The sequence below is a fragment of the Aquarana catesbeiana genome, linkage group LG10 (genome assembly GCF_042186555.1).
Source record: "Aquarana catesbeiana isolate 2022-GZ linkage group LG10, ASM4218655v1, whole genome shotgun sequence".
NCBI classification, from domain to species: Eukaryota; Metazoa; Chordata; class Amphibia; order Anura; family Ranidae; genus Aquarana; species Aquarana catesbeiana.
Genome location: NC_133333.1, coordinates 86,184,999 through 86,329,177, shown reverse-complemented (window position 1 = coordinate 86,329,177; position 144,179 = coordinate 86,184,999). Strand labels below are relative to the sequence as shown.

The window sequence follows — 144,179 nt, the reverse complement described above, 5'->3', positions numbered from 1 at the left end:
TTACTTCAGTTATTTGTTCTCCCATTCATAGTTATTCTGATTGGGTGTTTATGGGATGCATGAATTATTATTTAGGTCTCACCTATTTATATTGCACTGTTTATGATTCATTATTTCACGGGCTCAATCGCCTGCCCGTGCCATTCTGTCGACGTATATCGTCGTGCGGCGGTCAGCAAGTGGTTAATTTATCTTTTAACCCTTTTGCTGCAGACCCATTTTTGGGGGGAGTTTGTACACATGTAAAACAATGGAAAATTGTATACTCAGCTTTCCATAATTTTCTTTTCTGGTGCACCTTCATGGCAGCATACAATGGGTTGTAGCTCCGCCCCCAGAACCTGATAGGACTGGTTAACTAGAATTCAAACACAGACCTGGCTCACAGCATTCTCTGTAACTCTCACCATTTTGGGTGGGAATCTGTATGCTGCCATGAAGATGCACCAGGAAGGAAAAATTTGTAATGGTTAGTAGCGCAACTGTGCACCTGCACAACAAATTTTCCAAATGTTACTGTTGTTACCCTTAAAAGAGAAGTAAAGTATTTTTTTTTCCACTTACCCCGGTGGATGCAGCTTAGAGTTGACTAACACCACTCCATTTTTTAAAAAATTTTGGCGTGGGGGGTCCCCTCCAAATCCATACTAGACCCAAGGGCCTGGTATGGACCTGGGAAAGGGGACTCCTGAATGAAAAGGTAGCTGCCAAGCAGGCCATCAGAGTTAGACCAACATCCAGAGTAGGTGGTTCTCCCACTTTACCAAAGAAAGATGGTAAACTGACTTCCTGATTAAAGTGGAAGGAGAAAGACACCATATGGATAAAAGCAGTCTGGAGGTTTTAGAACTATTCTGTCTTGGTAGAGCATTAGGTGAGGCTCCTCGAGTACAAAGCCTGCAGCTCTGACACCCATTTCACAGGGGTTGTAGCAACCAGGTATACGGTCTTCAGGGTTAGATTGCAGAGTGTACCCAATTCTGTAGGACAGAAATTAGGTCTTGATAGAGCTGAGGACTATTGGCAAGTCCCACTTAAGGAACAATGGTTTCCTGGTAGGTCTTTAACTTCATGCAAGTCTTTAAGAATTGCTTCACTAAAGGGTTAAGGGCTCCTTAAACCCTTGTAAGTGCAGGCAAGGCTGAACTTTAAACATATTTGAACCTAGGCCCCTGTGCAGCCCCAGTTGTAAGAACTGCACAACCTTGGCTGGTTTGGGTGATTAAAAGACTCTAGGCTTTTGCTCCCTGAGATTTGCAAATTCTACATATATTCTCTGGTAAGTCGTATTCATGGAGACCTCTTTGGCTTGACACAAGGTAGCCACTACCTGCACTGAGCACCTTTGAATGGAAACCTCATCTCCTCTGGGCGCTTGGAATCTTCATGATTGCTCATTTTTTATTTTATTCGGCTACAAACTGGACCAGAATTTTTTGCTTTTCCATCAAATCCAGTAGGATGGCTGGCTGGAAATGATTGGAAGGTGGACATCTCTTAACCTTCCACCAATGTTACACCGATATAGCTGATATGGCCCACTGATGCTGAATATTTTTCATCCAGTTGTGTGCTCAAAACTTCATCTGGTTCCCACAGGCACCCCTTGCATGAGTGCACCTTTAAAAGGACTTCTGCTGTTCTTCCAAGACAGGCGCCTTAGACTTTTAAGGCTTCAACAATGAAGATTGGATACTTCTCCAGTTCCTTTAGTAATCTTTTTCCGGTCCGTAAGATTTTGCCTCCTCGTATCTATCTGGGAGTTGCTGTCTGTATACTGGACATTTTTGCTTTTTCAGTTTTTTTTTTTTTGTCAGATGATATCCACCCTGACCTGCCAGTGGTCACCCTTGAGATGGCTGTATCCAGTCTACTCTCAAATAGATTGGAGCCATCGTCTGGCATCTTCCACCAGTTTTATTTTAAGGCGGGATCCACTGACCATGGCTTCGGCCATAATGCCCTCTTTCCATGACCGCAGGCAACATTGCTCTTAAAGATCATCAAATGATGTCTACTGATGCCTGTCACAGAGTCTCCTGACAAATTCAGCTCTTAAAAAGCTGTTACCACCTTGTCTCTCTCCACTTCCTCCAGGAGGGCTTCTTTATTATTAACCATCCAACTCAATATTGCTCTGCCTACAGCTGAAAATGTTATTGCTGGTCTGCAGGCACCTGCAGATGCTGTAGTACATAAGAGCACTTCAGATCTAGATCAAATTTTCAAACTAGAACATTCTTGAATGTAACCGCAAGGTGACGTGTTTTGCCAGTCGCATTAATGATACATCCACCATTGGAGGTGACAGCAGCAGATTGACCTTTGACTATTTCAGGGGATACAGTTTTGACAACCTGTTGTTTATACAGGCCTTTTTCTCTAGCCCCTGCCATTCTTCCTGAATTTACTCCTACAGTCCTTCAGTGAAGGGAAATTAGTACTTTCTAACCTTGCGGAGAGTTTCCACCACTTCACCCCAGGCAAAACTTAGGCAAAAGTTAAAAGCCTGTGGCCCCCTTTTCATGTCTTCATCCTCTGACAAGCTCTCCAATTCAGACACAACCTACTGGCTCTGGTTGGAAGTGCTAGGCAATTCAGCCGCAGAGGAGTAGAGGTTTGATGTATTGACTCCTTGGCCAATTCATTAATAAGTGCTGCTTCTTCCCTGACATCCCCTTCTTTGTCAGTTGTTGCTTCCTCCAAGCAGACTTGACATACTAGCTTGTCAGGCAATGACTTTACACCACAAACACAGCAACCATTAGGGCTGGTAACCTGTAAAACTGTGGTGTTTGTAGATGGGGAGCAATATTAACGAGAGGCAAGATGATGACCTTGATCAACATTGCCTGGATACCTGCATCTAAATGTTGACTGTTCTGGCCTTTTGAGGGCTCCCTCCATCTTGAGGTCCTTGCAGGACTGTATGTCGCTTGCTCCAGGCAGATTTGACATACTAACTTGTCAAGCAATGACTTTCCACAACAAACACAGGAATTAATACGGCTGGTAACCTGTGAGGATTGTAGACGGGGAGCGATAAGTGTAAGGCTGACCGTAGGTCAGTCTGTGTTTGCGGGAGGAGTCAGGCTGCATAAAGCCTCCCCTCCATCCCTGTCGGTGGTGGCTCTCGTATCCCACCCACCCATTCCCTTTCTTTCTTTTACTGTTTTATTATATTTGGGTATGCCCCCTTTTAGGCATACTGACCACATCACACCCCAGGTCTATTTTCTGTAGCTTCACCCTTCTCCTAAACAATCCATAAGGAGACTGAGTACAATGAGAGGTGTGATGATGACCTTGATCCACATTGCCTGGATGTCTGCTCTTAGATGGTGATGACTTGTCTTGACCTTTAGAGGGCTCCCTCCATCTTGAGGTCCTTACAGGGCTGTATATATTGTCTCTCTTTTTCTCAATATCCTTACTACTTATCTATTCCCTTTAGCTTACAAGCAAAGGGTGGTATGACTGGGACAGCGTTCCCCATAGAAACAAAGCAAAGCAGCAGACTGAAATGAAAAACAGTATGGCACAGTGATCCCAGAGCAAACTTTGAGAAGGAGATAGGAAAAGCCCAGGTGAATGCCATAAAAAGGGAAAGTACCCCCATGTGTTGCCTAAAAATGCATTAAAACCATTTAAAGCTAGTACCCTTGGCCATTAGTCATGCTATCAGTGCCCTGAGCATGCTCAGATCGCAGTCTTTGGGCTCCCAGCGCGATCTTGAAATAGGGCAGGCCAGGAAACTGAGCATGGATGGCAGGCATTGATATGGCTAGAGTGTACTTTCATTGCCTTAAAAATCCCAAATTAGAGGTTTGTGCAATTTTTGGAATATTATATGGAATGATGGCAATGACATATCCAACCATTTGAGTCAATTATTTATTTATTTTTTTTGCTCAGAGTGTACTTGCTCTGCTACAGCCATCTTGGAAATGGCAAATGCCCACAACACAGACAGGTGCAGGAGAGCACTGACAAACAGAGAATGAAGGGAAAAGCATATGGTAAGCAAAGGGAAAACGCTGCCACTTAAAAAAAAGCTTTACATAAGCTTTGGTGTAACCACTAGAATGAGGCGTCAACCATATAGCTCAGTTAGAGGCTGTAAAGGAAGGACTTCCACCCAGGAGAGGCTGTACCATGGCCCCCGGACCACCAAAATGGGTCTCCAACCGAGCAAAACAACTCATGTGGATGGTGATGGGTGTGGGTGTGTGTGAGCGTGAGTAAGTGAGTGCTCCTCTCCCCTCCTCCAAAATCCCGGGCTAATGGACAATCATCCGGCCGAAAGCTGAGAGGCTGCACACATGAAAGAGCTCTCCTCGTCTGCCGCGTGTCTTCAGTCATCTCAGTGCAGTAAGGATACGCTGACACTCGGGAAAGAAAAGGCAACGGATTTTACTGGCTGTTCTACCCACTGGCTGTTCCATCTGCTCTACCCACTGGCTGTTCCATCTGCTCTACCCACTGGCTGTTCCATCTGCTCTACCCACTGGCTGTTCCATCTGCTCTACCCACTGGCTGTTCCATCTGCTCTACCCACTGGCTGTTCCATCTGCTCTACCCACTGGCTGTTCCATCTGCTCTACCCACTGGCTGTTCCATCTGCTCTACCCACTGGCTGTTCCATCTGCTCTACCCACTGGCTGTTCCATCTGCTCTACCCACTGGCTGTTCCATCTGCTTTACCCACATCGGTGTTTAGCTGTACCCGGCTTTGCGGTACAGGAGAGTGACTACATCCCGGAGCTTTTCTGATAGCGGACGGACGGCCGGATGGTGCGGCAAGGTAAAGCAAACTTGATAAAAGTTGGGATCTGAATAAGCTGAAAAAGCAGAGTACAGGGGAGAGGTTTCACTTGTTTTACTAGCCTGGTTACCTGCATAAAGCCTCTCCGTATAAACAAGACAGCCACACACTGACATTCTCCCTAATAGCAGACGAGTGGACAGCTGAGGTGGGGAGAGAAAGGGAAACGGCCAATGCTGCACTTCATCATCTTACCTCACCCAGGCAAACTTTACAAACTCCACAGTGTAAAAAAGCGGTGTAAGAGAGAGAGATCTCTGGTAGGCTGTATGCCGGTTCACAGCCCCTCCGTACAGTAAAGCAAAGACACGCTGGCATTTCTCAGAAAACAGACGGGAGGCTAGCTGGAGTGGGAGAGTGAGAGAGGTAGTGAGAAGAGCGGCAGCTCTGACGGGCTGCATCCCTTCCCCCACCCCCCCAACTCGCTGCCCTATTCTATCTGAGTGGAGTGTGAAGAGGGAAGAAGGAGAAGGGAAAAGAAAAGGGGAAAGAACATTTTTTTTTTTTTTTTTTTTTTTATTATTTTCTTAAAATGACAACACGCAGACAAGCAGCTTTGCAACCAACAGCAGGGAGAGGCAGAAAATCGATAGAAGGCATTAAAGCATACCTATCCCCCCGCATACCTGAGCAAATAGGAAGGTCGGATGCAAAGAAGCGAAGCGGAGGTAATACCATGGGCTGTGTAGAAATAACAGAACGAGAGTCCCGGGTAAAGCAGGCAAATACCCAGATGACCCAAATGACAAATGACAGTGTCGTAGGAAACGGCAAGAGATCCCCTACAGCAGGGAGAGGGAGGAAGACCCCAGAGCCAAGCCCCCCCGGAAGTGATGGGAGCCCCAAGGTAGTTGGGGCTAAGAAAAAGGGCCAACATATACTTGATAATGGACATCAACCAGGGGGCATACAAAGCCCACTAGTAGAAAGCCGGGATACCATGACGCAGTGGGAAGATAGCAGGTGGTCACTAGAAGAGGCACAGCCCATAGACACAGAGACCATGATTGGAAGAGGAGGAGAAGACCCAAGCCCCGATATGGACCAAAGCACCAGACAGGAACATATAGAAATAACAAGGAGGGACATGGGAGTAAGCGGGGTACCACATGGATATGAGCAGGACCAGGAGAATGCCCAGGATGGCGAGGGGAACCCACAGGGACGGAATGGACTAAATGTAGAACCAGAAAGGGACATCTGGGAGTTGTTGAAGGCACTCCCCACCAAAAATGACATCCAGCAATTAATAAAAGCAGTTGAACAATCATGTATGCAAGCTGTGGCAAGTTTAAAAGAGGACGTCAGGGATCTGGGATACAGAGTAGAAGGGGCAGAAAAAGAACAAGAAACCATCACACAGGCAGTGGTTGATGTACAAGAGTCCATGAAAAAATATGAAGAGATATTAAACTCATATAGAGATCAGCTGGACGAGTATGAGAATAGGGACAGGCGACAAAATATACGTATAAAAGGATTAAAGGAGTCAATTACAGCGACAGAATTAACCCCAGCAGTGCAAAAAATCTTTGAACAGATTCTGGGGGATCAAGCTCCAAGCATTATTGAAATAGATTGGGCACATCGGGTCCCTCTCCAGAACACAAAAGCTGATACACCTAGAGATGTAATTTGTAAAGTTCACAAATACACCGTGAAAGAAAACATAATGAAAACAGCTCGTAATATTCCCACAATTACATTTGAAGGCTCAAACATAGCACTGTATCCAGATATCTCAAAAAGAACTCTTTTTAAGCGAGGGTCGGTCCGCCCAGTGCTAGAAACCCTACGAAAGGCCGAGATCAAATACCGGTGGGGATTCCCCTTTAGCCTAACAGCTTCTAGGGACGGGAAAACTGCAACTCTGCGAACAAAGGATGATTTAAATTCATTTATAGAGAAATTAGACCTCCCAAAGGTGGACTTTATAGACTGGAGAATAAACTCTTTAAGGCCCCCCCTGCAACGAACAGAAAAGTGGCAGGAGGTACCGGCAAGGGTTAACAGGGGTGGAGCCCAAAGAAGGACTTAGAGAACTCTTTTTTCCCCTTTTTTTTTTTTTTTGGGAAGAGTTCTACAGGGTGAAGCCCGGGAGGAGGGGGGAATAGAGGGGGGGACTTGAGGGAAAATGAGGACCTTGTGTAGGTCAATAGGTCAACCCCAATTAAAGGGGAGAGTAATCCTGCGGAATGCAGGGAAGGGGGGTAGCATGCGCATGGGAGGTGTCGATATGCGCAGGCTCCCAGCCCGATTTTTAGATATACCCCTAAAGAGAGGTTTTTTTGTATGGGGGAAGAGTATGTAAGGGTTATGTTTATAACACAAATGTGATGTACTTTTTTGTTATGTTATGCATAAGTATGTGTTTAATGGGGTACTGAATGTTGGGAATGGGGAGGTAACGGGGGGGGGGCGGGAATGGCAGAGGGGAAGACAGAGATTAAGGGCAAGGGAGCAGGGGGTTCCTGGGATAAAAGGAAATGACAGCAATATTGTAAATACTTTCATATAATGTGAGGGGGTTGAGCTCACCAAATAAGAGAGGGAGACTGTGGGTGGAGTTGCAACACCTGGGAGCTGATGTGATTCTCTTGCAGGAGACCCACTTCGGGGGCGGCTCGATTTCAGGCCTGCCCCAGAATATACTGAAGCAATGGTATCATGCGGTATCCCCAGTAACAAGGGCAAGAGGGGTCTCAATTGCATTTAAGAAATCATGCCCTTGGATACTGGAGAACGTACAATGCGACCCAGAAGGTCGGTATTTGTTTGTAAAAGGAGTAATACAGGGGAGACGATATACCTTTGCTTCGATATATGCACCCAATGAAGGGACTGTTAATTTTTTGGTTAAAATGTTTAAAAAACTGGAAGAATTTAAGGAGGGATGTGTAGTGGTTGGAGGAGACTTCAATATGGTGCTAGATCCAAGTACAGATACATCCACGGGTAGATCCGCTTTATCTTTTGGAGCCATAAAGCGAGTTAAACAAACCTTATGCGCACATCCTGTGGACAGCTGGCGAGCTTTACATCCAGGGACTAGGGACTTTAGTTACTACTCTAAAACACATGATATGTACTCACGGCTGGACCTTTTTCTGGTGGATCAATACTACCTGGGAAATGTTAACACAAGTACAATCGAACCAATAACTATATCAGACCACGCTCCAATAATTCTGACCATCAGACCAACTGAAATGGCTCGTGCAGAACGAATATGGCGGCTGAACGAGTCATTGCTAGATAAGGAGGAAACAGTGGAGAATTTAAGCATTAAGATAAAGGAATATTTTGAAATAAATAAAACAGAAGGAATGTCTGATCAAGTGGTGTGGGAAGCCCATAAGGCAGTTGTAAGAGGGGAGCTAATCGCCATCGGTGCACACAAGAAAAAGGAAGGTAAAAGAGAGATAGACGAACTACTAGAGAAGATTAAGGCCCTAGAGATAAAGCATAAGGAAAATCTCAACCAAACAGATGGTAGGTGTTTGGAAAGCTTACGAGTAGAGCTTTCACAATGCCTAGAATATAGAGCAAAGAACAAGATCAGGTTCTTTGCTAACAGAGCATACGAACAAGGAAACAAATGTGGAAAGCGGTTAGCAAAACAACTTAAACAACAACAGGACTCTAGACACGTGCATAGCTTATTAGTGCAAGGCAAGAAGATACTGGACACAAAAGCTATAGCTAAAGAATTTGGTAAATTTTATGAAGCACTATATAACATCGCTAAAACGGAACCATCTGAGGGAGGGGAAAGCGAGGATCAAAGGAGGAATGAGATAGATGAATACATGGAGAGCGCTGTCATGCCTACAATACCTAAAGAGATATCTGAGGATATGGAGCGTCCAATCACGGCTGAAGAGTTGAGCAGAGCGATAGCAACCCTGCCATCCGGGAAAAGTCCAGGGCCAGACGGGCTGACAAACTCATATTATAAGAAATTTCTCCCAGTTCTGGTAAAACCACTCCACAGTTATTTTAACTCCATTAATGCTGCGAACCCACTCTCTCCAGAAGCATTACTGGCATATATAACGGTATTACCAAAAGAGGGAAAAGATCCCCAGGTGTGTGCTAACTACAGGCCTATCTCTCTGCTGAACTCCGATACAAAACTACTGGCAAAAATCCTGGCCTCAAGACTTCGGGAACACGTAGGTGATCTGGTACATCCAGATCTAACGGGGTTTATAAAAGGACGGGAAGCCAGGGACAATACTATCCGCGCTCTCCATGTATTGCATTGGACGCGACATGGTCCGGATAGAGCCCCAGGTATCACTCTGTCGATGGATGCCGAGAAGGCCTTCGACAGAGTGAACTGGGGCTTTATGAGAGCAGTACTGGGTAGGATAGGTCTGGGGGGAAAAATGCTAGGATGGATCATGTCACTATACGGGAAACCAAGAGGAAGAATTAAGGTCAATGGGACAGTATCCGAATGCTTCAACATAGAAAACGGTACTAGGAGGAGGGCGCATGCGTGAGGCTTTACATGGCAGACGCGTCTCTGTAGAGCTCCGCACTCCCCGCCGCATACCCAAGACTCTTACGCCTTGCTGAACCGGCATTTCGGAGCCATTCTCACGGGGATCGCTTCTCCACACAGCAGTACCCCTTCCGGTATGGTGTTAACGGGCCATCGCGGAAAATCCAAACATAAACCCATCAAAGAAGCGCTGGCCCGCGCTTCCTCCAAGATGGCGACGAAGGCCCAGACCCTGGCTGATCTCTCAGCAATGTCTCCAGCTCGCTCGGAAGTGCCTGACAGTGAGGATGAGACTGACATACAAGAGAGCTTGGGCGGCTCCCCATCCGCCTCAAATGCAGGTATGTCACAAGCTGCCTTCATGAAACTCATGGAGTCTATGCTCCACAAGGCCCTTAAAGCAACATCAGACCAGATCACAACTAGTCTGACACGAGAGATACGCGAGATAGGCCAACGCACAGCAGACCTTGATGACATTGAATTAACCCTCCAAGAACAAGCACAAGAGCAAATTGCCCTCAGAGAAGAGAACGCCATGCTTTTGTCCCGCCTCGAGGACGCGGAAAACCGCTCCCGCAGATCTAATCTACGCCTCAGAGGCATTCCAGAAACGATTGATGACTTGCAATCTTTCACTACAGCATTATTTCAAGAGCTAGCACCCTCCATACCGATTGAACGTCTTGAATTCGATAGAATTCACAGAGCACTTACCAGGCGCCAATCAGACGGACCACCAAGAGACATTATTATCAAGCTGCATTTCTTCCGTACGAAAGAACAGCTCCTTGCAGCCGCCCGTAACAACAACACCCTGCAATTTCAGAATCATACATACCAATTGTTCTCTGACTTAGCACCCCTCACGATTGCTAAACGCCGTGCCATGAAGCCTCAACTACAGGTACTTATACAACACCAACTTAAGTACACATGGCGGTTCCCATTCGCATTACAGTTCTCCTATCAAGGTCAACAATATACCTCCACCACACCAGAATCTCTCCAACGACTGCTGGAATCGCTCCACCTGTCTCCTCAGACCGTCCATTCAGACAAAGCCCTTCCTCGCACTCCAGCCAGATCTGCCTCTCAACCATACACCACAACCCCTAAACGGAATAACCCTGGACCACCATCCATCCGGAAGGGAACTCCAGCCAGATTATCCGAATACTCCTATCGCAGCCCAAAATCCCGAGCCCCACGCTGAAGACAAAGGAACTGCCTTATTTCTTTCTTGTCTCCTCTTTTTTTTTTTTTTTTTGAACACGCAGGTACTCGGTTGCACTAGCAGCGATCGTCTCCACACCACCTCAAGAGACCCCACTTGTGACCGAGGCCTGTCAGAGGACCACCGTTAAGTACGGACACTTGATATCCTGAAAATGTTTCCTCTTCAGGGCTCGTAGGCCATTTAAGGCCCCCGCAGGTTCAGTTATTTTGTTCATTTTTCTTTTACAGTTTTTTATCTTTTTATTTGTTACCACAGTTACGTTGTTCTTTAACACACAATTCTGTTTTGCACATATCCAGAGTGCGCTTGACCTGGTTTACGATTGGTGAGCCAGGTGAATCCTGCTACTCTGCCGCTCTCAAGTTTAAGAACTGGTAATGAAACAATTAGACAGCTTTTACACTCTGACTGACCTACCGTGAGTTTCAATTACACTTCCTGGTATGTACCCCATGTCTTCCCCTCCCCTCCCCCTCCTCCCTCCCCTCCCTCCTTCCTCCTCTCCCCTCCCTCCCTCCTTCCCTCCTTATCTCTCCTACCCCTCAACCCTCCCTCTCCCCTTTCTCCCTCCCCCCCCCATTATCTCCCCCCCACATTCCTCCTCTTCCCCCCTTCCCTTCTTCCCATCCCCTCCACCTCCCAACCCAAGGATACTAATCCCACACGGTGAACGTCACCAACTGAAAACTCACACGTGTTGGTCAGTCACTGAATTGAGCTGTACCATACGCTCCTATATTCCCCACCCTCCAAATTTTTACTTGATGCTCTATTGTCATTTACATTTTCTGGGGGCAAAGGGGAATATCTTGTAATTTTTTACTTTACTTTGTTTTCTTGTTTTCCATTATGCTTAATATTTAATAATTTCTTTAACTACTCCCGGTTGCGGCGGGGAGCAGTCAATGCTTACCCTCTCTACGGTGCATTCACTCTTTGACCGGATTCTCGGTTACAGAGTCAGTGCACACATTAGTCGGGCACTTCTGGTGTGCTGCCTCCTTGTTAGGGGGGTCGCTCAGCATTTCGCCCGACCCACAATGCTCTCCTCCTCCTCCCCCTCTTTTTTCCCCCTCTTTGACTTTACATCTTTACTCCCTAATTTTTCCTGTGCCGGTTGGCTCGCGTGGGCCCTATGTCCTATGTTATTGACTGCCCAAACACCCCATAATGGCCCCACTTGAAATCCTTACCCTAAACGTTAAGGGACTAAACTCACCTCATAAGCGAGTAAAGGCATTTCAAACCTTTCCGTCCCTAAAAGCTAAAGTAGTAGCCCTCCAGGAAACTCATTTTTCCAAACACCAACCCCCGAGCTTTTTTAGCCCTAAATACCCACAGGTATTTACTGCTTCAGCAAATACAAAACATAGAGGAGTTTTACTAGCTTTCCACCACACCACGCCATTCACCCCCCTCTCTGAGATAAAAGACCCTGAAGGTCGCTATCTCATCCTAGTAGGACTATTACAGGACATAACCACAACCTTCGTCTCTTACTATGCCCCCAACACAAACCCGAATCCTTTTTTTTCGCATCTATTACAAGTTGTGCAAACACACTGCAGGGGAACCTTGTTCCTCTGTGGCGACTCCAATTCAGTGCTGCAACCACACACAGACAAATCGCCCTATGCCCCGGAACAATACACCCCTTCCTCACAATTTCGTAAACTCATACAGTCAGCCTCCCTCCTAGACACATGGAGAGAACTCAATCCCACAAAGAAAAACTATACATTTTATTCACACCCACATAAATCATTTTCCAGAATCGACCATATATTTACCTCCATAGCATCTGCCCCACTCCTCCTTCACTCACACATCCAACCAATTACATGGACGGATCATTGTGCCGTTATCACTACTGTGTCATCCCTAATTCCACAAGCTACTAACAGATCATGGTGCATGAATGACTCCCTCTTGACCAACCCATCTTACTGCCTGGATATCCAAGTAGCCCTTAAGGACTATCTAAAGCACAACGCAACCCCTGACATCTCCCCCATCCTGCTCTGGGAGGCACACAAACCCGTGATTCGAGGCACATGTATCTCAGTGGCATCTCACCTTAATAGAGACAAGAAGCTCAAATTACACCAACTCGAATCAGATTACCATGATAGTTTCCTTTTATTCCAATCCGACCCAACCGAAACACACAAAATAACACTAGAAAAAATTAAGCTAGAATTAGATCTACTCTTAGCCGAGACGGCCGATAAAGCCATCCGTAGAACTAGCCACACGTTCTACACTAAAGCGAACAAACCAGACACCTACCTGGCTTTGAGTCTACGTAGACCAGACCATGCTCGTGTTCCTATTAGACTCAGACTGGCTAAAGACGTAGTCACTAGCAACCCTGTCAAGGTTCTCTCGGAGTTCCGTAAACAGTTAGCAAATCTCTATGACTCTAAAACAGCATTTCCACTACGTCAAGCAGAGAAGCTGTTTCATAAACTACCCATACCAACCCTGTCTGAATCCAGTCGCGAGCTAATGGAGAGTACGATCTCGACAGATGAAGTCCTAGCAGCCATAAAAACCCTCAAACCCAATAAACGCCCGGGCCCTGATGGCCTCCCCAGTCTCTATTATAAAAAATTCGCCACAGAACTATCCCCCCTTCTAACCAATACTTTCAATGCCATACTAAAACAACACTCTTTTGGCAGAGACACATTGACTGCTCTTATCTCGATGATCCCCAAACCAAACACTGACAGTACGTTATGGTCCAACTATAGGCCAATTTCACTTCTCAACGTGGATATTAAGATTTTAGCCAAAATTCTTGCCCTACGCCTCAATCCCATCATTGGCGGTTTGATACACAAAGACCAGGTTGGTTTTATACCTAAACGGCAAGCGAGCGACAATATCAGACGAATAATTCTCCTACAACATCTGGCCCGCTCCCGTAAGATCCCTATGCACCTCCTTTCCTTAGACATACGCAAAGCCTTTGACACAGTCTCTTGGCCCTATCTTTTTTTCATCCTCCAACGCTGTGGCTTCGGCACCAATTTCTTAAATTGGATCAAAGCCCTCTATAACCACCCTCAGGCATATGTACACTACTCCGGATTCCGGTCAGACCCCTTTCCAATTGCGCGGGGGACTAGACAGGGCTGCCCCTTATCCCCCCTGCTCTTCGCACTCACTATCGAACCCCTGGCAGCCCTGATTAGATCTAACCCTGACATTCGAGGCTTGGAAGTAGCATCCACCTCTCATAAAGTGTGCCTCTTTGCTGACGACGCACTAATGTTTATTACATCACCCCATACCACATTACCAAACCTTATGAACACCTTAGATACATTTTCTCGTATATCTGGACTTGAAGTCAATCAATCCAAATCGAAGGCCCTCGATGTGTCTCTGCCACAAGTTGATCTTGAAATATTACGAAGAAACTTTCCCTTCCACTGGTCTTCCTCATCGATTCCTTATTTAGGGATTAAGTTAACTAAAGATCCATCCAACTTGTTCCAATCTAATAACCTCCCAATGCTTTCACAAATATCTTCCTTACTTAATTCCTGGCTACCACTATGCGTCTCCTGGTTGGGACGCATCGCAGCTGTGAAAATATCCCTATTACCAAAGTTATTATACTTATACAGAGTGCTCCCTATCAGAGTCCCTCCCTACTACCATAGGATTATACAAAATAAAGTTTTTAAATATATATGGGGTCCAATTAGACCCAGAGTAGCGAGACCGGTTCTCCTCCGTAACAAACTCAGTGGCGGCCTGGGCATTCCCAATTTCTCGCACTACTACCACGCAGCCCGTCTAGCTCAATCTATACTATACCACGCCAAATCTGAGACTCCATTTTGGGTTGCCCTTGAAGCCATTGACCTACACCCGATTAATATAGCTAATATACTATGGCTCCCTACATCAGCACGAGGACCCATAGCTAACCCATTAACTCTCCACGCACTTAAACTATGGGACAGACTAAAAACCTCCTTTAAGCTAATCTCTCCACACTCCCCACTTCTATCTTATTTAGGTCACCCTCAATTTTTCCCAGCTCACACAGAACCAGCTTCATTTCATGCCTGGGCCCAGGCGGGTCTGACTCGTATCTGTGATCTAGTCAGTGGAGACTCTGTGAAACCCTTCCCAACTATCCAGGAGCAAGCACAGCTCCCTCACAGAGAATGTTTCAGCTACCTCCAAATTAAACACTTTGTGCAAACGATCATAAAGTCTAACTCTAGACTGGATACTCTAACCGAGTTTGAACATATGTGCGAGTCGGATCCGCATACCCCAGGTATTATTTCCCGCCTATACTCCCACCTTACATTTCCACCCCCAGTTCTACCCACCTATGCACAGAGATGGTTAAGAGACCTTGATATTACCCTTGAGCCAGACGACTGGACGACCATATGGTCTAACACAAAAAACTCATCCCAAAATGTTGTTGCTTCAGAAGCGAACTATAAAGTGCTAATGCGCTGGTATCTTGTCCCAGCTAGAATCGTTAAATTTCTACCTGAATCCTCCCCGAACTGTTTTAGAGGTTGTGGAGACAGGGGCACGCACTTACATATATGGTGGACATGCCCTCTGGTACAATGCTTCTGGGCAACGATATTTCAGATGGCAACCACTCTCCACCAAATTACCTTATCTCCTAGCCCCACAATAGCCCTCCTCAACCTTTTCCCACAAGACTACACCAGATCACAACTCTGACTTCTTTTACATTTATTCACTGCGGCCAAACAGACGATTGCTAAGGCCTGGAAAACATCCACTCTTAGCATAGTCGAAACGAAGAATAGGATTACCCAAGCAATGATACATAGCAAAATAGAGGCAAAAATTCTTGATAAAGTCACCCTACACAACAGAGTATGGCGACCCTGGGTTGAACACTTTCTACCAGCAGACATTGACGAAGACCTGATATCGCTTTAGGTAGACCCGGGCGCCGCCCCGAGACTCTATAATGGCTCCTGTACCCGCGCGGGTCAGCCGGCACCTCTTCCCCTCTCTTCTTCCTCTACCCACATCTCTTTCACTTAAACTCCCTCTTTACTCCCTCTTTTCCTTATTTCTCCTTTCTACTCTACCTTACCCTCCAACCTTAAAACTAGGTAATATATTCTGTTACACGCAATATTTTTGAGGGCTCCCCCATCACTGTTTTTGGGGAATGGCCCAAATTTTATAGAGATAAAATTGGGATCGTAGCTCCCTTTAATTGTTTATATATCTACGTATATAGTTCCAGCATGTTGCTTGATTTAAAAATATACATGTTATCATAGTGCTCAGATTTCCTTAAGCCAATGTTCTTCTACATTATTTTTATCTACACTGTCATCTATTCAATAGAAACTATGTATGGAACTTAATGTAACAGTTGTATGTGAAATTACCAATAAAATATTTGAAAAGAGAAAACGGTACTAGGCAAGGGTGTCCACTGTCCCCTTTGATATTTGCGATAGTGATGGAACCATTCCTACGCAGAGTTAGAAAGAACAAGGAGATAGTGGGGACGTACATAGGACATACGGAACATAAAGTAGCAGCATATGCGGATGATCTGTTATTTTTTCTCTCCGCTCCCCAGACATCTATAGCCGCACTGATGGCGGAGGTACAGAGATTCGGAGGGGTGTCTGGTTTCAAGATCAATTTTGAGAAATCAGTCATCCTTCCTAGTAATATATCAGCGGAGATAGAGAGGTCACTGAAAGAGATGTATCCATTTATATGGAATAAGGAGTTACTGACATACTTGGGGGTACAAATTAGCGCAGACTATGAACTATTGTATGAACGTAATTATCGCTCACTATTGAAAGAAATAACAGAAGAACTAAAGCAATGGAAGGGTAAATTTATGACCTGGTTCGGAAGAATCAGTGCCATAAAAATGAGTATACTGCCCAGAATGGTTTATGTACTGCGCACAGTGCCAATCAAGTTGCCAGTGACTCTTTTTAGGCAAGTGCGTAGGCTATTTGTGTCCTTTGTATGGAATGATAGGAGGCCTAGATTAGCCTATGATATTCTAAGAAGAAGCAGAGGTGAGGGAGGCTTAGGACTCCCAGATATATCTTCCTACTATAAGGCCATGACTTTAGTAAGAATAGTAGACTGGTGCCAGGACCTAAAGAGAAAACCATGGGTACAGGCAGAAATGTCAATGGCGGGGAGAAACCTGGCAGGAGCACCATGGATTCAAGGGTCATTGAGGGGGCTGTCACGATGGACATCAACGATGACCCTGAATTCATTGGAAGTATGGGATAGAGTGAATAGTAAGGGTAGATATGCCCCCCAGACCTCTCCTCTGGCTCCTCTGGAGGGATTTCCTTGGTTCCCCCCGGGGGAGGAGACGGGAAGTCTGGGGGCACGGGGCCAGGATGGGAATACTAGATGTGGCAAGTTTGCTCCCAATGGAGCCCTTTTATCACTGACAAAAATGGTCATGAAATTCGGTAAGATACGAATGGCAGAATGGAAACACCACCAGATGAAGAGTTTTCTCAAGAAATCTAAACCATTAAGACCCATGAACTCACTCACAACATTTGAGAGGCAGTGTGTACAGACTTCAGAATCTGGGCATATGCTATCTCGAATGTATAGAATGATTTTAAGGGAACAAGAAAGGACACCCCCATACTTTGTAAAAGAGTGGGAGAGGGAACTGGGCCAAGTCTGGACAGATAAAAATATTAATAGAATGATATCGTTAACATTCACAACATCCATAAGCTCAAAAGTACAAGAGATGGCATATAAGTTCCTGGCGAGATGGTATAGGACACCAGTAAAACTAGCACAAATCTTCTCAGCAGCTAGCGACAGATGCTGGAGGGGGTGTGGACAGAAGGGAACATTTCTCCATCTTTGGTGGACATGCCCAATAGTTAAATCATTTTGGGAATCAGTGGCCCCATGGGTTGAGAAACTAACAGTGGAATCCTTGGAATTCGGGCCCATACAATATTTGTTCCATGGGAACCCTGGATCTGTCAAAAAGTATAGGGAAAGCATAACCCCGCACTTATTAAACGCAGCAAAAAAACTGATCCCGAAATACTGGAGGCGGGATCGGAGCCCGTCAGTCATGGAGTGGAGAAATGAGGTTAACATAATAAAGGAAGCGGAGAGGTGGGTTCATGTGGTCAAAAACCAAAAAGAGAAATTTGAAATTATATGGGCAAAATGGGAACAGTGCGCCAGGGAGATAACGGAAGAGGGAAATAATGGATAATGGAAGTAGAAATGGTATAGTCATTAAAAAATAAGATAAGCCCAGAAAGAAAGAGTTAAACATTAACGTGACTTCGCCAATGCCAATTAAGGAAAGGGGGTGGGGGGGGGGGTAAGATAATGTATGGATATATGGTCTCATTTTTCCGAGGGGGGTTCTCCCCTTTTTTTTTTTTCTTGTTTTCCATTTACCCTGATTCCCCTAATTAACACTGAGTGGTGAGGGTGATGTGGGGTAGGGGGCCTGTTTTTCCCTTTTTTTTTTTTGCTTTTTTTTTGTTTTTTTTGTTTTTTTTTTCTCTTTCTTATTAAATAAACAGGAATTATAATGATTACAATGATTGTAACAAGATTCAGAAGAAGGGGGATTTCACTGAATAAATTAGTCTATTAAGTTTGCACATTGGGGGGAAGAATAGAGGTAAATCAATACTAAAGAAAGGGGGGAAGGAAGAAGGCACAATTTATTGATTATGGTTTATAGTGATTTATGACACATATTGAAGGAAGGGGAAACCTACTTTATAAATTTAGTAAGCACGTTTGGATACGGGGGGAGGAGTTGAGTAAAGTGATATTAAAGATGAGAGGGGAAGAATCACAGTAGATTAAGGAAGGGAAGGGAAAGGAAAGGGAAGGGGAAGGGAGGAAAGGGGAAAAAGTTTTTTTTTTTTTTTTTTTCTTCTTTTCTCTTTCTGTGTTATATAGTTTTGGGAAGTCACTTATAACTTATAATATTGTTAATCACGTTTGTATGTTGGGGAGAGGGAGTTGGAGTAATATAAGGATAGGGGTGGATGGAGATCTAATAAATTTTTATTTATTTATTTTTTTTCTCCTTTCTACCCTGGTTAAATGGGATACATGGGGTAATTGATGTTGTGTTATTGGATTTTGGGTTGAAGTAGGGGTATAGTATGTTGTATGAATGTTAATGTATTATGTATCATATAAATGAATAAAATTTTGATTATTAAAAAAAAAAAAAAAAAAAAAAAAAATGGGTCTCCAACCATATATCTCATTTAGAGGTTGTACAGGAAGGATTTCCATCCAGAAGAGGCAGAACCTGGCTTGGTAAAGAATACCTCGCAACTCCAGTCCTGATCAGGTGAGGACAAAAAGGAGAATGCTGCGAGCCAGGTCTGTCTTTAATTTATAGTTAACCAGTCCTATCAGGTTGTGGGGGCAGAGCCACAACCTATTGTATAAAAGTGGGGGAAGATGGTAGTTGCGCTGTGATGAAGGGGGGGGGAGGGAAGCTACAAAGATGACTAAAGTGGCAAACTGAACTAAAAAAGCAGAAACGGGCCAATGCATGAATAGATCCTACATGCTAAAAGAACATGGTGGGGATGCAGTGCAGTGCAACGTAGCTGATCAACATGACATGTTGCGGGCAGACAAAGCCTAATATATAAAAGGTAATCGTGAAACAGTGACTGCTTGAATATAACAAAACAAAAATGCATATACCAACACAAATAGGGTGAATAATGACACAATGCAAAAAAAATATATATATATATATAATGCAAGAAAAATATATGTGGGCTAGTGCCCCATTAGCAAAAACGTACCAGATCCTGGTGAACTACAAGTGACAAATCCCTAGCACAAACATGAATATTAGTTCTATCATCCAGTCCAAAAAGCAAAAACACGTGATGAGAAACACAAAAGTCCAATCGTGAAGGGAGGGGGGATCTTCAGTGAGGACACCTCCGTGTTTGCAAGCCGCTTACCTTACAGCTGTAAGGTGTACAGCCTGTGTTGCAAATGACCTGCAGGTGTAGACGTTCCGTGTATACAGGCAGTGACAATGATGAACATGCCAAGCGAAATATAAAAAATAAAAAGTATACAGCATGTAAAATAACTCTGCAACGACCACAGTGGAGGGGGGGAAAGACACACACAGGGGGAGGTTGCACTCACTTTCATGAAGTGAGTGTGGGCATCAATCCACGAGCGCCGAGCTTGTATGCCTCCAGGAGTGTCACCAATCTGGAATCTGTCCCCGTGCCTGGAAACTGGAATATGTCCCCGTGCCTCTCTTCTCAGTGTTCGTCAGGTAGAGTAGTGATGTACAGTGTGAGGGGGAAAGAAACGCACATAGCGTGATCCCATATAAAAGGTATATTTATTTAATAAAACAAGTCCAATCAACTTACATTTAAAACAATGCTGCAGTGTGTAGTAACTACGAGCGCCAAGCTCGTCTCCTGTTGTTTGTTGTATGTTGCCAGGGTGCACCAGGAAATAATTTTAGGCCTGAAAATTAGTTAAAACCTCCAAAACATATTTTCTGAAAGCAGACATCTTAGAGAATGAAATAGTAGTAGTATCAATTTTTTTATGTTACAAAATATTTGAACAATGATTTCTCAAGCACGTGAAACCTGAAATTAGAGGTGATGTTATACATGTTGCTTTCAGATTCTTTGCAACACTGGTGGGGGTCGGCAACCTGTCAATCGCGATCGACCTGTTAACCGCAGGGAGGTGACAGGTGGGTCGCAATTAAGTCCCCGTCATGCCGACCCACAAGTGCTACTCCTCCCACAAACAGTGCAGAGAAGGCATGAGCTCAGGTGTCTTGTCGTCTGAGCTCAGTCCGGGAAGCTGTGGGAGGGGAATGCCTCTGCCACCTAGGATTTGCTAGGAGTAGGAGCAGGCTCACCTCCCTGCGTTCAGTGCACTGATCTCCCCCTCTCCTCCATGCAGAGAGAGGAGGACCAGCGGGATCAGTGCACAAGAACAGGTAGCTCTATCACACCAGCTTTCCTGCGAGTGTCTGCTTTGGGAAAACACTTGTACCCACCTAATCGCTCTTTGTGACCTCCTGAACCCCCAGTTTCTTACCATCTAGACCACCCTATGCCATGCCCTACTGACCCCCCAGGACTGTAACTCCTCAGCCCTCCTGACCTCACAGTTCCATACCCTCCAGACTCCCCTGTACCATGTCCTCCTGCCCCCCCCCCCCCCCCGAGTACTGTGCCCTCCAGACTTCCCAGCCCTCCTGAAACCTTGGTTCCATACACTCCAGACCCCCTTGTACCAGGCTTTCCTGACCCCATCCCCCCACACTGCTTTGCTGACCCCTGTCCTTTGCCATGTTCTCTTCCCTGCTAGCCCCTGTCCTGCCAGGGAAGGATCCAGAGTCTAGTCTCGGGGGAGGCACTGCTAGAAAATAAGGTGTTGCTTACAGAACTGAGGGGGTCAGGAGAGCACACACCAGGGAGGTCAGGATGGCACACACAAGGGAGGTCAGGCAGGCACAGTATGGGGTCAGGCGTGCACAGTATTGGGTCGGGAGGGCACACACTGGGGAGGTCAAGAGAGTACAGTAAGGGGTCTGGAGGGCACACACCAGGGAGGTCAGGAGGGCACACACTGGAAAGGTCAAGAGAGCACAGTACGGGGTCAGGAGGGCACAGACCAGGGAGGTCAGGAAAGCACAGTACGGGGTCTGGAGGGCACACACCAGGGAGATCAGGAGAGCACAGTACAGGGTCAGGAGGGCACAAACCAGGGAGGTTAGGAGAGCACACAACAGGGAGGTCAGGATGGCACACCAGCGGGAGGTCAGGACAGCACAGTATGGGGTCAGAAGAGCACAGTACGGGGTCAAGAGAGCACAGACTAGGGAGGTCAGGAGAGCACAGTACGGGGTCAAGAGAGCACAGTACGGGGTCAAGAGAGCACAGTACGGGGTCAAGAGAGCACAGTACGGGGTCAAGAGAGCACAGTACGGGGTCAGGAGAGCACAGTACGGGGTCAGGAGAGCACAGTACGGGGTCAGGAGAGCACAGTACGGGGTCAGGAGAGCACAGTACGGGGTCAGGAGAGCACAGTACGGGGTCAGGAGAGCACAGTACGGGGTCAGGAGAGCACAGTACGGGGTCAGGAGAGCACACACCAGGGAGGTCAGGAGAGCACAGTACGGGGTCAGGAGGGCACAAACCAGGGAGGTTAGGATGGCACAGTACAGGGTCAGGAGGGCACACACCAGCGGGAGGTCAGGACAGCACAGTATGGGGTCAGGAGGGCACACACCAGGGAGGTCAGGAAAGCACAGTACGGGGTCAGGAGGGCACAGACCAGGGAGGTCAGGAGAGCACACACTGGGGAGGTCGAGAGCACAGTACGGGGTCAGGAGAGCACACAACATGGGAGGTCAGGATGGCACAGTATGGGATCAGGAGAGCACAGTACAGGGTCAGGAGGGCATACATTGGAGGAGGGGTTGGGAGGGCACACACACTGGGGAGTCAGGAGGGCACACACTGGGGGGGGGGGAAATCGGGAGGGCACACACTGGGGGGGAAATCGGGAGGGCACACACTGGGGGGGAAAATCGGGAGGGCACACACTGGGGGGGGAAATCGGGAGGGCACACACTGGGGGGGGAAATCGGGAGGGCACACACTGGGGGGGGAAATCGGGAGTGCACACACTGGGGGGGGAAATCGGGAGGGCACACACTGGGGGGGAAATCGGGAGGGCACACACTGGGGGGGGAAATCGGGAGGGCACACACTGGGGGGGGATCGGGAGGGCACACACTGGGGGGGGATCGGGATGGCACACACTGGGGGGGGATCGGGAGGGCACACACTGGGGGGGGATCGGGAGGGCACACACTGGGGGGGGATCGGGAGGGCACACACTGGGGGGGATCGGGAGGGCACACACTGGGGGCACATACTAGGGGGGGAATTGGGAGGTCACACACTGGGGAGGGATTAGGAGGGCACACACTGGGGGGGATCGGGAGGGCACACACTGGGGGGGGGGATCGGGAGGGCACACACTGGGGGGGGGAATCGGGAGGGCACACACTGGGGGGGGGAATCGGGAGGGCACACACTGGGGGGGGATCGGGAGGGCACACACTGGGGGGGGGATCGGGAGGGCACACACTGGGGGGGGGGATCGGGAGGGCACACACTGGGGGGGATCGGGAGGGCACACACTGGGGGGGATCGAGAGGGCACACAATGAGGGGGATCAGGAGGGCACACAGCAAGGGGCAGTAACAATGCTTTAATGAGCCCAATTTCTCACTGTGCCACATGAAAAGATGCAATCCCATTTGTCAGCTAACAGCTCCTCTATGCTAAGCTGCAGTAACTCAGCAGATTCAGCATAGAGGTGCCTGTAAACGATGTACTGCTAGCTGAGCTTACCTCCAGGAAGTTCAGTCACTCAGCTCCCTCTGCTCAAACCTCCCTCTTTCAAATGCCTAATTAGTTTTAAAAATAATTCCACACCTAGGTGTTATTTACTTTGGTTAACACAATTTTATTTTATTTTTTTTAGGAAAAATATATTAAGAACTAAAATAATGGAGTGAAAAAAACAGCCAAAAGCATTGTCTGATTTTATATATATATATATATATATATATATATATATATATATATATATATATATATATATATATGTAGATCACTACTGTGGGGGTTTATCTTGGCTTAGGCTGGAGCTAATGTCATCCCCGTGGGTTGGAATTATAGGTTCTTTTACACACAATCTTGTTTTTTGCGTTGTTATACTGTCAGCTCAGATTGGCTGTAAATTTAAGTGTAAGTTATTCACAAGTAAGGTCAGGCAGTTTTTCTCTTCACTCCTGACTGCTGTCACTTAGGTAGATTGTGCTGCTATCAGCTGAATGTAACACAAATAAGTGTAAAGAAATCCAAAATTCCACTCACAGTTTTGTTGAGACTTGTACTTATATACCTAGTTTTAAATATTTTTATTGCATTTAGGTTACCTACAATGGCATGCCGATTTTTGCTGTGGCTGAGGGCACGTCGTGGATCTTCCCTTACCATTCCAGGGATATTGCCATTGTTTTTTCTTTGCAGCTTCCTGCTTTTACCAATCGGTTCAAGGGAGCAGATCTGGACAGTTGCAGCTGGACTCTTATGGCCTCACCTCAGGGTGCAGCATTTGAACATGCCTCCGTTTTAGAGTACAGGTTGGAAAAGCAAAGCCAAACAGCTCTTCAGGATTGGAAAATACAGGCTTCAGTATGTGAAAGAGAAAAATGGACAAAGCATTCCCAAAGTTTTCAGCAAGCTTCAATCTCCTTTGTTGTAGCGTAGCCTTTATAGCAAACTACAGGTTCATTATGAAGACTTAGAAAATTGAGTACTATCCGTGATACTTTATTTGCACTAACATATAATTTTTAATTGAAGAGCTTTCAGGGTGTGTCCCCTTCTTCAAGGTCCAAGCAGTACTGATTCACAAACGTTTTAGCAGAAGGTAAAATGTTAAAACAAAAAAAGAAAAAAAAAAATCTGAGGGAAAGGAAAAAGAAAAAACAAACACATACAGATCAATGTGTATGGTAATAGTAATAAAGCTATCAGCAAGTGAGATAAGACAGAGGGAGAGCTATAGACTAGAGGGGGGGGGGGGGGGATGAAAGTTAGAGGGGGGTCATAAAACTGTAGTATAATGGGTGAGGAAACCAATATCTAAATTTAGGCCATTTTTTTGTTTTATTACCCCCTCTGTGACTTTCATCCCCCCCCCCCCCCTCTAGTCTATAGCTACCCCCAGTTTTATCTCACTTGCTGATAGCTTTATTACTGTTGCCATACACAATGGTCTGTATGTGTTTCTTTTTCTTTTTCCTTTCCCCCAGAGAGTTTTTTTTGTTTTGTTTGGTTTTAAAATTTTACCTTCTGCTAAAACTTTTGTGAATCAGTACTGCTTGAACCTTGAAGAAGGGGACACACCCCGAAAGCTCATCCATGAAATATATGTTAGTGCAAATAAAAAAAGTATCACAGACAGTACTCAATTTTCTCTGTCACAATTGCACTAATACGGCTACAATCACCTCAAGTATTATGAAGACATAAAACAGAGATCTTAATGGGAGTGCTGAATGTCACTATAAACAAGATGCTAACAGGCTTCAGCGTCCTTGCAGCGATAAGCCCGCTAACAGCTTATTTAAAGTCAGGATTCATCTTGTAAACCCCTATTTGAAGGTGATAGGAAGCCTATGTAGAACCCTTTCGATATTGGCTATCGTGCTTATACACATCTATAATTGAAAGCCTCTGGGCACAAATAAATATACCACTGCAGTGGGTCCTCCCACACTGCAAGGATTAAATGATTGTTATGTCTAAGGCATGGTCAGATCTAGGGGGTGCTCTGCATCCCCCACCACCCCTGGCGCTGTGCTGGCAGTCTCCCATCCCTGCAAACATCCTGCGCACAGGCACTAATAATATCTCCTCCTCCCTCCCCACACAGCACCCATGTAGCTAGAAGTCTGATTCCCTTACACACAGCTTTAATCTGTACAGTGTATATCTGGCTACAGCAGCTGAGCCGCTGTTCTGACCAGAGAATATCACAGGTCAGAACCGTAACAGAGTAACCAGCTACACAATATGCAGATCGTGGCTGTGTAAGGGAATCGGATTTCAGCTACAGTCTGTGCTGTGTGGGAAGGAAAAGATCTTAGTGCCTATATGCTCAGGCTGTGTACTGTGCAGGGATGGGAGAAATAGCTCTGCCCAGTGCCCTGCCAGCAATGACCCTATCTTCTGCCCTGCTGACACTTTTTTTTTACTGCACCCCCATATCAGACAGGCTAGATCCAGCCCTAGTCTAGGGGGTTGCAGAAGAGGCTGTCTTACTAACCTGATATCCGGCTCCCTTTATCCCTTTGATTGGTCTACTGCAGCCTTCGCCTTGGTCCTGGCCATGCTAGTACTTTTGTTTCCACAATGTATAATACAGGGTTAATAGCCCTGCATTGTATGTGATCATGCAAAGGCTCTGCCCAGGGACTGCAGTTTAGGAAGTCGGGTTATCAGGTACGTTTCACATCCATTTCTGCAAACACCTAAGCATCTGAGATGTTGGCTGTCTAAACGGGTGTGGTGGGAGGAGGTTGGCCCACAAAAAGGTTTTTTTTTTTTTTTTTTGTGTTATGCCTTAAGTTGGACTTTATGGGCTTGTTTAGAAAGGAAATGCAGCATCCTTTCAGGCAAGATCAGTTAGAGATGCATCTTAAGTCCTCGTTCACACCAGTGTGATTTGTCATGCGATTTGACAGTTCCAAAATGACAAGTCACACCCACATTGCCCACAATGGAACCGTTCAAGTCGCTGGGACTCATGTTGCAGCAACCTTGAAAAACGTTTCCTGCGCTACTTTCTTTTCCAACTTGCATAGATTTCTGCTGAACGAAGTCGCAAGACCCAATAAAATCAGGTGAAATCGCACTGATCTGCGGCTTTGAAATTGCACGATTTCAAAGCCACACTAGTGTAAACTAGGATTAAATACTTTTAATAACGTTCCTTTTACATTCCAATTGACTTGTAAAATGTGAAAATGCAGTTCTGACAAACAAATGCCAGTGTATACAAGCCCTTATGCTAATTTTTTAAAACGGGCATTAGTGTGTTCTGTAATAGTAAAAGTTTTAGTTGCAGACATTTCATTTTATATCTAGTTTATATCTGGTTGTAGCATGAAACTAGTTGTATTTTTGCTTCCGGTCTAAAATGCACCACGGTTTTATACACTTACAGTACTGTGTATTGTTAGTACTTTCCATAATTACACAAGACAACTGCTACTGCTGTTCAGCGGTGTTTTGTGAAAAAAAAAAAAAAGGAACCTTAACTCCACAGAATAAAAAAAATCCTGTACCTGCATTGTTGGTGTTCTCAATGGGTAACAAATTGATTTGAAGGAAAAAACTCAAGCACAAAAATATATTTACGTTTTAGGCACCTTCCACATGGGGCGGGCTCCGTTGGAGTCCGCCTGCTCATCGGGGAATCTGTCTGCTGATCCCTACTGAGCAGACAAATGGCTTGTCCATGTCTGCTCCGCTTACCCAGTGCAGACACAGACAGTCTGCTCTCCTCTATGGGCGGTCAGATGTAAATAGACCGCCTGTCCGTTTACAACCAACTGCCATCTGATCCAATGGATGGATGGAGAACAGATCCCCATCTGTCTGCTTTTAGTGGATAGGATCGAATGCCGCTCCATAGAGGAGACAGTAGGGCCTGATCCCCTGAAAAAAATGACAGGCAGATCTGATCAACCCACCCGTGTAAAATGTTTGAATTCAAGCTTCAAAAAGGCAGCATTTGCTAGTGCCTGGAATACTAAAGCAGAACTATACCCTTCTATCTTTACAGCCAAAGAAGCTGCCTATATTAGCCTAGGTTTGACTTCCAGTTGCCATGGTGCTGCACGTGTGATCAGTTACAACACCAGCCATTTGATGGTTTGAATGTTCGTCTGACAGCGGCAGAAAAACCTTTCCTTATTAAGAGAAACATGGAGGCTGCCATTGCCAGCTTCTTATTTTGTAATGGATTGCCTGATGGTTATGTAACCCTCCTTCAATACTTGAGTCACTAATGCCTTACTTCACACCATTTTTCCTTATGTGAATATTTGTTCAAGGCCATTTTGTTTCATAAAGTCTTCAATGCTTATTTTATGATTTACCGTTTAAATGTTCTGAAGAACATCTGAACATATTTACCCCCTAAGGTACTTATGTCAAAACTGTGCTTTGATGCTCTTCGCAGTGCTGTCTAAAGCCTCGTACACACGGTACAATTGTTGGCCAAACGAGAGTCTGATTTTTGTTAAAAGGACGTGTGCCAGGATCTTGTCTTGCATACCAACATTACACAATTGTCGTGCCACAAACACGAACGTAGTGACGTACTACGAGGAACTTAAGCTCTTGAGAACCACCCTGTGGGCCCCTTCTGCTAATTTCATGTTTGGTAAGCATTGATTCAGAGCATGCATGTTTGTACTTTCGACATTTGTGTGACGGATTTGTGTACTGACCATATGAAAATCAGACGGCAAGCCGCTGTCCGCCGAAAATTTACTTTATGTCATCCAACATTTGTTGGCCAAGAATTGGACAATTGTCAAAAGGAGTGTACTAACGGTAAGATTTTTAGGACAAGTCTGTCAACAATCGTACGGTGTAATCGAGGCTTAACACTGGGAAACCAGGGATGACAAATCAGTGTGCTGCTGCTCCTACACTGTACAATCAGTTGTTGTGTGCTGGGACATCCAAGCAAGCTTTGTTGTTTATTTGTAATTAAAAATAAATATCAGCCACCTGGCTATGCAGCAGAAGTCATTTAATTGAATTACATAAATTCCAAAATGTTAGACAGCATGCACACATATTTTGATTGCATATTCAAATATTAAGCCACAGTTCAGCTTTAATATAGGATGGCCGTGTTGTAGGATATTACTGAGCGAGCACACCTGCAGCAATTCTTTGACAAAATTCATAACCAGTGCTCAGCTATGGAATTCCTGAAAATAGGTGCTGCTGGTAAACAATACAGAATTTAAAGTGAGTCTTTCATGAAAAATGTATATCCGTTTTACTGACAGATCCCCCCCCCCAAAAAAATACAAATAGCTTAAAAAGTATGCAAAAAAATGGATTTTTAATACAGCTTACCTGTAAAATCCTTGGAGTACATCACGGGACACAGAGCACCATAATAATGACTATCTGGGTTATACACTATATCTAGGTGATTGGACACCGGCAACCAATAGAAAGGGAGTTCCCCCTATATAACCCTTCCCATACAGGAAGTACCTTTTTTTTTAGTAGCAAGCAATGAAGATCCCAGAAAAGAGGGGCGGGACCTCTGTGTCGCATGATGTACTCAAAGAAAAGGATTTTACAGGTAAGCTGTATTAAAAATCAATTTTTATTTATCGTACATCACAGGACACAGAGCACCATAATAATGACCATCTGGGATGTCCTAAAGCAATGGGGGGAGGAGACACTACTATAGAAATTATAGAACTATTATAGAAACTGCCACCAAAGTAGAACCTACTCCGTTATACGCTGAGGGCAAAGGCAGTATTTTCGACATGATTGACATCGACCTGGTAAAAACCCTTTAGGATGTATAAACCAAATAGTGGTCCTGTACACCTGGGCCACCAACATCAGATGATGGATGGCCCAAGATACTCCCACACCTGGTAGAGAATCTCTCCCCAGAAAAAGAGTTTGCCATTTAAAGCATAGGCATCATTGATAAACTGGCAGATCCACTGCTAAATATTCAACCTGGATGCCACTTGCCCTTCCTGGGCTCTTCTGGCAGCACCACCAGGATTCCTGACTTGTGACGACAAGTAGACCTTGAGTGTCTGAACTACCTCTAAAGTAGGTAGCGATCTTTCTCCTGCCAATTGCAGACTGTCACGGAACGTCCCACACTCCGCTTGAGTGCTTCCATCAGTATACCACTTCCTTGTAGTCTGGATACAGATATCAGATATTCCAACCTCTCTGAGCACAAAACAGGGCGACACTTGCTTGTTGCTAACATGGACTAACTTTATTTAGAATCAAAATTACAAGACTTTATATGCCGTTGGAACCTCCTCTAACAATACAACTGTAACCTAATTAACATGAGCTAATTATCTAATCCTTTATACAGCCTAGGTGACTACGTCTCCTAGCTCATTGACTATTCAACACACATTACCATAAACCTCAACACAGGGTTAATTAGAACAAACAACAATGAGTTGAATACCCTTAGAACCTGTGAGACTAAACTCATTTACATTAACCACATTATAGCTGACATCAGACAGGTGAGTGGAGTTGATGACATTAGCATCTTCTCACAGTATGAGTCCCAACAATATGACTCAGTCTCTATTGCTACTTTGGCAAATACAGGGTCCCCAGAGTCTGTGTCCTGGGGGACAAGGACCCGAAGCCAAAGTAACAACACCTCAAGGGTACCCCAAATGCCAGGGCCCATAATCTGTAGGCAAGAGGCTCACATTCAGTCCCCTCCAAAAGCCTCTATCCCGGGTGAGTCTGTCACACAGACTTAGGAGAAATATAAAAGACAAGGCACTGTCCTGATTCAAGTGAAAAACTAGAAACCACTTTAAGCAAGAAAAATGGATGAGGACGCAACATCACTTTGTGATGCGAGACCAAGAATGGCTCCTTGCATGAAAAAGCAGCCATTACTGACACTCCACTTTGTGACGTGATAGAAACTAAAGAAGCTACCTTCTGAGATACAAGGACCTACAGAGTCCCCTGACTGGTTCAAAAAGTGGCCTCTACAAGGACAGTCAAGACCAATTCAAGTCCCAAGGACACAAGAATGGCCTGACAGGTGGGACTGTCCAAGTTACCAGCTGTATGAGGCATGAAAAAAAAAAAAAAGGAACGTGAAACAACAACCCCTGGAAAAAAATGGATAGGGAAGAACCCTGACCCTCAATGGTACTTAAGGCCAAACTCCTTCCTTCTACCGAATGGAGAAAGAGAGAGAAAACCTCCCACCCACATATTTCTGTGAGTGCCACTTCCTGGCTCCACGCCAGGCAAAAAAATATTTTCAAGACCTGTAATTGAAGTTCCCCGAAGCTGGCTTCCAGGGGCTCAACAGTGCTGAGATACAGAACTCAAGGCCATCAGGTCCCGCTGGACTGGGAGTGTCCAAAGGAGTAACCCCCGCAAGACCTGCTATGTCTGCGTACCAAGCCCCCCTGGGCTAATTCAGCCAAAACTAATATCAGTGTTACTACCTTATGGATTCTTCGCAACCGATGTGGCAGAATCCTAAACAGGGAAAGAAAGCGTCAAATAAGGGAGAACCAGACCTTAAGGTGCTACCAGTGTATGTACCACCATTGGCAGAGGGACTCTTGTCTTGGGACACACCTGTCCCAACTGTTGTAGAACTTGGAATCTAGTAGATTCCCCTGAAGAGTTCCTCTTGCAACAATCCTATACCTGGAATATGTATTGGTGATGGAGACAGCACTTGTACTGTCCCAGACAGAATGTGGTACACCTCCCGGAGTATCATGACCTCTGGTGCTGCCCTGGTGGTTGAGATGGATAGATAGATAGATATATAGATAATCTGCAAAGGCATTTCCAAATTGAACCTACAACAGGTTTGTCCTAGAGCAACCGGCATCAGTGGTTATCTTCCAGATTCCTGAAAAGGAAGAATATCAAGCACCAATCTTTGCTCTGCAACACCCCTTTAGCAAAGATTGAGGTAAAGAGTATTGAGATGTCTTCAGCAAGCCCAGCACTGGGGCTAGAAGCTTTGAGAAACCTCCTGAGCTGTGGCCAACCCAAAGGGAAGATTCACAAAAAAAAAAAAAAAAAAAAAAAAAAACAGCTTTCCACTGCAATTACAGAAATCCTTGATGAGCCTGGAAACAAACCACCACATGAAACCTACCTCTTGCAAAGAGGTCATCACTGAACCGTCTAACCTAGCTGAAAACAGAAGGATGTTCAGCGAGTTGAGATCTTAAGATAGACCTCATGTTCCTACTTGACTTTGGAACTGCCATAATTTAATTGTCTCACAATAATGAGCCCATAACGTCTGCTCCAAGAGCAAATGTAAGGCAAAGACTGACAACTCTGTGACAGACCCCCACCCAAGAGGTGCCCTTAACCTACCAGGTTTCTGCTGGCAAAAGAAGGACACCTCAGAGATTGCCGCAAGTCTTACTTGCCTGAGATACTCTCAAAAAACGCAGCAGCCTCAGATGCTTCCCTCACCCCGGTGAGGAATAGCTTACAGCATCTGGTATCCCTGGGCAGTCTCCCATCTGTATACTAACCAGGCTTGATCCTGTTTAGGCTTCAGTCAACCGAGATCATGCATGAACAATGTGATGTGGCCACAGTCTGTCGAAAAATGAATGCTCCAGGACACCCTGCAATGCCAAACACCACATTGGTTCAGATGCACCCGAAACCACTGTCCAACAGGGGATGTGGATACCTACCAGATCACTGAACCTGAGAGCGGTGCTCCTGCTTCCCCCGGCTGCCTCTTTTTTGGAACTGTTTAACTGGTATAACAGGTATCCCAATAAACAGTCCTCCAAGGATGCAGGCCTAAACCAATGTTTGTTTACCTCTATACAAGCCCTTAGGTGTGCAAGTACCTAGGCATGCAAACATGCAGGTATACAAGTGCTCTTGCCATTCATGCATTCACGTATGCAGTACAGGGTCAATACGCTCATACGGATGTACCCTCAGGCAAATCAGCCCATATGCATTTAGTCCTATGTAAATAAGTACATAGGTAAATAGTCCTGGAGAAAACAAGTACATATGTATACAGCGTCATGTAATAAACATGTATATGCAGTACAAATGAAAACATGCCAGCATGTGTTTAAGCCATATGCTTCTATGGAAGCATGTGTTCATGCAAATATGTATTTGGGCAAAACATGAAAGTGTACGTTGTATACACGCATTCATGCAACACATGTGCCCATGGAAACAGGCATTCTCGCAATAAGCAAGCATGCGTTTATGAAACTTGGTTATGCAACATGTATCTATGTAGACATGTATAAACATGCATCTTTATGCAACCATGTATTTTTATGTATGCTCATGTATTTTTAAAATGATCCAGCATCTATATGCGATCCAGCATTTTTAAGCGAACATTTTTATGCGATCAAGCAGCTCTAAGTCTTCAAGCATTCTTATGCAACCATGGGGGTTATTCAACAAGATTTCAGATCTACCTTGCAGATTCAGAGCGACTACACCCCCAAGTGCACCCGCAGTGCAAAGTGGATTCGCCCTTCGCAAACAACTCCCCATGTATCCTATGTGAACATGTATATTCAAGCAAACATGTGTAATCATGCATCTTTATGCAATCAAACATCTTTATGCGATCAAGCATTTCTATGAAAACATGTATCTTTATGTGACTATGTAAAATCATGTATATCTATACAAACATGTCCAAACACGCATCTTTATGCAACCCTGCATCTTTATGCGACCATGCATCTTTATGTGATCATGAATAATCAATGTCCATTTATATAAACATGTCCAAACCTGCATCTTTATGCAAGCATTAATAACCATGCATCTCTATGGGATTATGCATTATATGCAATCATAAACATGCATCTCCATGCAAACATGTAAATTCTTGTACATTTCCGCAAACACGAATAAACATGCATCTTTGTGCATTCATGCATGCTTAAACAACCAAGATCATGTAGCTCTATGCAAACATGTATAACCATGTAGATTTATGCAAAACACGAAAGAACATGCATCTTTGTGCAATCATGCATTCTTGTGCAACCGTGCGTTTTTAGCAACCGTGCATTCCAGCACTGTGCTGTTTCAGCAGGTTTTGCAAGCACCTGCTTAACTGAAGTTGGGCCCAACTAGACCTGCAGGATCTAGCCAAGCACATATGCACTATACTGGAGATATGCCCACGTTTTCCCAAATGTGTATATTTAAAAACATGCATTTAAGTAACAAGATTGCAAGCATGTACACTACACTGCACCTGCTTATAGAGCAGTCAACACTTTAAAAGTGAACTGCTAACCATCCAGGGGTGTTTTAAACTTCAGTTGTACAGTCCCCCCGGATAAGCAGTAAATATGCAACATAAAATCATGACTTGTCTTCACATAGTTCTCCCATAGTAAGTACTCACACTTTGTTAGTATCTGTAGGCTACTGCTATGTCTCCAGAGGCTAACTGAACCTGTTGCCACATGGCATGGCCGTCCCCTTCCACTTCCTGCCTATATAAAAATAGAGCATACTAAGCGAGCCTGCGCCCTCTAGTGGCTGGAGGATAAACCGCAGTCCACATGAGTAAGAGTACTTAGCATGATTAAACGGCACACTGCTCCCAGTGGCCACCGGGAGAACAGTGAGATTTCTCTCTCTTTTTTTTTTTTTTTAAGAGAAAAACTGCAAACAAATACAGACTTACCATTCCTGCTGCAGGACTCTGAACAAAACAGGAGTCCAATCTTTACCCATCACAGCGAGCTTTGTCATAAAAAACCTTCAGAGACTGGGTCCCCCTCAATCTGGGGTCTACTCCCCTGGACCTGTATAGCACCCTGCAGGAAAGCACCTTGGTCAGAACAAACACTGCACAGGTTTCCATTACGCAGGGTCCAGCGTTGTAAGGCTGCATTACAGGCAAAACCTCAAGGAATCTTCTCTCCTTCCCATGAGGTACCATGCATTTTAGCCTTCATGCCATCTGAATGGATCCGATCATAATGCCCTTACTGGCACATCATTAAGTTTTGAAGAGCTTCAAACAGCCATGACCATCACCTTCAAGACACTGGCGAAAAAAAAAATGATGTATTTCCTGTATAGGAGTGGTTATATGGGGGAACTTTCTTTCTATTGGCTGCCAGTGTCCAATCACCTAGAGGTAGCGTATAAACCATCATTATTATGGTGCTCTGTCCCGTGATGTACGATAAAGAAAATAAAGGTTTAAAATAAAACATTTCCTATCCCTCACAGGAAAGGAAATGGGGCACCCCAAATTCTGCTAGAATATGCTTCCACACACTTGGGAGGCACAGTGATGGCGATGGTCCCAGGCCTCCTTTAGGCACCAGAAGGCAGGGTCAAGGTATTTTAAATGTATTTTAACCACTTGAGCTCTGGAAGGTTTTACCCTATTCATGACCAGAGCATTTTTTGCCATTCAGCCCTGTGCTACTTTAACTGGCCATGCAACACTGTACACAAATGAAATTTATATCATTTTTTTTCACACAAATAGAGCTTTCTTTTCATGGTATTTGATCACCACTGGGTTTTTTTTATTATATAAAAAAAAAATAAAACAAAAAAAAAACCTTTTCAACTTGTTATAAAACATATCCAATAAAAATAAAATTAAAAAAAATGCAAATGTCTTCATAAATTTAGGGTAAAATGTATTCTGCTACATCTTAGGTAAAATAAAAACCCCAAAAAGTGTATATTTGGTTTGTGCGAAAGTTAGAGTCTACAAACTATGTTATATATACACTGGAATTTACGCAGCTATAGATGCTATAGCGGTGATCAGCAACTTATAGTGGGGACTGTGATAGGGTGGTGGGAAATCTGGCACTAACAGACACTGTTTGGGAGAGTTATTAACTGACACACGGATGTCGCTAGTGACACTAATACAGTGATAATACTGTACACTGACACTGTACTAATGACACTGGCTGGGAAACGGTTAACATCTAGGGGCAAACAAGGGGTTAAAGTGATTTAAAAAAAAAATAAAACACAAAAGGTTTACAAACAAACATCTTACTCCACTGTGCAGCTCATTTTGCACAGAGTGGCACCGATCATCGTCTTCTGAGGTGCCCCGGCGGCGATCACGGCTCCTCCTCGCATTAGATAACCCCGGGCTCTCTCCCAGGGGGTTACTGTGTGGGCGCACTCCCGAGTCCAGCATTTGCGTCCATAGACACGAATGCTGGACTCGGCCCCGCCCCCCTTCGTCATTGGATTTGATTGACAGCAGCAGATAGCGTTGCTATCAATCTATCCAATCAAGAGCGGGGACCCCGTGCAAAGAGGGAGACCTCGCCCCCGGCAACGGAATGGAGGGTTGGGGGGGCCAGTCACTGCCAGAAGTTTTTTTCACCTTAACCGCCTCACGCCCACCCGCCGTCATATGACGTGATGGACTTTGAGCGGGGATATCCAAATGATGCCTGTAGCTACAGACATCATTCAGATATTGCCGTTTTCAGCTGGCGGTTCCCTACACTGTAAGAATGATCACAGCAGCTGTTCCGCCGCTTGATTGTTCTTATGGCAGGCATGAGGGGACGTCCCCCCCTCCCACTGCCCTCCGGTGCTTCTACCGACTCATCGCTACGATCGGTGAGTCAGACACAGGACCTGCCGGCCCCGGATGTTGATCAGAGATTTCCGGCGGACCAGATGGTCGCCGGAGGCCAGGCGCGATGTTATGACGTGGCGCACGACCTCTGCATTAAAAAAAACTGCGCCGCCTCGGCTGGGAAGCCATGATCGGTTTATTTATTTTTTTTTTATTTCAGGCTTCCCAGCCTAGTGGTGAGATGTGAGGTCTTATTGACCCCATATCTCACTATAAAGAGGACCGGTCATGCCATATTCCTATTACAAGGGATGTTTACATTCCTTGTAATAGGAATAAAAGTGATCAAAAAAAATTTTTTTTTCAAAAAAGCGTCAAAATAAAAAAAACAAGTATAATTAACAATAAATCATTTTTTTTTTTTTTTTTAAAGCGCCCCTGTCCCCGTCTGTTCGCACGCAGAAGCGAACGCATGCGTAAGTCCCGCCCACATATGAAAACGGTGTTCAAACCATACATGTGAGGTATCAACGCGAACGTTGGAGTGAGAGCAATAATTTTGTCCCTAGACTGCCTCTGTAACTCAAAACATGTAACCAGTAAAAAAAATTTCAAGCGTCCTTTACGGGGATTTTTAAGTACCGATTTTTGGCGCCATTCCACGAGTGTGTGCAATTTTGAAGCGTGACATGTTAGGTATCTATTTACTCGGCATAACGTCATCTTTCACAATATGCAAAAACATTGGGCTAACGTTACTGTTTTGTTTTTTTTTAAAGCACAAAACTTTTTTTCCAAAAAAAAAGTGTTTGAAAAATTGCTGCGCAAATACCGTGCGAGATAAAAAGTTGCAACAACCGCCATTGTATTCTCTAAGGTCTTTGCTAAAAAAACATATACAATATTTGGGGGTTCTATGTAATTTTCTAGCAAAAAAATTATGATGTGGCTACCGCAATTTGCTAAGGCATTGAAAGATTACTTTGCGCACAACACCACACCTGACGTAAACCCCCTGACAATATGGGAGGCCCATAAATGTACAATCAGAGGTGACCTCATTCGAGCTGGTTCCCAACATAAAAAAGAAAGAGACAAACAAATTAAACATCTGACAGAGAAAATTCGTAGCCTGGAAACTTTACATAAACAATCACTGACAGAACAATCAGCAACAGAACTTTTAGAAACCAGGAAGGCACTACAACAGATTTATGACACTAGCTCTAAAAGATTTTTATTCTTCAAGAAAAAAATCTATTACGAACATGGTAACAAAACAGGCAAATTCTTAGCGAGAGTCATTAAAGCTACAAGAACACAACACAATATCTCAGGCATTAGAACAAAAGAGGGGAAAATGGACATTACCATCAAACAAATCGCACGCAACTTTCACAAATATTACACGGCCCTTTATAATCTACCTACTTCACAAAAACCCAACGAGTCGCAGGGGACAAGACAACAAAGTATTCAAAATTATCTTAAAGAATCCAAATTACCCACTCTGACAGCAGAAGACGTAACCTTACTAGAAAAACCCATTGAAGCTATAGAACTACAACAAACAATTAAAGACCTTAAACCAGGGAAAAGCCCTGGCCCAGATGGCTTCACAGCCATATATTATAGAACGTTCCAGACCACTCTGCTGGGACCGCTGCTGAGAGCACTGAATTATATGTCACAACCCAGGGAGATCCCACCAAACTTTTTAGCAGCACACATCACAATACTTCCCAAGCCACATAAAGACCCAGCAGAATGCGCCAGCTACAGGCCAATTTCGCTTCTGAATTTAGACGTGAAACTGATGTCAAAAATAATAGCCAATAGGCTGAAACCTTTACTTCACAACTTAATAGGTGCCGAACAAGCAGGTTTCATGCCCGGCAGAGAAACAAGAGATAATGTCATTAAAACGCTCAATTTAATTCATGCAACCAGGAGAGAGAACATCGAGGGCCTTCTCCTGTCGACTGATGCGGAGAAGGCCTTCGATCGAGTGGCCTGGGATTTTATGCTGGAGACTTGCAGGTATATTGGCTTGGGAAATCATATGATGACGTGGATATCCTCTCTCTATTACAATCCCACAGCTCAACTCAAAATTAATGGTTCGCTTTCAGAAACAGTTAAAATTAAAAATGGTACGAGACAGGGATGTCCCCTCTCACCAATTTTATTTATTCTAACACTGGAACCATTCATTAGACGGATTGTAGCAGAGAAAGCAATAAAAGGTTTTAAAATATCCAGGAAAGAGTTCAAGGTAGCGGCTTACGCGGATGACCTGTTATTTTTTATATCTAACCCCCATATTTCTATCCCTACTTTATTAAAAGAATTTTCTTTATTTGGTCGTCTCTCCAACCTAAAAATTACCGTATTTATCGGCGTATAACACGCACCCCAATTTAGGAGGGAAGTTGAAGGGAAAAAAAAACTTTATTTAAACGCCCATCATTGCAGCCATGTCAGTGCAGCCATGTCAGTGCAGCCTTCCCCAGTGCAGCCTTCCCCAGTGCAGCCTTCCCCAGTGCAGCCTTCCCCAGTGCAGCCTTCCCCAGTGCAGCCTTCCCCAGTGCAGCCTTCCCCAGTGCAGCCTTCCCCAGTGCAGACTTCCCCAGTGCAGACTTCCCCAGTGCAGACTTCCCCAGTGCAGACTTCCCCAGTGCAGACTTCCCCAGTGCAGACTTCCCCAGTGCAGACTTCCCCAGTGCAGACTTCCCCAGTGCAGCCAGCCATTCTGGGCTTCAAAATCGCCGATCGCGATTTGAAAATGGCGCCGCCGGCGCCGAAATACACAGAGCCGGTCCTCGGCTCTTTCTGGCGGCTCTCGTTCATTTTCGGCTCCACTCGTAGTCCCGAGCGGAGCTATCCGAACCTAGCCGAGTAGGTTCGGATAGCTCCGCTCGGGACTACGAGTGGAGCCGAAAATGAACGAGAGCCGCCGGGAAGAGCCGAGGACCAGCTCTGTGTATTTCGGCGCCGGCGGCGCCATTTTCAAATCGCGGTCGGCGATTTTGAAAATGTGACAGGTCGGGATCGCAGGGGATCGGCGTATAACACGCACCTGCGATTTTCCCCTGGTTTTAAGGGGAAAAAAGTGTGTGTTATACGCCGATAAATACGGTAACTACTCCAAGTCCGAAGCAATGAACATTAGCATACCCACGAATAAAATAGAAACTATCAAATCCAACTGCCCCTTCAAGTGGGAAAACTCAGCACTTAAATACTTAGGAATGTGGCTGACTCCCCAGATTTCCCAAATTTACGAACGCAATTTTACTCCGCTATTAAAGTCAATCTGCTCGGACCTCCAAACTTGGCACGCGAAAGGTTTTTCGTGGTTTGGACGCATCGCTATATGTAAAATGACAATACTACCAAGAGTCTTGTACTTATTTAGAAACCTACCAATTAAGGTCCCCCAAAGTTTCTTTAAAACCTTAAACACAATCCAGATGAAATTTGTGTGGGCCCACAAAAAACCCAGAATTCGCTGCACAGTACTCACACAACCTAAGGAGAAAGGAGGGATGGGAATCCCAGACTTCCGTGCGTATTACTTGGCAGCACACATCACAAGGATAGTTGATTGGCATTGTCATCACAAAATTAAAGATTGGGTAGAGCTGGAAGAGGTAGCGAATCAAACCCCAATTAGGTTCTCGCCATGGATCCCATGGACTAGCCTTCCGGCTGATATGAAATATCACCCTCTCATAGGCACCACGCTTGCAATTTTTCATAAACTAACTAACCTTACAAATTTCTCTTCTCACTTAAGTCCACTCACACCACTACAAGACAACCCTGACTTTATACCAGGCATTAAAAACCGTTCCCTTTGGTCTTCAAGTGCAAATAGAACATTACTAGCCATGGACTGCTTCCGCAATCAAGACTTTACTGATCTAAAAGCAGTAAATAACATACCAGACCTACCTTTATGGACCTACTTTCAATGCCGAAGCTACCTGAATCAAACAGGGAAAAAAACTAACTTTAATAGACCGATGACAGACATAGAAGAGGCCTGCAAGACAGGAGAACCGATCCACAAAACGACTTCCTTAGCTTACAAATGGATACAGGATGGAGCAGGTGCGGTTGACCATGGATTCAAGGAGAGCTGGTCAAAAGCATTAGAGATTTCATTGTCAGACGAACAATGGAGAAAAGCGTGCATTTTTGCCCATAAATGCTCACTGAGTACAAGCACTCAGGAAACAGCATACAAGTTGCTTACCCAATGGTATGCCACGCTGGCGAGGCTGCACTCTTGGTTTCCAGATTACCCTGACACATGTTGGCGCTGTCATAGTGAAAAAGGAACGCTGCTACATATTTGGTGGCAGTGTCCTGTGCTAGAACCCTATTGGTCGGAAGTAAAGGAGATCGTTCTTCAAATCACTGAGACTTCATTAACATTAGATGCAACAGGGTGCCTCCTCCATATCACCGATTTCCCTATCAAAAAGTATAAACACTCACTTTCTAAACACTTGCTGAACGCTGCAAAAGCTCTGATTCCATTCCACTGGAAATCTACAAAAATACCAACTATTAGAGACTGGCTCAGTAAGATTTTAGAGATATGTGAGATGGAGGAGACCATTGCCCAGGCAGGAGAAAATGTTGAGCGCTTCCATAAAACATGGAACCCTTGGATAATCTTTAGATACTCTCAAAAATACTCAAACCTAATGAACCCAGATTAGGGAGTTTAAACTTCACAGTAAGACCAAACACAGGTCATTTACTTTCTCAATAAATATTAATTGTTACTACTTAATATATAGGATGTCTGTTATGAATGAACCAAATCTAGAAAAAGAATACGCGGTATAAGATTTAGGGGTTTCTACCCATCTGATTAGGTTTACGCTTTGGATTGCTTTCTACTCTTTCCATTTCCTTCTTCTTTCTATTCTTGACAACTGAAGAATAATTGACAATTTTTTTAAAGCAATTTGTGTTGGGGGTGGGTGGGGGCTGTTTTCATGGAAGGCCCATTTTTAAAAATGAAATTAAAAACAAAAAAAAATGCACAAAATATATTTTTAAAGTTTTTATTTCTTACTAGCATGTTTCCCATTCTCAGACATAATTCACAACTATGATTTCATCACTTTTATAAAATTCCTAGGATTTCTAGTTGAGCATTTAAATACTGTTGACCAGTTCTGTGTTTATTCATTTGGGTGGGTTTCACGCATCAGTTACTCTCCAGAGAAAAAAAAAAATTGGAGGGCTCTTAAATTGAAACAGTCTGTTTAATTAGAGTTTGTACATTTATTACTGCCTTTTTGTTTCTATGCAAGAGTATGGACTTCAAGTTTATAAAGCCCAGCTTCCATATGCCAAAAAAAAAAAATAAAATAAAAATATATATATATATGGGTTATGAAATCCCTCTAATAAAAACAATTAATGAAGTGAATTTTGAATAAATGGCAATTAGTCCCATTTCACTGCATTACTTATGTCCATACATTCAGTTTGCTTTTAGTTGGCACACAGGCTGTGGTTTGACTGGCGTTCCTCTGAAGGATGGCACTTGTTTTAAAGAATGACACACTTCCTTTTGGAGGATTTCTTCTTCTTTCCATTGTTGATCTTCTCTTTGTGTTTGCGGATTTCACGGACAAGGGTGTAGAACGCATCTTCAACTCCCTTTGTGTCAAGATGATTCCAGAGGATACAGAGAGGGATGGAGAAAAGCCAGTTAGTTGTAAAATGAACTGGAATTTCCCCCCAGATAATGTTTTTTTGCTACAAAAACAGGATAAGAAAGCCATTCTGCTTACATGATCCCTTCCCCTTTTATATAAACAGTTGTATTTACTGCCATTGAACAATGGGATTAATCATTTTTGGCTGCCTTTGACATTTTGTGATCTGCTGTGTCACACAAAGTTTAAAAGGATTTTCACTTATGTACTTCTGGGGAAAAAAAAAAAATTCAACAGCGCAGTTTCCCCAACTCTGTCCCCAAATCCCACCAATAGTAAGCAACCTCACATATACTCAGGTGCAATAATTAGTGTCCCATCCACTAATAACCTGAAATGTAGTTTGCCTTATCTGTCATTTTATTATTAGCAGAAGGAAGAGGTACTTCCCCCCCACCCCAAACACAATCCTGAGCGCTCGCATACTACTAGTCACTAGCCTCATTCCCTGTGCAACAGGATCTGGGGGCCTGGTGTTTGGCCATTTAAAAAACTGCAGCATTGTGGGAGGGCAGAAGGAACATTTATTTACGCCCCATACCCAGAGTTTAATATCTCTAAAAACACTGATCTAGGAAGACAGCAGGCAAAAGCAGTAACGATATGTTATTACTTCTGCTCTCTATATCGCTGGATTGGCTGAGTGTTTTTAAAGCGGTTGTATACCCGCAGAATTTTTTATTTTTAAAAACCTGTAAGGCAGATAATGAGCTAGTATGTACCGCATACTAGCTCATTATGAAATAATTACCTTAGAACGAGGCGTCGGTAGCTGATCCCAGTCCACGCCAAGGGAGCAGACATTTCCCCACAGCGTGACCTTTTATCTGTAGGTAAAAATACAAAAACAAAGGGTATACAACCACTTTCAGAATTTAGGGAAGGTGCAACCCCTTGGTCTTCACTGCTGTATCCAGAAAAATCACCAGAACCAGTTGGATCCTGATCTCTACTGCAAGAGTGCAGACAATAGGTCCTATGCAACTGGTAAATTTAATGCAATGATATGTAATTGACGCTGATGCCCTCTTCTCTAACGTTTTTTCAATGCTTTTCCAGTCATATGTAATTTTTTCCTCTTTTCATTCCCTCTGTGCATTTTGTTTTTGTTACATCTCATCACAATTTGAAGAAACTCCAGAATTCTAAATTATCCAGTCATTATAAATAGGGATAAATTGCTATAAAATGTGCACTTTTTAACTACATCAGTTTTAAAACTAATATTGTCCAAACTAGAACAATACTTCCCTCATTGTGTCTTTACATCGGATACAAATATTTTTTTGCTAGACAATATTACCCTAAATATATACAATATATATATTTTTTTCAATGTATTTATTTCTTTTTAATTCAATTTTACTTTGGTATCATATATAAATGGCAAAATTGCTGCAGAACCAATACAGAAATCAACAGCTAAAATGTAAAACCTGCTCTGGTCCATGAATACAATTTTTAACTGAAGGCAACTGCTTATAATGCTCAGGTTGAATATCACAATTTTGTGATGTGCATTTAAAAAAAGTTTAAGGTCTTACAGCAGTCCTAAAGTGTTAACAAAGGCAGCCTTTCAACATTTTCACTCCTGAGGAACCCTAGAAATAAAATTTCAGGTCTTTGGAAACCCTGCCTGAAAATGATTTGAACAGTACTGTACATGGGCATGATCAATAAGTTGTACAGTGTTTTAAATAACCAGGAACATGGTGTACCTATATAAAACCAGAAAAAACAAAAGCCAAAGCTGCGCTAGAAAAAATATGGGAGTATCGAAAAATGAGCATTAAAATAAAGTTGCCAGCACCTAGTCTAGTATCAAACTCCAAAGCCATAAATAAAAACACAAAAGATGCAGCGCTAAAATAAAATGTGAAATAAAAACAAAAAAACAAACAAAAAAAAACCAACAACTTACATTGAAAACAGGATGAGACCAAAGAAAACTAAGGCAGAGTCTCATTAAGATACCAGCATAGATCAATGGTAAATTATCATGTGAAAAATAATCATGTGAACAATATTGGACAAGCAAAACATATGTGGAAAAATGCTTTACAAGTGAGGTATATAAAAGGAAAAAAGTCCCATTAAATTTCCAGTCCATGAATCAGCAAGGAAATGACACCCATCCGTGAAAATGCAGGAAAAGAAGATTTTAAAGACTATCCTCCATGTGATTTCACATCCCTGGTGAGTAAAGTAGTCTGCTTACCAGATGGCGATGACTGCTATTACAGCAGTCTCGGCCAGCACAGGGAAATCTGTCTCCCTAAAACCCAAGGCACAGTACCGGAACAGAAACTATGAGCAGGTAATTCTCGGAAACAAACGAGAAACTGAGGTCCCTCTCTGTCCAGCGATGTCCATGAGTGTCTCAACCGTCCGAGATTCTCCCTCCTGATTGGCTGAGACAGGCTGTGTCTCAGCCAATCAGGAGGGAGAATCTCGGACGGTTGAGACACTCGTGGACATCGCTGGACAGAGAGGGACCTCAGTTTCTCGTTTGATGTTTCCGAGAATTACCTGCTCATAGTTTCTGTTCCGGTACTGTGCCTTGGGTTTTGGGGAGACAGATTTCCCTGTGCTGCAGTCATCGCCATCTGGTAAGCAGACTACTTTACTCACCAGGGGTGTGAAGTCACATGGAGGATAGTCTTTAAAATCTTCTTTTCCTGCATTTTCACGGATGGGTGTCATTTCCTTGCGATTTAGGGACTGGAAATTTAAATGGGACTTTTTTCCTTTATATACCTCACTTGTAAAACATTTTTCCACATCTGTTTTGCTTGTCCAATATTGTTCACAAGATTATTTTTCACATGACAATTTACCATTGATTTATGCTGGTATCTTAATGAGACTCTGCCTTAGTTTTCTTTGGTCTCATCCTGTTTTCAATTTAAGTTTTTTTTTATTTCACATGTTATTTTAGCGCTGCATCTTTTGTGTTTTTATTTTTATATATCAAACCAGGTCTTGTCATGTGGCCCTCGCACGCAGTTTTGGCCTTAAAATGCTAGGACAGTACAAAAACCAATCAAATGATCCCTTTTTGGAAAGTAGACGGTCAAGGTATGAGATGGCTGGAATTTTGTCAGTTTTTTGGAAAATGAAGAAATTAAATAAAATGTGTTATTCTTTTCATAAAGTTGTCATTTTAAGAATTTATTTCTCACACAGCGTAGGCATACTTACAATTACACTCCAAAACACATTCTGCTATGCCTCCTGCATATGGGGATACCACATGGGTGAGACTTTTTCACAGCTTAAATGCATAGAGGGGTCCAAAATCCAAGGAGCACCTTCAGACTTTCTAGGGGCATAAATTAAACTACCTTACTACCGATCATATTTTTTGGGACCCTGGAGCACCAGGACAAGAGAAATACCCACAAAATTACTCAATTTTGCAGAGTAAACACCAAAAGTATTTAAGAGGTATGGCGAGTTTTTTGAAGACTTCAGTTTTTTTTTTTTGCCATGCCACAAGTCTTTGGAAAATGCAGAAAGAAATTGAAAATATATAATTTTTTTTTCTTTTTAACACAAAGTTGTAGAGCATCTAATTTCCCCATCTATGAGGCCCTTAAGTACAAGGACAATGAAAGCAATTGGGCACACTGGCTCTGTTGACACTGGTGCCTGTATGCCTCTGCCTCTGGGTGTTATGCTTGTGGCTGTTAAGAGTCTTGCAGTTCTGCAACAACTGGAGGTCAACAGCTTGCATATTCCTGTTATAGACCAATACAAAGTGGCACATAATTGTGAAGCGGAAGGAAAATGATAAACGGCTTTCAAACATTTTTACAAATAAATATGTGAATTGTAGCATGCATTTGTATTCAGCCCCCCGAGTCAATACTTTTTAGAACTGCCTTTCGCTGCAATTACACCTGCAAGTCTTTTTAAGTATGTCTCTACCAGCTTAGTACATCTAGAGTGAAATTTTTGCACATTCTTCTTTGCAAAATAGCTCAAGCTCTGTCAGATTGGATATAGAGCGTCTGAACAGCAACTTTCAAGTCTTGCCACAGATTCTCACTTGGATATAGGTCTGGACTTTGACTGGGCCATTCTAACACATGAATATACTTTGATCTAAACCAGTCCATTGTAGCTCTGGCTGTATGTTTATGGTGGTTGTCCTGCTGAAGGTGAACCTCCGCCACCCCAGTCTCAAGTCTTTTGCAGACTCTAACAAGTTTTCTTCTAAGATTGCTCTTTATTTGGCCCCATCCATCTTCCCATCAACTCTGACCAGCTTCCCTATCCCTGATGAAGAAAAGCATCCCCACAACATGTTGCCACCACCATGTTTCACGGTGGGGATGGTGTGTTCAGGGTTATGTGCAGTGTTAGTTTTCTGCCACACATAGCGTTTTGGTTTTAGGCTAAAAAAATTTAATTTTGGTCTAATCTGAGCAGAGCACCTTCTTCCACGTTTGCTGTGTCCCTCCACATGGCTTCTTGCAAACTGCAAAAGGGACTTCTTATGGTTTTCTTTCAACAATGGCTTTCTTCTTGCCACTCTCTCATAAAGGCCAGATTTGTGGATTGCACAACTAATAGTTGTCCTGTGGACAGATTCTTCCACCTGAGCTGCGGATCTCTGCAGCTACTCCAGAGTTACCATGGCTGCTTCTCTGATTAATGCTCTTCTTGCCCGGCCTGTCAGTTTAGGTGGACGGCCATGTCTTGGTATGTTTGCAGTTGTGCCATACTCTTTCCATTTTCGATGATGGATTGAATAGTGCTCCATGAGATATTCAAAGCTTGGGATAGATTTTTATAACCTAACCCTACTTTAAACTTCTCCACAACTTTATCCTTGACCTGTATGGTGTGTTCCTTGGCTTTCATGTTGCTGTTTTTTCACTAAGGTTCTCTAACAAATCTATGAGGGCTTCACAGAACATCTGTATTTATACTGAACTTAAATTACACACAGGTGGACTCCATTTACTAATTAGGTGACTTTTTAAAGGCAATTGGTTCCACTAAATTTTAGTTAGGGGTACCAGAGTAAAGGGGGTTGAACACAAATGCATGCCACACTTTTCAGATATTTGTAAAAAAAAATGCATGCTACAATTCACATATTTATTTGTAAAAATGTTTGAAAGCCATTTATCATTTTCCTTCCACTTCACAATTATGTGCTAAGGGTCGACCGAAAAAAACGATATCAGTCGACCCCTATTATGTGCCACTTTGTGCTGGTCTATCACATAAAATCCCAATAAAATACATTTACGTTTTTGGTTGTAACATGACAAAATGTGGAAAATTGTGAATACTTTTTCAGGGCACTGTAAGTGGCTGTACAGCTGCTCAATCATTTTAGAGGACTCAGAAGGCACCCTTCCACTGCTGTTTCTGGGTTCTACTGTCCCATTGGGAGCCTAGGACTGTTGCAAGCGGTCAGGAACATCTGGTTCTTTCCCCTACTCTGTGATAAGTGAAACCAGAAGGGATGAGGATTTAGTCACTTAGTTTTGTTTAACTAGCCGCTACCGGCCAGAGAGACAGCCGATCTGTTTGATCAGGAATAAGGGGTGTAAATCAACCCCTGATCTCTCAATAAAGGGTACCTGTTGCTGACCAAGCCATCATAGGGAATGTTGCTCATCCCTTGTGATAGGAAAATTATTGACTCGCGCATCTAAACAAATTACAATATATGTGACTGAATATTTTTAAAGCAAAAGTGCAAAAAACCATATGTGCATACAATAAACCCAATTATGGGTACGAGGTTTAAATGATCCAACCTCCCCCTAGGCAGGTATAATAGACCATATAAATATGGAACATTAGTGCAAAAAGTAAACGTGGAAAACTGCAATGTATATTAAATAAGAAATGTAATAAAAGTCCACACACATAAACACCAAAGGGTGATGTTCCAATCCAAAATTTATCCAATAATATGTGAAATCCTAGGTATATGGGTCCGCCACCATGAATAAAGAGCCTGGCCGCTTACCAGAACCCCATGACCCCCCGTTACAGAGGGTCTAAATGGGCTTTGAAATCCTGCTGTTAAACCACCAAGGTAGGAACTGTGCTAGGACATCAAGAGCTTAGATGCAGATAGATGGATCCACAAGGAAAGGAGGCTCATCTCTCAGCGAAGTATTATCATCATAAAGGGAAAAACAAAAGGCTCCGATAGTGTAAAACCAAATGATATTTATTAAAATATAGTAAAAACTCACATGTAGTTAAGAAAAAACCTCTGAAGAAAGACAGTCTGCGGCACCGGCCGGATGTTCGCCCTGGGCTGAGCGGTGTCATCGCGTCACCTCCCTCTGTCGTTGCTACTCCAGCTGGACGGGCTATCTGCTATCATTTGGTTTTACACTATCGGAGCCTTTTGTTTTTCCCTTTATGATGATAATACTTCGCTGAGAGATGAGCCTCCTTTCCTTGTGGATCCATCTATCTGCATCTAAGCTCTTGATGTCCTAGCACAGTTCCTACCTTGGCGGTTTAACAGCAGGATTTCAAAGCCCATTTAGACCCTCTGTAAAGGGGGGTCATGGGGTTCTGGTAAGCGGCCAGGCTCTTTATTCATGGTGGCGGACCCATATACCTAGGATTTCACATATTATTGGATAAATTTTGGATTGGAACATCACCCTTTGGTGTTTATGTGTGTGGACTTTTATTACATTTCTTATTTAATATACATTGCAGTTTTCCACAATTACTTTTTGCACTAATGTTCCATATTTATATGGTCTATTATACCTGCCTAGGGGGAGGTTGGATCATTTAAACCTCGTACCCATAATTGGGTTTATTGTATGCACATATGGTTTTTTGCACTTTTGCTTTAAAAATATTCAGTCACATATATTGTAATTTGTTTAGATGCGCGAGTCAATAATTTTCCTATTTACGTTTGTGTGTTTGTGTCACATATAGGACTTTGCAGCACATATTATTATCATCATTTTTTTTGATGCGCAGTTTTTTTCCCAATTTTTCATCCCTTGTGATAGCAATAAAGTTGAAGAGAAAAAGAAAAATTTTAAAGTGAAAAAGTAAATTTAAAGAGTAACCCCACTTTTGTTAAGGAAAAACAAAAAAACAAAAAAACAAAAAAAAAACACAACATTTCCCTCTGGGTGATCTATACACATTGCAAAGATTTTAACAAACTTTGTTGCAGATTTCTACCTTTTGTTATTCTGTTACCTGTGTTCATGTGCAAAGTGAATCTAATGGGGAGTATTTTTAGAATTGTCAATCAGCTTCTGCACCTGCAGAGCTCGAATTAGGAAATTGACAAGGTTTGAATCCCTTTAGACGTGGTTTCCCTTAGGGAGTACATCACCAAAAATGACATTTTTGTTGCAGGGGATGTCAAAAAACCAACTTGTATCTTAGTACAGACTTCTGGGAAAAATCAGTAAAGACAAATCACACAAACAGGAAATTTCATTTTTCAGGGGGCGTTTTGTATACCATCTGTGTATAGAAAGCCTCCAGGTAGCCATATTGCATTGCTTTTTACTGAAAATGACAGCGCTGCTAATTGAAAAACAGGTTACCCCTTAACTGTATTTCCAGGACAGCTACCCATGAGAGAGGCTTCTCCCACCTAACAAGAAAAACATGATCCAGAACAGTTAAAAAGCCACACATACAGGCCCTCAGTATTAGAAAATGACTGAAGGGTTAAAACCGGGCGGAAACTATTGCTGTCCTGGAAGATTCCTGGAAATACAGTTTACAGGTAATAACAGTTTTCCCAATTCATCTTCCAGGACAGCTACCAGATAGGATAAACTAGAATTACCTGCTTAGGGCAGGACGCCTGCTTTCAGAACCTTCCTACTGAAGGTTTAATCTGCTTTGGACAGAGGTTCCAGCTAAGAATGGGCTTGGGTATGTTCTGGATCCCACCAGGAAGCCGACAAATGAAGGTTTTTGGAATCCTTTGGGCACAGTACCTAAATCCCAGGATGGAACGCTTGACATGGAACCTTTTTCTTCCTAGTGACCAAGATCAAAAATAGTTTAAGGAAACCTCAGCCTGCCGTATTTCAAGGAAATCAGATAAAGCTGATACATGTACCTTAAAAGTGACTGTAAGGGTTAGTTTAAAAAAAAAAAAAAAAAAAAAAAAAAAAAAAAAAAACACCAACAACATATATCATACTTCCCTCCACTGTGAAGCTAGTTTTGCACAGAGTGGCCCGAACCTAGTCTTCTGGGGTCCCTCGGCGACTTCTCCCCACATCAGATAACCCTCTGGGAGAAGTGCTCTCCTGGGGATTTACCTAGCAGGCGTGCTCACGAGTTCAGCATTCGGCGTCCATAGAGGCCGAATGCAGGACTCGCCCCCCCCCCGCATCATTGGATTTGATTGACAGCAGCGGGAGCCAATGGCTGCACTCCTATCAATCTATCCAATCAAGAGCAGAGAAGCCCGGGCAGATAGACAGCACATCCCCATGGGTTAATTTCTAGGGCTCAGGTAAGTAAAACGGGGGGTGGTTACTGCCAGGTGTTTTACTTGTGCATAATAGGATGCATTAAGGTGAAAAAACACATAGGTTTACAACCTCTTTAAGGGTACTGGCTGCCAAATTAAGATCTGCCCCGTCTTGCTGAAATTCCAGAACTGGTTTGATTTTTGGCTTTTCTCCATGCTGAGAATTTCTTCCAAACTTTCCCATAAATTGAATTGGTAGAATTTGTCCTACTATCCAAAATAGTGTTAAATTACTCTATGAGACAGACCTTTACTTTCTAAGAGTTCTCTTTCAGAAGCCATGCAGAAAGGGCTAACATCTCCACTGCAGGATGATACACCCCCGCCTGGTGGAGGAGATCTGATCTTTGAGGAAGCTGCCAAGGTTGTTCCAGGCTTAGTTTGCATAGAGTTGAAAACCAAGGTCTCCTTGGCCAAAAAAGTGCAACAAGAATGACTGGCTTTGGAGTTCCGTATTTTCCGAATCACTCGAGGGATAAGGTGAATTGGTGAGGCATACAGAAACTTCCTCCTCCGTTGATGAATCAGCGCATCTGTCCCCAGGCTGAGTTCATCCTTTTGTAAGGAAAAGTATCTTGGTACCGCTTCTTGCTCCTGGAGGCTAAAAGATTGATTTCCAGAAATCCCCATTTTTGCACAAATTTGTGTGAAGGTTTCCTAGTTCAGACACCACTCCGTTTGTCTCAAATGAAAGGGACTGTCTGCTTAGCAATTCAGATCCCCCTTGAGGTGAACTGCCGTAAGAGATATCATTTGTCTCTGCCCAGAGTAAAATCTCTTCTACTAGAAACATTAGACTGCTTGCCTTGTACCCCACTGCTGTCCGATGTAGGCTACTGCCGTACTGTTGTCGGTGAAGATATGAACATACTTCCCCTTGACCAACAACGCGGCCAGCTGTACGAAGGGGGCTGCCAGCCAGGTGCGCCGTCGGGTGCGAGACCCGGGCGAGCGGGCCAGGGCCACCAAAATTAAATTCTTTGCCAGAATATATTGACTCCATTCTGAATTTTTTCTATTGGACAAATTAGTTTACTTCCTTCAGGTTTAGGATCATTCTGAAGCTTCCTGAGGGTTTCTTCCTCAGGAAAACATAATAGAACCCTTGTTGAGTTTTTCGACCGGTACATACGGAATTACATTTTGATCCAGCATCTCCTGAAGCAGACACAATAAATGCATTCGCTTTGCCCTGTTCTCTTGGAAGTAGAGTATTGAAGAGTCTGAGGAGGCTTCCCCACTAACTATATCGGATTATGTCTAGAACAGATTCTGAGTTGCATCATTCTACTGTGGAAGGAATGCTCTTAATCTTCCTCCCACTCTGAGTCATAGGGATTGAGGCTTCCACTTTGACTGAGAAGGGTTGAACAAGAATCCTTCCCTTTTTTTTCCTCTTTTAAACAAAGGTACAGCCCTTTCTCTTTCCACCTGACCTCTAAAGTGACCTGGACGACGGTTCCTGGTTGGGTGGGGAACAAAAAATGTTTTTCCCTGGCTGTTTCTTGGGGGGTGGAAACCTTCCTATATGCTGACCTTTCCAGTACTGAGGTCAATTCAGGCCCGAACAGGAGGTTCCCTTCTAACGGTTACCCACATAACTTGGTTTTGGATGCTTGCTCGCCATGCCAAGTCTTCAGCCAGTTAGTGCTTCTAGCTGAATTTAAAAGAGCGTTAATAAGCTTGATGGTTTCTGGCAAAGCATCTGCCATAAAAGCCACGGCTTTGTTTAGGACAGGCAGGGATTTTAGGATCTGGTCTGAAGAGGTACCATTAGGCAGGTTTGCCTTCAGCTGGTCTAGCCATACATCAAGAATGCGGGCAATGCAGATCTAAAGTTGGCTGCGCTGGCTTCCCATGCTCGTTTTAGGCAACCTTCTGCTTTGCGATCCATGGGGTCCTTTACAGTGCCACCATCAAAATGACAGGTCTGTCTTTCTAGAGACTTTTGCTAAAGAAGCATCTAGTCTGTTACACTTCTTCCAAATATCTGAGCCTTCCTCTTTAACCACTTCCAAACAGGCCTATTCTGGCACTCCTCCCCGACATGTAAAACTCAATTTTATTGGTAGAAAATTACTCAGAATCAGTAAACATTATATATTTTTTTTAGCAGAGACCCCAAGTAATAAAATGGCGGTCGTTGCCACTTTTTTTTAATGTCACACGGTATTTGCGCAACAATTTTTCAAACACTTTTTTTATTTTGGTAAAAAAAAAAAAAAAACTTTCATGAATTAAGAAATAACAAAACAGTAAAGTTAGCCAAATTTTTTTGTATAAATGTGAAAGATGTTACGCCGAGTAGATACCCAACATGTCATGCTTTAAAAAATGTGCACACTTGTGGAATGGCGCCAAACTTCAGTACTTAAAAATCTCCATAGGCGAAGCTTTAAATTTGACAGGTTACCAGTTTAGAGTTAGAGTTAGAGGAGGTCTAGTGCTAGAATTGTTGCTCTCGCTGTAACGTACACAGCGATACTTCACGTGTCATTTGAACGCTGTTTACATATGCGTGTGTTCGCTTCTGTGCGCAAGCACATGGGGGCGCTTTACATTTTTAACACTTTTTTTTAACTTTCAATTTTTTTTATTTGTACACTCTTTGAATTTCTTTTTTTTGATCACTTTTATTCCTATTACAAGTAACGTAAACATCCCTTGTAATAGGAATGGTGCGTGACAGGTCCACTTTATGGAGAGATGTGGGGTCTATGAGACCCCACATCTCTCCCACCAGCCTGGAAAGATTTGGATAAAAAAAAAAAAAAAAAAAGTGAACGGTCTTTCTTTCCAGCTGAGTTCTCTGCTTTGTTTATATCCGCAGGCCGGGCATGATGTCATAGTTGCATAGTAGGTGAGGTTGAAAAAAGACACAAGTCCAACCTATGTGTGATTATATGTTAGTATTACATTGTATATCCCTGTATGTTGCGGTCATTCAGGTGCTTATCTAATAGCTTCTTGAAACTATCAATGACCCCTGCTGAGACCACCGCCTGTGGAAGGGAATTCCACATCCTTGCCGCTTACAGTAAAGAACCCTCTACGTAGTTTAAGGTTAAACCTCTTTTCTTCTAATTTTAATGAGTGGCCACGAGTCTTGTTAAACTCTCTTCTGCAAAAAAGTTTTATTTCTATTGTGGGGTCACCAGTACGGTATTTGTATATTGAAATCATATCCCCTCTCAAGCGTCTCTTCTCCAGAGAAAATAAGTTCAGTGCTCGCAACCTTTCCTCATAACTAATATCCTCCCGACCATTTATTAGCGAGAATGCTTCAGCAGTCCCACTATTGTTATTCGTTTTTATTTAATTATTATTATTATTCTGTACGTTTTTTTGGCTCTGCGTAACTTCTGCATACTTTCAGCTATTAAAACCATTCAACTTTTAAAATGTTCAGCTCTTTCAGCTAATGATGGGACTTCAACTTTTTTTCTACCATTTATACTTTTTTAAAATATTAAGCTTAAAGTGGAGTTCCACCCACTTTTACAACTCTTCAGCATCCCTCACTAAACTGTGCACTGTAAACGAATTGGATATTTTAATTTTTTTTCTCAGCACCTACTGTATATCTGCTGTATTCATATTTCACTTCCTCCTCCCTAGCCGTGGCCCATCGCATCATTTCCTGTTTGCAATGCCTTCTGGGAAGGGGCAACAACTTCCTCTGACACTGCCGTTGCTATGGAAACCTGACCTGAAACCTATTACACTGCTTGTGCTGCACTGAGCATGTGCGAGATCTGCCAGGATGAGATCCAGGAAGAAATACAGTCTGGCTTCAGATGCCCACACTTAAGATGGCCATGGCCTGCTGTAAGTTTATAAAATAACAAACTACTGCTATAAACTAACAAAACAGACCTTAGTTTACAAACTAACTTTACTAGAATACATTAAGCTTGTGTATTATAGGGGTATTTTTATTTAAAAAGTACAATTTCGGCCGGAACACCACTTTAACACTTTTTTTTAACATTGAAGTGAATAAGAGCATGCTTCATAATCTTCCGCTCCCAAAAGTTTCAGCTCCTTCATACTTTCACCTACAGACGCCAAACAAACTTTAAAATGTTCACAAAATATTCAGCTATCTGGCTATATCTTTTCAGTTTGATATCTTTTACAGTTTTTGTGAAAAAGCTGTTTAAGTTTAGTGATCATTTCAGGAAATTTTATCGATTAAACAGAGTGTGCATTGGGCTGCTTAGAGTGGATGATGTCATAGCAAGAGCACAGAGCCTTAAAAAAAAAAAAAATCTTAGTTCCTTCTCTATAAATTGCTCTCGCGCCCACTTGTCATACACAATTTATACATCAAAACGTAGGTATTTTTGTCTAGTTTCAGCCAATGTGCTCCGTTTTATGATATGCCGTTTACTTTTGTCTGGTTGAGCTTCCAAATGACAAGAGTTCTACACTTTCTTCCATTGACTGTCATAAAATTCTTCACATTTCCCAGCGAAACGCATAGCCAACTTTTTTAAATCTCTGAAATGCCCACATTTTTAAGTTTATCAACATAAATTTTATACCGATATGTTCACAAAGGCCGTACGTCCCTAACGGTGAAGTCGCTGTTTCGATAGCATGTACTGTTATGGATGTATTGGCTTTATAAGGCTTGTTTGAAGGGTTCTCTCACACTTTCTCTCACTCATTAGCTGTGGAGATTAATGATTAAAAAAGCTTTTCAAAAAACCTTTAAATATTCCACATCTTTCATACATTAGTGGTGTTGTTAAACTTTTTAAATGAAATTCATGTTTATTTTAAAACCATTCCTACTTTTCCAACTATTCTCACTTTTTCTTACGGATTTAAGCTATTCATCCAGTTAGCTTTAGCAATTTAGCTATTCAGCAGTCCCACTAATTTTCTCCAGGAAATGCATTTTCTAGTTAGCTTTGTTGCCCTTCTTTGTACTCACTCCATTTCCAGTACATCCTTCCTGAGGACTAATGCCCAGAACTGGACAGCATACTCTAGGTGTGGCCGGACCAGAGAGTCTTGTAGAGCGGGAGAATCATCGTTTTATCTCTGGAGTTGATCCCCTTTTTAATGCATGCCAATATTCTGTTTGCTTTGTTAGCAGCAGCTTGGCATTGCATGCCACTGCTGAGCCTATCATCTACTAGGACCCCCAGGTCCTTTTCCATCCTAGATTCCCCCAGAGATTCTCCCCCCAGTGTATAGATTGCATTCATATTTTTGCCACCCAAATGCATTATTTTACATTTTTCTACATTGAACCTCATTTGCTATGTAGTTGCCCACCCTGTTAATTTGTTCAGATCTTTTTGCAAGGTTTCCACATCCTGTGGAGAAGTTATTGCCCTGCTTAGCTTAATATCGTCTGCAAATACAGAGATTGAACTGTTTACCCCATCCTCCAGGTCGTTTATGAACAAATTAAATAGGATTGGTCTCAGCACAGAACCCTGGGGGACCCCACTACCCACCCCTGACCATTCTGAGTACTCCCCATTTATCACCACCCTCTGAACTCGCCCTTGTAGCCAGTGTTCAATCCATGTACTCACCCTGTGGTCCATGCCAACGGACCTTATTTTGTACAGTAAACGCTTATGGGGAACTGTGTCAAATGCTTTTGCAAAATCCAGATACACCACGTCTACAGGCCTTCCTTTATCTAGCTGGCAACTTGCCTCCTCATAGAAGATTAGTAGATTGGTTGGGCAAGAAGGATTCTTCATGAATCCATGCTGATTACTGCTAATGATACCGTTCATTACTAAAATCTTGTATATAGCCCCTTATCGTCCCCTCCAAGAGTTTACATACTATTGATGTTAACCGGTCTAATTCCCAGGGATGTATTTTGGGCCCTTTTTAAATATTGGTGCTACATTGGCTTTTCTCCAATCAGCTGGTACCATTCCAGTCAGTAGACGGTCTGTAAAAATTAGGAACAATGGTCTGGCAATTACTTGACTGAGTTCCCCAAGTACCCTCGGGTGCAAGCCTCCGGGTCCCGGTGATTTATTAATGTTAAGTTTCTCAAGTCTAATTTTAATTCTATCCTCTGTTAACCATGGAGTTGCTTCCTATGATGTGTCCTGAGGATAAACGCTGCAGTTTTGGTTACTGAAGCCCCCCGATTCCCTCGTGAAGACTGAGGAGAAGAATAAATTCAATACCTTTGCCATTTCCCCATCCTTTGTAACCAGATGTCCTTCCTCATTCTTTATGGGAACAATATGGTCTGTCCTTCCTTTTTTACTGTTTACATACTTAAAGAATTTATTGTGATTTTTTTTTGCTCTCCTCTGCTATGTGTCTTTCATGTTCTATCTTAGCCGTCCTTATTGCACCCTTACATTTCTTGTTGCATTCTTTATAAAGTCTGAATGCTGATGATGATCCCTCAACCTTGTATTTTTGAAGGCCTTCTCCTTTGCTTTTATATGCATTTTTACATTGGAGTTAAGCCATTCAGGACTTTTGTTTGCTCTTTTAAATGTATTACCCAATGGGATGCATTGGCCAATGCCCTTATTTAATATGCTCTTAAAGCAAACCCATCTCTCCTCCGTGTTCTTTGTTCCTAAGATTTTATCCCAATTTATGCCTTCTAGCAAGGTTCGTAGTTTAGGGAAGTTGGCTCTTTTGAAATGCAGTGTCTTTGTGTTCCCTTTATGTTTCCTATTTGTGTGATTTATACTGAAGCCAAATGACCTGTGATCGCCGTTACCTAAATTGCCCCGTATTTCCACATCCGTGATCAGGTCTGTATTGTTGGTAATCAGTAGATCCAGTAATGCTTTATTTCACAACGTTGCGCCCAGGCCTCCGAAGGTCATAGAGATGACTGGGAACCATCTGGTCACCAGAAATCTCTACGATCCACGTCCGGCAGCGGCAGATTCTCTCTGGCTCGCCGATCGCACGGGCAAGCCCGGAGGGCGGCGGAAAGAGGGGGGGGGATATGTCTCCTCCCGTCGCCTGTAAGAATGATCTGTCGCTGAACTGTCGCTATGATTGTTCTTACGGTGCACAGAATCACAAGCTGTAAAAGATGATATCTGAATGATGCCTGCAGGCATCTTTCAGATAGCCCCACTCAAATTCAAAGACGTCCTTGGGCTGGAAGTGGTTAAAGGGGAGCCTTCTATACCTGTGATTTGGAAGGAAGGCCGCCTTCTTCGGCTCCTGCCATTCTCAAAGAATCGTATCTTTGAGAGTGTTATGTACAACTAGAAAATGCATTCCCTGGGGAAAATGCGTGGGAATGCTGAATAGCTGAATTGCTAAAACTGCCCCCATCATACTGCCCTCAAAATTGCCACCATCATATTGCCACCATCAAAACGGCCCCTATCAAATTCCTCTAATATAAATCAGTACATGGTGCGTCTGTCCCCTCCCCTGGGCTCTGTATTTAGAGCTGAGATGCTCCAGCCACCTCCCCCCTGTGTATAACAGAAGCTTTGGTAATCACGGCAACAAAAGCAACACAGTACACTGTTTAAGCGATAAAATTTCCTGAAATTACCTCTAAACAAACAGCTTTTTCACAAAAACTGTAAAAGATATCAAACTGAAAAGATATAGCCAGATAGCTTAATATTTTGTGAACATTTTAAAGTTTGTTTGGCGTCTGTAGGTGAAAGTATGAAGGAGCTGAAACTTTTGGGAGCGGAAGAAGATTTTAAGGATCTGAAGCATGCTCCCATTGACTTCAATGTTAAAAAAAAAGTGTTAAAAAGCTTAATATTTTAAGAAATATAAATAGAAAAAAAAAGTTGAAAACGTCCCATCATCAGCTGAAAGAGACGAACATTTTAAATAGTTGAATGGTTTTAATAGCTAAAAGTATGCAGAAGTTACGCAGAGCCAAAAAATGTACGGAATAAAATGAAATAAAAACTAGAAAATGCATTTCCTGGGGAAAATGCGTGGGAATGCTGAATTGCTAAAACAGCCCCCAGCAAAACTGCCCCTATCATACTGCCATCAAAACTGCCCCATCAGAATCGCCCCATCAAAACTGCCCCATCAGAATCGCCCCATCAAAACTGCTCCATCAGAATCGCCCCATCAAAACTGCTCCATCAGAATCGCCCCATCAAAATTGTCCCCATCAAAACTGCCCCATCAGAATTGCCCCATCATATTGCCCCATCATATTGCCACCATCAGAATTGCCCCATCAAAACTACCCCATCATATTGCCACCATCAGAATTGCCACCATCATATTGCCACCATCAAAACTGCCCCATCATATTGCCACCATCAAAACTGCCCCATCATATTGCCACCATCAAAACTGCCCCATCATATTGCCACCATCAAAACTGCCCCATCATATTGCCACCATCAAAACTGCCCCATCATATTGCCACCATCAAAACTGCCCCATCATATTGCCACCATCAAAACTGCCCCATCATATTGCCACCATCAAAACTGCCCCCATCAGAATTGTCCCATCAAAACTGCCCCATCATATTGCCACCATCAAAACTGCCCCATCATATTGCCACCATCAAAACTGCCCCATATTCCTCTATTATAAATCAGTACATGGTGTGTCTGACCCCTCCCCCGGGCTCTGTAATCAGAGCTGAGATGCTCCAGCCACCTCCCCCCTGTGTATAACAGAAGCTTTGGTAACCATGGCAACAAAAGCAACACAGTACACTGTTTAATGGCTAAAATTTCCTGAAATGATCACTAAACAAACAGCTTTTTCACAAAAACTGTAAAATATATCAATCTGAAAAGATATAGCCAGATGGCTGAATATTTTGTGAACATTTTAAAGTTTGTTTGGCGTCTGTAGGTGAAAGTATGAAGGAGCTGAAACTTTTGGGAGCGGAAGAAGATTTTAAGGATCTGAAGCATGCTCCCATTGACTTCAATGTTAAAAAAAAAGTGTTAAAAAGCTTAATATTTTAAAAAGTATAAATAGAAAAAAAGTTGAAAAAGTCCCATCATTAGCTGAAAGACGAACATTTTAATAGTTGAATGGTTTTAATAGCTAAAAGTATGCAGAAGTTACGCAGAGCCAAAAAACGTACGGAATAAAATTAAATAAAAACTAGAAAATGCATTTCCTGGGGAAAATGCGTGGGAATGCTGAATAGCTGAATTGCTAAAACGGCCCCCAGCAAAACTGCCCCTATCATACTGCCATCAAAACTGCCCCATCAGAATTGCCCCATCAAAACTGCCCCATCATATTGCCACCGTCAGAATTGCCCCATCATATTGCCACCATCAGAATTGCCCCATCATATTGCCACCATCAAAACTGCCCCATCATATTGCCACCATCAAAACTGCCCCATCATATTGCCACCATCAAAACTGCCCCATCATATTGCCACCATCAAAACTGCCCCCATTATATTGCCATCAAAATTGTCCCCATCAAAATTGTCCCCATCAAAATTGTCCCCATCAAAATTGTCCCCATCAAAACTGCCCCATCATATTGCCACCATCAAAACTGCCCCCATTATATTGCCATCAGAACTGCCCCCATCATATAGCCACCATCAAAACTGAGACGAACATTTTAATAGTTGAATGGTTTTAATAGCTAAAAGTATGCAGAAGTTACGCAGAGCCAAAAAACGTACGGAATAAAATTAAATAAAAACTAGAAAATGCATTTCCTGGGGAAAATGCGTGGGAATGCTGAATAGCTGAATTGCTAAAACGGCCCCCAGCAAAACTGCCCCTATCATACTGCCATCAAAACTGCCCCATCAGAATTGCCCCATCAAAACTGCCCCATCATATTGCCACCATCAGAATTGCCCCATCATATTGCCACCATCAAAACTGCCCCATCATATTGCCACCATCAAAACTGTCCCCATCATATTGCCATCAAAATTGTCCCCATCAAAACTGTCCCCATCAAAATTGCCACCATCAAAACTGCCCCCATTATATTGCCATCAGAACTGCCCCCTCATATAGCCACCATCAAAACTGCCCCCTCATATAGCCACCATCAAAACTGCCCCCTCATATAGCCACCATCAAAACTGCCCACTCATATAGCCACCATCAAAACTGCCCCCTCATATAGCCACCATCAAAACTGCCCCCTCATATAGCCACCATCAAAACTGCCCCATCATATAGCCACCATCAAAACTGCCCCATCATATAGCCACCATCAAAACTGCCCCATCATATAGCCACCATCAAAACTGCCCCATCATATAGCCACCATCAAAACTGCCCCATCATATAGCCACCATCAAAACTGCCCCATCATATTGCCACCATCAAAACTGCCCCATCGTATTGCCACCATCAAAACTGCCCCATCGTATAGCCACCATCAAAACTGCCCCATCGTATAGCCACCATCAAAACTGCCCCATCGTATAGCCACCATCAAAACTGCCCCATCGTATAGCCACCATCAAAACTGCCCCATCGTATAGCCACCATCAAAACTGCCCCATCGTATAGCCACCATCAAAACTGCCCCATCGTATAGCCACCATCAAAACTGCCCCATCGTATAGCCACCATCAAAACTGCCCCATCAGAATTGCCCCATCAGAATTGCCCCATCAGAATTGCCCCATCAAAACTGCCCCATCAAAACTGCCCCATCAAAACTGCCCCATCAAAACTGCCCCATCAAAACTGCCCCATCATATTCCTCTATTATAAATCAGTACATGGTGTGTCTGTCCCCTCCCCCGGGCTCTGTAGCTGAGATGCTCCAGCCACCTCCCCCCTGTGTATAACAGAAGCTTTGATAACCATGGCAACAAAAGCAACACAGTACACTGTTTAATGGCTAAAATTTCCTGAAATGACCACTAAACAAACAGCTTTTTCACAAATACTGTAAAATATATCAATCTGAAAAGATATAGCCAGATAGCTGAATATTTTGTGAACATTTTAAGGTTTGTTTGGCGTCTGTAGGTGAAAGTATGAAGGAGCTGAAACTTTTGGGAGCGGAAGAAGATTTTAAGGATCTGAAGCATGCTCCCATTGACTTCAATGTTAAAAAAAAAAAAAAAAAGTGTTAAAAAGCTTAATATTTTAAAAAGTATAAATAGTAGGAAAAAAAGTTGAAAAAGTCCCATCATCAGCTGAAAGACGAACATTTTAAAAGTTGAATGGTTTTAATAGCTGAAAGTATGCAGAAGTTACGGAGAGCCAAAAAACGTACGGAATAAAATTAAATGAATAAAAATAAATAAGGTCGAACAAAAGCAGTCCCACTAATAAATAAAATCGAACAACAATAGTGGGACTGCTAGAGCGTTCCCACTAATAAAAGTGCAGACCTGTTTCTTCTGAAGCCCAGCATAAAGCTGATCGTGAAGTGTGAGCACCTTTACTTTTTCCCTGAATCACGAGGTGTCATTAACAGCATTTATTCGCTCTTCAGTCTCTTCTGTTGGGAACAGGGATGTCTGCAACTTAATTCCCTTCTCATAAATCTCCCCCTCTTTGGAATCTGAGTCATTCCCTGAACACTCTTCCAAAACCTCGGAAGAGCTCTGGCGGTGCTAGGAGCAGCTGAGGATACACCTGTTCTGGAAGTACTCGGAACTGCGCCACCTTGACCCGACACACATCCATCAGGGTTCTAAAAGAATCAAATGTAAGTCCCAATTCCTGTTTCAAACTTTGCACAAACACTTTAAGCATGCTGCCCAACTCCTTTTTTAATGAGTTTATCCAAGCAATCCTTGCATAAGGTTTTGTTCCAAGAACTGGACATTTCTTGTTTTATATGTAGCGCAGCATTTCTTGGAAGATCCGCCATTGGATGTCTGCTCTTTTTTCTTCTCCTCCCGGGGGTTTGCCTGAAATAAGCACAGACCCCCAGTCAGAACTAAGTAACTGTAAACTATAGAAAGCTACAGCACCCAGTGCAAAGGAAAAAATAGAACATTTAAAGCCCGCAGTCCATGCCCCTGCATGAGAGGAGAACCATGCCCTCAGCCAGTGCCCCCTTCACCAGCCAAAATATACAGAAATAGTAAGTAGTGACAAGAGGACCCACCTCTTTCCTCTTACCTTGGTGCATGCCTCCCGTGTCTCTTCAGAAGCTGCTGACCAACAGGGTCGCTCCCTTTCGGGCCTTAATATAAGGAGGTAGATGGGCTCCACCTGTGTACGTTCTCCGGTCCCCTGTAGCTGCGTGGATCTGAATGCACTTTTCCTATATTCACAGTTCCCCATAGGGGAGACCAACCAACAAAATGGCCGCCCCTGTGCCGATACCCAGAAGTGACGTCATGCCAATTACGAGCGCCAGAAATTAAGTCAGCCTCCCCTCAGCAGCCATGATGGACCCATGAGGTGTCAGGACCTGGCATACTGCCCAGCAGCCTCCCCATGGCAGCCCCCTCAGCAGTGATACAGCGAATGGATGAGGGCTGCGCCATCTGCCTTGCCAGAAGCTCCAGTCCTTTTGCAGGTGCACAATGAGTAAAGAGGTGAGAGTCCTGACTCCAATAACTGGGAGAACAGGTGCCCACTCCCCCTGAAGTGTGCGCCCACACACAAAATTCCATATAAAAAAAACTTGGGAGGCACCCATGCACCTTCCAGGGGAAAGCCGACCCGAAAGGCCTCTGCCACTAGGCAAGATGGCCTGAAAAAGGGTGAAAAACAAAATGAGATCCTGTCAGGCCCGAGGAAACACATAAAACTGAGGGCCAGTATGTGTTATGGCTTTTTAATTGTTGTGGCTCATGTCTTTCCTGTTAAGTGGGAGTAGCCTATCTCCCGGGTAGCTGTCCTGGAAGATGAATTGGGAAAGGAAAGATCATTTTTAAACACATTCCATAACAATATGACGTGATTTGCAATTGTATTCGCTATATTTTTTATTTGACATTTTTTCCTACAAAGGTGGAGTTACCCTTTAAACCAGGCGTCACTGAATGGCGGATTGCAGTCCGGACACAGACCGCGTGACAGTCCTATACAGACCGTAGCCGCACCACTTAGCAGCCTAAGGACTACTCTCCTCCTGCAGCTGTTTGAAAAAAAAAAAAAAAAATCACAGCATTGTGGGGCGGGAGGAATGGCCGGATGGACTGGTGGATTCTGAACGTACTTGCCTGCCGCCGCTAAACTCACAGCAGGGAAGCAGCGGCAGCTACTTAACCTTTCATTTGAACACACTTTAACAAGTGTTGGGCAGCTCCCGCCCTCTGTGCAGACCTTTTGTGCCTTCTACCCTCTTCCCGGCAGTGGGTTCAGCGGCAGGCGAGTACATTCAGAAGGAGTCCACTCTGCCATTCCCCCCCGCCCTCTTCCCTGCTGCGTGTTCAGCGGCGGCAGGCGAGTACATACAGAAGAGGAGTCTGCCCTGCCACTCCTCATGCCCTCCACAATGCTGAGTTAAGGTAAGGAGGACGCTGTGATGTCGGGGGGGGGGCTGTCATGTAAGAAGGGGGAGCTGTGATGAAAAAAGGGGGGGGGTGCGGACACTAATGTAAAGGGGGCTGTGATGTGAAAGACCAGAGTCGTAGAAGAAAAATGAGATTCGGACCTCTGTAGAAAGAAAATGTTATCAACCAGGTCTCCATGAGGTATTGCCACGAACATACTGACTTACTAGTGCCACCAAATAGATTTCACAAAAAGGAAAAATTGTTTCTGCAGACGTGAAGAAAACTGGGAACCAGGACAGCAGCACGGCTCTACCAATACAACAATGTTCGTAAATGGCTGTAGGTGTATGGAAGATTTGCATTGTGGCATTACAGATTTTGAGTGTGTAACACAACGTTATGTTCCTATTATACACAAAAACACCCGTTATCAAAATCTAGGCCCCATATGTGGAATATAAGCCAAATAAATATGGGGACGCGCTCAACCCATGTATCAGAACCACTTGGGCTTGTCTGCACTCCCTAAAGCCCAACATGCCAACTGTTCGAGTTGCAGCCTAGTACCAAACTGCACTACAAGACCTCTTACATGGAAACCACCACAACATACGCTGAGAAGTAACCGTGTAATCCTTATGAAACATGCTATATAATGAACCCAAAAAGACCCAATATGTTTCATATTAGACTTTCATATTAAAGGCTGTCAGCGGTACTATGTGATGAAAGAAAAAAAAATAGGACGATGAAAACACGTCAAAATGTGTGCTCCAACTACACATTCTGTGTCTGTTGCGTTTGCTTAAATGCTCTGTCTGCAGCTGCACGGTTTGTAGGTTCCATAAGTTGTGTGTATACTCTGCCTGGATGGGTAGTATCTGTGCTATGACTGTGCATGTAAACAGGCCAGAATCTGTTTTCTAGCTAGGAACATCATGACCATAAAAAGGGCAAAATTAGCAGCCAGACAAAAATATGTAACATTGGAAAAGAAAAGAAAGCAGGTAGAAGTTATTTCTACCAAGGAAAAGAGCAGCAAATTCAGTGGTACATGGGCTTGAGGGTGTGCAGCAGTGTAGGAAACCTCCACTACAGCTAACTAAACAGTAGATGCTCCTCTGCAAGGAAGAGCAAGGAGGGGAAATGCAATACGGCGCAGAGGGAGAAGGCATGTGATCACTGAAGATGTAAAGGTGAATAAGAAATCAATTTTTTTATTATTATACAGGGTATACCCACAGATATACACAACTGTGCAAACTTTTTAGGCAGGTGTGAAAAATGCTGGAAATTGAGAATGCTTTCAGAAATAAAAGTGTTAACATTTTATCAATCAACAAAATGGAAAGTAAATGAACAGACGAGAAATTCAAATCAAATCAATATTTGGTGTGGCTACCCTTTGCCTTCAAAACAGCATCAATTCTTCTAGGTACAGTTGCACACAGTTTTTGAAAGCACTTGGAAGGTAGGTTGTGCCAAACATCTTGGGGAACTAACCACAGATCCTCTGTGGATGTAGGCTTCCTCAAATCCTTCTGTCTCTTCATGTAACTCCAGACAGACTCCATTATATTGAGATCAGGGCTCTGTGGGGGCCAAGCCATCACCTCCAGTACTCCTTGCTCCTCTTTACACTGAAAATAGTTAACCACTTCCCGCCGAGCGTACGCAGATGTGCGTACTCGGCTTTCCAGGGTTATACCGGGATAATGCCCACAGCTGCAGGCATTATCCCGGTACCGTTTTTTAGATCTATCCAGTTAGAACAACCAATGTGGCTAAAAGCCGCTCGGCTGTTATACCGGAGGAGCGGGAGGGGACGTCCCCCCTGCCGCCGCTTTTACCGGGCCTCCCGTTCCATCTGGAGGCTCGATGACCAATCGCCCACCTCCGGCGGCTGGGGACGGACTGGAACGAAACCGCTCAAGGCTTTTCTCAGCCTCCTAGTAGTAAACACGGAAGCGACGTCATGACGTCACTTCCCGTTTACTTGGCTGCCAATGGCGCCGGTTTTAAAAAAAATACACAGTATTCAGAATCGCAGTTTTCGGCGATCTGAATACTTTGAAGTGCAAAGAAGGGATCAGGGGTCTTTTAGACCCCTGATCTCTCCATAAAAAGTACATGTCACCACCTATTACTGTCACAAGGGATGTTTACATTCCTTGTGACAGCAATAAAAGAGAACAAAAATTTTTTTTTTTAAAAAACACAATTTATAAATATAAAAAAAAAAATAAATAAGAAAAAAAATTTTTAAAGCGCCCCCGTCCCCGCGAGCTCGCACAGCAAAGAAAACGCATACGGAAGTCGCGCCCGCATATGTAAACGGTGTTCAAATCACACATGTGAGGTATCACCGTGATCGTCAGAGCGAGAGCAATAATTCTAGCCCTAGACCTCCTCTGTAACTCTAACCTGGTAACCGTAAAAAAAAATGTAAAGCCTCGCCTATGGAGATTTTTAGGTACCGTCGTTTTTCGCCATTCCACGAGTAAGTGCAATTATAAAGCGTGACATGTTTGGTATCTGTTTACTCGGCGTAACATCATCTTTCACATTATACAAAAAAATTGGGGTAACTTTACGGTTTGGTTTTTTAAAATTCATGAGTGTCCCTTTTCCAAAAAAATTGCGTTTAAAACACAGCTGCACAAATACCATGTGACATAAAATAATGCAACAATCGCCATCTTATTCTCTAGATTCTCTGCTAAAAAAAAAATATATAATGTTTGGGGACTCTAAGTAATTTTCTAACAAAAAATAAAGATTTTTACTTGTAAACACCAAATTTCAAAAATAGGCTTAGTCATGAAAGGGTTATTAATGACCTTGGCTATATGTTTGGGGTCACTGTCTGATGCAGAATAAATTTGGGGCCAATCACATTCCTCCCTGATGGTAAGCCATGATGGATAAGTATCTGCCTGTATTTCTCAGCACAGGGGATATCACTGATCCTGACCAAATCCCCAACTTAAAGGAGTAGTCCCATGAAAAAAAAAAAAAAAAAAAAAAAAGACATAAAAAAAATAAGGACACTCACCTGTCCCAGGGTTCAGCGATGTCGGCACCCGAGACCGAATTGTCCCTCGGGTGCTGCCACCGCCATTCTCTGTAAGGGAATCAGGAAGTGAAGCGCTGCGGCTTCACTTCCCGGTTCCCTACTGCACATGCGCGAGTCGCACTGCTTCCTAACTGGTCCCCACTGTCTCTGGGACACGTGTGTGTTCCCAGCAGACAGCGCGGTGGGGACGGGAAGGGGCGTAGACTCCCATGGGAATCTATGCCGGAAGTGGGTGCAAATACCTGTCCTAGACAGGTATCTGCACCCCCCTCCCCCTGAAAGGTGCCAAATGTGACACTGGAGGGGGGGGGGGGTTCGAAAAGCAGAGGTTCAATTTCTGTGTGAACCTCCGCTTTAATTTGCAGAAACGCAGCCCCAAACTTGCAAGGAACCTCCACCATGCCTCACTGTTGCCCACAGACACTCATTGTACCACTCTCCAACCCTTTAGCAAACAAACTGCCTCCTGCTTCAGCCAAATATTTTAAATTTTGACTCCTCAGTCCAAAGCACCCGCGGACATTTTTCTGTGCCCAGTTCCTTTGTTTTCCTGCATAGTTGAGTCACTTAGCCTTGTTTTCATATCAGAGATATGGCTTTTCGGCCGTATTCTTCCATGAAGACCACTTCTGACAAGACTTCTCCACAGTAGATAAGTGTACCTGGGTCCTACCAGTTCTATGCTGATGGCACTGCTGAACATTTTCCGATATTGAAAGCAAGTAAGCATGACATATCTTTCATCTGTTGCATTAAGTTCCCCTCTTGGTATCACAAGGTTGGGTTTTTTGACGGCTTCTGTAGTTCATGAAGAGCACATGATACAATTACCCATAGTTCCCTCGGCAGTTCAAGAAGTGCCTTTGTCAAGCAGATTAAAATACTGTAAGTGTATATGTAGACACTACACACATATATATGATGATTAGAAGATGTTTATGGGAATGCGTATGTATGTGTATATGTACATATGTATATCCGTATTAGGGCTGCAACTAACGATTATTTTCATAATCGATTAGTTGTTTTGATTAATCGATTATTCAGTTAATAACCTTAAAAAAAAAGTGTGGTGTATAATTTAGTTAATGTATAATTTTTTTTTAAAAAAAAGGTAATTTATTCTTAAATATCTCTATGCAGTGGTAAATATAAATAACCAACTATATGGTTAAGGAGCAAAATATCGAATCCACTCTGAGCATAACAGACAGAAGAGATATACTGTACATACTATTAGAGGAGATATACTGTACATACTATTAGAGGAGATATACTGTATATACTATTAGAGGAGATATACCGTATATATTATTAAAGGGTGAATCTGGTAAACATCATCAGACTCGGTCAAATTTTTTTTACTAAAAACAAAAACAATATCTTCCTTCAAAAATAATGTCATTTTAAGAACGTTTGTTCTTTCATTCAGCGAATGTACAAAGATTTTTTGTCTGAATATTCTCGTCTGAAAATTGATTGGTGTGGCCAGCATAAGGCTCGGTACACACCTGTGCAGTTTGCTTTTGATCTGTTTCTGCAGGGCTTTTTGCTGTGTGTTTTGATTTTTGCGCACGCGATTTTGCTGCGATTTGCATTTTTGCATATTTTTGTCCAATTTGTTGTTGGGCAGATTAAAAAACACAAATTGCTGCAAAAACGCATTACACGCTTTTCTGCAGCTTTTCAATTGAAGTATATTAAACCAAAAAAGCACCGTCTTGTGTGAATGTGTCCCATAGGAAAACATGTAAAATGAACTGTAGTGTGTTTCTGCAAACAGCACAAAAAAAAACACATAGATGTGAACCAGGTCTAAGACGTTTAGGAAAATAACGGGGTTAAAAAAACTAAAATTAGCCCTTTATAGTACAAAAAAAAAAAAAAGCAGATAATCACTACTGTAAGGGGTTAATTTTTTTTTGGTTTAGAACTGTGAAAGTAATATTTGCAGTAGTGATTACTTGCTCTTCTATAAAGGGCTCATTTTAGTTTTTTTTTAACCCCATTATGTTACTGGCCGATTAATCGATTATGAAAATAGTAAATTGATTAATTTCATAATCGATTAGTTGTCGATTAATCGATTAGTTGTTTCAGCCCTAATCCCTATATAATCATATTTATGTTATTCAATCTAATTGTTTTTCTTTCAGAAGTGGTATTATTCCCCGAAGAAGATTTTGCTTATACTTGCACATTTCAAAACGCGTTGATATCCCCATCTACTCTACCTCCTCGGAATTCTACAGATGAAGGAAAAGCAAGTAGCTGGGGAGTACCACTTTAGGATCATTTTTTGAATCTTATTCATTATGTAATTTTTTTGTCATGTTTTTGTACTTCCACTTTGGAAGAGTTTTTATCTAATTCAATTTGTAATAAAATTATATATTTTTTTTAACCACTTCCCTACCCGCCGATAGTCAAATGACGTCCACAGATGGGATCTCCCATCCTGGGTGGACGTCATATGACGGCCTTGGGTTCCCGGCCGCCTAGGGTGCGCGCGCCCGCCGCGTTGCTCGGGACCCGGTGCGTGTGCCCGGTGGCCGCGATTGCCCGTTAACCGAGCCGGATCGTGGATCCACGTCCTGTCAGTTCAGAGGAGAGCGATCTGTGTTCCCAGAACAGCAGAACACTTATCGGTCTCCTCCCCTTGTATGTCCCCTCCCCCTACAGTTAGAAGCATTCCCTAGGAAACACATTTAACCCCTCCCCGCACCCTAGTGGTTAACCCCTGCACTGCCTGTCACATTTACACAGTAATCAATGCAATTTTATAGCATTGATCGCTGTATAAATGTGAATGGTCCCAAAAATGTGTCAAAAGTGTCCGATGTGTCCGCCATAATGTCACAGTCACGGGAAAAGAAAAAAAAAAAAAAAAAATGTTTTTTTAAAATGCCATAAATCTATCCCGTATTTTATAGACGCTATAACTTTTGTGCAAACCAATCAATATACGCTTATTGCGATTTTTTTTTACCAGAAATATGTAGAAGAATATGTATCGGCCGAAACTGAGGAAAAAAATTTTTTTTTTTTTTTTAAATTGGGATATTATAGCAAAAAGTAAAAAATAGTGTTTTTTTCAAAATTGTCGCTTTTCTTTTGTTTATAGCGCAAAAAATAAAAACCGCAGAGGTGATCAAATACCACCAAAAGAAAGCTCTATTTGTGGGAAAAAAAAGGACGTCAATTTTGTTTGGGTACAACGTCGCACGACCGCGCAATTGTCGTTTAAAGTGCGACAGCGCTGAAAACAAAAAGTTGGTCTGGGAAGGAAAGGGGTGAAAATGCCCGGTTATTGAACCGGTTAAACAACGTACCCTCTTTACCCCCTTAAAATCCTACAACTTGAGGCTTATTCTTATACTCTATTATAAGGGATGATGGCAATTACATGCAGAGCCATATGAGTTTTTAATTTTGCATTAAGTTTCCTTGGCCAACCACTGCATCTACGCTCCTCAACGTGCCCGTTTCTTTCTGCATCTTCTAAAAAGCTTGAATAGAACATGTTGAAACCCCAGTCTGCTTTGCGAACTTTGCCTGGAAGAGACATTGCTGATGCAGTATAACTACCTTGTGTCATGTTGCTGTGCTAAGTGTTGCCATTGTGTATGACCTGTGACATAAAGCAGTCTTCCACAACCCAACTTTAGTAGCAGAGTTTGGCTGTTCCTTGCCCAGTTTAACTGCTTGCTGACCGTCCGCCGCAGTTGTACTGCGGCAGAATGGCACAGGCAGGCGAATCGCTGTTATGCTATGTTGGGCGCGCCCCCCCCCCCCCGCGATCACTCCTGACGAATTATATCCATCCCCTGTCTGTGTAACTGTAAACACTGACAGGAAGTGATGTCATCTCTCCTCGTGTTGGTCTTTTGGTTCCAGACCGAGAGGAGAGCATCTAAAAGTGAGTTGCACAACACTACACTGACACCAGGTCACATAGGAACACAATTCACCCCCCTCCCCCCAGTTAACCCCTTCACCACCTGTCACTGTGTCACGCAGTACAGCAATCAGATTTTTTTTTTTATCGCTGTACTAGTGTCATTAGTGACACTAATCAGTTTTAGGGTAATTAGCATTAGGCTCAGATAGGTATAGGGACCCCCCTAATCCCCCCCCCAATAAAGGTTTAATCCCTTGATTAACCCGTCACCTGTGATCAAAGTGCAAGTGTCACGGGTCACGCAGTTTAGCTAGATTTTTATAGCATCAGGGCACCTGCCGTATTTTACTCAAAAGTTTAACCTCCTGATCACCTGGCAGGTGATCAAAGTTAGGTTTTACTGTAAGATAGGGTCTGCGTCACCCCAGGCAGAGTCAGATCAGTGCCAGTACCGCTAACACCCACGCACGTACCATACGCCTCCCTTAGTAGTATAGTGTCTGAACGGATCGAGATCTGATCTGATCAGAACTATATTAGCATCCCCAGCAGTTTAGGGTTCCCAAAAACGCAGTGTTAGCGGGATAAGCCCAGATACCTGCTAGCACCTGTGTTTAGCCCCTCCGCCCAGCCCACTCAAGTGCAGTATCAATTGATCACTGTCACTTGCAAAACACAACACACATAACTGCAGCGTTCGCAGAGTCAGGCCTGATCCCTGCAAACGCTAACAGATTTTTTGGTAGCGTTTTCAGTCGCTAACAGTCAGGAGCTTTTTTACCTGTGAGTCTTTTTTTCTGTGAGTAAATTTAGAGACCAAAATGTCAAATCAAAAGGTACAGTAGTGAAGAGGCCTACACGTTTCTGAGCATGACATATTGTGAAGAGGAAGTCACTCATCTGTCAGATTCAGGCTCAGAATACGAACCTGTGGACAGCAGCGGCACCCTGACAGATAGCTCTCACGACGGAGTTGTGGTCCCTGCCAAGGTCAGGTGTACTAGACCCCAATCTTCTGCTGTCGTTGAGGTGCAAGAACCACAGGTCCCTCGTATGGAGCAGAGAGCCAGTACTAGTGCCGCTATTCCTTCTGGTGAACTGGCAAGCACCAGCTGCCTAGTACATCCTGGTCATACTTCCAGCACTGCAGTAACACTTGGTGACGTGGCGAGTCTCATAAGTGCAGTTCAAGCTGGCGAGGTGGCAAGCACAAGTAGTGTCCCGCTGCCGCCAAGAAGAGAAAGACAAACCCGTCGAGCCCATAGTGCCCTTCCTGCTGCATTCGCCAATCCTAATTGGGAACCCACCACTTCTGCAGCACCTGTACTTCCCCCATTCACTGGCCAACCCGGAATTCAGGTGATTTTATGTCACTTGATTTTTATTCGCTGTTTTTCACCGAAGATCTCTATAGATCTATTGTGGACCAAATCAATTTATATGCTGGTCAATTCATCGCCGCTAATCGCCAGGGATTTCCCCAGCGGCTTGTAGATTTCAGTCTTAGGCTGGGGGAGAGAGCCTGCTTGAGATGTAATAATTTGCTCGGTGTGAAGTGGAGGGATAACAAGAATGTTTTCGTTCTTTCCTCCCTTCACGCAGACACGACTGTCCAAATTACTACGGTGACTGGTGTTGTGGAGAAACCCCTCTGTGTCTACGAATATAACCTCAATATGGGAGGGGTGGACCACAACGACCAGTTGTTGGCGCCGTACCCAATTGCCCGTAAGGCCAGACGCTGATATAAAAAAGTGTCTGTATACTTATTTCAATTGGCTTTGCTGAATGCTCATGTGCTATACAGAGCTTCAGGACGAACTGGATCCTTCCTTAAATTCCAGGAAGAGACAATCAAGTCCCTTCTGTTTCCAGACGGTGCTCTGGCCCAACTTCCCAGCGCAAATGCAGTAAGCATGCTGCATGAGAGGCATTTTCCGCATGTCCTCTCTGGTACCCCTACCCAAAGAAACCCCCAAAGAAGATGTCGTGTCTGTAGAAAGCGCGGATTTAGGCATGACACCCGCTTTTATTATCCCTCCTGTCCTGACCAACCTGGTCTTTGCATTGGTGACTGTTTTGAACACTATCACACACTAGTTGAGTATTAGCGTAGGGTACAGCACCACACAGTCATAGGCACACGTACACAGGGTCGCGGGGTCTTCAAAGATGTGATGGCCATCACATTTTGAGAGACCATAATCTACAATGTTCAGTTTATAGTTTTGTTTTGTTTTTTACAGTTTTTATAAAAGTAAAAAAAAAAAAAAAAAAAAAAACCCATACAAAAAAAAAATAAATAAATAAATAAAAAAGCCAAAAATAGTTGGTGGTTGTATTTTTCTTCTCTCTCTATTGTTCTCTCATGTTCGCTCTCTACTTTCCACTCTACTGTTCGCTCACTATTGTTCTATATCTATCGTTCTCTCTCGCTTTTATTTTTACTATGTTTTATTGTATTTGCTTTACAGGTATGGTATGTAATACTGTAATGTTTGTTTTATTGTTAACCATCATTTGCTTAGCAGGTACGCCATTCAGCTGCAGCGCGGATTTCTTTATCTTGACAGCAACAGTGTTTGCTCCAACGATAAAGCCGTGACTCCAGCGCTGTAAGAGGTGATTTCACCACCACAGTTAAAAACAAAATGGTGCATGTATGCCCAACATTAGAAGTGGGTGGATGAAGGGAGGTATTCTAATGGTGGGCATACCCACCGATCAATCCCTTTTTTTCATGCAGCCCAAAGGCTGCATGAAAAAAAAAAAAAAAAAAAAAAATAGATTACAATATATGCCCAACAAGGACCAGCAAGGTACTGATATGTTGCTGGACTTTGAGTGGTTATACCAGAATGATGCCTGCGGGTTTAGGTATCATTCTTTTCAGCCAGCGGTCGACTTTCAGGCAAAAGCAATCCTAGCGGCTAATTAGCCTCTAGACTGCTTTTACAGGCCGTGGGAAGGAATGGCCCCCCTCCCACCGTCTTCCATGGTTTTCTCTGGCTCTCCTGTCCCAACAGGGAACCTGAGAATGCAGATGGTGGTTCTGCCAGCTGACCATAGAGCTGATCAGAGACCAGAAAGGCTCAAATCATCTCTATGGCCTAAGAAACCGGAAGCTACAAGCATTTCATGACTTCGATTTCGCTGGATGTAAACAGCGCCATTGGGAAATCATTTTATCACACCGATCTTGGTGTGGTCAGATGACAGATCTAGGGTCTAATAGGCACCAAATTTTTCAAAAAAAAAAAAAGGAGTACCTGTCACTACCTATTGCTATCATAGGGGATCATTTACATTCCCTGAGATAATAAACATTATTAAAAAAAAAAATTAAAGGAAGAGTTTAAAAATAAGATAAAAAAAGCAAAAAGCACCCTGCCCCCACGCAAAGGCAAACACAAGCGTCGGTCTGGCATCAAATGTAAAAAGCAATTGCACCATGAATGTGAGTTATCACTGCGAAGGTCAGATCGAGGGCAGTAATTTTAGCAGTAGACCTCCTCTGTAAATCTAAAGTGGTAACCTGTAAAGGCTTTTCAAAATGTATGTAGTTTGTCGCCGCTGCGCGTTTGTGCGCAATTTTAAAGCATGTCGTGTTTGGTATCCATGTGCTCGGCCTAAGATCATCTATTTTATTTCATCAAACATTTGGGGAATATAGTGTGTTTTAGTGCATTAAAAATTTTTTAAAAAGTGTGTTTTTTCCCCAAAAAATGCGTTTGAAAAATCGCTGTGCAAATACTGTGAAGAAAAAAAAAAAAAAAAAAAAAAATATGAAACGCCCACCATTTTAATCTGTAGGGCCTTTGCTTTAAGAAATATATAATGTTTGGGGGTTCAAAGTAAATTTTCTTGCAAAAAAAAAAAAATTATTATTTTTTCATGTAAACAAAAAGTGTCAAAGGGCTTTGTCTTCAAGTGGTTAGAAGAGTGGGTGATGTGTAAAATAAGCTTCTAAATGTTGTGCATAAAATGCCAGGACAGTTCCTGTCCCCCCAAACCCCCCAAAATGACCCCGTTTTGGAAAGTAGACACCCCAAGCTATTTACTAAGGAGGCATGTCGAGTCCATGGAATATTTAATATTTTGACACAAGTTGGAGGAAAAAGACAATATTTTTTATGCACAAAGTTGTCATTACCGTATATACTCTAGTATAAGTCGACCCGAATATAAGCTGAGGCACCTAATTTTACCACAAAAAAAAATGGGAAAACTTATTGACTCGAGTATAAGCCTAGGGTGAGAAATGCGCAACTACTGTAAGTGGAAAAGAGGGTCAACAATGCCCATTTGCAGCCTCACTGTGCCCATTTGCAGCCATAGGTCCCCCGAACTTCAAACTCGGTAGTTAAGGGTTCCTAGATACCCCCTAGCTGCAGCCAAATTTGGGGTCTCTGGACCCAAAGGGTCCCGAAACAAGCACTACAACATATCCAAAGCTGGGGTTCCTAGCACCAAGTGGCCCCGAGATACGGGGCCCCAAAGTCGGTTCGGGAAATGTCATTCTTTGCACCAGAAAAGTGCTTTACTCGAGTATAAGCCGAGGGGGGGGCACTTTCAGCACAAAAAAAGTGCTGAAAAACTCGGCTTATACTCGAGTATATACGGTAAATGATATATAAAAATATAAAGTCCTCTGGTCTTTAGGCAGCCAAATGGTTCGGGGCTTAAGTGGTTAAAGCCTCCTATACAGCCGTTTCAGTTATTGACAAGTTAATACAAGTGTACAAAGTATGCAAGTGAAAGAATTAATTCTGGTTTGAAGCCAAAAGGATAGTCACACCAAATATTGGATTTGATTTTAGACTTTCAGTTCGTTCACTGTATATTTTTGAAAGCATTCTGTTTTTACGGCATTTCTTCACACCAGCCTAAAACGTTTGCACAGTACTGTATATCTGCAGCAGTAGGGGCATATAAAGACACAAACTCATTCTGGTTGTGAGCAGGCCAATAATAAAACTAAACAGATTCCGGAAAGCTGTGAGAAGCTGAACAGACAGAAGAACACCACCTCTAGCTGAAACCATTCAGCAAGTTGAAAAAATAAGCTCAAGGGAACTCACCTGTCTTGTTTTAGCAGAGGTTTCTATGAATGGAATACCATAACTCTTTGCTAGCTCTTGTGCTTGTTTTGTGTCCACTGTCCGTGATGGGAGGTCACACTTGTTACCAACTAATACCATAGGCACATCATCAGAATCTTTTACTCGGTTGATCTGTTCTCTACAGATGAAAAAAGATCATAGCTGATATTTCCAAGTGAATAATTACATTTTTAAATTAACTAAATAGTGACATTTTTTTTTTTTATTTTGGTAGATGGTGTACAGCTTGTATAACAGTGTAAATTTGCAGTCCCCTCAAAATAGCACACAGTGCCATTAGTGTCTAAACCACTGGCAACAAAAGTGAGTACACTCCTAAGTGAAAATGTCCAAATTGGGCCAATTCGCCATTTTCCCTCCCCGATGTCATGTGACTCATTAGTGTTACAAGGTCTCAGGTGTGAATGGGGAGCAGTTGTGTTTAATTTGGTGTTATCGCTCTCACTCTCTCATACTGGTCACTGGAAGTTCAACATGGCACCTCATGGCAAAGAACTCTCTGAGGATCTAAATAAAATAATTGTTGCTCTACATAAAGATGGCCTAGGCTACAAGAAGATTGCCAAGACCCTGAAATTGAGCTACAGCATGGTGGCCAAGACCATACGGCGGTTTAACAGGACAGGTTCCACTCAAACAGGCCTCTCCATGGTCGGCCAAAGAAGTGGAGTGCACGTGCTCAGCGTAATATCCAGAGGCTGTCTTTGAGAAATAGGCGTATGAATGCTACCAGCAATGCTGCAGAGGTTGAAGGGGTGGTGGGGGGGTCAGCCTGTCAGTGCTCAGACCATACGCTGCACACCGCATCAAATTGGTCTACATGGCTGTCGTCCCAGAAGGAAGCCTCTTCTAAAGATGATGCACAAGAAAGCCCGCAAACAATTTGCTAAAGACAAGCAGACTAAGGACATGGATTACTGGAACCATGTCCTGTGGTCTAATGAGACCAAAATAAACTTATCTGGTTCAGATCAGGTCAAGTGTGTGTGGCAGTAACCAGGTGAGGAAAACAAAAGACAAGTGTCTGCCTAAAGTCAAGCATTATGGTGGGAGTGTCATGGTCTGGGGCTGCATGAGTGCTGTCGTCACTGGGGAGCTACAGTTCATTGAGGGAACCATGAATGCCAACATGTACTGTGACATAACGAAGCAGAGCATGATCCCCTCCCTTTGGAGACTGGGCTGCAGGGCAGTATTCCAACAGGATAATGACCCCAAACACACCTCCAAGACGACCACTGCCTTTCTAAAAAAGCTGAGGGTAAAGGTGATGGACTGGCCAGGCATGTCTCCAGACCTAAACCCTATTGAGCGTCTGTGGGGCATCCCTTAAATGGAAGGTGGAGGAACGCAAGGTCTCTAACATCCACCAGCTACGTGATGTTGTTATGGAGGAGTGGAGGACTCCAGTGGCAACCCGTGAAGCTCTGGTGAACTCCATGTCCAAGAGTGTTAAGGAAGCGCTGGAAAATAATGGTGGCCACACAAAATATTGACAGTTTGGGCCCAATTCTGACATTTTCACTTACGGGTATACTCAATTATGTTGCCAGCAGTTTAGACATTAATGGCTGAGTGTTGAGTTATTTTGAGGGGACAGCAAATTTACACTCACTACATTACATTGTAGTGTTGTCATATGATCCGGTCTGGTTTCCAGCAGCGGAAGCGGTGTGCAGTGGAGGACCGACAACGGCTGTGAAATGGCTGGGAAAGGACATCACCCAAAGACTTACTATGGGGCTTCCGTTGTCAGCTGCCTGTTCTGCACTTGCCTCTACACTGAAGCTGCCACTGATGTTGGGACTGGACTGGATCGGCTGCAGAATTGGCAAGTATAGCGATTTTGCTTTACAGGGTTGGATAGATTAGTTTGGAACGTGGCAAAAAGTAGTTTAGCGTTAGTTAGCTTTTGCCTAAACTTCCACTTTAAGTCATGCCATTAAACTTACGGGCCTTTCATGCAGGTGTGATTTTCTCCTGAAGCTCAGTATTTTAAATTGTGTCCTTTCACAACTATGTAGATTTGTTGATGATTACATATATGATTTGGATTCTTCTATTGCTGTTTGTAATTACCAGAATTTAAAAAAATTATCATCACTGTGTTTAACATAAGCAGTCATACACCTTCATACCTGTATAGAAAAAATAAGTTTTGAAAGTAAAAAAAAAATCTAGAAGCTAAAAGGCAAAGATATATGCCTCTAACCTGTAATGATGGACGTCCTCAAAGGACTTTGTGTTGTTAATAGCAAAGACACACAGAAAGCCTTCTCCAGTTCGCATGTACTGATCTCTCATGGCACTATACTCCTCTTGACCTGCAGTGTCGAGAATATCCAGCAGACATGTTTCACCATCTATCACAACCTGCTTTCGGTACGAATCCTGCATTTATAAAAAGGAAGACAAAAATACAAACTAAAATCTATGATTACCTTAACATAAAAGACTTGTTCCAATACGGTCATTACTTCATTAACCCCAGTATACCCCTCATTATTTAGAGCATTATCTAGAACCAAAACATTTTAGTTTTGGACAGAGTGGGAAAGAAGGTCAGGTTTTACTATGTTAGAGGCTCCATTGGGTAGGTTCCTTTATTTCCTGTCTGGTAAAAGGTTTGTCTCCAAGATAGGAAGTGAGGGGAAATCTCTCTAACAACAAACAGGAAAAAGGCTTTGTTTAAAGGTAAATAGGGAAATGCTTGAACTATGCTTCAGCTGGCTATATATTTGTCATATTAGTATTTGAGTAGCTCATAAAAATGGCATTGGCAAGAGTTTATGGTCAGCAGCCAACATAAACTAGATAGAGAGGTTGGGGAATTTAAAATATGGCTTCAGACAGGCTGCAGGCCTGATGGTTATGGTCAATCCGCCCCCAGCTTCTCCAACCTTTTAGGCCTGGTTCACACCTATGCTTTTTCTGTGGGTTTTCAGTTTTGCAGAAACGCTCTACAGTCCATTTAACATGGTTTAGTATGGTTCATGTTCACACGTCTGTGCGATTTCCCACACATTGCTTTTCTTTTTTTCAGGGACTTTTTTTCCTGCAGCAGGTCTTGTTTTTGGCTCCTTAGACTTTAAATGCAAATGCTTTAGAAACACAGTGCATGCATTTTTATTGCATTTTATTATGTTTCTGCTGGTTTCTCCTCCCGAAAACACATAAAGAATGTCAAACACACATGTGAAAAAAGCTCAAAGCACACCTGGAAAACGCATCAACCGTAACCTGCATAGGTGTGAATCAGGCCTTAGAAAGTTAATAAACATGAATATGTGTATGTGAAAAATTAATAGTTTGTAATACGGTAACACGAAAAAAAAATACTCTAGGTTATCTTGCTCCAATCGCATGCGCTGATGACATCATCGGCTGCATTTATAGTAAATATCTCCTAAACGGTGCAAGTTTAGAAGATATTTACAGTACCTATAGGTAAGCCTTATTATAGGCTCACCTATAGGTACGAGTCAAAGACTGAAGTTTACAACTACTTTAACCACTTGCCTACTGGGCACTCACACCCCCATCCTGCCCAGGGCCATTTTTCAGCTTTCAGCGCTGTTGCACTTTGAATGACAATTGCACGGTCATGCTACACTGTACCAAGATGAAATAATCATTTTCTTCAGACAAATAGAGCTTCTTTTGGTGGTATTTAATCACTGCTGTTTTTTTTTTTTTTTTTAGTAAAACAATTTTGAAAAAAACCCCCCAAAAAAAAAAAAAAAAAAAAAAATTACACTTAGTTTCTGCCAGTAAATTTTGTAACCAAGTAATTTTTTCCCCTTCACCGATGTGCACTGATGAGGCGGCACTGGTGAGCTGAACTAGTGGGCATTGATAAGTTGGCACGTATGGGCACTGATGAGGAGGCACTAATATGCCACACTTATGGGCACTGATAGGCGGCATGGATAGGCGGTACTGATGAGCGACACTGATGGGCATTGATGGACATTAATGGGCAGCAATGACTGGCATCGCTAATGGGCACCGATTGGCGACACTGTTGGCGTTATATTGTCTATACATGCCTAGATGTCCCCCTGCGTGGAGATGCCGCTGATCGGCTCTCCTCGCCACACACACTGACAGGGTGAGGCGAGGAGCGCCGATTACCGGCATCTCTGCGTTTACATGTGACTGGCTGTGATTGAACACAGCCGATCATATGGTTAAAGAGCCGCGGAAGTGGGTCTTTACAGAGATCGGGGTCACGCCGTGTCCTAGCAAGACGGAGCGGCCACGGTGCATGCCCCCAAGGACGCGCGAAAGTGGCTGTTCTGGGACGCTGTCATATGACGTCCCCCCAAAACGAGAGCCGCACCGTCCCGCAGTCATTTGACGGTGGGTGGTCGGCAACTGGTTAAAAACAGATTTATGCAAAAATCAGCCATATTAACCGATTAAACCGATCAGCCATATTATGACCACTGACAGGTAACACACATAATGGCATCTGAAGTGGGTGGGATATATTAGGCAGCAAGTGAACAATATGGTCCCTGATGTTGATGGGTTGAAAGCAGAAAAAAAAAAAAAAAGGGCAAGCGTAAGGATTTGAGTGACTTTGACAAGAGCCAATATGGTAATGGCTAGACTGGGTCAAAAAATCTCCAAAACTGCAGCTCATGTGGGATTGTACCCAAAATTGTTCTTTACACATGCAGTGCGGTTAACTGGTTGTTTTTTCTAAGGGTGAGCAAAAAGTTTATACCGATCCGCCAATCCTCCGGAAAACTGCACTCCCCACAGTCCAATGGTGGACTGTTCCTGTCTGTGGAGCATGCGGACATCATTAACACTCCATTTTCAAGACCGCTGGAGCACGGGGGTGCCGGACCAGTCTTGTGCAGGGAGGACCGACAGATCAGGCAAGTATATCTCCGCCGTCCTCTCCCCTAGAATAAAACAAGCAGTTAACCAATGCGATGCAGGCAGTTCTACTGCACAGGGGCAAAAAAAAAAAAAAAAAAAAACCAAACATTTAGCCCAGAGCTCTGCTAGAAGCAGTTTTTTTTTTTTTTTTTCTTTATATATGTTGGTATAGTGGAGTCTGAATTAGGTGATTTATTTTGTTGGCTAAAAAAAAGAAACCATCCAAGTTGCTGGATATCTTGAAGTACAAATAAATCAAAAAATGTGAACCTGTGGCCAGGCTATGGACATACTGATTTGCTTATTAATAACAAGTTATAAACAAGCCTTAAAAAAAAAAAAAAAAAACAGGATTTTTTCGTCATACTTACCTGTAAAATCCTTTTTTTAGTACATCATGGGACACAGGCTAATATTCATTACCTACTGGGTTAGACCCTGACACAGGAGCCGAGAGGCAGAGAGGGGAGGGGGGAGGAGGAGAGACAGCAGGGCTACAGCTGATGGAGGCAAACTGACCACAGTATCAGGGCTCAGGGGCCATGCTTACCGAGGTCAGTTTACATAGGAGTGGGGAGAAACTGGGTCTTTTCAATTGAGCTGTATAGTTTATAGGTCACATTAAAAAAAAAAAAGTGGAAAAAGTTCTGAAATGATTTTTTTTTTTTTTTTAATACTTTATTTAATATTTTATCCATACAAAACCCAATCCCTCGGGTAAAAAAAAAAAAAAAATTACAAATTTCATAAACATCATACATCATATTACTGTCATTCTTCCCTAAACTCAACCCCCCCTTCCCCGTTCTTGCAGAAGGTCAGAGGAGACATCCTATAACTGTTCCGCCCAATCTTATCTAACTCTCCCGCCCTTTATACACCCTTTATGATCTCCTCCAAATACCTCCAGGTCTTTTTAAACTTTTGGCATCCTGCCTATTTGCCATTCCGTACCTCATCCTCGTCGGGTGCCTCTCCCCTACTGTCCAAACCTTCAACATTGTATACCTCATTAATACATATGAGCCAATCACGAATGTTTGGGCTGGCCGGATCTAACCATTTCGTTGCTATCTGCATCTTAGCTGCGTCTAGCAGTATAGGAACAATAGAAGATTGGTATCCCTTCAACGACTTTTCCGTACCGTGGAATAAGCACACCCACGGATCCTCTACAATGGCTTCCCCTGTTATTTCCTTAATCAGTATTATAATTTTTTCCCAAAAGATTCTAATAAGTGGACACTCCCACCATATGTGGGCCATTGTTCCTACACACATACACCCCCTCCAACATGTATCGGATTTAGTACTATCGATTTTGCTTAGCTTGTCTGGAGTGGCATACCATCTTGCAAGACATTTGTAATGAATTTCAATTCTCTTGGTATCGAGTGCTGCATAATGTACCAACTTCAATATCTTCTCCAACGTGGATTTACTACATTGTGACCCTAACTCCCGCTCCCACTTTTTGATGTAGGGAGGCACCTCCAGCTCTGACCCCTCACCCAGAATCCTATAAATTTGTGCAATAGATCCACCCGCTTGTTCCCTCACACAGACCTGCTCGAATGGTCTATACTCGTCCTCACTTCTGAGTGGTTTCGGTAATTTTTCAATAAAATGCGAAAGAAATTACAACTACTTTATATGGTAAAACGCAGGGGAGGGGTGGGACTACCAGACGTAAAAGCCTACTACAGGGCAACACATCTTACCAGACTAATAGACTGGTACTGCCACTCAGAGGCCAAACAATGGGTCACTATGGAGATAGAGGACTCCGATGGTACGGCCAGGAGTTGGCCGTGGATCTCCACTCCGATCCCGAAGTTCATCGCCGAACACCCAACTCTGGGAAACACACTGAGAGTGGCCAGAGAAACCTTTCGTAAAACCCGGATATCACCCATTCCTTCTCCTATGGTGCCGATCCTGGGCAACCCTGACTTCTTGCCGGGCTGCCAGGGGCCGATTTATAGAGCCTTATCGGAGGGAGATAGATGGCCACATCTCCACGACTTCCTGGATTCCGGTGGCCAGCTCAGGACGACCGCGGGAATAGAAGACCTGGACACGCCATTGGATTTCCTGAGCGGTCTACAACTGCGTAACTTTTTACGCCGAAGCGCTCGAACTCTAGGTCCCCCACGCCCACTCACGGAATTGGAACGTATCTGCCACCGCAGAGAGCCCGTACGCCACTCTTTATCCCTGATCTACCTCTCTCTGATCGCCCCGGCTGAAGGCTTTGTGCCCCCTTTCCTTACTAAATGGGAGACAGAATTAGGAGCACATTTTGATGAAACACAAAGGGAAAAGATCTTACACTTTGCCCAAAAATCTTCTCTAGCCACAAGGGTCCAGGAGACATGCTACAAGATTGTGACCAGATGGTACAGAGTACCATCCACTCTTCACAGGTTCCTCCCGCAGATACCAAGTCTATGTTGGCGTTGTGGAGCAGGAGAGGGAACAATGTTGCACATTTTCTGGGACTGTCCCAAGATTAAACCTTTTTGGAAAGAGGTGACAGACACGGTCGAGCGTTTGACGGGTGTCGCACTGGAGGGAGATCCCGGGGCCTGTTTGCTGCACCTATCTAGAAGTCCAATTAAGAAGTATAAAGCTTCACTCACCATACAACTACTTAATGCGGCTAAGGCCTGCATCCCTCTATTTTGGAGATCGGAAATCCCACCAACGAAGACCCAGTGGTATGCCAGGGTTAACGAACTGCGTGACATGAAGATCTTACGGCCACCCTGCATGACAGGGAGGAAACCTTCGGGAGACCTGGCGCCCCTGGCAACACTTCATCTACTCCGAGGCCAACCTCCGGGAGGTGACTTAGCGTGGACACTCCTTGACACGAGGCCCGCCTAGCTGGAGGGTGACACCACCATCCTCTTCTCTTACCTCTCTCTTCCCCCTTTTCTCTTCTACTTCCCCTCCCCCTCTCCTCTCTATCTTTCTTGCCCCTCCCTCCCTATTGTCTCCCGCTTTTTTCCCCCTCCCTTCCCCCCCCCCCCATTCTTCCTAGGTTCTCACACAACCCCCTATACTCATCCGGCTAAGGGAAGATCTGATCAGATATATTGAATATCATGGTCTACATTACTTTACGTTAGTTGCCCCTTGCCGGACTCTACTGATCGGCAAGGAATATCTCCACCCCCGGTCAGTGGAGAGCTTCTCTCTTTGTTATTTTGGTTTACTCCTATACTGTCGATAAAGGATAATTACACGAGTCATCAGTTTACACAAGGCATATTTCAGGGAACTGCTTGCAAATGGACACTATGATAATCATTACATTAGACTCTCCCATGCACTCAGGCTCCGCCTTCACCATACAGATTGTGTAAACAAGAGGAATGTATATGTGTTACATCTTTAGTCGACGGTAGTTTCTGTTAAAGTCCTCTCCCTACCTCTGTTTTATATTATCCATTAAATGTTATAGATCTTGATAACATGTACATCAAACTGTAACATGCATTATTGACAATAAAATAAAGGAATTAAAAAAAAAAAAATAAATAAATAAAATGCAAAAGCTGGAGAAACCTCCACACATCCATAGCCCACAAACCCGATTCGTACCTTAATTCTGCAAACGTGCGTAATCTCCCCTTTTTACAAAATTTTTAAGTTGAATTCCATCCTATTTTATCCAATTCCCTCCCACCTCCCTCATCCTGGTTGAAAAAATAAATTGTCTTTCATATAAATCAAAGGTGAGAATGTGTATCAAATCCCAATATTTAAGGGTGTTTCGAGTCAATTCCGCTGTGTTTGTGCTCAGTGCTCTATATTTTGGAGGGTTCCAAATGCTATGCCCTAAATCGTGTTACTCAAATAATATTCTATGTTGACCCATCTCTTCTCCGAATCCTTTTTTGACCATTCAATAACACGTGATAAAATAACTGCCTAAATAATACCTATTGAAGTCGGGTAGGCCAAGTCCCCCTTTTTTTTTTCCCCTGCTCAAAACTGCGTAGGAGATACGTGGTTTTTTGCCACCCAGACAAATCTTGCTATCGAACTCCGTAGGGCTCTAAGTAATACTAAGGGAGTGGGATAGGCAACATCTGAAATTTAACAGTATTTTGGGAGCCAATATCCAATATCATTTTAGCCGCATTCACGCGCCCGAGCCATGAAAGAGGCCTTGATGATAATCTTCTAGCTTCCTGCCTAATCTCATCCAGCAATGGAATATAATTTTTTTAGGTATAATTTTTTAAATGTGTTAGATAATTTAATCCCTAAATACTTAATTTCCTTTTTCCAAGGGAAAGGGAACACCTGAGCAAGGTGGGCTTCCTCTTGTTTTCCTACACTAATATTCAGGATCTCCGACTTCTTCAAATTTATTTTAAAATTAGAGATTTCCCCGTATCTTCTAAGGATCCGTAACACATTTGGGAGGGTGATTCTGGGGTTTGTGATAAAAAAACATTACATCATCGGCAAATGCCGCGAGTTTGTGTTCCTCTGCTCTTGTCTTCACCCCACTACAGTCTGGGTTACTATGAATAGTGGCTAATAGGGGCTCAAGAGACAGGACAAACAAGAGAGGGGACAAGGGGCACCCCTGCCTAGTGCCGTTTTCCATTTTAAAGGGTTTTGAAAGAACCCCATTAACCCTAACGGAAGCCGAAGGGTTATTGTATAGGGCCTTAACCCACTAAATATACCTCGGGCCCAACCCCATTACTTCCAAAGTATTCATCATGAACCCCCAGTCTACCCTGTCAAACGCTTTTTCCGCGTCCACTGACAGAACAGAACAGAATAGAACTGGGGGTCCGTCCCGTTTACCTGATTCCAACAGGAGCGCTGCTCGCACCCCATTATCCCTACTCTGTCTCCCGGGCACAAAGCCGGTTTGGTCAGCATGAACAAGTGAGGTAATTTTATCCTTAAGTCTATTTGCCAGAACTTTCGCATAGAGTTTAACGTCTGCATTCAGCAGCGAGATGGGTCTGTAACTAGAACAGAGATTAGCATTTTTTCCTTCTTTTAATATCAGGGTTATCGAAGCTGTTAAACATCACATCAGTGGCCTGCTAAAGGTCATTTTGTAGGGCTCTGGCAGTGTTCATCCTGTCCCTCCTTGCACAAAGGAGCAGATACCGTTCCTGCTGATGGGTAATGACCTTCTACGGCCCTGTCTAGCTCTCCTAAAGTAACTGCCTGTCTCCTGGAATCTCCTCCGTGCTCTTGAGACCGTGCTGAGAGACACAACAAACCTTCTGGCAAAGGCACGTATTTATTTGCCATCCTGGAGGAGTTGGACTGCCTGTGCAACCTCTATAGGGTCCAGGTATCACCTCATGCTACCAGTAGTGACACTGACTTATTCTAGCCAAATGCAAAACTAGTGAAAACCAGTCAGAAAAGACGAGTAGGGAAAAAACGTCAGTGGCCTCCACCTACAAAACCATTTCTGTTTTGGAGGTAGTCTCATTGTTGCCCATCTAGAGCGCCTGTTAATTTCATTAAGGCTACTTTCACACTGGGGCAGGCGGGTGCCGGCGGTAAAGCTGCGCTATTTTTAGCACCACTTTACCATCATTTTAGTGGCGCTATTCGGCCGATAGCGGGTTGGTTTAAAACCGGCTGCAGCGGTTTTGCGGCGCTGCCCCATGGAGCGGGAAACAAGGGAGCTACAATTGAGCAATAAATCAAACACGCATAAAGGCACAACGCAGGGGAATATACAAGGCCTTCTACCTAATCCAGGGAAAGCAAATCGGAAAGATCAAGGGGCCATTCCTAAAACGCAACAAACCCAACTTGATAGTTTTTTAGACAGAAATACAACACCATTACCAAGCCCCATGCCTCTCACGCAACTTCTGATAGCCACGGATCCACCGACTCCAAAGAGCTAAATGTCATCAACCTCTCCTCGCACCAGCTAACCGATGAGGAGCAGAAAGTGTTATCATTAGGCCTCTCCTTCTGTCCCAACCAAAGCATGGATACCTTCGAAACAACAAAGGATATTCACCTATTTGCCCGGAAATTGCTGTTGAAAAGCCTATATACAAAACAAAAAGCTACACAATCGGAAGTAGCACCAAATCTAAAAACAGCAGATTTTAAGGCTCTCAGAGATTTAAACCTCCTACTGCAAGAGAGCAACTCTGCAGAAAACTTCTGGGAAGAATTGGGAGAAGGGGAAGGCAATGAAGAAGAGTCTGAAGATGAAATCACTAAACTTAACACAAAAATTGATAAAAAGTTCAAAAGAAAATCACACAAATTTCCTCCGCTCAATCTTAATCCAGCGATAGCGCTCTTTGTCAAACAGACAACTAAAGAAATTGAAAAACTAGACAGACGAAGAATTAAAAACAACCTCAATCCAGAATTGCGACATGCACTCAACACCTTGAAGAGCGACATAAACATCACAATCAAAGCATCGGACAAAGGTGGAAATATTGTCCTCATGGACAACGAGAATTACGTAAAAATGTGCCTTAAAGTTCTTAACAACACCGAATGTTACAAAAAAATATCCCCGGCAATAGTTGAGAGATACAATCAGGAATTCTATTGTCTAGTGGATGAATCGCTCAATGAAGGGGCCATCAACAAAGAAACGTGGGAGTTTATACGAACACAACATCCTCGGGTACCCACCTTTTACGCCCTGCCCAAGGTGCATAAAAGATTAGAAGATCCACCAGGGAGACCCATCATTTCAGGCAACGGGTCAATCACTGAAGGTATCAGCCAGGTAATAGATTACCATCTTAGACCCCACGTCATGGATTTACCGTCCTACACCAAAGACACGATCCACCTGCTGCAGATTATTGATAATTTGACTATCCCCGACTCTGCCCTCCTAGTTACTATCGATGTGGAGTGTCTATATAATAGCATTCCACATGATGCAGGAGTAGCAGCGGTCGAACGAGTGTTGAGGCAAAGAGCAACCACTGACTGGAAGTTCAATGCCTTCATACTCACAATGCTTGAATTTATTTTGAAACACAATGTGTTTCTATTTGAGGGCTCCCACTACCTCCAGGTACAGGGAGTGGCTATGGGGACATGCTGTGCTCCCTCATACGCCAACCTGTACCTGGGGGAGTGGGAGAAGACCTTCTTGCTGGGAGAGGGATCGTCTATGTACTCTGACCACATACTCATGTGGCAGAGGTACATAGACGATATTTTCATCATTTGGGACGGCTCAGAAAACAGACTCAGGGAATGCCTGAGGTCCATGAACGCAAATAGTTTCAATCTTTTCTTTACTATGATTTATGATTCCAGGGAGGTCAACTTCCTGGATATCACTATCTCCAAAGACCAAACAGGAGTACTCCATAGCAATCTTTACAGAAAAGAGACAGCGGGGAACACTCTGCTACATGCGGATAGTTTCCACCCTGAGCCATTGAAGAGATCCATTCCGTTCAGTCAATTTCTAAGACTCAAGAGGAATTGCAGTACATACGAAAACTTCCAGCAGGAATCCAACAAACTGACTGCCAGACTAAGAGAGAGAGGATACACCAAAACAGCTCTCAAAAAAGCGTTTAACCGCGTTAAGAACATGGACAGACGAAATCTGATCTTTAAAAAGAAAAACTTGATGAAGGAAGATAATTCAACCAGAATTATGAAATTTTCCAACGAACATCAACAAATAAGAAAAATTATTTCCAAACACTGGTCCATTCTTACAGAAGATCCCATCTTAGGCGGTCTGGTCACCCCTAGACCTCAAATTACCTATACAAAATCAGGTTCTATAGGAAATATGCTCACCCAGAGTGAGTACAAAGGAAGTGCAAGAACGGACCCCTGCAAAACCTGGGGCACTTATCCCTGTGGAGCATGTGCTCAGTGTGGAGTTATAGGTAGGAGAACCATGATCACATTACCTAATGGGGAGAATTTTCAACTACGACACTTCGCGAACTGTAGAACGCGGGGAGTCGTTTATCTGATGCAATGTCAGTGCGGGGCCTTCTACGTGGGGAAAACCCGACAGGAACTCACCAAGAGGGTTGAGAAGCATATCCATAGTATGAGTATTGGCAACCTATATCTGCCACTGGGCAGGCATGTAGCAAAACAGCATGGGTACAGGATGCCTAAGGTTAACTTCACTGTGGTAGATAGATTACACATACCCACCAGGGGGGGTGACTGGAACAAGGCCCTGCTCCAGCGCGAGATGCGCTGGATCAGGCGCCTTAGGGCCACCACTCCCCCAGGGCTCAACGAGACAGAGAGCTTTAGGCCCTTCCTAGAGGGCTTTAGATCAGGTAAAACCGATTAGGGGCATGCCCTCTCTTCCACCCCATGCATATCGAATTTAAATCATTCACCCCCTTACCTTCGTTTCCCCCTGCCCCTGGACCCTAAACACCCCACCCCCCCCATTTCCTCCCCCCCTCCCTCTCCCTTTTCATTACATCTTTGACCCCCGAGATACCGTTCGGACACTATCTGAAGATTGTTTAGCCTTTTGGGGGGTTTCTAATTTATTACATAACGTCAGCTCTATGTAGTTCACTAAGTTGAAGACTCTACTATAGCTGGGTTGGGGCCTGTATACATTACAACCCCCACCCAGTGGAATTATTTTATTAATGTATTGTTTATTTAATTTCCATTATGTTTGTTTATTTGACTTTACTGTTCTACCATGATCTCCGCTTAACATCACTGTAATGAATTTTGGTTTATCTCCTGTGATGAGTTGCCCCCATAGGCGTCACCTCGGGGGGAGCTAGTCATGCGGAGGCCAGGGACTTGCCACCTGCCTCTCGGATATGCCGGAGTTGTCCTATACCTACCCGACACAGGGGGGTCCCACTGCTCTAGTTAGCTATGGGGCCTTTTTGCCCTGCCCTGCATATTTGCCAGGCGGGAATCCCTGTGCCGGTGGTTATCAGTCCTCCCCTCCCTCTCCAAAAGAAATTGGGGGGAACTCTTGTGGCATTTATCTTAAAGGCTCTGAGCGACTTTTTTTTTACTACCTTTATTATTATTATCTTCAATATTCTCATTATCATTATCTTCTCCCCCCCCCCCCCCCCCACTAGCTTTCCCCCCCCCTGGTCCTTCAGACCAGGGGGGGGACATGCTACTGGGGTAATTATTAGGGGATCTACTGGATTGGCTGCATCCATTTTCGATGCAGCTCTATTTCCGAGTGTTTAGCTGCGGTGATACTTCGTTCGAGTGTGGGCACAGCCCTCTTTAAAGATGGCTGCTGGCGCTCACAGCATCATCCTTGACCCTCTCAGCCTTGCGTAAGGCGCGCTGCTACGTCGCGCATGCGCAGACCCGTTGTAGCGGAGTTGGTTGCCTAGGTAGCATTCGGCGTCCCTACGCCGAATGCTCCTGACAGTAGCTACCCCCACAAGCCGCGCCATTGGCCAGCGCGGCGTCTGGTCTCCGCCCACCCACCGGCCCACACCACAAATAGGACGCCAAAGACGGCAAATGGCGCCATTCTTCCCTGGACATTCATCCATGCATATGGGGCAGGCTTAAAACCTCTGGCATCACGGAAACTTCCCCCCGGCCCTTCACCTGGTGACCAGCTATTTATCTAGAAGTAAGTGCGTTCTCTTCCTTATATTTGGGACTCCCCACTCCATGGGAGGTATGGGTGCCCCTACATATGACCAAGGGGGTACTTCTCTGTATATGAGATTTGCTGGGGGGTTTGCCCACACATATCACTCATTTTTACTATTTGCCCCATCACAGATAGCCATCAATTTTTCTTTGAGGCTAAGGACGCCAAACGTTTGGATCATTTATTATATCCAGCCGCCTTGTAGAGTATTAGGACATTCCAGGCCTTTCTGATGTGGGATGTTTCTGGCCTCTGGCATGTAGCCCCCCCAACCGAGCTGCCTTGGGAGAGCGTAAGTCACATGAGAATATAACCATTGTAGGGGATATGTATGGTATATATATGTACAGTTCATAATAGTATTGTTTTCTGATTTTTTAGACTGTGATGTATTTTCCCTGAAGAAGACTTGTATCTGTTAAGATTTAAACGTTGAAACGCGTTGGAATTCCACTACCTCACACCAGGGTGGCCATCTAGGGTGACCGCACTGGGTAGTGTGATACATCACATTCTTCCTCAAGTCATTTTCCATATGCAATTCTCTATATTCATTTTGTATTGGATGTATCTGTAGAATTACTACATGCTTTGGAATTTATTCTATTTTTTGTTCTATGTCCACTGATCTACATGATCATTTGTGAAAAATTAAAAAAAAATTTATACACTTTTAACGTTGAAAATATTAAATAAATTGATTTTATTTTTATAAATATTCTTTGTATTCATTGCCTTAAAAATCCCGTTAGAGGTATTATATATTTTTCCAAGGCACGTATTTATTTGCCATCCTGGAGGAGTTGGACTGCCTGTGCAACCTCTATAGGGTCCAGGTATCACCTCATGCTACCAGTAGTGACACTGACTTATTCTAGCCAAATGCAAAACTAGTGAAAACCAGTCAGAAAAGACGAGTAGGGAAAAAACGTCAGTGGCCTCCACCTACAAAACCATTTCTGTTTTGGAGGTAGTCTCATTGTTGCCCATCTAGAGTGCCTGTTAATTTCATTAAGGCTACTTTCACACTGGGGCAGGCGGGTGCCGGCGGTAAAGCTGCGCTATTTTTAGCACCACTTTACCATCATTTTAGTGGCGCTATTCGGCCGCTAGCGGGTTGGTTTAAAACCGACTGCAGCGGTTTTGCGGCGCTGCCCCATTGTTTTCAATGGGCAGGGGCGATTATAGGAGCAGTATATACACTGCTCCTATAGCGCTGCAAAGATGCGGCTTGCAGGACTTTTTTGACCGTCCTGCAAGCGCACCGCTCCAGTGTGGAGAGACAGGCGAGACTCTTTACAGGCGCTATTTTTAGCGCTGTAGCGCCTCAGTGTGAAAGTAGCCTAACACCAAAGCAGCTGAAACCGATTCACCCCCCCCCCCCCCCCCACTACTTAACTGACCAGATCAATATCCCAGGAGTTTAATTGACTTGATGCTATACTCTGATTAAAAAGTGTTCCTTTATTTTAAATTTTTTTGAGCAGTGTATATTAGTAAAAAGGCCTGAGCATGTAGGCCCTTTACAAAATAATCTAGAGTGGGTGACCGGGAACAAAGAGCGCAAATTTATTAAATACCGTATTTATCGGCGTATAACACGCACATTCATTTTAAGAGGGAAGTTTCAGGAAAAAAAACTTAAATTTTAAATAAGGAACTTTGAAGCAAAATAAGGGTCAGTGCCCATCTGCAGCCTCACCATTGCCATCAGTGCAGCCTGATCAATGCCCGTCTGCAGCCTCATCAGTCCCCATCAATGCAGCCTCACCATTGCCATCAGTGCAGCCTGGTCGATGCCCATTTGCAGCCTAGAGGGGGGGGGGGGGGGGGGGGGAACGGCGCGGGACGAGCGCCGACAGATTACATACAGTGAGAATCTTCTATGATAGATAGAACAGTGGTCCAATGGTGGCCCAGGAGACGGGACTTCCTATTACAGAGGAGACACAGGAGATTCTCACTGTATGTAATCTGACGGCGCTCGTCCCACCCTGTCCCCTCCAAGGCAGCTAAATTTGAAGTATTGCCATATAACACGCACACGCTATTTGCACCCGATTTTCAGGGTGAAAAGGTGCGTGTTATATGCCAATAAATACAGTACTTTCTTCAGCTTTGTATATAAAACAAAGGAGCATGGGGGAGCTCATGTCAATAATGGGGATATTGACACAGCCTCAAATGATCCACAATAGTCAAAACGGGATATGGTCCAGAAATATTTAGACGGAATAAAAGATGGATAAAGCACCTGGACCAGATGGCATCCACCCACGGATCCCAATATAAATTGAGATCTGTCATTTCAAAGCCATTGTTTCTATTTTTTAGGGACTCTTTAATGAATGGGATAGGTCCACTGGATAGGGCCAATGTGATGCCTATATCACTGACGCATTGTCGGACCTGACAATGATGACCTCTCAACTCTTTCTGGAAGGTTTGAAGTGCATACCATACTGCTCTCAATTCCTTCCAGTTGGATGATCTCATCCTCTCCTCCTTTTCCCAAGTCCCTTGTGTTATCTGAGAGCCTAGATGTGCTTCCCCACCCTACGCCGCTTGCGTCTGTGGTTAAGATTTGGGAAATAGGTAGGCTCCACAGCCTTCCTTTGTTCATGTTCTCTGGTCTCCTCCAGCACTATAAAGGTTCTTTTTACCCTTGCTGGCAACAGAACCTTGGTGTCTAAGGATTCCTGCCTGTGATCCCATATCTTTAACAGAAACATCTGCAGTGGCCGGAAATGCAGGCCTGCCCACTGTACCGCTGGGATTGCAGATGTTAACAGTCCCAGCGTTGACATTATCTGTCTTATGGCACATAGTAAGTTGGCTTTTAGTATGCTTACTTCCCTCTGAATTTTTCCTATCTTCTCTTTGGGTAGAAACACTCTTTGTTGCGCTGAGTCTATGACATACCCCAGGTACATTATCTGCTGAGTGGGTTTTGGTTAGATTTTTCCAAATTTACCAGCCAACCTAGACTCTCTAAGAACATCTGCGTATATTTGAGGTTTTCTAGTAACTTCCCGTGCGACTCTGCAAACAGGAGAAGGTCGTCCAAATAGGCAATGATGGATATGTCTTTGACCCATAATGGTGCTAGAGCTTCGGCCAGAATTTTTGTAAAAATTTTGGGCGATGAGGAGAGGCCGAAGGGTAGAGCCTGAAATTGAAGGTGCACGATTCCCTCTTCCGTCTCTATTGCTAATCTTAGGAATTTCTGACACTCCTGGTGTATCAGGATGTGGAGGTACGCGTCCTTTAGGTCTAGGGAAACCATATAACAGTTTGGGGGCAATAGCATCCTTACTGAATATATGGAATCCATTCTAAACCTCTTGTAGGTTATAGATAAATTTAAAGGTTTGAGGTCTGACCTTTCCTGAAGTTTTCTGCACTCCGAATATGTGGGAGTAGAAACCCTGACCTCTCTCTCCCTTTGGTACCTTGATGATCACATTTGTTCTCTGAGTTCCTTTAAGGATCTCATTAACCCTCTGGCCTTCTCCTTGTCTTTTGGAAGTTTGGTGGTGATCTTGAGAACTCTAGACGATATCCTTCCTTTATTGTTCTCAGAATAAATCGGTTGGAAGATATTTCTTTCCATTGCAGGAGGAAGGCCCCCGGTCTTCCTCCCACTGTGACTACTTTGTCATTTTTTGTGGGTTTGCTCAGGACGACGAAAAATCGCTCCTCCCTCGCCTTTCCCTCTCTGAACCCAAGGATTCCTCTGGGTCTCCATTTTGGGAGTTGTAAAGCGGGATCTTGTATTCCCTCTTTGTCTCTTCTTATTTTGTGGCTGATTCCAATTTGCTTTACGCTTTAATGGGAACGCCTTCTTTCTATCTGCGGTTCGGTCCAGCACCTTCTCTAACCCTGGTCCGAACAGCAGGTCCCCTGTAAAGGGAATCCCGCAGAGTTTGGCTTTGGACGCGCAGTCTCCCTGCCATATCTTTAGCCATAGGGCCCTTCTTGTGGAATTGGCTAGTGCGGAGGATCTGGCCGCCATTAGGACCAGTTCTGCGGAAGCGTCTGCGATATACGCAATGCCTCGCAGCAGTGTGGGGAAATTAAGCTAGGATCTGCTCCTTCACAGTTCCTTCTTCAATGTGAGCCTGTAATTGGTTTAACCAGAATTTTACGTTCCTAGCCACCACCGTGACCGCCATAGCTGGCTTCAGGCTACCCACTGTCGAGTCCCATGATTTTTTTTAATAACGAGTCCATCCTTTTATCCATCGGCTTGGATAGAACCCCCATGTCCTCAAATGCCAAGTCCGTGTGCCTTGACACCTGCAAGAAGGCTGCATCTAATTTCGGAGTTTTGTTCCCTACTAATGCTGTATCTTCTGTGAAGGGATACCGTCTTTTTAAGGCTTTAGAAAAAAATGGTTTTCTTTCAGGTTCCTGCCACTCTTTTTTAATAGACTCTATTAGGACCTCATGAATAGGAAAATTCCTCTTTTCCTGTTCCCCTAAGCCCTCATACATCTGATCGTGCAAGGATAACGGTTTATTTTCTGTTGATATACCTAGTGTGGTATAAATGGTCCCTAAAAGATGATCTACCTCTTCTAATGAGAGCTTGTATCAGGATGGCTTTCTGGAATCCCCATCCAGAGCTTCCCCCTCAGACTCTTGGGAGCCGGATGTTGCACTGTCAGGTTCCTCTTCTGCCTCCTCTCTAGGGGCTACTGAAGGACCTGCGCTAGTGGAGGGTATTGCCTGCGTTTTCAGTAACGTTGTCTGTGTCAGAGGAGCAGTCTGAAGCTGTGGCATTTGGAACCCTTCAAAAAAGGTTTTAAAGGATTCGAAAGTATTGGACAATTCCTTAACAGATGCCGCTAGCTCACCCTGCTCTGAAGAATGTTCTTGTACTAGTTTACTAATACAATCCTTACATAAAGCCTTTTCCCAGGAATCTCTAAGGGTAACTTTACAGGAAGGGCACCTCTTTTTTGAAACATGAGGGGCCCGGGCTTTTTCTGTTTTCTGAAAAGACATAAGAAAAAAACCCACAATAATTAATATACAGTACCCTCCCCTGCATAATTGCAGGAGTGCAACATTTTCCATTTGGGCTTGCCTCACCAGGGGCCCTATGAATCCACCCTCTGACACCGGAGGGTCCTTTACCTACCCCCCCCCTTACAGATGTCCCACACTAAAGGTAGGGGGGGGGGGTGGTTCAGGCCAGGAGAGCTCCACCATAGGTTCCCCTTACCTTTAAATGGCTGGAGCTGGTCTCTGCTGGAGCATTGCAGTCTGAATCCTCTGCATCCGCCATCCTTGTGTCACCTCCGGAGCCTCTGCTGTCTCTACAGCATGAACGGCTCCTCTCCAGCCCATGCCTGGCTCCTTTTCAATATTCACGGCCGGAAGCGGAAGCCACGAACCCGGAAGTGCACAGGCCGTGCAATCCCAATACCCGGCATGGATGCTGTTTCAAACGCTGCTGGGGGCATGAGACTGCAGGAGCTGCGCTCCGTTTCACCGCGCTCGGTGTTGAAAAGGCGCCCCCCGACCTCAACCTGCGCTCAAGGATGCGGGGGTGGCAATTGAAGAAAAGTTTCTTGACCAGGTTAGTGTCATAACCGCTGTGGGTCTGCACACTAACATCTTCCCTGGTCTGCCCTAGGAGTCTCTACTCCTCTTTACGGACATGCTGCCTGAGCCTCCCTCTGGCTCTCCTGGCTTGGTTCCTGTGTTGTCTCCCCTCTGGAGGAAACACAAATAAATGAGGAGCCAGCAGGGAAGGAGGAAATTTATAGCAGCTGGCGTGGTGTTTCCAACAGAGGGGAGGAGCCAAGGTCTCAGGTGGCTGTCCTGAAAGACGATTAGGGGAAAGTTTGCCATCTTGGTTACCCTCTCATCTCTATGATTAAGCCCCATGGGTGGAGCGAAACATGTCAGCGGAATGTAGTCAGGAGGAGGTTAGGCTAAAGATGCATCTTCATCTGTCTGAATAGTAGCTGGGTTCCAGTGTTCTGCGTTTCCAGCTTCTGACTTGACAATCTCATTTTCTCTGTCCTTCCTGATGACCCAAGAAAGGGCAGGCGGCTTCAAAATTTACCATTTCTACATGAATCTGTCGGCTTAATTTCTCTGGCTTACAGTCTTAAAGGAAGTGATACACCATTCGCTGTAACGGCTCAGTCTATCAGGAGTGTTGGTGCTTTTTGAGCTTTTCAACCTCAAGCTTCAGGAGCTCAACTTGTAACCCAGCTACCTGGTCTTCAGTTCATACCTTTATCAAGTTCTACCAGGTAGATGTTCAGGCCTCTATGGATGCTTACTTTGGGTGGAAGGTTTTGCAGGCAGCTGTGTAAGGTTCTAAACTATTGTGGCTTTGTTTTTGAGACCTGTTGCCCTCACCACATATTCAGTTCACTGGGACTTCCCCATCATAGAAACAAAAAAGCAAAACATTGTGTAAACCCAAAAGGCTACCTCATCACATTTATTAATCATATGCAAAAATAGTACATATAAAAACAGCACAGACCATGTAGTGAACAATTCCCAATCCTATCCCTCCCAGACAACCCTACAAACCCCACCAATTTGATTCTGAAGAAGTTCCGGGGGTGGAACGAAACATATATAGATCCATTTGGAGCAGCACCCCTCACACCCCCTGATGTACTGCATTCTGCAATATCGGTTTACATAATACCACTTGCCTGACGGACTAACCAGAGTCTTTTAGTGTGCTGTGCTACAGGATCATCCCACTTTACTACAGCTCGCTGCTCTGCACTTGTCCTATGCTCTATAGCAGGGATATGCAATTAGCGGACCTCCAGCTGTTGCAGAACTACAAGTCCCATGAGGCATAGCAAGACTGACAGCCACAAGCATGACACCCAGAGGCAGAGGCATGATGGGACTTGTAGTTTTGCAACAGCTGGAGGTCTGCTAATTGCATATCCCTGCTCTATAGGATGTCAGCAGCTGGCATTATCTACAGGAGATACTGAACACCCGTACTATTCACACAGGACACCTGTAAGGACTTCCACTGTACTTGCCTTCTGAACGAACTTGGCTGTGAAGTTCTCTGGCTATTTCCACTAAGAACTATGGACCATAGGAACAACATATAATGGCTGCTGAAAAACCACGGAACAGTGAGCAATTTATACACAGACAGACCGACCGACCATATCGGCAGTATTCATGAGGTACCTAGAGGCTCTGAGAGACAGTGGTTTAGTACTGGCCAGATCAGATGTCTATTATGATGCCAGAAATGTTTGAGCTTATGTCCTTTGAAGCTATGCCCTAGTAGTGACTATTTCTGTGCCATTCACCTTTGAAACCAAACGGAGCAAGCAGTGAATATCACGTTTATTCCTTATGAGGTGTTTAATAACCATATATACTGTAGCAGATTGCTGGACATCTTAGCACCTGCTGCCTCTGTGCATTTATCCTACAGGCACTCTTGCCTGATATTCTGGACTGGATGAGGACTTACTGTGGTTTTTTGTATTGTTATAGGACTAACAGCAAGGCTCGAAATCAATTAGATTTTACATCCATCCCTCAGGTGCAGTCGTCTGTCAGATTGCACTGCATTTTCCCTTAGTGGCTTTAAGGTGCAATGCTCTCCTCTCAGCTGCTTGGGTGGATGTATGAATCCCCATCGTTATTATTATACAGGTTTTATATAGCGCCAACAGTTTGCGCAGCGCTTTGTTCAAGTAACTATCTTTGCAGGTGTAGTCACCAGGGGTTTGTTTCATCTCTGTGAGGTGTTAGGAGCATAGTCGCACATTCACAGCTCCTTGGGGAGATCCCGGTGAGGCAATTCATAGGTCTAGGGGGTGAGGGAATTGGTGGGGTTTGCAGGGTTGTCTGGGACGGAGGTGGGGGAGGGATAGGACTGGGAAATGTTCGCTACATGGTCTGTGCTGTTTTTATATGTACTAATTTTGCATACGATTAATAAATGTGATGAGGTAGCCTTTTGGGTGTACACAATTTTTTGCTTTTTCCTTTCTATGGTTATTTGTTGCCTTACACTCCCTGCCCGCATGTTGGGCGGCACCATCCATCTATCCTTTATGTTCCCAGCTTTCTTTTTCTTTACTTCCCCATCATAATTGATATGAATTTGTCATGTGTCCTTGAAAGTACGATAAAGAAAACAGGATTTTTGGTTTACCTGTAAAATCTTTCTTAGAGTACATTACAGGACACAGGGGTCCCACCTCTCATCCTGTGTTGTACATTATGGCTACAAAACCAAGGTTGTGTCTAGCTGGAAAGGGGTTATACCTGGGAGTTGATTACTGTCTTTTTTGCTAATGCCTAATCAACTGAAGGCGACAGCATAACCCTATGGTAATGCATATGAAAATGCCATGACCTGTGATGTACTCCAAGAAAAGGATTTTGCATGTAAACCAAAAATCACAATTTATGCAACCAGTCGTGTCATTTACATAATTTTCTGCCACAACACACAAGCCGTGCCTGGCTTAGTGATGCAGATTTATGTTTTACACTTCCACCCTCACGTCTATTCACATTGGTTCACTGACCAAAGACAGATGTTAAAGCGGAGCTCCACCATTATCTAACCCCCCCCCCCCCCCGATGCCACATTTGGGGGGGGGGGGCACAGTGAAGAGCAGGTACCCAGTTTTGACAGGTACCCACTCCCATGTGATCACTCGGAAGTTCGGCTCCCCTCCTCCTTCCCCCACCGCTGGACTATTCACAAAGCGCAGCGCGCAGTAACCAGTTGTGAAGCTGCAAGGCTTCACTGATGGTTCCCCTTACAAGCAATGGCAGCACTAGAGAGCCAACTGAAAGATCAGCTGGGGTGAAGACACCGTGGGATCCCTGGACAGGTGCCCTAATATCAGCTACAGTATTTGTAGTTGCTGACCTAATTTTTCTGAAGGAGCCAGGAGCTCCTCTTTAAAGAGGAAGTAAACCCAGCCCCTCAAATGCTTCTTCTTGATAAATCCAGTCTGATGAAGCTTTCAATAACATTCTGCATTATGCTTTCCCCCCTAAGGATGTTTCTTACTTTTTTTCCCCAGTTGATTTGTAATTCCTACTTCCTGGTTGCAGCCAGCGCCATTTTAACTACTGTCTTCTGAGTCTGAAAAGCAGTTTACTTCCGCCCCATTTTTCTGTTTGTCCCGGCTGTAACCTTGCACATGCTCAATAATGTTGTAGCCAAGCCTTGTTTTCATTTCCGATTAGTATAGCAATAACGTCCCACATATTGAAGCATAGAGAGGTGAGCAGGCTTTGCAAGACATATTTATTGATTGTTTAATGTGTTGTAAAAAAAAATCTACATGATAAAAGGTGATCTCCTTGCTCCTGTGCGCCATGCAAAGTGCTAATGTTTACACACCCTGTGACGTTGCAAGTCACATGGGGTGTTTCAGGAACTTGTGAATGGCACTGAACCCTTACGGGATCTCGGAGCTGTGCCGTAGAGAGGAGATGCACACATATGAATGGACTGACAGCACAATGAACGTCCCGTGAATCGGGCGAAATATACGCATACGCCAGTGACATCATGAAAATGAAAAGGGCAGATTACAAGCAAACGAAGCAGGTTAGAATGGACTCATACACAGCAATTTGTAAAGTGCTTATTACTGATTTAAATGGGGAAAAGTTAGCTGGGTGAGTTTACAACCACTTTAACCACTTGCTGCTCAGGCCAATTCTGACACTTCACTCCTACATGTAAAAATAATACTTTTTTTGCTAGAAAATTACTCAGAACCCCCAAACATTATATATGATTTTTAGCAGAGACCCTAGGAAATAAAATAGTGGTCATTGCAACTTTTTATCTCGCACGATATGTGTGCAGTCATTTTTTAAGCATGTTTCTTTTTTTTTTTTTTGGACAAACCGGTTTCATGAAAAAAAAAAAAAACAAACAAAAAAAAAAAAAAACCAGTAAAGTTAGCCCAAGATACCCATTATGTCACACTTTGAAATTGCGCACACTCGTGGAATGGAGCCAAACTTCGGTACTTAAAAATCCTCATAGGACAATGCTTTAAAATGTTTTACAGGTTACCTGTTTAGAGTTAGAGAAGGTCTAGCTCTAAATTATTGCTCTCACTCTAATGTTCACGGCGATACCTCACGTGTGGTTTAAACAGCGTTTACATATGTGGGTGCGATCCACGTATGCGTTCACTTCTGCGCACAAGCAGGCCAGCGCTTAAAATGTTTTTTTTTTTTTATTGTTTATTTTACTTTTATTTTTCTATTTTGGACACTTTATCACTTTTACTCCTATTGCAAGGAATGTAAACATCCCTTGTAATAGGAATAGTGCATCACAGGTCCTCTTTACAGCGAGATCTGAGGTCAATAAGTCTCCATATATTGCCTCTAGGCTGGGAAGCCTGAAAAAAAAAAAAAAAGAGAAGAAGGGGATCCTGGCTTCCCAACTGAGGCGGCGGCATTTTTTCCCAAAAGATCATATAGCCGTCCGGGGTAAACTTCCAGAATGGACCGATTCCTTCTCCCTCTGGCCGATCATACGGGCGAGCCGGGAGAAGCACCGGAGGGCGGCGGAAGGGGGAGGGACGTCCCCTCCCATTGCCTGTAAGAATGATCAAGCCGCTATGATTGTTGTTACGGTGCAGGGAATCGCCGGCTCTAAAAGATGATATCTGAATGATGCCTGTAGCTGCAGGCATCATTCAGATATCCCCACTCAAAGTCAACTACATCATATGACGTTGTTGGGTGGGTAGTGGTTAAGAAATTAAAGGGTTACTAAACCTTTTTTTTTTTTTTTTTTTTAATAACAAACATGACATATTTACCGTCACTGTGCAGTTGGTTTTGCACAGAGTAGCCCTGATCCTCCTCTTCTGGGGCCCCCACATCGGCACAAGTAGCTCCTCCTTTTCGAGGGCCCTGTCGGGGAAGCGTTCTTCTTTGGGACATCCGTGCGGGCGTTTTCCCGAGTCCTGCTTCTGCATCTATTGACACAGACAGCAGAACTCGGCCCCGCCCACCGCGTCATTGGAGTTGATTGACAGCAGTGGGAGACAATGCGCTGCTATCAATCTATCCAATCAGGACACGAGACACCAGCTAGAGCTGGTGTGCTCGTCCCCGGGGAGAAAGACTGGGTTCAGGTGAGTAGAACAGGGGCACTGGGGGGCTGCAGCACGACCGAAGGTTTTTCACCTTAATGAATATATTGCAAGCTTAGAATCAGGTGGGTTTATGTGGGCTCCTAAGCTCAAATCAAACCATCTGATTTCAAGCTTACAATGTTATTGCTGTGTAGGTCATGAAATGCATTTTTATTAAAAAGATGCAGTGAAGCACTATAGGTTTTTATTAGGCTACTCTTGAAAAGCCATCATAACAAATAACAGTGTTCTGCTCACCTCAATAGTAGGATCATACTCATCAACAAAGTGGTTCTGTATGAGCTGGATGGTCAGAGCGCTCTTGCCCACGCCTCCAGCACCTACCACAACAAGCTTGTATTCAGTCATTTCACTTGCACAGATCCTGTCTAAAGGCAAAAGATGATAAAATAGAAGTATTAAAATTTGTCAGCATATCACGTACAAGAGAACAAGCGTCACAAAGAGATCTGCGTTAAATTATCGAACACTCAGACAAATGTAGAAGATAGCAAGTCTGAAAAGCGAAACACATCTGGACAGTAGATTTGGATCATAGGGGTAAGTGTAGTTACAGTCATGTGAACAACAAGTACACGCCATTACATTTGTTGACTTTTTCCACATATCTGACAGGCAAACATTAGATCTTAATTCAAAGAGTGCCCATAAACAGAGGTGATATGCTTGAACAAATGACACATAAAAGCAACATAGCGTATTCATTTATTATAATGTAAATGAATGAAAATGCAGATTTCTCACAAGGACAAAGTAAGTAGACCCCACACTTACCACCACTTCAAATCCATTAAAGCGGAGTTCCACCCATTTAAAAGTGAGCAGCTACAAAAAGTGTGCTGCTGCGCCGGCATTGTAACTGTGAATGCCCGGCTGTGGCTTCACAGCCGGGCACGCACTGCGCATGCACGAGCCGCGCTGTGTGCTGTGAATGGCCGGGCAATCTTCTGGGACCTGTGAAGTGTACCAGAAGATTGCAAAGAGGGAGGTGAACTTCCTTCCAGCGCCGCAGAGCCCCAGGAGGAAGTGGGAGCTGGATGCCTCTAAAGAGGGTATCCGCTCCCCTCCCACCCCCAAAAAAATGACATGCCAAATGTGGCATGTCAGAGGTCACCATCACTTAAAGCGGAGGTTCCATTTTTGGGTGGAATTGTTGGAATCCGTTGTTCCAGATAAGGTGCATTGAGTACAACCCCTTTGAAGGTGGAACCTGTCTTATCTAACCACTTCCTGTCTGTCCTATAGCAGAATGGCGGCCAGGCGGTGGTTCGGTTATCCTGACTGGGCGTCATTACGTCCAGCAGGATATCATGCAGGCGCAGCGATCAGTGGTGCTGTGTGTCACTCTGACACACTACATCTCCGATCGTAGTAAGGAGCCTCTGACGGAGGCTCCTTACCACATGATCAGCTGTGACCAATCATAGTGTGAACCAGGAAGTGCCAGTAAACAGCTTTCCTCAGTTGGCGCTGACAGGGAAACCCGATCGGCAACTCACCCTGTCAGGGGGAGGGTCTGTGCCGATAATTAGCACACTAATTATCAGTACAGCCCCATCAGATGTGCGCCATCAGAAAACACCTGTCAGGGTCCCATTAGAGTGCCAATCATTGACCATCAGTAAAACCTGTCACCACCTCATCACCAGTGCTGCCCATCAGTGCCATCTATTAGCGTCCATTAGTGCTGCATATCAGTGCCCATCAATTCTACATATCAGTGCCACCTCATCAGTGCCCGTCAGTGAAGGAGAAAACAACATTTTAGAACAGAAACAAAGAAAAACTTTTTTTTTTTTCAAAAATGTTTGTCTTTTTTAGTTTGTTTATCAAAAAGTTTAAAAAAGACCCAAGTGGTGAACAAATACCACCAAAAGAAAGCTCTATTTGTGCAAGCTGAAAATTTTCCTGGGCAAGAAGGGGGGGTGCCATGTATTGAAGTGGTTAAACCTCAGTTATCCAGGGTCTGCTGTTCTATTGTCATGGTGACCACACATGTCAATATCAAAGATCAACCGAGCTCTCGAAGGTCCTCAGAAAGAAAGTTGTGGATGCCAATGGGTCTGGGAAGGGTTTTAAAAATAGTGCTAAATTGGACAGAGCCTGGCAGCGAACCGACATGGCCACCTAATCCTCGCTATTCGCTCGCACAAGAGGAAGAGCACTGAACACTAGTAGTTGCAGCCGCCGCCAACAGCGTCATCCTCCACCTCTCAGCCCAGAGACCTAGCAAGGATGTCCTGAAAGAAGAACAAGCTGCCGACGCCCCGCCGGGTCACAGAATTTTTCAGCGGCTCGTGGCCGGACAGTTCCCAAGATGGCGCCACAGAGGCAGAGCAGCTGCTCACATGCTTCTCCACCATGCTCTGCACAGGGAGACTGCTGCCAAATGAAATGCTCCAAAGACAAAGACAGAAACGAAACACAAAGTAGCTGAGGATGAAGGGGAGGGAAGGGATTTTAAATCCTTTTTTGTGTTTCCTGTTGAAGATGGAGTTATTCATCTCTGAAATAGCTGTCCTGGAAGATAATTTGGCAAAACTGCATTTTTGCTTGCATATGACTGAATGATGGTAATCCTCAGAGCTTCATCACATTCACTAAGCTCTGGGGAAAATATGCGTAACTGCAAAGTGCTTAAAGGACAAGTTTTTCCTTCTTAAAAAAATAAATAAATAAATAAAATGCACATCTTTTGCAGGAAAAAAAAAAGTGCATGTATGGGTTTTTTTATTTTTTATTTTTTTTTTTACTTGAAGCTTGCCATGCAGGACTCCTGCAGACTTGTCTTTTTATCTGTTTGCTCGTACCGCCAGGCAGATACACACTGAAAGGAAGAGAGAATGAACTACCAAAGCACTCAAAAGCGCCATAGCAGTTCATTAAAACTACTAGCCGAGAGCTGCAACTTACAAACTGCTCAGTCTATTTGCCTTTAATAAATTAACCTTAAGTTAGGCTCTGCTTTAAGGTCACCATACACATTGCAATCTGACCATACAATCAAGATTAGATTTACCAAAACAGTTAAATCAGTTTGTATTCAGTCAGGCAGGCCCTTGCACTAAATCTACAGGAGATTGAACAGACTAATGTGTATGGCAGGCTTTAGACCAGGGTTTCTCAAACAGGGTTCCATGGAACCGTGGGGTTTCTCGGGCAATTTTTGCCTCTCAGATACCCACCAGAACCAAATGATCTTTTTAGCTATCTTTAACCACTTCAGCCCCAGGCCATTTGGCTGGCCAAAGACCAGAGCACTTTTTGCTATTCGCCACTGCGTTGCTTTAACTGACAATTGCGCGGCCGTGCGACGTGGCTCCCAAACAAAATTGACGTCCTTTTCCCCACAAATAGAGCTTTCTTTTGGTGGTATTTGATCACCTCTGCGGTTTTTGTTTTTTGCGCTATAAACAAAAAAATAGCAACGATTTTGAAAAAAAAAAAAAAAAAAAACATACATTTTTACTTTTTGCTTTAATAAATATCCCCCAAAAATATATATAAACAAAATTTTTTTCCCTCGCTTTAGGCTGATATGTATTCTTCTACATATTTTTGGTAAAAGATTTTTAACATGACTGCGACATTATGGCAGACAGATCGGACACTTTTGGCGTGATTTTGGGACCATTCACATTTATACAGCGATCAGTGCGATTAAAAATGCATTGATTACTGTGTAAATGTGACTGGCAGTGAAGGGGTTAACGCTAGGTAGCGCTGTAGGAGTTAAGTGTGTCCTAGGGAGTGATTCTAACTGTGGGGGGGTGTGGCTATATGTAACACGACACTGATCACCACTCCCGATTACAGGGAGCTGTGATCAGTGTCCTGTCACTAGGCAGAACGGGGAAATGCTTGTTTACATCAGCACTGCCCCATTCTTCCTCTCCATGAAACAATTGTGGGTTTCCCTGCGGACATAGAGTCCGCAGGACCCGCGATCACATTCACGGAGCTTGCTGCGGGTGCGCACACAATGGCACGGCGGCAAATTTAAAGGGATGTACTTGTATGCCCATTTGCCTGTCCGTGCCATTGTCGACGTAAATGTATAGGCAGCGGTCGGCAAGCGGTTAGGGGTAATTCTCAACGTCCACAAGTGTAAGGATTCTTCCTACTGACCTTCACACTAAAATATTATGAATTGAAGTTATAGTAATTTTTAGCAAGGGGTTCCTTGAGCCCGGAAAGTTATTTCAAGGGTTCCTCTGTGTTGAAAAGGTTGAGAAAGGCTGCATTTGACGGTTGCGCTTGCACAGCTCAGTTTACAATCCAGGGATCACTATGAGCAGGAAGGTAAGTATGTTTTATTGCAGAAGAGGCCTTGCATTTCTCTATTGCGATAAAATGCCTGCCTGCTCACAGGGTATCACAGCGGAACTTTAGTGCCTACAATGATCAGCTTTTATTCATTTACTGTAAAATGTTTATCACAAAAGGACAAAAAAAAACCCCAAAAAACTGTTGCTATAACCGCTTAAAAAGTGTCGCTGCCAGGCCCTGTGCTCCATTTTGTACACTCAGGTGGCCAAACCATTTTTGCAATTTTTCCTTTGCTTTTTTATTTTTCACTTATAGCTTTCAGAATTTGTGAAAGACCCCCCCAAACCATATATTTTCTGAAAGCACATGATCAGTAGAATAAAAAGAAGGTGCTACTGATTTTTTTTTTTTTTTTTTTTTAGACCCCGCAGTGTTTGCACAAATGTTTATCAAACTAATGTATTTGCAAAAAATACATTAAGACCATTATTAGCAGATAAAAACACAGCACATTTTACAAAATTCCTACTAAATATAAAAGCTTAACCTGTACTGAGTTAATAATTAAAATATATTTGTAACTTAAAGTTGTGCCTTTTTGCGAAATGGTGAAAATTGAACAGACGCAAAAGTGTAAATATCCAAATTTCTCAAAGAATGTGAAGGTTTTCATTTTTCCCTTACAGCTTTCAGAATTTGTGAAAGACCCCCAAAAAACATATATTTTATAAAAGCATATGACCTCTAGAATAAAAAGAAGGTGCTATTGATTTTCTAGACCCCATGGGTTGCGCAAATGTTTATCAAACCAATATATTTACAAAAAAATACACTAAAACCATTAGCAGCAGATAAAAACACAGCTAATTTTACAAAATTCCTGCTAAATTCCTACTAAATATAAAAGATTAACCTGTATGGCGTTAATAAATAAGGTTTTAATTTTTACATTGCATCTTTTTGCAAAATGGTGAAAATCGAACGTACCCAAAAATGTCTGGAGTTTCATTTTTCACCTACAACTTTCAGAATTTGAAAAGACCCCTCAAACTAAACATTTTCTAAAAGCACATAGCCAGTAGAATAAAAAAAAAAACCCCCGTTAGACTTACCGGTAACGGTATTTCCAGGAACCTTCCAGGACAGCTACTTGAGAGATGATCGGCTCCGCCCTCTACAGGAAACACAAATCAGATAGGATTTAAAAGGCCCCTCCCTTTCCTCTGACCCTCAGTTGTTTAGAAGATCAAGTAACCTCCACCGAAGGTGCACTCGGCAGAGGAAAAAAATAGAAAAAATAAAACATACCACCATCAGGAAAACATGGTTGACCGGTGAAAAAAATAGAATAGGGTGGGAATATAGACGCTGTCCTGGAAGGTTCCTGGAAATACCGTTACCGGTAAGTCTAACGGGGGTTTTCCCCCCTCACCTTCCAGGACAGCTACTTGAGAGGATAAGCAAGATATTATACCTTAGGGAGGGACGACAGCCTGAAGCACTTTCCTACCAAAGGAAAGGTCCTGGCTGGAAAGCATCGTAACTCTATAATGCTTGACAAATGGATGAGAGGAGGACCAGACGGCAGCTTTAGAGATATCTTCCCATGAAGCTCCCGCTCTTTCTGCCCATGATGTGGCCATGGATCTCGTTGAATGGGTCCTAATTCTAGGAGGAGGGGTGCGACCTGACGCTTTATATGCCTCACAGATAGCTCCCCTAATCCACCTAGCAATAGAACTTTTAGATGCTTTGGAGCCCTTCTTGGGGCCACTGAATAAAACTAACAGTTGGGAGAAACTCCTAAACCCACTGGTCTTTTCTAGATAAAGTAGAAGACACCTCTTAATGTCTAAAAGTCCAAACCTTTCTTCTTCCGCATTTTTGGGAGAGGTGCAGAAACTAGGGAGGACTACCTCCTGGGACCTATGAAAGTTGGAAGAAACTTTGGGTAAATAGAGTGGATCGGGTTTAATCACCACCCTGTCCTCTAAAACCTCAGGAAGGGATCTTTACAGGAAAGAGACTCTAGATCAGAAATCCTTCGCCCTGACGTAATAGCCAAAAGGAAAGACAATTTCAAAGAAATCATTTTCAGGGAAGCCTCATGCAAAGGCTCAAAAGGAGCCCTTGTTAGTGCATTTAATACCAACGACAGATCCCAGGGAGGAACATGTTTGAGGATCCTGGGAGTATGCCTAGACCTGACTAAAAGGAACCTCCTGACTAAGGGATCTACCGCTAGTCTTCTCTCTGAAAATAAAGATAGGGCAGCAACCCGAACCCTAAGGGTGTTGACAGAGAGCCCCTTTTTCACTCCCTCCTGCAGAAAATCTAAAATGCAGGGAGTGGAAAAAGAATCTAAACCAGATTTCCTTTGCCAGGAAATAAAAGTTTTCCAAACTTTCCCATAGATTCTTCTTGTGACCAATTTACAGCTGTTCAGGACAGTATGAATAACCCTCTCTGAACATCCATTTAACTGTAGGATGCGCCGATCAGCCTCCAGGCCATCAATTGGAAGGTCTGAGGGATTGGATGCAATACCGGTCCCTGATGGAGTAGATCCTTTCGAACTGGAAGGGCCCAGGGAGGATACACAGATAGGGCCTTCAGAGAGGAGAACCAACTCCTCCTGGGCCACCAGGGGGCAATCAGAACGACTTCAGCTCTGTCCTGAATAATTTTCCGAACCACTAGGGGAAAGAGGGGAAAAGGAGGGAAGGCATAGGCCAGGCTGAAGTCCCAAGGGAAGGACAGTGCATCCGTCCCCAAGGACTCTGTTTCTCTCTCCAGAGAGAAGAACGCCGGTAGTTTCTAGTTGAGACTGGAGGCAAAAATATTCCACTGTGGGGAGACCCCATCTTAGCACCACCTCCTGGAACGTGCCTTGATGTAGTTCCCAACCACTGGAACTGATGCTCACTCTGCTCAGAAAGTCCGCCAGCACTGTTGCCTTATAAGTTTGTGTGAAATCTCCATTAATAACTGTAAAATATTGTAATAATGAATATATTTCAAAAAGGGTTTCATTTAAGTTTTTGCTAAGAGCTGACAATGTGGGCCAAGGCTTGTATATGCAAACAAGGGAGAGCCAATTCCATTGTTCTATACCTACTCCTTTGAAAGGGTGCCATGCTGGGATATACAATGGACCTAACTTCCTGGGGAAATACAATTGACACACTTGGCCAACATAGTCACAAGGATTTGCATGAAAGGGGGCCGACTTATGGAGTAAGCCCTCCAATCATGATCCAAGCTAGGCCAACCAATGAGACATCAGCTTGGTTTGATATACTCAGAGCCAAGGGGGAGCTAGGCTCTCTCTCTCTGATGACCAGCAAGCTGAAAGGAGCTTTGGTAAGGATGGGTAATTATGGGAAAGGAATGCCCTTTTACTTGTAACTAAATATGTGTGTAGATTACTGTATTGAGGAATATACCCTGTATTCCTTAATGTAAATACTTTATTTCAACCTAATATTTTCTTCCTTGGTGTAAGGCGATAGACAGATGATTGTGTATTAGCTAGACTTCCAACTGCTTCCTAATAAATGTTATTATATTTTAAGCTTTCACTCTTCGTCAAAAAGAACTCTTATTTAACCCACCTCATATCTATGAGATATGAAAAATCTTAAATATAGATTTTTCAGGGTAACAGATGGCGACCACTGAAGTAGATTACAAGACTGAAAGTATTTAATATAATACCGAGATTTGTGTAAGGCAGATTAAGGTTATTGGGGGGGAATTTAAACTGAGTCAGTTTTTCCCGGAAATTGGAGGTCAGAACAATTTTATCTAGGGAAAAATATAGGTAATTGGTTGTTTTATTAGTGGGTATTAGATGAACTCTAAAAAGGAGGGAGGATACACCACATATTTTGTTTTGCTTAATATCCCGTAATTATACTTGAAAAAAGTACTTTGGATGTACCATTATAATCCGGATTAAATGTAATGGGGAGGAAGTACAGAGCGGGAAAAAAATTTTTTTTTTGTTTTGTTTTTGTTTCTTTTGGGCTCACCAAGCTTCATTGCTCTCTATCTAACCAGGGTTTGAGTGTGCTGCATGGTGAGTACATGTGTTTCATTGGAAAGACACCGATTGAGGGTGGTCTTAGTTTTGTTGAAAAGGATCAACAGATTTTTGTTTTTAATTTAAATGGTGTGTCCACTAAAGGCATAGTATTGTGTGAAGGACATTGGAGGGGAAAAGGAGGGAAGGCATAGGCCAGGCTGAAGTCCCAAGGGAAGGACAGTGCATCCGTCCCCAAGGACTCTGTTTCTCTCTCCAGAGAGAAGAACGCCGGTAGTTTCTAGTTGAGACTGGAGGCAAAAATATTCCACTGTGGGGAGACCCCATCTTAGCACCACCTCCTGGAACGTGCCTTGATGTAGTTCCCAACCACTGGAACTGATGCTCACTCTGCTCAGAAAGTCCGCCAGCACATTTTCTGACCCCTTGATGTGAACTGCCCTTACTGAAGAGACATAGATCTCTGCCCAGGACAGAATCTGCTGTGTTAATGACAGAAGTGATTCCGAGCGAGTGCCCCCTTGCTAGTTCAAGTACGCCACTGTTGTGGCATTGTCTGAAAATATTAAAAGGTCCTTTGAATAGACCCTCTCTCCCAGAGACATAAGTGCTTTCCTCACAGCCAGAAGTTCTCTGAAATTCGAGGAGCGACCTGCTTCCTCTGGCAACCAGGCTCCTTGAGCCTGCCAACCCTGTGAGTAAGCACCCCAACCCCACAGACTGGCGTCTGTGGTAATCTTGATTGGGCAATGTTGTGCCCAATCCTTCCCCTCTGCAGATGTTCTCGCTGCTCCCACCAGGCGAGATCTAGAAAATTCCCTTCTGGTAGTTTTACCAGCTGATCCAGAGAATTTTTCCTACGATCCCAATGGAGCAAAAGAAAAGCCTGAAGGGGTCTGGAATGCAATTGAGCCCAAGTCACTCCTGGAATGGCTGCAGTCATTAGGCCCAGCAACTGCATGATTCGCCGAAGGGAGGTCTGAGGGAGCAGTTTGAAGGTCTGCACAGAAAGAAGAATTTTCACAATTTTCTCTTCGGGAAGAAAAATCTTTAGGGCATCAGAGTCTATTAGATAACCCAGAAAAAGTATGCTCTGTGAGGGTACTAGGCAAGACTTCTGTTGGTTGACCTTCCACCCTAATTTTTGAAAGGTCCGCAAAAGCAACTGTAGGTTTTTTAATAAGGGACTCCTTGCCCTGAGAAAAATTTTTAAAAAATCGTCTAGATATGGAACAATTGATACACCTTGAATTCGAAAACAGGCCATGACTTCAGCCATGATTTTTGTGAAAATCCTCGGTGCTGCCGAGAGACCAAAAGAAAGGGCAATGAACTGCCAATGAGACGGCTCGTTTCCCACGAGCACTGCAAACCTGAGGAACCCTCGGTGGCTCTGGCAGATTGGTACATGAAGATAAGCGTCCTGAAGGTCCAGGGTCACCATGAAGACCTCTGGTAACAGATTTCTTACTGAATAAATGTTCTCCATATGGAAACGTCTGTAAACTATGTATTGGTTCAGGACGCTTAAATTTATGACCATACGAAAGCCGCCAGAAGCTTTCTTGACCAGAAAGACGTGAGAATAAAATCCCCGGAACTTCTGATCTTCTGGGACAGGAGAATAACTCCCTCTGTTTCCCACACAGAGATCAAATTTAACATGGCTTGCCGTCTCTCTTGGTCTCTCGGCAGGTGGGTAAGAAAAAAACCTCGGGGGGGGGGGGGGGGGATTTTTGAACTCCAATCTGTAACCCTTTACCAGAGTTTGAAGGATGAAGGAATTGGTGGAAATCTCTGTCCATTCCTTGATGAAATGGCACAATCTTCCCCCTACCCCTAACCTGGCGTCACTGGGTATTCTTGGAAGGGGCTGAAGGAGCAAAGGGAGTTCCTCCTTTGAGTTTGTCTTTGTTAAAGGACCATTTCTTTTTAGCCTGTTGGCTTTAAAATTAGCCTTGTTTTGGAAGCCACGAAAAGGCCTCTTATTCTGGGGTTTATTCCTTTGGGAAGAAGGGAATCGTCTACCTTTCTCAGAGGAACGAGATAAGACTTCTAAGGAAGAACCAAACAACAGTTTGCCTTCGAAAGGAATGCCACAGAGCTTATTTTTGGAGATAAGGTCACCTTCCCAAGATTTAAACCAGATAGCTTGCCTAGCTGAATTAATGAGCAGAAGCCCTAGCCGCGGATTTCACTGAATCTGCTGCTGCATCAGCTAAGAAGGCGACTGACTTGGCAATGAGTGGGAGGGATTCTCTAATCTCTTCCTTGGGGGTGTCAGATGCCAGAAGATCATCTAGACGCTGAACCCATACGTCTAGATTTCTAGCCACACAGGTAGATGCTACCGCTGGGCCTAAAGAAAAAGCTGAAGCATCCCAGGCCCTATGCAGCAATGGAGTCGGCCTTCCTATCCATTTGACCCTTAAGGACCCCAGAATCCTCAAAAGAAAGATCTGATCTTTTGGACACCTGCGACATAGGGGCATCTAATCTAGGACACTTAAAGAAAACCGCCTCAAAGTCAGGCTGAAAAGGAAATCTTTTTGGGTCCTCTGGATTGGAACAACCTTTTTTCAGGTTCTTTCCATTCAGATAGAATCATGTCTCTAAGAGACTGATGTACCGAAAGGGTTCTAGATTTCCGTCCCTGAAGGCCCCTATACATTTTATCCTGTACAGATTGAGCATGCTGTGGCATCTCAATCTGCTCTGAGGTATAAATTGCTTTTAATAGTTCATCAATATCCTCAAGTGGAAAGAGATACTTCGATGAGCTACCTGTATCTTCCTCTGATGCAGACTTTTCATCAGATGAAGAGACTGAACTCTCACCCTCCTCCAGATCAGAGGTATTGCGTGAACTAATAGTCTGAGATACTAATAAGGGAATGGACTTGGCAGAGGTTGAAGGATCTTGAGCTATGGGTCTAGAAGAGGGAAGGCCTAAACTAGTAACCCTATCATTCAGTGACCGAAAAGAATCCACTACTTCCCTCATAGAAGTCATTAACTCCCTAAAGGAGGAAGACTCTGAACTAGCTCTGGGTGGGATACAATCCTCACAAAATAGCTTTTTATAACTATCAGAGAGCCTGGCTCTACAGTTCCCACATTTCTTCTTCACCGGTTTGGCCTAGAAGAGAACAGAAACAAGGGCCATGAATAAAAAGGATCCATACAAAAGAAGTCCCTTGCTGTAGCTATCCACAGACCAGGGCTTACCTTGGGGGCAGTATGGGACCCAGATGCTGCCGCTGGTTCAATACGAGCGGACGTTCCATCCTCAGGCCTGTCCTTAGGCTCCATGAAGCAAGCGGAGAATGGTCGCAGAGAAGACTGCTGCAGTACCACAAAAACTGCGACTAGAATGGCGTTTTTAGCAGGCCATTCCCCTGCAGCATGTCCTCAGTGTCTCCACACCATGCTCCTTATAAAAACTCGGCGTCCGGAAGTGCGTCATGTGACTTCCGGTTCCGGCGCCATCTTGTTGCATCACCGGAAGCCCTCCTGACGCCATCTTGGTACACCGGAATGAAGCAATTAGGACGACACAGTTCCACACAGCAGCGCTGGGGAAAGGAAGGGAGTTGCCACCATTTTACAAAGGCAAGTAACCCTTAGAAATAGGAAACCCTTCTGGTACAGACCATCATCCAGGACTTGGCCACAACTAGTCATGGATGAAACCAGAGAAGGGGGGTCCACCAACCACAGTTACCAGACCATAAGAAAAGAACAAACGTGTCGGTGCTCCTGGAGGCACTGGAAACACAAAACAACTGAGGGTCAGAGGAAAGGGAGGGGCCTTTTAAATCCTATCTGATTTGTGTTTCCTGTAGAGGGCGGAGCCGATCATCTCTCAAGTAGCTGTCCTGGAAGGTGAGGGGGGAAAGTGCTACTTATTTTTTGGGCCCCGCAATAATTTCGCAAATGTTTATCATATCGCTATTTACACTAATACACTAAAATCATGAATATTGCACATAAACACAACATAACTTACAAAATTCCTGCTAAATTAGTACTAAAGCATTGTTGACATATGGCATACTAAAGTGTAGGCCCATGTTTACCCGCACAGGGATGCACAGGTGTTCCGTGTTCCCCGTACAGGCAGTCCAATTTATGTCAATTGGGATGCAACGGCTGCACAGGCATAGCTGCTGGTCCCAATCTGACATGACCCCGAACGCAGACAGTGTGAGCTCAGGGACATGCATACAGACCTACATGGATGTAAAATTGGGAGCCACGGCTCTGTTCGTGCAGGTGCTACATCCTAAATGACATCAATGGGACTGCCTGCACAGAGATGCACGGAACACCTGTGCATCCCTGTAAAGGTACGTTGTGTATGCCCTGTGTGACTAAGGCCTTAGGCCACTTTCACACAAGCAAATTGATCGGATTTTCAGTCAGGCTCAATTAGACCACCCATTGTTCTGTATGGAGAGGCTGATGTAAATGGACATGTGTCCGTTTATACCCGCCTGCATCCAATCCAGTCCCATAAAAAACAAACGGATGGGGATTCCATTCCCCATCCATCTAGCAGATCGGATGGTATCCGATGGAACTGGACAGGCGGTCCGTTTCCATCCGACCATCCCATAGACAATAGAGAGCTGTGTCCGTGTCCACTCTGCATTAGCGGAGCAGACACGGACCTGTCATCTGCCTGCTCAGCGGGGATCAGCAGACAGATCCCCTGCTGAGCAGGCGGATCTACTTGACAGAGTCCACTCCATATGTAAGGGGTCTTACCAGGAGTGGCCAGTCCATTAGGGGCGCCGCCCCCCTGCAGAGTGCCGGACTCATACGTTTGTATGAGTTTTGTTTCTTTCTTCAAGCCACATGATTAGAGCCTGAGGCTCTAATTGGCTTGGAAAAGGTTGGGCTCGGGGCACAGAGCATTGCACCCCGAACCCACCCACTTGTGACAATAGCGAATTAATATTCGCTATCGTCTTCTCCTCCTGGCAAATCAGGAAGGATCGGGTTGGCCGGGAGGAGAAGCTGAGGTATCCGTGGAGGGGTGAATGCGGGGGAGGGGGGGACCGTCACTGTGGGGGGGTGAGTGCGGGCTGACCTGGGGGGTCTTACTATGTTTGGGGTTTTTTTTTTTTTTTTTAATTTATTACTTTCATTTTTTATTTTTAGCTTTTTTTGTAAGGAACTGAAGATAGTCCTTTTCTCTGTATCACTTTACTTGAACGAATGAAAAATATGTATAGAGATTCCATTCATTCAGAAAATGAGTCTGATACAGTGTAAACAATATATCAGGTGTCAGTGGGCACATAGCAGTGATCACTGCATGTGACCTCTCTTCTACAGGGGGGAGTTTAGTAAACACATGTTTACTAAGCCCCCACATCACCCGCGCCCCCTGCCCCCCCCCCCCCCCCGATCCCCAGCATGACAGATCATATGAGATCTGTTCAGGGAGAAGCTGCAGGCGGTGGGAAGGAAGGAGAGATGCCACTCGAAGCAGCCATGGATCGGGGGTGCGGGGGCATTTGGAGGGGAGATCTGACTGACGGGGAGACACATCTGGACCCCCCAAGCAGCACGACGTACGGACCTGGCAGTGAAAGGGTTAAAAGAAGTACAACCAAAACTTGTTTGGCTGTACTTCTCCTGTGGATCACAGAAGTGCAGTTTGTTCTGCACTCCTGTGACTCATTTTCAGCAGAGAGCGGGCTGAAGTCCGCTCTCTGCTGACGTCACAGAAGTCGGTCCAGGCACCGTGTCATCACGACAATGGAGTCTGGATCCGCCAGGTGCCTGGACCAACACCCGGCCCAGCCTCTCAGCGAGCCGCTGAGAGACTGAGCCGGGAGCCCCCTCCACAGCTCCGCGCTCCAGTGACTGACTGTTTGCAGCTCTCTGCTCGGGGAGCTGTCAGAAGCGAGCAATCTGTGGTGTTCAATCGCTCGGTTCTCAGTGCAGAGGAACCAATGCTACATCCACCTAGGAAAATTTAAATATGGGGGTGGGGGGTGGGGGGACTTTACTTCTCTTTAATTTGGTAGTCACATCTTTTAAAAGCTGCCAGTCTAACACTACCTCCCCCCAGATTCAAATACTGCTATCCAATGGTGTTTGCTTTACTACTTCATCCAGAGTGGATACAACTTAAAACAGGAAATGTGTTACTGTGGTCAGACCACCAGGTGAAAATAAAATTAAAAAAAAAAAAAAAAAAAAAAAAAAAGCCTAAAAAATAAAAGGAATGCAACCATCACATCACTGATTCATAACAGCCTACAATGTAGAATATGTCCCTGCGGGCAGCTGTCGGTGTGGGCCTGCTCAGCGGGGATCAGCAGACAGATCCCCTGCTGAGCAAGCGGATCTGCTTGACAGAGTCCGCTTCATGTGAAAGGGGTCTTACCAGAAGGGGACAGTCCATTAGGGGCGCCACCCCCCTGCAGGGTGCCGGACTCATACCTTTGTATGGGTTTTGTTTTTTTCTTCAAGCCACATGATTAGAGCCTGAAGCTCTAATTGGCTTGAAAAAGGTTGGGCTTGGGGCACAGAGCATTGCACCCCAAACCCAGCCACTTGTGACAATAGCGAATTAATATTCGCTATCATCTTCTTCTCATGTCAAATCACAAGCCAAATCGGCAGCACCGTCCAAATTGGTGGGATGCCTCACCAGTTCCTAAAAGTAGTTTCTGTACTACTTTTGGCGACTTTGGGGTGCAATTTCCATTGACATCTGTGCAGGAACCTGCACAGATGTATCTGAAATCGCACCCGAAATTGGGACTGACACGCGGAAATGAAATCGTGCGAGTTAGGCTGAACTCGTACAATTTCATTCCCACAGTCTGTGTGAACCAGGGCTGAAGGGGTTATACCAGGATAATGCCTGCAGCTACAGGCATCATCCTGGTATCATTTTTTCAGCTGACGATGGGCTTTAATGTAAAAGCAATCCTAGTGGCTAATTAGCAGTTGGATTGCTATTACAGGGGGGGCAAGGGGGGCCCCCCTCCTGTCCCGTCTGACCACAGAGATGCCTGAGGACTGGAATGTCCCCAATCATCTCTACGGTCTAAGAAACCGGAAGTTATGAGTATTTTGTCACCGTCCGTTTCATCCAATGTAAACAGGCCTTTATCGACCTGTGAAAGCATCGGATAAAACTGATATCTTGGATCGATCTGATGCTTTTAAGGGCAGAGGAGTGATCTGGGGGTCGAATAGATTTTTCAATAAAGAGTACCTGTAACTGCTTATGCTATCACAAGCAGTGCCCACATCCTCAGGTGCTTTCAAAGGAGAATGCATGCATCCGTCCTGCATGCATACGTAAATAGAAAATCGCACCACACATGAGGTATCACTGCAAACGTCAGATCGACCGCAAAAATTCTTTAGTTTACGCAGCGCTTTACAATATAAAAGGGAGACAATACAGTTATAATACAGTAAAATACAAGAGGATTAAGAGGGCCCTGCTCAGAAGAGCTTACAATCTAATAGTGTAAATCTAAAGTGGTAATCTGTAAAGGCCTTTAAAGTGTCCCCAATATATAATTACCATAGTTTGTCCCCGCTCCACGGGCGTGTGCAATTTTAAAGCGTGACGGCTTCGGTATCTATTTACTCATAACATCATCTTTTACCAAACAATATTTTTTTTTATACTGTGTTTGTGTGCACTAAAATTTATCGAAAAGTGTATCTTTTTCTCAAAAATTTGGATTTGAAAAGCGTTCAGCAAATACCATGCGATATGAAAAAAAAATAAATAAATAAACCAACATTGCAACACCCACCATTTTATTCTCTAGGGCCAATGGTATTGCTGTGTGTCGCTCAGGCTTGCTGAAATGGGGTGTGCATGTGGATAGCTCCACAACCGCTGCTGGGAGCACTGGCAAGGAACGGCGTCCTGGCGCTAATCCCTGGTACTGAGAGTGACAACTGGACTCCTACCAGGCCACGTCCCCAACAGATTTCACTCTGCCTCCGGAGCTTAGTCATGGAGATCCCATGCATGTGGGGGAGTATTTAAACATCATCAGTAATCACTCAATTATGAAAAGGTAGGGGGGGACGAAACGCATTGGGGCTGTGGCCTGGTAGGAGTCCAGGCTGAGATTTTCACTCTCACCACTACCGCCATAAAACTACACAGATGTACAGCATCAGGGATTACCGCTTTATTCTCTAGGGCAGTGATAGCGAACCTTGGCACCCCAGATGTTTTGGAACTACATTTCCAATGATGCGCATGCACTCTGCAGTGTAGTTGAGCATCATGGGAAATGTACTTCCAAAACATCTGGGGTGCCAAGGTTCGCCATCACTGCTCTAGGGCCTCTGCTTAAAAAAATGTATATTGGTTTAAGGGTTCCAAGTAATTTTTGCCGCAAAAAAAAAAAAAAAAAAAAAAATGCAGATTGTTACATAAATGTGAGAAGTTTTAGAACCGGTGTGGAGGCTGAAGCGGTTAAAGTAGAATTCCGGTCAAAACTAGTCTTAAAAATTCTCCATCCCCTCCTAAAACCTAATCTGACTAACCTGTGTAAGAAAAGTTGTTTTACTTTAACCACTTCAGCTCCGGAAGGTTTTACCTTCTTCCTGACCAGGCCATTTTTTGCGACACGGTACTGCGTTGTTTAAACTGACAATTGTGCGGTCGAACAACCTTGTAACCGAAAAAAAATTATGTCCTTTTTTTCCCCCACAAATAGAGCTTTCTTTTGGTGGTATTTGATCATCTGTTTTTTTTTTTTCACTACAAACCGAAAAAAGACCGACAATTTTGAAAAAAAAAGCATTATTTTTTTTTTACTTTCTGCTATAAAACATATCCAATAAAAAAAAAAAAAAATCTAATTTTTTCTTCAATTTAGACCAATATGTATTCTGCTACATATTTTTGGTAAAAAAAATCCCAATAAGCGTATATTGCTTGGTTTGAGCAAAAAGTTATAGCGGCCACAAACTATGGGATATTTTCATGGACTTTTAATTTTTTTAAATGTTTTTACTAGTAATGGCAGCGATCAGCAATTTTTTAGCGGGACTGTGACATTGTGGACAAATTAACACTAAGTGACACTTTTTGGGGACCAGTGACACCAATACAGTGATCAGTGCTAAAAAAAAAATTGCACTGTCACTGTATAAATGACACTGGCAGGGAAGGGGTTAACATCATGCAGCGATCAAAGGGTTAAGTGTTCCCTAGGGAGTGCTAATTGTGGGGGGGAATGCTGACACTGGAGGAAAACAGAGATCCATGTTTCTGCTTAGCAGAAACACAAGAACTTCATTTTCCTCCCTCAGAGAACTGAGGTCTGCCTTGTTTACATACAGTAGGCAGACCACCTGTCTCGCCTCTGAACGATCGCGGGTGGCCCCAAGACCTGCTGTGTCCAATCACAGGGGGACCGCGGCTTCGGCAGCGCTCGCCCCAGAGCCAACGACTTTGTGCACTTAAGGGCCGCCCTGCTGCAGTACATGTACATGGGGCAGTCCTTAAGTGGTTAAAGTGTAACAGAGTAAAACTCTTTTTTGTCGTTTTGGATAGAGTGGAAAGAGAAAATCAGGTTTGTATTGTCGGTTTCCATATTAGGTGTCACTCTCTCCATTTGTCCTGTAACATTTTTCAAACATGAAAGGAATAAAAAATCCCAAATTTTAGGTTATCCCCAAAACAGTAAGAGAGGGCAAATCTTTCAACGAGGACACTTGATCTGGTGACACATCGGGATTCCCGCACTTGAGGCATTTCCTCTCACTTCCTGTTTTGGCTATGGGACAGGAAGTGAAGGGAAATCTCAATGGGACACAGATTGCAAAAAAAAAAATATTGTAAGGGTCTATAACCCTTCTTTAGGACTGGTTCACAACAGCAGGGCGGCTGAAATCAGCACAGTGATGATGCGCTGAGCTTGGCGAATCACACTGTTTTTTTTAAATAAACCTTATTGAGATGTCACACAGACATCTCAAAGGTCAATTGCTGGCCGCTGAATTGATAAAAGGGTACTGCACACGTACTTTTTTTTAGCTCATTGTGCCCACACACCACCGCAATGGAGGAGACAAAGTATTTTGTCCATGCTCACCTCCAGGACTTCTCCCGAGCCTCTCCCTTCCTTTGGAACTCCCTACCCCTAATCTGTTTGGCTATCTCCAAATCTATCCATCTTTAGAAGATCCCTGAAAACCCTTCTCTTTATAGAAGCCTACCCTGCTAATACACAGTGTTTTTACTTTCCTCGATCAGATCATCCCCCATACCTTTTGTATCACATGATGCTCCCTCTTAGAACGTAAGCTCTAATAACCAAGGCCCTCCGATTCCTCTTGTACCAAATTGTATTGTAACCGCATGTCAGTGCGACTTTGAAGACATCTGTGCAGCTTTATGCCTAGAAGTCGCACCCAAAATCACCAGAGTGCATACACTACTTCTTCAAGTCGATGTGGCCCCGCAAAGTCTGAGTCGCATCAATTTGTACATAGCCTTTGCAGACAATAGGGTGAAACTTGTCATGCGATTTGACACATCGCTCCAATATGAACGAGGGTTAAGAATGGACAAACTGCAGTATGTTCCAATCCCTACACCAGTACAAGGAGCACCCATCACGTGACCCAGGTGGGAGGGGCTGGCCCAGGATTTGTCCTACAAACTCTGGCATTCCTGACTCCAGGTGTATGAAAAGCCTCAGCTGTGGTGGGACTGAGGGCCTTTCTCCTGTGATGGAGAGCAGCAGACAGTGCTCAGTCCCTGTACAGCTGATGGCAGTACGAAGGGGAGGATACTGTTCTAGTACAGCCGCCTCTTACCGAACTGCCGACTTCCCGGGACCTCTGTGTCCGCCTGTAGCGCCTGTCTCCCCCGGGGTCACAACTTCTCAGCGGCTCCCATTCTCCGGCATTGTATCTGTCCTCCCGCAGAGCTGACACCAGAGATCCGGAAGTGCCCCCAGCCCCGAATGCACAGACGCGCCCAATCACACGCTGACGTTTCTGGGCTACTTCCTGTCCGCTGAGTGGACCAATCAGCTTGCGGGTTTGTTTGATTGGCAGGACGCACTCCCGCCCTTCTGGTTAGGTCAGGACTAAGAAGAGCGGTGACTGACAATGCAGGGAAGAAGTAGTGTGGAGTGATGCGGTGATCGCTGAGTGCTCCGAAGCGGATGTCAGTGTCGGAAACAAACATTTCTGGTCGAATTTTAAACCGGTGCAATAGGTCACTGAGATGTGGCTGTGCAGGAGAATTAGGGTTACGGTCTCCTTTTTTGCTGCCTCCCTTGTGCAGGGACATACTAAAAGGAATGACAGAATGGAATGCCCATAGACTTTAACAGGGAGATGGAATGCCCATAGAGAATAATGGAACAAAGTGGAATGCCCATAGAGAATAATTGAAAAAAAAAATCTATTTCTGACAGACTCTTTAGACATATCATTTTTTTTTTTTAAAATACTTTTAAATATCAGTGGCCATGTTTAATATTGAGATTAGGTGGGATTATTGTTGTTTTTTTATGGCATAACAAAGGTGAATGACAGAAGGGAATGTCCATAGAGTATAATGGGAAGCAAGATGTGACCTGGAGTCAGAACCAGGGCCGTCTTTAATTTTGATTGGGCCCTGGGCAAACATTTTCTTGGGGCCCCCCTCCATTCTGAGACATACAAAAAATAGCAGGTAGACTCAAAATCAGTTTACTGCAGCAGATCACGCAGCGATTGCAATTGTCTTCCAGAGGTTACAGCCTATCCTTACTGCTCACTGGCTAGTTTCTAGAGGTTACAACACATAATTTCTGCTTGCCGATTGGTTGCTAGAGGTTAATGTACATTATTAGCACTCACTAATTGGTTGCTAGGGGTTACAGCACATCATTAGCACTTACTGATTGGTTGCTAGAGATTAAGGCAGATCACTACTGTTTGCTGATTGGTTGCTAGAGGTTCATGCACATCATTACCTCTCACTGAGCAGTGGAGCAATCCCAAATAATTGAGCAAGTAAAGGGGCACATTAATACACATACTACAGGAGAGGTTCAGAGACTGCGGACATACTGCAGGAGACAATCAGAGACTGCGGACATACTGCAGGAGACAATCAGAGACTGCGGACATACTGCAGGAGACAATCAGAGACTGCGGACATACTGCAGGAGACACTCAGAGACTGCGGACATACTGCAGGAGACACTCAGAGACTGCGGACATACTGCAGGAGACAATCAGAGACTGCGGACATACTGCAGGAGACAGAGACTGCGGACATACTACAGGTGACAATCAGAGACTGCGGACATACTGCAGGAGACAATCAGAGACTGCGGACATACTGCAGGAGACAATCAGAGACTGCGGACATACTGCAGGAGACAATCAGAGACTGCGGACATACTGCAGGAGACATTCAGAGACTGCGGATATACTGCAGGAGACAATCAGAGACTGCGGACATACTGCAGGAGACACTCAGAGACTGCGGACATACTGCAGGAGATTACCAGAGACTGCGGAAATACTGCAGGAGACACTCAGAGACTGCGGACATACTGCAGGAGACAATCAGAGACTGCGGACATACTGCAGGAGACAATCAGAGACTGCGGACATACTGCAGGAGACAATCAGAGACTGCGGACATACTGCAGGAGACAATCAGAGACTGCGGACATACTGCAGGAGATTACCAGAGACTGCGGACATTATACAGGGGATGGTCAGAGAACTTTCAGCAATGCACGGCTTTACAGTTAAATAACACAGCTCAGGGTTTAAACAGTCAGGCATTCTATGGTTGTAAGGACATACCTGGCCAGCCAAACTTACTACATACATTCAGGACTGTGGGCGGGGCTTCCACTCTCTGCTCTCACTAAGCAGCTAGGAGATCCACTGATGCTTTGTTGGGGGGCCCACATCACCTGTGAATTGTCGCCCCGATGACAGTTTTGCAGAGCGCACAGAGGACATGGGAGGATGTATTCCGCACTAGCCAGCTGAGAGGGGCGGGGCCGGGAGCTCCACTGACGCTCTGACCCCGCCCACGTGCAGCCTGTGTATTGGGTATAGAGCGCCTGTAGTGAGAGCCAGTGATCGGAGTGGGAGTGTCATTGGAGCTCCCGGCCCCGCCCCCGGACCTCTGTATTCACCAGCCAGTATAGAGGGGGCGGGGCTGGAAGCTCCACTGACACTCCCACTCCGATCACTGGCTCTCACTACAGAAGCTCTTTTCCGAGTACACAGGCTGCACGTGGGCGGGGTCAGAGCGTCAATGGAGCTCCCGGCCCCGCCCCCTCTCAGCTGGCTAGCGAGGAATACATCCTCCCGTGTCCTCTGTGTGCTCTGCAAAGCTGTGATCTGGGCCCCAATTCACGGCGCGTGGGCCCCAAAACAAAGATTGGGCCCAGGGCAAGTGCCCCGTTTGCCCTGCGCTAAAGACGGCCCTGGTCAGAACCATTGGTCATATCAGATCAATCTTTAGCAGACATACTCTATATGTTCAGTGATGATGTTCAAATTTGACATTAAGTGGGATTATTATTGTTTTCTATGGAATTACTAACATATGACAGAATGGAATGCCCATAGAGTATAATGGGAAGTAAAATCTAAACTCAACTGCAGGCGAATTGAGAGACATAGCAATTCCACCTTTCCCAGAGCTGTTCCTCATGTAGAGTAGCAGATTGTAAGATTGAGATTATTTGGGATAACAGCTGTTTTCTATGGAATGACAGATAAATAATATAAAGGAATGCCCATAGAGTATAATGGGAAGCAAGATGTGACCTGGAGTCAGAACCATTGCTCATATCAGATCAATCTTTAGCAGACATACTCTCTATGTCCAGTGGTGATGTCCAAATTTGACATTAGGTGGGATTATTATTGTTTTCTATGGAATGACAAACATATGACAGAATGGAATGCCCATAGAGTATAAAGGGAAGTAAAATATGAACTCATTTGCAGGCAAATCTGAGAGACATAGCAATTTCACCTTTCCCACAGCTGTTCCTCAAGTAGAGTAGCAGATTGTAAGATTGAGATTATTTGGGATTACAGCTGTTTTCTATGGAATGACAGATAAATAATAAAAAGGAATGCCCATAGAGTATAATGGGAAGCAAGATGTGAGCTGGAGTCAGAACCATTGGTCATATCAGATCAATCTTTAGCAGACATACTCTCTATGTTCAGTAGTGATGTCCAAATTTGACATTAAGTGGGATTATTATTGTTTTCTATGGAATGACCAACATATGACAGAATGGAATGCCCATAGAGTATAATGGGAAGTAAAATCTAAACTCATTTGCAGGCGAATCGAGAGACATAGCAATTCCACCTTTCCCAGAGCTGTTCCTCAAGTAGAGTAGCAGATTGTAAGACTGAGATTATTTGGGATTACAGTTGTTTTCTATGGAATGACAGATAAATAATAGAAAGGAATGCCCATAGAGCAGTGTTTCTCAACTCCTGTCCTCAGGGCCCACTAACAGGCCAGTTTTGCAGGATAGCTGAAATACATCACAGGTGATATCATTTGCTGCTCAGTGATTGCAATATTCTAGTATGCATCTCCCCAAGGTAATACTTAAAATCTGGCATGTTAGTGGGTCCTGGGGAGGAGAACCACTGCCATAGAGTATAATGGGAAGTGAGATGTGACCTGGAGTCAGAACCATTGGACATATCAGATCAATCTTTAGTAGACATACTCTCTATGTTTAGTGGTGATGTTCAAAATTGAGATGAAGCCGGATTATTATTGTTTTCTATGGAATGACAAAGGTGAATGACAGAAGGGAATGCCCATAAAGTATAATGGGAAGAAAAATATAAACTTGTTTGCAGGCAAATCTGAGAGACATAGCAACTTCACCTTTCCCACAGGTGTTCCTTAAGTAGAGTAGCAGATTCTAAAATTGAGATTATTTGGGATTACAGTTGTTTTCTATGGAATGACAGATAAATGATAGAAAGGAAAGCCAATAGACTATAATGGGAAGTAAGATGTGACCCAGAGTCACAACCATTCAACATATCAAATAAAACTTTAGCAGATATACTCTCAATTCAGTGGCAATATTTAAAATCAAGACAAATTGGATTATAATTGTTTTCTAAGGAATGAAAGAAGGAAATGCTCATAAAGTATAATATATATCAACTCTTTTGCAGGCAAACCTGAAAGTTATAGCTATTTAAAAGGGACATGTATTCCATCTGAGACAACAGCCTCATTTAAAGGCTTTGCCTTTATTTAAGACAGTTTTTTTATGTATAAAAATTGAAGATGCAATCCCGATCTTTGCAATATTCTCTTTACTTCAAATAATCATATACATTACAGGTAATCTGAGATAAGCGAATGCACAGTTTCGAACATAACAATGTTCTTCATCAAGCAACATGTTATGGTCGAAACTGTGCAGTCGCTGATCTCAGATTACCTGCAATGTATATGAATATTTCAATTAAAGAGAATATTGCAAAGATTGGGATTGCATCTTCAATTTTTTTGGTGTGTGTGTTTTTTGCAAAATTGAGGAGGTCCCCATTGGATGCAATCTTAAAAGAAGTATTCTGGCTACACTGCATAAGTGTCACACCTTGATTTAACCCTTTAACAAACTCACTATTGCCAAATGATGGCTACAGCGTGGCTCGATAACTCAGGGAGGGCCTACTATGATGTCCTCCCAGAATCGCAGGCGCACACACAGGAGTATCCGTGACTGGACCCGGCGCATCACGGATCACGGCTGACCGCAGCCGTTTACCACGTGATCGCTCCGACAAATGACAGAGCAATCACTTGTAAACAAACCGGCCTCATGTCCGGTTTCTCTCTCCCCTCTCTGTACCGATCGGCACAGTGTGAATGGAGAGGGGAGAGATCGGGTGCAGCAGCTCTGTGGGCGGGATCTGTAGTTCCCACAGCGCTGCTCTGTGCCCATAGCAGCATTCATCCACCCATCCATGCTCAGTCATCCCATCCACCCCCATCCATACTCAGCCATACCCAGCAATACCCAACCATGCTCAGCCTTACCAAGCCATCCCATCCATCCTCAACCATACACAGCCCTAACCAGCCATACCCATTCATGCCCAGTCATCCCATCCATGCTCAGGCATCCACATTCATGGCTCAGCCATGCTCAGTCATCCCCATCCACGGCTCATCCGTCCCCATTCATGCTCATCCATGCCACATCAGTTCGTATCCATGCCACTACAGTGCCTCCCAAAAGTGTAATAGGTAGTCAAATTAGATTTGAAATGTATGCCCCTAGAACACCTGACAGGGCTCCCTGCATGTTGGGCCTCTGTATGTGGCCAGGCTGTGGAAATGTCTCCCACATGTGGTATCGCCATACTCAGGAGGAGTAGGAGAATCTGTGTTGTTATTTTTGCTATGTACATGCTATGTGTTAGAAATATTGTATAAATGGACAACTTTGTTAAAAAAAAAATAAAAAATGCGTTTTCATGTTCTTTCCAAATTTTCAAAAAAAAAAATGACATGTTCAAAAGACTTATTATGCCTCCTAGAATATACATTGGGGTGTTTTCTTTCAAAATTGGGGTTATTTTTGGGGCATTTCCATTGTCCTGGTGCTCCAGGGCCTTTAAAAGTGCAAGAGGTAGTCAGGAAATTTTAAGTAATTTATGCTCCTATAATGCCTGAAGGTGCTCCCTGTATGTTGGGCCTCTGTATGTGGTCACGCTGTGTAAAAGTCTCACACATGTGGTATCGTCATACTCAGAAAGAGTAGCAGAATGTATTTTGGTGTGTAATTTGTGGTATGCATATGCTGTGTTTGATAAATAACCTAGAACTGATTGGTTACCAAGAACAGCTGTTTCAGATTCTGACTGCACCAGTTTTGATAAATTCCCCTCACTGTGTTTTACCTTTCTTACTCCTGACTACTGCATTCAAAGTACAGCACATTCTTTGTTAAAGTGGTTGTAACGGCACAGCATTATATGCATGAAGGTAAAAAACCTTCTGTGTGCAGCAGCCCCCCCAGCCCCACCTGATACTTACCTGAGACCCCTCTTGATCCAGCAATGTCCACAAGTGGACTGTCTGGGGACTCGCACTCCTGATTTTTCTTTTGGCAGCAGGGGGAGCCCTTGGTTCACACTGCTGTCAATCACAGCCAGTGAGCCAATCAGAAGAGGGAGCGGAGCCATGGCTATGTGTGTGAATGGACACACAGAGCCGCAGCTCTGGAGCGTGCCTGCTTGGGTGCCCCCATAGCAAGCTGCTTGCTGTGGGGGCACCCAGAAAGAGGGAGGGGCCAGGAGATCTGGCGAGGAACCCAAGAAGAGGAGAATCCAAGCTACTCTGTGCAAAACCACTACAGATAGGTAAGTATAACATATTTATTATTTAGAAAAAAAACAAGACTTTAATATCACTTTAAGGTTAGCTGTGTGTAGTAAAGGATATGCAATAGAACAGTTTTATTTTATTAAAATGAGTGTACTGAGGTTTGTACTGTCTGCTACATACTTGCATGTGGCACAATTATTAAAGCATATGGCTCTTTAAGCTCCTCCCACTGTAGAAGCAATCTGACTACACCCACAGTGTGTTGGCATGGCGCCGCTATATTGCCACATACGATTTTTCTTGGGGGGGGGGGGGGGGGGGGGCTGGTGCAAAAGAATGTCCAGCACCGGGTGCCAGATGTGCTAGCTACGCCACTGTTGTCATTCCATAGAAAACAATAATAATCACGCATAATCACAATATTAAACATCGCCAATGATATTTAAAAATAGGTTTGCTAAGGATTCATTTGATATGTCTAAAGATTCTGTCACTAATTGAAATATTTTGTTCCATTATTCTCTATGGGCATTCCAACTCCCTGTTAAAGTCTATGGACATTCCTTTCTATCATTTATCTGTCATTCCATAGAAAACAGCTGTAATCCCAAATAATCTCAATCTTACACTCTGCTACTCTACTTGAGGAACAGCTGTGGGAAAGGTGGAATTGCTATGTCTCTCGATTTGCCTGCAAATGAGTTTATATTTTACTTCCCATTACACTCTATGGGCATTCCTGTCTGTCATATGTTTGTCATTCCATAGAAAACAATAATAATCCCACTTAATGTCAAATTTGGACATCACCACTGAACATAGAGAGTTTGTCTGCTAAAGATTGATCTGATATGACCAATGGTTCTGACTCTAGGTCACATCTTGCTTCCCATTATACTCTATGGGCATTCCTTTCTATTATTTATCTGTCATTCCATAGAAAACAGCTGCAATCCCAAATAATCTCAATCTTACAATCTGCTACTCTACTTGAGGAACAGCTGTGGGAAAGGTGGAATTGCTATGTCTCTCGATTTGCCTGCAAATGAGTTTATATTTTACTTCCCATTACACTCTATGGGCATTCCTGTCTGTCATATGTTTGTCATTCCATAGAAAACAATAATAATCCCACTTAATGTCAAATTTGGACATCACCACTGAACATAGAGAGTTTGTCTGCTAAAGATTGATCTGATATGACCAATGGTTCTGACTCCAGGTCACATCTTGCTTCCCATTATACTCTATGGGCATTCCTTTCTATTATTTATCTGTCATTCCATAGAAAACAGCTGCAATCCTAAATAATCTCAATCTTACAATCTGCTACTCTACTTGAGGAACAGCTGTGGGAAAGGTGGAATTGCTATGTCTCTCGATTTGCCTGCAAATGAGTTTATATTTTACTTCCCATTACACTCTATGGGCATTCCTGTCTGTCATATGTTTGTCATTCCATAGAAAACAATAATAATCCCACTTAATGTCAAATTTGGACATCACCACTGAACATAGAGAGTTTGTCTGCTAAAGATTGATCTGATATGACCAATGGTTCTGACTCCAGGTCACATCTTGCTTCCCATTATACTCTATGGGCATTCAATTCTATTATTTATCTGTCATTCCATAGAAAACAGCTGTAATCCCAAATAATCTCAATCTTATAATCTGCTACTCTACTTAAAGAACAGCTGTGGGAAAGAATAAATTGCTATGTCTCTCGATTTGCCTGCAAATGAGTTTAGATTTTACTTCCCATTATACTCTATAGGCATTCCATTCTGTCATATGTTGGTCATTCCATAGAAAACAATAATAATCCCGCTTAATGTCAAATTTGGACATCACCACTGAACATAGAGAGTATGTCTGCTAAAGACTGATCTGATATCAGCAATGGTTCTGAATCCAGGTCACATCTTGCTTCCCATTATATCCTATGGGCATTCCATTCTGCCATATATTGGTCATTCCATAGAAAACAATAATAATCCCGCTTAATGTCAAATTTGGACATCACCACTGAACATAGAGAGTATGTCTGCTAAAGATTGATCTGATATGAGCAATGGTTCTGAATCCAGGTCACATCTTGCTTCCCATTATACTCTATGGGCATTCCTTTCTGTTATTTATCTGTCATTCCATAGAAAACAGCTGTAATCCCAAATAATCTCAATCTTACAATCTGCTACTCTACTTGAGGAACAGCTGTGGGAAAGGTGGAATTGCTATGTCTCTCAGATTTGCCTGCAAATGAGTTTAGATTTTACTTCCCAGTTTACTTCCCATTATACTCTATGGACATTCCCTTCTGTCATTCACCTTTGTTATGCCATAAAAAACAACAATAATCCCACCTAATCTCAATATTAAACATGGCCACTGATATTTAAAAGTAGGTTTTAAAAAAAGAAATTGATGATATGTCCTAAAGAGTTTGTCAGAAATAGATTTTTTTTTTCCATTATTCTCTATGGGCATTCCACTTTGTTCTATTATTCTCTATGGGCATTCCATCTCCCAGTTAAAGTCTATGGGCATTCCATTCTGTCATTCCTTTTAGTATGTCCCCTTGTGCAGACCAGCTTTTCTCAACTGGGGTACTGGTGTTAGGCAGGCCAACTGAATGCAGGCAAAGCTAAGGTGCCCAGAGCCAATCAGAATGGCTCTGTACAGCGCGGTGGCCAATAGCAGTGATCACAAATATAGCTTGTGTTTACTTTTGAGAGCCCTTCCCTTCATGCTTTGCCAGCAGTTACTTTTTCCTCTGCCAAGTAGAATAGCACTCATTGACCACAACGAAAAGGGGGCAGTCAGATTACCACTGAGCCGCAAGGGGGCACAGCCACTGACCATCAATGTAAGGGGCACAGCCACTGACCATCAATGTAAGGGGCACAGTCACTGTCCATCAATGTAAGGGACACAGCCACTGGCCATCAATGTAAGGGGGGCACAGCCACTGACCATCAATGTAAGGGGCACAGCCACTGTCCCTCAATGTAAGGGGCACAGCCACTGACCATCAATGTAAGGGGGCACAGACACTGACTGTCAATGCAAGGGGCACAGCCACTGACTATCAATGTAAGGGGCACAGCCATTATCCACCAATGTAAGGGGCACAGCCACTGACCATCAATGTAAGGGGCACGGCCACTGACCATCAATGTAAGGGGCACAGCCACTGTCCCTCAATGTAAGGGGCACAGCCACTGACCATCAAAAACAACAATAATCCCACCTAATCTCAATATTAAACATGGCCACTGATATTTAAAAGTAGGTTTTAAAAAAAGAAATTGATGATATGTCCTAAAGAGTTTGTCAGAAATAGATTTTTTTTTTTCCATTATTCTCTATGGGCATTCCACTTTGTTCTATTATTCTCTATGGGCATTCCATCTCCCAGTTAAAGTCTATGGGCATTCCATTCTGTCATTCCTTTTAGTATGTCCCCTTGTGCAGACCAGCTTTTCTCAACTGGGGTACTGGTGTTAGGCAGGCCAGCTGAATGCAGGCAAAGCTAAGGTGCCCAGAGCCAATCAGAATGGCTCTGTACAGCGCGGTGGCCAATAGCAGTGATCACAAATATAGCTTGTGTTTACTTTTGAGAGCCCTTCCCTTCATGCTTTGCCAGCAGTTACTTTTTCCTCTGCCAAGTAGAATAGCACTCATTGACCACAACGAAAAGGGGGCAGTCAGATTACCACTGAGCCGCAAGGGGGCACAGCCACTGACCATCAATGTAAGAGGCACAGCCACTGACCATCAATGTAAGGGGCACAGTCACTGTCCATCAATGTAAGGGACACAGCCACTGGCCATCAATGTAAGGGGGGCACAGCCACTGACCATCAATGTAAGGGGCACAGCCACTGTCCCTCAATGTAAGGGGCACAGCCACTGACCATCAATGTAAGGGGGCACAGACACTGACCACCAATGCAAGGGGCACAGCCACTGACTATCAATGTAAGGGGCACAGCCACTGACCATCAATGTAAGGGGCACGGCCACTGACCATCAATGTAAGGGGCACAGCCACTGTCCCTCAATGTAAGGGGCACAGCCACTGACCATCAATGTAAGGGGGCACAGACACTGACTGTCAATGCAAGGGGCACAGCCACTGACTATCAGTGTAAGGAGCACAGCCATTGTCCATCAATGTAAGGGGCACAGCCACTAACCATCAATGTAAGGGGCACAGCCACTGACCATCACTGTAAGGGGCATAACCACTGACCATCAATGTAAGGGGGGCACAGACACTGACCATCAATGTAAGGGGCACAGACACTGACCATCAATGTAAGGGGCACAGACACTGACCATCAATGTAAGAGGCACAGACACTGACCATCAATGTAGGGGGGGCACAGCCACTGACTGCCAATGCAAGGGGCACAGCCACTGACCATCAATGTAAGGGGCACAGCCACTGACCATCAATGTAAGGGGCACAGCCACTGACCATCAATCTAAGGGGCACAGAGACTGGTCATCAATGTACGGGGCACAGCAACTGACCATCAATGTAAGGGGCACAGACACTGGTCATCAATGTAAGGGGCACAGACACTGGTCATCAATGTAAGGGGCACAGCCACTGACCATCAATATAAGGGGTACAGCTACTGACCATCAATGTAAGAGGCACAGCCACTGACCACCAATGTAAGAGGGGAGGGGTGCTGCGCTAACCAGAAAAATGCTGCAAATTTCCGTATGTGGTCAATTCATAGTGCTGACTACCCATAACACATAGAATCGCATAATAAATAAATCGCATAAATTGGTGTTGGCACTAAAACACTAATAGACCTATTAAAATCATGATAATCAGCATCACATATTAGTGAGAAGAAATAAGTAAAGATATATATATGTGAAAATCTACAAAATACATGAAATACATATAGAAAATGGGAATAAAAATCAGAAACGTGTCCTTATAAATTGTGCAAAATATATAGAGTGCCAGTGCTTTAAGGTGATCTGGATATCTCCATTCAAACAAATTAATCCAAAACAATATATAAGTAATGAATGGTGTAAATCAATATAGTAAAATATCCAACAATGGTGATATTAGAATACTGTGCTAGTCTGCAAAAACAATTGTAAATAACATGCCAATAAGTGCAGTAAATTAAAGTGCCAGTGTAAAAGTCATTTAAGGTGCATAAACAGGTTCTTGGTGTTTCAATCAAACGACAGTGGGGTGTCTGGGATGCAATTCACTCTGTGTCCTCCTCGTGCATAAAACACTCATGTAAGTAGTGGCCCCTCACCTAGCGGTGCTAGGTCAACCGCAAAAATTGTAGCTAAACCGCCAGGTCCTGAGCCTCAATCGCGTCCCTATATCCACGCTTGCCGGCGTTGAATAATCCTAATGGCAGCTGGTTACACGTGGCTATGGTCCTAGCTGGGGTCCTGGACCAACGCGGGTCCTAGCTCAGCCTCCATATCTCAGGTGTATCTCTCTTCCTTTGATATATACAGGAATATGCAGGACAAAGGTACTTGATAGTGAAGTATGTTACAACCAGATAGCGCTTTATTTAAAATCTTAAGTCAATGTACTCACATAAAAACTGTGAAGAGAGAGCCTGTCTCCTACGAGCAGCGAGCTCGTTGTGTATCCAGCAATGTGAAAAAGCCTATTCCGTCCCTACGCGTGACGTCACCGATCACGTGACTTCTTCAGGGGATGAACAAAATAGGCTAGTTGTGGTCTTAAATAGTCTCTCCCATAGGAATTAATGGGCGGCCATTTTCTCGTAGCCGCGCCGGCCATTACTAGGTGTCTTATGGGCGCGGCCATTTTTTGGGTTAGAAAGACTGAGTAATCATAACAAAGCAGATAGATACCGTATTGGCTGCATGTTTCCGTGGCTGTATATTACGTTACTTCTAGATACAGCCTATTTATATAAACAAGGGGGCATATTAAGCCAGGTAAAACATATATAGAAATATATTCATAAAAATAAAATCTCGCTATATCGAAAGCTAAAAAATTGTCAATTTGTTGGAGGCTGCTACTAAAGGTACTTTAACAAATAATAAATGAATACTTTAATTCATTTAAAAAAATTGATAAATGTATAAAAATTAAATAAAAATTAAAATCAAGAAATATATATATTTAATAGAAATTGATTATGAATATAAAAACGTAGTGATAAGAAGCGGATCACTATAATGTCCAATAGAAATAAAAATAGTCGCGGAAGGATAATGGAATGGGCTTTTTCATAACATGTATAAGTATGCTCATATATAATATCTCATGTAAATACATCCTAACTGGACTAAAAGTACAAATCTCAGGTGAGGGGGGTAGCAAAAAGGGGGGGTGGGGAGGGGGGGGAGGAAGGTAGGGGTGTAAATGTGACAATAAACCAAGAAAAAAACCAAGACATAATCCTAAAAGTCTGGTAAAAAAAGGTGGTGGTGTATACTATTGTTTAAAAATCGCTTAAAAAACAGTTCAAATCAAATTCGATATTCAAACCTCTGGGTGCAAAAGTATCTAAGGTGAATATCCACTTGGATTCGAGCTGGCTGAGGGTCCTAACCTTATGTCCCCCCCGCCAGTGCCTGACATACGGTTCAATTCCCCAAAATTTTAATTGTGTGGGGTCTTTATTGTGACACAGCAGGAAGTGTTTAGATACACTGTGTTTGTCATACCCATTCAGAATATTCTTCACGTGTTCCGTAATCCTTACCCGAAGGGGTCTTTTTGTGCGGCCTATGTACTGTAGGCCGTAACTACATTCTAGGGCGTATACCTCTCCTTCCGTGTTACAACAGATAAATTCTTTTATTTCGTATGTCTCTCCTGTACTGGTTGACGTGAAATGGGACTTCTTCTCATTGGGACGCCTGGTTCTCAAACATGCAAAGCACCTCTTGCAAGGGAAGAAACCATTCCAAGTGAAGAAGGAAATTACTTTCTTTGGTGGATCGATTATGTTTTTCACAATTTTATCTCTAAGAGTAAGTGCTTTCTTATAGATGAATCTGGGATTGGGGGGTAACTTATCCTGTAATTCCTTGTCTGCTAGAAGTATGTGCCAGTGTCTCTTAATAATCTTCTCGATTCTCTTGTGTTGGGCATTGAAGTCCAAAATTATCGGAGCTACCGTTAATGTTGTTTCTTTTCTAGTTTTGTCTCTGATTAGTTTTTTTCGGTCCATTTCTTTAACTTCCAATATTTTGTCTCTTATTAATTGTTGGTCGTAACCTTTGTTGGCAAATCTCTGTGCAATCAATTCTGCCTGCTCTAGATAGATATTTAGGTGGGTACAGTTCCATCTTACCCTCATAAGTTGACTTTTGGGGACATTAAACAGCCAATTCCTATGGTGGCAACTTTCTATGGGGAGATAACTGTTCCTGTCCACCGTTTTAAAGTGCTTGCGTGACCAAAGTATACCATCTTCCTGTATAATATCTAAATCTAAAAATGTCACCTTTTCATCACTGGCCTCCCAGGATAATTTAATATTTCTGTCATTAATGTTAAGGTTTTCCAAAAAACTGGTAAGTTGGTCCAGTTCGCCTTTCCAGAGTATAAAAACATCATCAATATATCTCTTGTAAATGGCTAATTCAGTGGGTCTATTTCTAAAAACATTCTGTTCCTCCCACTGAGCCATGAAGAGGCCTGCCACGCTTGGGGCAAATTTAGCTCCCATCGCTACTCCTGTTTGTTGATAATAGTAATTCTTGTCGTACCAAAAATAGTTATTCTTAAGGCAGAAGTCTAAGCATTTAATTATGAACTTCCTTTGAACACATGGTAGCTTGGTGTATGACCTAAGACCCCATTTTACGGCTTCGCATGCTTGGTGGTGTAGTATCACTGTGTATAGGGATGAAACATCCATGGTAGCCAAAAATCCATGGACCTTCTTCTTTTGGGACATCTTCTAGTATTTGTAACATCTGCTTCGTGTCTCTGAGATATGCCTCTGTGTTCTGGACCGCTGGCTGTAGGAAAAAATCTATATATTGCCCAATTCTCGATGTCAGTGAGTCTATTCCGTTCACTATCGGTCTTGGTGGTGGGTTTGTTTTATCTTTATGTATTTTTGGCAATAAATATATGATCGGGGTTCTACGGGAATCAGGTATCAGAAATCTGGCTTCTTTTTTGTTCAGTATGTTTTTCTTTACTCCTAAACATACCACCTTCTCCAGTGCTTTTCTGCACTTAAACATCGGGTTACTTAATAATCTGCTGTAGGTCATCTCGTCTCCCAGCATCTTAGTCATACTGTTGTGGTATTGTTCTTTCGATAAAATCACAATTCCCCCCCCCCCTTGTCTGCTGGTCATATAACCAAGTCTTTCCTTCTTGTTAATTTCTTAATGCCACTCTTTATATGGCTTGGTTCTTCTCTTTTCTTGATTTTTAAATCTTTAATATCAACTAAAACTACTTTTTTTAAAACTTCCGTGTACTTGTTGTTCTTAATTGAAGGATTAAAAACAGATTTGTTTCGTAGTGTACTGTGAACGATCTCCTCATCACAAGACTCTATGTGTCTAGGCCTTGGTGGGTTTCCTGCGATATACTTGGCAATATTGAGTTTCCTCACAAATTTCTGGATCCCTAAATAGGTTTGAAATTTGTCCAAATTCTTGGAGGGTGCATACTTTAGTCCTTTATCTAGAACCCCTATTTCTTCATGTGTCAATGTTTGGCTGCTCAGATTAAAAATCCCCTCTCCTTTTACTCTCTTTTTCTTTTGCTCTCTCTTTCCAGATCGCTTTCCTCTCTTCTTTCTTGGCTTCTTCTGTGGTTTCTGTTTTCGTCTATATGTTTCGGGGGAGGGTTCTCCCGGCCTCTGTCTAAAAAAGGCCTAGTGTGGTCAGAAGTTTCGTGTTGTGAGGGGTGTTGCCTGTATTGGCCATTCTTCTCCTCCCTACGATCGGTCAGTGGAGCATAATAGTTGTATGTAGGTATCGGGCTACGTTCATGGTATCGATGGTCTCTCTGTTGTGGTCCTCTTCTTTCCTCATATCCATAATCTTGACCAGGACTTCTTCCTCTTGGTCCCTGGTGGTCATATATTGGTCTTCTGTTGTCTCTGTAATCAAAAGGCCTCCTATATTCCCTATAATCTTGTGTATATCCTCTGTAATCCCTCTGGTCATACGGAGGTTTATACGAGTTGTTCCCATTATGTGGTTTCCTGTTATTTCTTCCGTAGAACGGTCTCCTTCCCCCATTTTGCGGGGTCCTATCGTTTTGCTGGGGTCTTCTATTCACTCGCTGGGGGTGTATGGATATTCATTCCTGTATCTATCATCTTGGTACTGCTGTCTAGGTGTTGTTCCTCCATTTCCTTGATCATAATAGCCCCTCCTCTGCGGGCTTTGTGTGGATGGTTCATTTATCTGCTGTGAGTACACCCTCACTATTTTCTCTGGTGTTGAATAAGTAGAGCTCACTTCTGTTTTTCCTAATTGACTTTGCCATTTAAAGGCTTGGTCGTTCTTAAAATCATTGATGTCCCTGATGTATTTTTTACTTTTCCTTTCTTGTACCTCTCTGTCCTTCTTGGTTAGATCCCTATTTTGCTGCGTGGTAAGCGTTTTAAACTCCGTTGTTTCTTTAAAAGCTTCCAATTCTTCTCTAATTTCAGCAATATTCTGGTTTATTATTTCGGTCTTCCTCCGTTTTCTTTCCAATAAAAACCTCAATAATTCTAGGCCCTTGTCGTTAAAAAAATTGAACCATTCATCGTTCGATTCCTGGTCCACAAGGCCATCATTTGGGGGGACATCCCATCTTAACCTCCTTGGGACAATACTTTCCTTTAGGTAGGTCTCAAAGGTGTTAATGTCCCACCATAGGCTTACTTTTTTCTCCATGTTATGTCCCAATTTTCTCATAAGGCTTTCCAGGTCACTTGTTTTATTTTTACTTACATTAGTAGTGCTAAAAACTTCTTCTAGATTTATTTTTCTTTTTTCCAAAAAGGACAATACTTCCATGGTTGCTGCAGGAATGTATGAATGTATAAAGTGAAAGTGTAGTAAGAATATTCCTGCGCTACCCAATGTTTGTTTAGGAGTAAAGAAAAACATACTGAACAAAAAAGAAGCCAGATTTCTGATACCTGATTCCTGTAGAACCCCGATCATATATTCATTGCCAAAAATACATAAAGATAAAACAAACCCACCACCAAGACCGATAGTTAACAGAATAGACTCACTGACATCGAGAATCGGGCAATATATAGATTTTTTCCTACAGCCAGCGGTCCAGAACACAGAGGCATATCTCAGAGACACGAAGCAGATGTTACAAATACTAGAAGATGTCCCAAAAGAAGAAGGTCCATGGATTTTGGCTACCGTGGATGTTTCATCCCTATACACAGTGATACTACACCACCAAGCATGCAAAGCCGTAAAATGGGGTCTTAGGTCATACACCAAGCTACCATGTGTTCAAAGGAAGTTAATAATTAAATGCTTAAACTTCTGCCTTAAGAATAACTATTTTTGGTACGACAAGAATTACTATTATCAACAAACAGGAGTAGCGATGGGAGCTAAATTTGCCCCAAGCGTGGCAGGCCTCTTCATGGCTCAGTGGGAGGAACAGAATGTTTTTAGAAATAGACCCACTGAATTAGCCATTTACAAGAGATATATTGATGATGTTTTTATACTCTGGAAAGGCGAACTGGACCAACTTACCAGTTTTTTGGAAAACCTTAACATTAATGACAGAAATATTAAATTATCCTGGGAGGCCAGTGATGAAAAGGTGACATTTTTAGATTTAGATATTATACAGGAAGATGGTATACTTTGGTCACGCACGCACTTTAAAACGGTGGACAGGAACAGTTATCTCCCCATAGAAAGTTGCCACCATAGGAATTGGCTGTTTAATGTCCCCAAAGGTCAACTTATGAGGGTAAGACGGAACTGTACCCACCTAAATATCTATCTAGAGCAGGCAGAATTGATTGCACAGAGATTTGCCAACAAAGGTTACGACCAACAATTCATAAGATACAAAATATTGGAAGTTAAAGAAATGGACCGAAAAGAACTAATCAGAGACAAAACTAGAAAAGAAACAACATTAACGGTAGCTCCAATAATTTTGGACTTCAGTGCCCAACACAAGAGAATCGAGAAGATTATTAAGAGACACTGGCACATACTTCTAGCAGACAAGGAATTACAGGATAAGTTGCCCCCCAATCCCAGATTCATCTATAAGAAATCACCTACTCTTAGAGATAAAATTGTGAAAAACATAATCGATCCACCAAAGAAAGTAATTTCCTTCTTCACTCGGAATGGTTTCTTCCCTTGCAAGAGGTGCTTTGCATGTTTGAGAACCAGGCGTCCCAATAAGAAGAAGTCCCATTTCACGTCAACCAGTACAGGAGAGACATACGAAATAAAAGAATTTATCTGTTGTAACACAGAAGGAGCGGTATATGCCCTAGAATGTAGTTGCGGCCTACAGTACATAGGCCGCACAAAAAGACCCCTTCGGGTAAGGATTAAGGAACACGTGAAGAATATTCTGAATGGGTATGACAAACACAGTGTATCTAAACACTTCCTGCTGTTTCACAATACAGACCCCACACAATTAAAATTTTGGGGAATTGAACCGTATGTCAGGCACTGGCGGGGGGGACATAAGGTTAGGACCCTCAGCCAGCTCGAATCCAAGTGGATATTCACCTTAGATACTTTTGCACCATTTGAAGGCGGCAAATCTCCCTAAACTATCTAGGTCAGCCCTTGCGGAAATGGAAACGGATTTTTCAGTTGAAGAATTTCAGACAGCTCTGAAATCCTCCCCTTCAGGTAAAGCTCCCGGGCCTGATGGATACACTATCCTATACTATAAAACATTCCAAGAGATTCTACTCACTTACAGCCTATGCTAACTCAATCTCCCAATCCTCAGGCCTACGCCCGGAATCCCTCTCAGCCCACATTACTGTTATCCCTAAACCCGGTAAAGACCCTGCCCTTTGTAGCAGTTACAGGCCAATTTCATTGATAAACGTTGACGTTAAATTATTTGCCAAGGTGATGGCTAATCGTATACTCCCTCTATTGCCTAGCTGGATCTCTGCAGATCAAACAGGTTTCATGCCACACAGAGAGGCTAAAGATAACTCCTTACGTACAATTTCTTTAATTCAATATGTTCAGAGGTGTTCCCAGCCCACCCTACTCCTTTCCCCTGACGCTGAAAAAGCATTTGATAGGGTGGACTGGGACTATCTTAAGATGACTTTACGTCACTTTGGTTTAGGCCCAAAGATGTATCACTATATTTCTTCTCTCTACTCCGCTCCCTCTGCACAGATTCGTATAAACGGCTTACTGAGTGACCCCTTCACCCTACACAATGGCACTAGAAAGGGCTGTCCCCTATCCCCCCTTCTCTTTGCTATCACTTTGGAACCCTTCCTAGCCACGATTAGACATAACATTAATATACATGGTATACAAATAGGTGATAGAATTCACAAGTACGCTGCCTATGCCGATGATATACTCTTTTTTATCCAACAGCCATGTATTTCTCTTCCCAACTTAATGTCAGCTTTTTCCACCTTCCAAACGATATCTAATTTCAAAATAAATCTATCCAAGTCCGAAATTTTGAACATAAATCTTCCCAGAGCAGAGGCGGCCTCTCTAAAACCCTTCTTTCCCTTCAATTGGGAACAGACCCACATGAAATACCTAGGTATATTCCTCACACCTAAACTGAATTCTCTTTTTAAGTATAATTATATCCCACTATTAAATAGTATTAAAGAGGATTTACGAAAATGGGCCGTTCTGTCACACTCCTGGCTGGGAAAAATAAATATCATTAAAATGAACATACTCCCTCGCATACTATTTCTTTTTCAGATGATCCCACTGGGGGTGCCTGTGGGGTTTTTTACTATCCTGCAAGCGATGGTCTCCCGATTTGTCTGGAGGAACAGCCACCCCAGAATATCCAGAGACGTTCTTTTCCGTTCTAAGTGCTCTGGGGGACTGGCACTCCCAAATTTTAAGACATATTATCACGCTGTTATACTCTCTAGACTTACTGACTGGAAATATGCTATTAATTTGAAACTATGGGTGCAAATAGAATACTCTCTGAGTGGCGCAGATCTTTCTGTTGTCCCCTGGATACCTCGAGCGTATAGGAACATTTCCCACACTACATCAGCACTTACCACATCCTCACTAGACATCTGGGACGCCCTACATAGGAAGTTTTCCTGGAGATATGACTCCTCACTAATGCCCCTCTTAAATCACCACTATATTTTACCAGGCCTACTGGACCCAGGTTTTAAATCCTGGACCTCAGAAGAACCTTTTTTGTTACATCATATCCTCCACGCTAATGTAATTAAACCTCTTCCTGAAATCCTCTGCTCTAAACCAATTACATTTTTAAACAAATGGAGATTTCACCAACTACAACGCTTTATAAGATCCTTCCCTCACCCGTTAAGAGGCTTACATGATCTAAATAGCATAGAAGAAATATTCTACCCAAAAGATCCCCCATTACACGCTATTTCACTATTCTACAAAGCTCTTACTGACTTTCCTAATTCTCCATACCCACACTTTCTGCTAAATGGGAAATAGATTTGGACTCCCCCATTACAAACACACAGAAAGACAAAGTCTTGAAACTCGCCCATGTCTCCTCACCCGCTTCAAAAATAGCAGAAGTCAATTACAAATTACTTACCAGATGGCACTATACCCCAGCCAAACTGCACCAAATGTTCCCCGACAGTTCCCCATTGTGTTGGAGGAGCTGTGGGAACAAAGCTACTCATGCTCATATCTGGTGGTGCTGCCCATTCATTCGCCCCTTTTGGACCAAGGTTCTCAACCTTATATCTCAGATTTCAGATGTTAATCTCCCAAATGATCCCTGGACTGTCCTCTTTCATGCTACTAAAGAATCCATTGTTTCCTATAAACGTTCGCTCATACCCCATCTGCTGAACACTGCCAAGGCCCTAATCCCCACCTTTTGGGGTCAATCCACAATCCCGTCCATAAAAAGTTGGTTACAGAAGGTCGCAGAAGTTCACCATTTAGAAGACATAACTCATAGCATCAGGGGTACTTCTCAGAGACACTCTTTAACATGGGCACCATGGATAAAATTCATATCTTCACCCTTCTATAAAGATATTTTAACACAACCAGAATAATGCGAATATCTCCTCAGCCACTGAATATGGTCTCTTACTAACTAACTTAATTCTAGGGATTTATCTCCCTCTGAATGTGGATTATTCTTCCTCCTGAATAACTATATAACAACTGATACTGCTACTCTAATACACAACGACACCCATGCCAACCCCCCCCCCTCCCTCCCCCCTTTTCCTTTTTGTGTTTCTCTTCCTATCCTTTCTCCTATCTTTTTACTCTCTTTCTTTTTCTCCACCCATCTTCTTCTTATTTTTTTTTTTTAAAGCATTTTCTAACCACCCGCTATATTTTGTTGCAATATTAATGTCTGGATTGAATTTCTTTTCTTTCTATTTGTCTATATAGATGTAAGCTTTTGCTTAGTTTTTGGTTATATCTGTTTGTTCAATTCCTTTTTGTATTTACAGGGGCAAAATTTTTTTGAATACTGATATATGCTTGGAATATGTGCACTTTGATTCCCTTGTTTTCTGTTCAAAAGATTGCTTTCCATATGTTATATGTTTACTTTCTTCTTTATATTAATCTTTAATAAACATTTATTAAACGAAAAAAAAAAAAAAGATACTTTTGCACCCAGAGGTTTGAATATCGAATTTGATTTGAACTGTTTTTTAAGCGATTTTTAAACAATAGTATACACCACCACCTTTTTTTACCAGACTTTTAGGATTATGTCTTGGCCCTCTCTCTCTTTCTTCAATGCCCTTGGTTATTTTTTAATATCAGTACATGTTGTGGTTTATTGTTACATATACACCCCTACCTTCCTTCCCTCCCCCCCTCCCCTTCCCCTTCGCTTCCCCCTCCCTTTTCCCCTCCCCCCCCCCCCTCCCTCCCTCCCTTACCCCCATAACCCCCCCTCCTCCCCTGAGATTTGTACTTTTAGTCCAGTTAGGATGTATTTACATGAGATATTATATATGAGCATACTTATACATGTTATGAAAAAGCCCATTCCATTATCCTTCCGCGGCTATTTTTATTTCTATTGGACATTATAGTGATCCGCTTCTTATCACTACGTTTTTATATTCATAATCAATTTCTATTAAATATATATATTTTTTAATTTTTATTTAATTTTTATCAATTTTTATTAATTTTTCAATTTTTTTAAACGAATTAAAGTATTCATTTATTATTTGTTAATGTACCTTTAGTAGCAGCCCCCAACATATTGACAATTTTTTAGCTTTCAATATAGCGAGATTTTATTTTTATGAATATATTTCTATATATGTTTTACCTGGCTCAATATGCCCCCTTGTTTATATAAATAGGCTGTATCTGGAAGTAACGTAATATACAGCCACGGAAACATGCAGCCAATACGGTATCTATCTGCTTTGTTATGATTACTCAGTCTTTCTCGCGGCTACGAGAAAATGGTCGCCCATTAATTCCTATGGGAGAGACTATTTAAGACCACAACTAGCCTATTTTATTCATACCCTGAAGAAGTCACGTGATCGGTGACGTCACGCGTAGGGACGGAATAGGCTTTTTCACATTGCTGGATACACAACGAGCTCGCTGCTCGTAGGAGACAGGCTCTCTCTTCACAGTTTTTATGTGAGTACATTGACTTAAGATTTTAAATAAAGCGCTATCTGGTTGTAACATACTTCACTATCAAGTACCTTTGTCCTGCATATTCCTGTATATATACACCTGAGATGTGGAGGCTGAGCTAGGACCCGCGCTGGTCCAGGACCCCAGCTAGGACCATAGCCACTTGTAACCAATTGCCATTAGGATTATTCAACGCCAGCAAGCGTGGATATAGGGACGCGATTGAGGCTCAGGACCTGGCGGTTTAGCTACATTTTTTGCGGTTGACCTAGCACCACTAGGTAAGGGACCACTACTTACATGAGTGTTTTATGCACGAGGAGGACACAGAGTGAATTGCATCCCAGACACCCCACTGTCGTTTGATTGAAACACCAAGAACCTGTTTATGCACCTTAAATGACTTTTACACTGGCACTTTAATTTACTTTAATTTACTGCACTTTAATTTACTGCACTTATTGGCATGTTATTTACAATTGTTTTTGCAGACTAGCACAGTATTCTAATATCACCATTGTTGGGATATTTTACTATATTGATTTACACCATTCATTACTTATATATTGTTTTGGATTAATTTGTTTGAATGGAGATATCCAGATCACCTTAAAGCACTGGCACTCTATATATTTTGCACAATTTATAAGGACACGTTTCTGATTTTTATTCCCATTTTTTATGTATTTAATGTATTTTGTAGATTTTCACATATAGATATCTTTACTTATTTCTTCTCACTAATATGTGATGCTGATTATCACGATTTTAATAGGTCTATTAGTGTTTTAGTGCCAACACCAATTTATGCGATTTATTTATTATGCGATTCTATGTGTTATGGGTAGTCAGCACTATGAATTGACCACATACGGAAATTTGCAGCATTTTTCTGGTTAGCGCAGCACCCCTCCCCTCTTACATTTCTGTCTTATTGTTTTTGCCTTGTTTTAGTGCCAACACCAATTTATGCGATTTATTTATTATGCGATTCTATGTGTTATGGGTAGTCAGCACTATGAATTGACCACATACGGAAATTTGCAGCATTTTTCTGGTAACGCAGCACCCCTCCCCTCTTACATTTCTGTCTTATTTTGGGTTTATGCTTGGCCCTTTTTTGGTGCATGCAGCTGTCCAGTCGCATACGTGCGCTCCAGCCTTTTTCCTGCGTTTTTTGTTTTCTCTGCTTTTTCTTTTTTTCTTTTTCCAATTGGGTAGCGCAGGAATATTCTTACTAAACTGACCACCAATGTAAGGGTGCACAACACTGACCACCACCAATGTAAGAGGGGACAGCACTGACCACCAATGTAAAGGGGCACAGACACTGACCACCAATGTAACTGGGGCACAGACGCTGAGCACCAATGTAAGGGGGACACTGACCAAGTATGTGAGCAGTGTTGGACTATGCTGCTGCTGTTCACATTTCTGTGCATCATCCCAAGTTTGGGTTTCCCGTTAGGAATTGGTAACATTCACATTTTGTACATTTTAAGGTAGCCTTGTGATTTTGCACTGGGGGGGGCTTTGACTGAAAAAAGGTTGCCAAATAGTGTATAGACACTCAAAAGCCTTGGAATGGCTTCTGTGTGCC

At 43.5% G+C, this 144,179-nt stretch overlaps 1 protein-coding gene across 2 annotated transcripts; it reads right to left on the bottom strand.

The window, feature by feature from the left end:
- Positions 1-40,680: 40,680 nt before the first annotated feature.
- On the bottom strand, positions 40,681-120,392 carry LOC141110762 (GTPase KRas-like). Of its 2 annotated transcripts, XM_073602355.1 has the most exons (6): positions 120,190-120,392; positions 101,283-101,413; positions 77,560-77,738; positions 75,306-75,465; positions 42,109-42,184; positions 40,681-41,298 (listed from the first exon to the last, which is right to left on the bottom strand). In XM_073602355.1, exons 2-5 carry the CDS (start codon positions 101,391-101,393, stop codon positions 42,110-42,112), a joined length of 525 nt encoding a protein of 174 aa, XP_073458456.1. In that variant the 5' UTR covers positions 101,394-101,413; positions 120,190-120,392; the 3' UTR covers positions 40,681-41,298; position 42,109. The 2 variants fall into 2 exon arrangements, with proteins under 2 accessions (XP_073458456.1, XP_073458455.1); XM_073602354.1 differs by lacking the exon at positions 42,109-42,184 and having other exon boundaries at positions 120,190-120,389.
- Positions 120,393-144,179: the final 23,787 nt, after the last annotated feature.

Bases quoted from the DNA above. Each gene is read 5' to 3' on its own strand.
- LOC141110762 (XM_073602354.1), bottom strand. From the start codon at position 101,393: ATGACTGAATACAAGCTTGTTGTGGTAGGTGCTGGAGGCGTGGGCAAG. The intron at 75,466-77,559 runs GTTAGAGGCATA...TTTCATCTGTAG, and splicing joins GAGGACGTCCATCATTACAG to AGAACAGATCAACCGAGTAA. The intron at 41,299-75,305 runs GTGAGTTCCCTT...CTTGACACAAAG, and splicing joins CCTCTGCTAAAACAAGACAG to GGAGTTGAAGATGCGTTCTA.